The following is a 144,179-nucleotide window of genomic DNA, read 5'->3' on the forward strand; positions in this document are numbered from 1 at the left end:
TCATCTGTTTTGGGGCACTCTGGTTTTTTCCAGATTCTGGCTATTGTAAACAGTGCTGCAATGAACATAGAAATACATATGCCATCTCTACTATACCGTTTTGCCTCTCCGGGATATATTCCCAGGAGTGGTATTGCTGGGTCAAATGGAAGCTCAATTTCTAATTTTTTGAGAATCGTCCATATTGTTTTCCAAAAGGGCTGAACCAGTCAGCATTCCCACCAGCAGTGAAGAAGAGTCCCTTTCTCCCCGCATCCACGCCAACACCGGTTGCTTTTGTTTTTTGGGATGTGGGCCAGTCTCTGTGGTGTGAGATGATATCTCATGGTTGTTTTGATCTGCATCTCCCTGATGATTAGTGATGTGGAACATTTTCTCATGTGCCTCTGAGCCATTCGGATTTCTTCTTTAGGAAAGTTTCTGTTCATTTCATCACCCCATTTTTTGATCGGGTTGGCAGTTTTCTTCTTCTGGAGTTCAACCAGTGCATTGTATATCCTTGTTATCAACCCTTTATCGGATGGGTACTGCGTAAATATCCTTTCCCATTCTGTAGATTGTCTTTGTACTTTGGTCACTGTTTCTCTTGAGGTGCAGAAGCTTCTTAGTTTGAGATAGTCCCATTCATTTATTTCTGTTTTCACTTGCTTGGCCAGTGGCGTGTCAGCTTTGAAGATACCTTTGGCTTCAATGTCGTGGAGGGTTTTGCCGACCTTGTCCTCAATGTACCTTAAGGATTCTGGTCTGATGTTGAGGTCCTTAATCCATTTTGATCTGACTTTTGTACATGGTGATAGGTGGAGGTCTAAGCCCATTTTTTTGCATGTAGCTGTCCAGTTTTGCCAGCACAATTTGTTAAACATGCTTTCCTTGCTCCACTTCGCCTTTTTTGCTCCCTTATCAAAGATTAGATGGTCATATATTTGGGGGGATGTGTCAGAGTATTCAACCCTGTTCCACTGGTCTGCGGCTCTGCCTTTGTTCCAGTACCAAGCTGTTTTAATGACTACCGCTTTGTAGTAGAGTTGGAAGTTGGGGAGGTTGATTCCTCCCATTTTCTTTTTCCCAAGAATTGCTTTAACTATTCTTGGGGGCTTATTGTTCCATATGAATTTCAGGAGCGCTTGCTCCATTTCTTTGAAGAATGACAAGGGTATCCCTATAGGGATCGCATTGAATTTGTACAATGCTTTGGGGAGAATTGCCATTTTGACAATATTAATTCTTCCAATCCATGAGCAGGGGATATTTTTCCATTTCCTCATATCTTCTTTTATTTCCTGAAGTAGCGTTTTGTAGTTTTCATTATACAAGTCCTTTACCTCCTTAGTTAAGCTGATTCCGAGGTATTTGATTTTTTGAGGCACAATTGTGAACGGGATAGCTTTTATCATGTCGCTTTCTTCTCTCTCACTATTTGCATATAAGAAAGCCATGGATTTTTGGGTATTGATTTTATAGCCTGCAACTTTACTATATGAGTCTATTGTTTCTAGGAGTTTCTTGGTAGACGTTTTAGGGATTTCTAAGTATAATATCATATCATCAGCGAATAGTGAGAGCTTGATTTCTTCCTTTCCTACCTGAATGCCCTTAATATCTTTTTCTTGCCTAATCGCTATTGCAAGTACTTCCAGTACTATATTGAACAGAAGAGGAGAGAGTGGGCATCCTTGTCTTGTCCCTGTTCTCAGAGGGAAGGGTCTTAGTTTTTCCCCATTGAGGATGATGCTTGCCGTAGGCTTGTGGTAGATGGCTTTGACTATATTGAGGAAGGTCCCTTCTATACCCATTTTGGCGAGAGTTTCATCATAAAGGGGTGCTGGATCTTGTCAAATGCTTTCTCTGCATCTATTGGTATGATTATATGATTTTAATCTTTTCTTTTGTTGATATGATGGATTATGCTGATTGATTTCCGGATGTTAAACCATCCTTGCATCCCCGGGATGAATCCCACTTGGTCGTGGTGTATGATCTTTTTGATGAGTTGTTGAATTCTGCTTGCTAATATTTTGTTGAGAATCTTCGCATCTATGTTCATCAGGGATATTGGCCTGTAGTTTTCTTTTTTTGTGGTGTCCTTGTTTGTTTTTGGTATTAGGGAGATGTGAGCCTCATAGAAACTGTTTGGGAGGGTTTCTGTTTCTTCAATTTCCCGGAAAAGCTTGAGAAGAACTGGCAATAGGTCCTCTTTAAATGTTTGGAAGAATTCGCTAGTGAATCCGTCTGGGCCTGGGCTTTTGTTTTTGGGAAGACTTTTGATTACCGTTTCAATTTCCTTGATGTTAATAGGACTATTCAGGAACTCCAGGTCTTCTTGGTTCAGCCTTGGGAGATTATAGGAATCCAGGAATTTATCCATTTCTTCTAGGTTCTCTTGCTTCGTGGCATACAGATTTTCAAAGTAGTCTCTGATGATCTTTTGAATTTCATTGGTTTCTGTTGCGATGTCCCCCTTTTCATTTCTGATTCGACTTATAAGTGTTCTCTCTCTCTCTTTCTTTGTGAGTCTTGCTAGTGGTTTATCAATCTTATTTATTTTCTCAAAAAACCAGCTCTTGGTTTCATTGATCTTTCGGATTGTCTTTTGGGTTTCCATGTCATTAATTTCTGCTCTAAGTTTTATTATCTCTTTCCTTCTGCCTGGTTTGGGCTTCTTTTGTTGGTCCTTTTCTAAGGTCTTGAGCTGTGAAGTCAAGTTATTTATGCGGGCCCTTTCTTCCTTCCTGAGATATGCTTGCAGAGCTATAAATTTTCCCCTTAAAACGGCTTTAGCTGCGTCCCACAGGTTCTGGTAGCTCGTGTCTTCATTCTCATTTGTTTCCAGGTACCTGTTGATTTCTTCCTTGATTTCCTTCCTGACCCACTCATTGTTCAACATCGAGCTATTTAATTTCCAGGTGTTTGATTTATTTTTCTGCATCTGACCATGATTAACTTCTATTTTCAGTGCATCATGGTCTGAAAAAATAGCTGGTACAACGTCTATTTTGTTGATTCTGTTGAGGTATGTTGCGTGGCCCAGCGCATGGTCTATTCTGGAAAATGTTCCGTGTGCGCTGGAAAAGAAAGTGTATTCCCTTTTTTTTGGAAATAGAGCCCTGTATAGATCTGTTAACCCTCTCTCTTCTATTTCTTCCTTCAAATCCATTATTTCCTTGGTGAGTTTTAATCTTCTTGATCTGTCCAGAGGTGATAGGGCGGTGTTGAAGTCTCCAACTACTATCGTGTTGCCCACAATGTCCTTCTTAAGGTCTGTTAGCAGCTGTTGTAGGTATTTAGCTGGTCCCTCATTGGGTGCATACACGTTTAGGAGTGTGATTTCTTCCTGCTGTACATATCCCTTGATTAATAAAAAGTGTCCTTCACTATCCCTTCTAATCTTTTTCAACCTGAAGTCTATGTTGTCTGATACTAGTAAAGTCACCCCAGCTTTTTTGAGGGAGTTGTTTGCTTGCAGATTTGTTTTCCATCCTTTGACTTTGAGTCTGTGTTTGTTCTGGCTATCAGGTGTGTTTCTTGCAGGCAACAGAATGTTGGGTTGAGTCTCTGAATCCATTTTGCCAGTCTGTGTCTCTTAATTGGTGAATTAAGACCATTGACATTGAGAGAGATTATTGTCATAGAGCTTTGTGCCATCTTTCTGTAAATATTTGTTGTGCTTGTAGGGGTTTTTCTGGTCTTGTAGTAGCCCCTTTAGACCTTCTTTTAGGTTTGGTTTAGAGTCTATGAAGTTCCTGAGTTGTTGTTTATCCCCAAAATAGTGTATAATTCCTTCGAGTTTGAATGAGAGTTTGGCCGGATAAAGTATTCTTGGTGAAGCATTCATCTCATTGAGTTTTTTCACTATATCCCACCACTGCCTTCGGGCTTGAAGGGTTTCCTCCGATAGGTCTGCTGTGAACCTAAGGGGTGCTCCATTGTATGTGATTTCCTTCTTGGACCTTGCGGCTTGCAGTAATGTGTCTCTATCTGTTACGTCCATCATCCTAACTATGATATGTCTTGGAGTTTTTCTGTTAGGGTCTCTTTTAGCTGGTACCCTTCTGGCTCCTTGAATCTGGATGTCTGCATTGTCCAGCTCTGGGAATTTTTCAGCAATGGTTTTTTTGACTGTGGCTATTTCACTGGGGTTGGTTCCCTGTGGTTCTAGTAGTCCAATGATTCTAATGTTATTCCTCTTGAATTCATCCCCTAGGACTCTAATTCTCCCTAGAGCTATTTTGAGGTCTCTCCCCATTGATTGTTGTTGCCTATAGGCTTCCTGGAGCTGATCTTCAAGCTCATGATTCTGTCCTCTGCTGCAGTCATTCTATTGTTGAGGGCACCCACTGAGATTTTTAATTCATCTACAGAATCCTTGATTTGTGACATTTCCTTCTGTAGGTTTTTTCTTTCTGTTCTCATTTCTTCCCGTAATTTCTCAGCTGTCTCTTGTATCGTTTCTGTGAGGTCCGCCTTTAATGTAACAAATACCTTGTCAAACTTTCGATTGAGTTGATTGAACATCTTGAGGATTTCAGCTCTGAATTCTTTATCGGAGAGCTCCAGTTTGTAGGTAAGGTCTAGTGATGCATCAAGACTCTTTTCTTCATCCTCCCCTTGTGGCGGGGATTTGCACTGTTTCTTCATATTGCTGTGGTAGTATGGCAAAGGGGCCTTAAAGTTCACCTCTGGTTGTGGAAAAGGATTCTACATGGGCTTGGTCAGTGGTGATCAATTTCTTCTGTACTCCCTCTAGAAGATGTCCCTCTCTGATGTTCCTCTATTACTTATGTGAAAGTTCAAGCAATACTATTTGAGAGTGAGGTCCATTAGGTTTGGCTTTGAATAGCTGCTTCTACTCATTGGTAGTTTTTGAAATTTGGAATTAGCTTGGAACTTATTTAGGAAGTATTTTAAGGCCCTCGAAGATGATAATCAGGGATATAGGTGATGAATATTGAGAAGTACCAAATAATTGCTTGGTATTTGAAAAAAAAATAACTGCAGCCACGTTAGCGGCCACAGCTCGGGAGCAGGCCACGCCCACTTTTGAAGCCACGCCCACTTTGTTGAGGCCACGCCCGCTAATAAAATGGGGCTGGGTGACCTCAGGGAGTGGGGAGGTGCAGGCGCAGATGGGATGGCGCCTGTTCACTCCACTAACTTGAAAAGGGGAGCGGAGCAGTGGGCCGGCGCTGGAAGGTGGTGAGGGTCTAGATGGGCGGTGCTCAGGAAAGGTGGAGCCAGGGTCTGAGGAAGACGGCGAGGGGGGGTGGGGGGGCAGGGGTGCAGGCGCAGATGGGATGGTGCCCGTTCACTCCACTAACCTGAAAAGGCTGACAAATTTTATAAATGCAGATAAATATTGAAAACTAATTCATATATGGAAAATTTAAAAAATTACAAAGAGTTAAACCATTTTGCAAATGGTTATATGTGAATCACTAGAATCACTTAGTGCATATTTTTCATGCAAATCCAGTGTCTGTCTATGAAACAACTAGCCTTTAACCAACCTGCATCACCGAGGGAGGGACATTCCTCTTTCATGTCAGGTCTGCAATAAAAAGATTAAACACCTGTAAGAGACTCGTGACTTCTTCCTTGTCCAATGACAGCTTTTCAAAAAGACGTGTTATTTGTCTGGCTTCTAGAACAACTGTGTTTTGTTATAAAATTTTCTTTTTAGAGTCAAAGAAAAAAAACCCTTTTGAGGCTTGCTCTTCATACCCTTGCTTGCCTTCATGTCCCTACATTTGCTTTTTCCACTCTGGAGAAGCCCATGTTCTCTATTGAATCCACAATTCAATACCCTCTACTCTCTTTCCCTCTCTCTTTCTCTCTACTCACATCCTTATAAATAAGTTTAATTCAATAACAACTAACTTACTGAGAGAGAAAGAGAGAGAGAGAGACAGAGGAAAGAAAATGATTCAAAATTAGAGCACACAGAATTCCAGAATTTGTATTTGCTGAACTGATCTTAAATTGGTTCCCTATATTCACTAGAAAGACAAATTTATGTAAACCAATGATTTGTTTTGTTATTTTCTGTTGTTTAGGGGCCATGTTGGATGGTCCTCAGAATTTACTCCTGGCTCTGTGGTCCAGGATCACCTCTGGTGGGACACAGGAGCCACACCACCTGTGATTTTGGAGAGCAAATCTGAGTCTGCTACACACAGGGCAACTGTCTTCAGTGTTGTATTAACTCTTTGGCCCAAAAGTGGTGATTTTTGCCTTTCCCACCTTCCTACTTCACAGAGATAATTGGCAATGCTAAAGATATCTTTGGTTGTGTAAGTAGTAGGGAATGGAAGAAATTGTATGACTGAGACTTAAACCTGAAAGCTTTTTAACTTTTCACATGGTGACTCAATAAAAAAAAAATTTTAAAAATTGAGAGAAGAATCCGGGTGTTCTGGTAAGTGGTGCAGGCTGGAGACTGCTCCAGACCCCAGACCGAACCAGCAACACCGGGGAGCCAGACGGAGGAGGTACAGGTAGTACGCCTTCTCCAGATGGAGCCCCGGCAATACTGAGCAGCTACTAATATGTCTCCGGGTTGCGGGACTGGGACATCTCCAAACTGCGGGGCGGGGGGGGGGGCACTGGAGTGGGGCGGAGCCAGCCCAGCCTCCAGGTCACCCCGACCTTGTTTGAAAAATAAAAACATCCTACACGTCTGACTGTTGGAGGAAAACCTCCAAATAATGATAGTGAGATTCCTGTTGAAAATTGAATGTAATCAAAGTAAGGAAAGAGTAAAGTGAAAAATGTCTGCCACACAGGCAGAGGGGGAATGGGAGGTGGGGTTTGCGGGGGTTTGGTGGTGGATCAAATATGAAAACTTTGTAACTGTATCTCACAGTGATTCAATAAAAAATAAAATTAAAAAAATAATAATAATTTTTTTTAATTTAGAAAAACATTGAAGATAAAAATTCCAGGACGAATTGCCCTCAAGTGCAAATAAAATCATGTTAAAAATGAATAAGTTTGGGGCTGGAGCAATAGCACAGAGGGTAGGGCACTTGCCTTGCACGTGGCCGACCCAGGCTGACCCAGGTTCGATTCCCAGCATCCCACATGGTCCCCTGAGCACCACCAGGGGTAATTCCGGAGTGCAGAGCCAGGAATAACCCCTGTGCATCACTGGGTGTGACCCAAAAAGCAAAAGCAAAAAAAAAATGAATAAGTTTAACTCCAACTCTAAAAGGTGTCAGCAAATAGGGAGTTTGAAGTTTGAGTAAAGATAATTACATCTTTGAAGACAGGTTAAAATAAAGAAAAATTTAATTTGTATTTTAAACTGTATCTATGAACTGCAGGTGTGTACTTTTAAAATACTTATGAAGCAGAGTTTTACCTTTATATCTTCATTTCTAGCTTCTTTGTTTCTTAGTACTAAGGTCAATACACAATACAATATTCCCCACTCATACTTCCAACAAACATATACGTTTGGGGTTCTAGAAAAGTGTAAGGGATATCTTATTTCTAAAAAAGTTTCTAATAAAAAATTAGTACACAAAAAAGAAATTTACCTTTCAATAGATATGGCTGTGTTTTTCAGTGGTTCACCTTGTCTGATCCAGTGATCAAGACGGCCTTTGTATCGCTTAAGAAAATCCTATAGAGACAAAAGTTTTCATAATTTTACATACCACTTTTTACTCTACCAGTGGGTCTGTCTTGCTTTGTGAGTTGTGAGGAGCCAGGTTATAAATGTACAATTTCTAGCTTTACAAAAAAACTAATGGAATTTGAAAATATATATTAAACCTCTGATCCTCAGCTTTCTTTTTCATGACAAATATATTAGATAATTTAAAAAGATAATTTTGAGCCATTATCCATTGAGATGTGACCTGAGCGGCCGCACCCGTGCTGCTTCTCCATTGCTGAATGGCCATGATCCTGGAGGCCACCTATCTACTTTTGGCACCAGCAGCTTCTTACAGAAATGTCTCTAAACTGTGAACTAAGTCACAGACCCATGCTGCCCCAGGAGAGGAAAGTTTTTTTTCTCTTGGCTTTTCCTTTCCTGGGTGGTGGTGGGGGGTGGGGCAGGGCGACCGCCATATTATAAGGACCACTAAAGAGAGGTATGAGCTTGCAATGATGCGATTTCTGGCAGAAATTTCCCTGGACTTAGTTACTAAAGTACTAAAATACAGAAATCCAAAACCTCATATCTCTTCATTCTCAGCCATGGAAAACAAATTATCAAATGCTTCCTTTTCAGCAGGTCTGATTTTGGGGAAAAAACTCCAAACAATAATAGTGAGTTTTTTGTTGAAATATTGAATTTAATCAAAGTAAAGTGAAAGTTATCAGCTACACAGGTGGGGGTGGGGTGGGGATGGGATGGGAGGTATACTGGGGTTCTTGGTGGTGGAACATGTGCACTGGTGAAGGGATGGGTGTTCGATCATTGTATAACTGAGACTTAAGCCTGAAATCTTTGTAACTTTCCACATGGTGATTCAATAATAATAATTTAAAAAAGATAATTTAGATTACTGAAGAGATAACATAGTAGCTAGGTTAACTGCCTTGATTGCAGTTGATATGGTTCAATCCCAGGCCCTAAGTTAAAAATCTCATGCCCCACCAAGAAAATCCCCAAATCCAGATTCAGGAGTAAGCTCTGAGCACTGTTTAGTGTGACTCAAAAAAGCAAAAACAAAAAAATATTGAATCTGCATTTTACCAAAAAATTAAAGCCTGGAAAACACAATTTTGATACTATCTTACTCCATGTTTCAATCTTACGAGAACTTAATGGGAATTGTAACATCACAACATGATGGTTCATTCCAATCTAATAATACTAAAAAAATGATAAACATCGACATTTTAATATATTTGAATAGTAATAGTACATTCTGTAAGAATAGTTTATTGAAAGAATTCAATTTATTGTGTCAAGTTTTGAACTTGCAAAAAAATTGATTTACTAAAATCCTATTTCTAAAGAGTTTTTTTAGTAATGCCGGAGGTTCCTCTCTACACATTCAGACAGGCTCATGCATGAAGGTACCGGCAGAGGATCCCAGGTGTGTGTAATCCCATCAACAGCCAACATCCAGAGAGAGACTTAAAAGAAAGCTCTCAGACACGCATGGCCACAAGCGGCCGCAAAATATCTTTAGCCTACTTTTCCCTCTAGGAGAAACTGGCAACCTTCTGAGAGTTTCCTGCCCCCATGGGACAGCCTTGCAAACTCCCCATGGTGTATTCATATGCAAAATCCAGTAACAAGATGAATCTCATTCCCCTGACCCTGAAGAGCCCCCAGTGCAACATCGTTAGGAGGGCCGAGTCTAAATAGACTTCTAAGATCTCAGGGAAAGGACGAAATGAGATGTTACTGAGTCCACTCGAGAAATCGGAGATTAACAGGATATTGTGATTGTGATTAGTAATGAGGAAAACTATTTAACAGTAGTTAGAAAACATTACACTACTTATGGAGATGATGAATCAATTAAGAGAAAATCAATTAAGAGAATAGTGAAATTTGTTTTTTAGGAAAAAACTTTTGAGTGTTTATAAGAATTCTCAAAGGAAAAAACAATGCCCTAAGATGTGGACTGGTAAAAGAGTAGTAGATTTCATGATGCAGACAGAAGGAGTATGTATTTCACTGTGCTGATATACATGCCCTGCAGGAACATCAACTGCTATGAAATTACTGAAACTGGGTTGCCAGGGGTAGAGAAGGAAGAGGTAAAAGAGAGAGTGACAAAGGAATGAACATTGACTCGGACCTCTCCTCTATCTCCTGTTCATTTCCTTAAGACCACTGCACCCCAGGTCTCCCCTATACCCTCTAGTGGGTCAGCATGTGACAAGTGATCCCCTCAAATGGAGTGGAGACAATCTCCTATATACATAGTATATGTAACCCATTATAGTTCATGCACGAATACACATCAAACATATTGTGAGTAATGGGAAGTGAGAATGAGAGAGAAGAACAGTCAAGACGAAAGCAAAGAACAGCGGCAGGAAGCCATAAGGCAGTAAGTGAAAGGATCAAAGAAAGCTGACATGAAGATGTATGCCCATGGTTGACCACAGCTGAATCCCGGGCACCACAAACCCCCCCTGAGGATCACCAGGGGTAACGCTGGAGGCCCCAGCACCCCAGGATGGCTCATGGAATTCCTGGCATGCAGGTGCCCAAGGAGCAGATTCTCCACCCTCTCATTGCCCGATGGCTCAGTTGGCTGAAAATTTCTCGAGTTTCCTAAAAGCTTAACGCCCACAAACATATTAAGAAATAAAAAAACATATTAAGAAATAAATAACTTACTTACCTAATACACCAATTAAAGCAGATAAAAGTATTATTATGAGAACAAATACTGAACGCGATGGCCAAAGCTTTTTCATAGAACCTGAAAAACAAAATAAAACATATTAAGAGACAGGCAAAAAAACAGAGTATCATTCATGCTATACTTAACAAATGTTTTCAGGCTATTCATTTTGATATTTCGCAAGAAGCTGACTTGTGAAAGCTTTTCTCTTTGTGATATTTAGAAGAATCTGCCCTTTCCCCCTTATAGTTTATAACTAAGTGCAAGGCATCCAGTAACTGTGAGACTCTTTGGAGGAGAATTTTCTCTGGCCTAGAGCTTCTCAGCATTTCTAATATCCTGTATGGGTAAAACTGTGATTTTTTAACATTTTTTGAATGCTTCTAAAAATCTTTATAACTAATAAAAATTTACCATATAGACAAAATCTATGAAAATCACAGAATAATCAAAATACTGAGGATTGAAACTTTGCCACAGAGAGTTCAACATTTTTTTTTCCAGATTATGGATTTCCAAATCAGCTACAAAGTGGCAGAAAAAAATTACAGGTAAGAATTTGTTTTTCTTTTATTAGTGCCCTTAGAAAAGAATATTGTGACATATTAATTGCAAAAAGTCTATTATTTTATATGATTATAAATTAGTCATTCTATTATAAGATTTTGATGTTTTAAATATTATGCATTACTTTATCATGGATTATGAATTGACTGAGAGTGTTTATTGTCCCCATCTCTTTTGGGGGAGAAAGAAGCATGGACACCCCCAACCATGCTCCTGGTTTACTCCTAGCTCTCTGCTCAGAGATCTCTTCTGGCAGTCACATTTGGTGGAGACCAAACTCAGTGGAGATCCAAGTGAGTTAGCTGTAGGCAGACATGTGCCTTATTCACTGTTCTATGTCTCTCTGGCGTATTTCCATCTTTTCCATCTAGTGAAGAACTTTTTTTTTTTGCTTTTTTTGCTTTTTGGGTCACACCTAGCGATGCACAGGGTTTACTCCTGGGTCTGCACTCAGGAATTACTCCTGGTGGTGCTCAGGGAACCATATGGGATGCTGGGAATCGAACCCGGGTCGGTCGCGTGCAAGGCAAATGCCCTACTCACTGTGCTACCGCTCCAGCCCTAGTGAAGAACATTTACACTTTTATTTTATGTGATTTTTTTCTTTAATAGAGGAAATTTAAAATGCATCTAAATTTAGTCAACTTTGAGATGACCAACATTGGGGAATGAATTAAGTATTAGAGGGATGTGTTGCCCACGCAGCTAGAAAAGAGGTAAAGAAATAAATTACAAATAGTTCTCAGGGTATGGGGATGGTGTGAAGTGATTGATATTGCACTGGCCGGTTGGATTCCTGGTACCACTTTTGCTGGCCTGCATATGTCTACAATGGACTGTAGGTTCTTTCCAATAAGATTTTTGATCTCTCTGCAAATATCATTAATCCATTATTAGTTTTTTTTAGATAATAGACACCAAGGAAACAAGTACTTGTTCTCCCTTTTCTTGTGGGTTCAATCAAAGCAATGTGTTGACTCCATGTTCTGTAAATTGGCACAGTGAGAAAAACAGTGTTATTGTTATCAACCTTACAGATTCAAAATATCCATCAGTGGGGCTGGAGTGATAGCACAGCGGGTAGGGCGTTTGCCTTGCACGCGGCTGACCCAGGTTCGATTCCCAGCATCCCATATGGTCCCCTGAGCACCGCCAGGGGTAATTCCTGAATGCAGAGCCAGAAGTTACCCCTGTGCATTGCCGGGTGTGACCCAAAAACCAAAATATCCATCAGAAATGTATGCTGTACGGTTCTATTTTCTTAGCCCATTTGAGCCTATGGCCCTTTGTTAGGAGCTGAAAATGTAAAGAAGTCTTGTTCTGCTAAGAAAGAAGTAGGCAAAGAGGCCCCAACTTCTCCTGTCTCCAGAGAAAGTGCCACGTTACAGAAGGCTTGGCAGCAGAGGGCCCCCACCTCTCCTGTCTTCTACAACGCTATAGTCCCAACTCTCATAGCCACGTAGAGTGAGTAACCCACACTGAAGCCTACAGCCTTCCCATCTTCAGACTCTACCCCAGCATGGACCATCTTAAAGACCTCCAAGGCAGTTCCAAGTTGAGCTTAAAGGGATACTAAAAGGGGTGAAGCCCTATTATTGGTCAAAGGCTTAAAACTTTCCAGAGAAATGCCAACTACAACCCACTCCCAGCTCCCAAAGTCCCCTCTTTGTTGAGGAAGGTGAGAAAACTAGGGCTCCTTGGATAGTGCTCTCTAGTTGCCCACTCCTATCCTGGAGAATGTTTTTTGTCCCTTCTTTCAATAGAGTTACTGGGTCTTCAGAGATGACTGGAGCATTTGTCAATTCATTTTCTTTCTTTTTTTTTTTTAAGTTTTACTGGATCACCGGGAATGCAGTTACAAACATGCATGATTGCATTTCAGTCAGACCATGCTCGAGCACCCGTCCCTCCACCAGTGCTCATTTTCCACCACCATTGTTCCCAGTGTCCCACCCGCCACCCCCACCCCACTCCCTGCCTCTGTGGCAGGTACCATTCTTCTTACTCTCTCTCAAATTTGGGGCATTATGATTTGCAATACAGATACTAAGAGGTCCTTGTGTTTGGTCTTGGTCTACTTTCAGCGCACATCTCCCATCCTGGGTGATCCTTCAAATCATTTACTTAGTGGTTCCTTCTTGTCCCAACTGCCTTTTCCCCCAGCATGTGGGGCCAGTTTCCAAACCATGGTGTGACCCTCCTGGCCCTTATCTCTACTGTCCTTAGGTGTTAGTATCATATTGTGCTACTTTATATTCCAGAAATGAGTGCAGTCATTCTGTCTGTCCTTCTTTCTAATTTCACTTAGCATGATAATCTCCATGTCCACTTATATGCGGATTTCATGATTTTATCTCTTCTAACAGCTGCATAGTATTCCACTGTGTAGATGTACCAGGGTTTCTTTAACCAGTCTTCTGTTCTTTGGCACTTGGGTTTTTTCCAGATTCTGGCTATTGTATACTGTGCTGCAATAAACATACAAGTGCAGGTGTCATTTCTACTGTATTTTTTTTTTTGCATCTCTGGGATATAATCCCAGGAGTGGTATTGCTGGGTCATATGGAAGCTCAATTTCTAGTTTTTGGAGGCCTTTTCAATATTGTTTTCTAAAAAGACTGGGTCAATCAGCATTACCATCAACAATGAATGAGAGTCCCTTTCTCCCTGCATCTTGTTTTTATTAATATGTGCCAGTTTCGGTGGTGTAAGAAGATGCCTCATTGTTGTTCTTGTTTTTATTAATATGTGTCAGTTTCGGTGGTGTAAGAATATAACTCATTGTTGTTTTGATTTGTATCTCCCTGATGATTAGTAATGTATTTTTTCATGTACCTTTTGGCCATTTCAATTTTTTTTAGATATTTTTATTAGTGAATCACAGTGGGGTACAGTCACAACTTTAGGAACTTTCATGTTTGTATTTGGTTTACATCGCCCACCAGTGCCCATTCTCCTCTACCAATGTTCCCAGTATCCCTCCCACCACCCCTACCCCCACCCCAGGCCCCATCACCACACCCTACCTCTGTGGCAGAGCATTCCCTTTTGTTCTTTATCCTGTTGGATGCAATAGAGGTATTGAGTGGCCATTATGTTTGGTCTATAATCTACTTTTGGTACGCAGCTTTCAACCCGAGTGGGTTCTCCCAACATTCTCTACTAGGTGTTCCCTTCTCTGTCTCTGCTGCCTTTTCCCACAGCATGTGAGACCATTTTTTGTGGAAGTTTCTGTTCATTTCTTCTCCCCATTTTTTATGAAATTAAAGGTTTTTTTTTCTTGTAAAGTTCTACCAGTATCTTATATATCCTAGATATTAAGCCCCTGTCTGATAGGTATTGGGTGAATATTTTTTCCCATTTAGTGGACTCTTCCTGTATTTTATTCACTGTTTCTTTTGAGGTGCAGAAGCTTCTTAGCTTAATATAGTCCCATTGTTTATATTTGTTTCCATTTGCTTGGTCACTGTTGTTTCATCCTTAAAAGTGCCTTTAGCTTAAATGTCATGGAGGGTTCTTCCTACATTTTCTTCCATGTACCTTATGGATTCAGGACTGATATTGAAGTCTTTAACCCATTTTGATCTGACTTTTGTGCTTGGCATTAGACAGAGATCTGAGTTCATTCCTTTGCATGCAACTGTCCTGTTTTCCCAGCACTGCTTCTTGAAGAGACTTTCCTTGATCCACCTCACATTTCTTACTCCTTTATCAAAGTATTAAGTGATTGTATACTTGAGAGATTGTGTCAGAATATTCAACTCTCTTCCATTGCTATTCGGGTCTTGTCAGTTCATTTTCATTTCCTTTCAAGAGCTTGTCTCTTCTCCAACATAGATTTATTTGTTAAATAACATTCTATCTTTGTTAAAAATTAAGGGCCATACATATGTGCTATTTTCAGAAATCTTAACAGAAATGAAATACAAGAAAGCTTTGTTCCCTTAACAGTGTTCCAGGTCAGTACTTGTCCAACCAGGATAGTTGGTTTAATGTTCAGGCAAGGTGACTGTGTTTCCGTTTGGTATTTGAGGTACTGGCGACCTCAAGGATCACATTTTATAGTGTTCAGGGTGCTGTGTGGTGCTAGGGTATGAACTTAAGTTCCTTTGTCTATGTGACATGTGCCCCAACCACTGAGCTGTTTCTCCAGCCCCTATTTTGTTAGTCTTTCATTATAGCTCCCTTATTTTTAAATTATCTATCATTTAATATAATTTAATGTTTAATATTTATGATTCAGAGGAATTCAATCAATATTTAGTGTTTAATATTTGCATATTTAAATATTTAATGGTGTTTGGAGGTGAAACTTATTTACTTCTGTATTAAGTGGAATTTTTTTAAATACATTTTTCTTCTCTCCTTTCATACAACAACACAATTATTCGATATGCCAAAAACAGTAACAACAAGTCTCACAATGGAGACATTACTGGTGCCTGCTCAAATATTTTCCTATTTGTGATTTTTACGAGATAGGCTCTTTTGGTCTATTTTCCTCTAGAGTAATTATTGAAAGAAAATCTAAAGTTGTGTAAAATCATTGACTCATTCATTTATAAAAAACACTGTAACTCATGAGAACAAGTGATTCTAAGAATCACAAAGAAATGTCTCTGAGTTAACAGAAAGAAATGTACTCCACCCAGAAAGGAATGTGGTTGAGGAGACAGTGGGATGAGAGTCCTGACAATCACCTCTTGTTTGAGCTCACACACCCTGCCTTGAGAGCAGGAAATATAAATCATTAGCTAACACCTGTAATGGGCCCGGCAAAGTGTACGTGATGAATGTGATAACCAGTGTGCATGATATATAATCCACCCTGGAATTTCTGTATAAATATCTCCGTGTGAGAGCTAATAAAATGACCTCCAGCTCCTCCCCCTCTGTGTGGTTCTTTCTCGGTGGCTGTAGGGAGTCTGAGGTGAGCAGAGGGAATGGGCAGAAACTTCTTCCCTTCCCACTCCCTCTCCGATAGGGAGTAAGTTCGGAGGCTTGGGGGATCATACTCCAGTTTGCCGGGGTCGACTGGCCAGAACCCTGACAATCAGGCGTTTTACCTTTCCCCTAATTCCTGAATGCAATGGTAATAGGTCATAGGTTCCTGTGGGAAAAACTGAACGATGGATGAATGAACAGTGTCAAATGTTGATAGTTATACTAGGGTTCTTCCTCAAATAAATCCTCCTCCTCCTCATGCCAGAGGTTCTGGGTCTGTAAATTCACATCAAGGAATTCATTGAGGGGCCATTATAGGTCGCATTATAGGTCTAGAACCAGCGAGTGGTGAGGCTGGGCTCAGATGAGAATCTATATCAGATTGCATGACAACGATTTCAGGGAAAGTCATTTTCACGTCCTCAAACAATGCAATGATGACCATTTAAATAGAGTAACAGAAAAGCCTGCCTGTTGGTGGAGAGGCTGATACTACTGTGGGTGTAGAGAGACCACTTCTGGTGGAGTTGGGGCCATCCCACCGAGAGTGAGGAGACTTCTCTAACTGGCAACAAAAATGTACTAACATTTAGGGGCTCAATATCCCTACACTTATGAGAATCTTCCTCCATGCCCCTATTCCAACTTGCAGCATCTCTTCTTTTCCAAAGCTCTCATTTTAGCAGTAGATATTGCAAGGTCAAGAGCTCAACTTGCACTGTACTTTGTGCTTGGTTTTTCAGTGATTTCATTCCCATGGTTTGGAAGGTATGAATCTCCTTTAGTGTACACATGTAAATTTGCTCGTCATTCAAGCAGAGCTTGAGCTCTGATTTGAATTCTGGAAATCATTGTTTCTTTTCACATCTTTGGCAATATTAAGAGAAATCATCCAACCCCATTATAGTTACTATCTTTAATAAAAGTCTGTAACTATTATATATGCACTTAACTTTCTGTTTTCCTCCCTCCCTCCCTCCCTTCCTCCCTGTCTGCCTCTCTCCTTCTCTCCCTCTCTCTCTCTCCTCTCCCTCTCTCTCATTTTTTCTTCCTTTCTTCCTTTCATTCCCTCCCGCTGTCTTTGTCACTATCTTTCTTCCTTTCATTCTTTCGCTGTCTATGTCACTATCTTTCTCCTTCTTTCTTCCTTCCTTTCTTCCTTCCTTCCTTCCTTCCTTTCTTTCTTTCTTTCTTTCTTTCTTTCTTTCTTTCTTTCTTTCTTTCTTTCTTTCTTTCTTCTTTTTCTTTGGTTTGTGGTCTACAGCTGGCAATATTCATGTTATTCCTGGTTCTACATTCATAAATCACTCCTGCCAGTGCTTGGGGAATCATATCAGATGCTGGAGATTGAACCTGGGTTCAGTCATGTGCAAGTCCTTACCTTCAGCACTATCTCTATAGCCCCCATTTCCTATTTCTTATAAATGATTCTCTAGGCTTAGCATGTCTCTAATACCAGACATTTCCATGGATTATCAATATTCCCTTAACAACTGAAAAAATTACTTATAAACAGACTTAAAACAATTTCAGCACTTCTCTGGTATTGTGTTCAGGGAGGCTTTGAAATCCAACAATCTGAAGATAGTGAGATAGAGATCCAGGAGAGAGGGTTGTATAATTCCTTCCCAAATCTGAATTCCTAAGAACCAGGAGATCAATGATGTAAGTTCTAGTACCATGAGAAGAAGAGATTGATGATTCAACTCAAAGGTAGGCAGAAAAAAAGTAAATTCTCCTTTCATCTGCCTCTTTCATTTGTCCCTGAACACACTGAAGTAAGCCTTTCATCCTGAAGAATGTAATCTGGTTTGTCCACTTGACCAGTTTAAATGCTAAATTTCACCCAGGAATACCCACTGAGATAAAAAAAAAAATGTTTACCCAGATTATTCTGGACACGTCCAGGACCAAAATAAACTTAGCAAACTGATCACAAAGTGCTTTGAGTCAGACATTGATTTATCTCTAAACTGCCATGTGGAATCATCTAAGTAAAAAAGAAATTGCTTCACTCATCAATTTTGTGGCTACCAAAAAAAGGGGAGCTTGGGCTGGAGTGATAGCACAGCGGGTAGGGCGTTTGCCTTGCATGCGGCCGACCCGGGTTCAAATCCCAGCATTCCATATGGTCTCCTGAGCACCGCCAGGAGTAATTCCTGAGTGCAGAGCCAGGAGTAACCCCTGTGCATCGTTTTTGACCCAAAAACCAAAAAAAAAAAAAGGGGAGCAGGGGAGCTCATCTGATCAAGATAAAATATTCTACATCCTGACTTCTTGTCTGAAAACTTCTGCCCATCATTCAGACACAGACAAGTGGGCTTTCCAAGTGTCACCACCAAGGAGCTAACTTGCAGTCATTTCTCTGTTGCATTTATTGATCCCCTCTTCACCTTAGTGGGTGCAACCTCAGGGCACTCATTTCATCATTAACAACGGTATGACTGCTATCTTTTAATGAACACATGATAATTATATTACAGCATATTTCTTACCGACACACCATCATCGTTCAGGTTAGAATTATAAACCCTAAATTGTTTGAGGACACTGAATATTTGACTGGGAGCTTTCTGTGCAGATAAGAATCATTGCTAAGAAAAAAGGACTTTGAATTTAGGAGTTCTTCATTTAGAGCCTAGTCTTAACCTTTGTTTCTGCTGCATTGTCTACTAAGTATGTCCATCTTAGGGCAGGGGCTGGTATAGGCAGACAGTAGGGGACTTCCTCTTTAGATATCCTTAGGTAATATTTTGGTTTTATGGCCCTTTGAAATTCTTTGTCTAGGATCCACATACCTGCCTGCCTGTGTCCAAATGAAGGATGCAATAACAACAGGTGTTACTGTTTGCACATTGGTTGAATAGCGATGAAAGACCAGTGCGGTAGGAACATTGTACACAGCAGAACTTGGTGATAAAATCGAGCATTAAATTTTAGAAATATTTAATTTGAACCACTGACAAACCAAAAAATCAGCTGAGTATGTTTTATGGAACTCAAAGAAAGTTTTAGAATTATCTCTAGCAGTTGCTGGGGGTAAAAATTACTAATTGAGATCATGATTATCTGGGGATTTCTTGAGAAGAACATGGAATGGAAAAGAATGTTCTTTAGGACTAAAGAAAACCTATGTTCAACAGGTACTGACGTGTCAAAGGTAAACAAACAGCGTGGACCCCCAAACTGATCGAACAGGGAATGGCCGTGGCAAGCAAGCTTCCAACAAGGCACACAAAAAAAAGTGTTAACATCTCTTCAAGATGGGGAAGCAACAAAATTAAAGAACTCTGGGCTGCTTACTCACTTCATGTCCTGGGATGCGGCTGCCAGTTAAGGGAGTCACTTCAGGTTTGACTGTTGTAGATTAACCATCAAGAGAGGATGGGGAATATTAGGACATCATGTTACTGTTGTTTGTTTCTTGGGCTACACCCAGCAGTACTGAGTTGTGGGATACATAGTGAGAGGGATGGCATCCAAAGCCCCATGTCTAACAAGCGCTGTAGCGCTTGGGCACTCATTTAGGCAATTTCACCTCGACTCTAATAGCCAGGTATACCCCAAAGAGGAATGAGTATTTAAATGTTTGAAATACTTTATTCTTACTAGTCAGATGCTGATTTTGTTGGTCACTGATTTGGTCTATTTCCTTCCCACACTATTACTACAATATAAAAGACATGGAAGTAGAAAATATGCTTTTCTTGTTAACTTTATGGGCTCACTTCTTACTACATTTGTTTATTCAATAAATGCTTGTTTAAAATTGTGACACCAAAATGACCAATATTCCAATAAATATAAATTTAGCCAGAAATTAGCTTATCTGTCCCCTGCCTTCACCACCACATCCTGTGTGATTTCCGACGGGCAGTACCTGAGTAAATTTAGACTGCTTTTGACTTCCATTGCATTTTCTAGTACCTTGTACCCAGGACAAATAGCCAAAGCTGAGGCTATTCTCCACTTTTATTTTAGTATTTGCGGGGCTAATATAGCTAACGAAATGGAGAATGAAGATGGTTATATGACATTGGTACGCAGGACTCGTTTCAAATCTGAGCAGAGATCTAAAGGTAAGAATATTATTTTCCTTCATTCAGAAATTAGTCTAAAATCATAGTGTTGATGGGGCTGGAGAAATGCTATGGCAGGAAGTACAGTGCTTTCCTTGCATATGGTCAACCCGTTTTGATCCCTGGCACCTCCTAGAATCCCCCAACCCGTTTTGATCCCTGGCAGCCCAGAGAATCCCCCACTGTACCCAGTAGTGATCCGTGAGCACAGAGCAAGGAGAGAGCCCTGAGCACTACTGACTGTGGCCTGAGAACAATAAAATAAAATTAATTGCAATATTCTCTTAGAAATGTTACTGTAGTTGAGCATTTTTAATTTTGAGATTTACGTAAATGGTCATCATTTGTCTGAAGTAGGCATATGTTTATAACCTAGGGTCAGAGCAGCGAAAATAAGATAATGCATCATGTCCTCCAGGTTGGAGCATTCAAAACAGCAATGCGACTGTCAAGTAAAAGAATGAAAGGAGTATTTTTACAGAAATCATTCCTCCTGCAAAAAGAAATGAATTATAGACGCAATGCTTTGGATGTGATGTCTTTACAAAGGTGCTGATTCTACTCAGGAAATGCCAGTGACATTGGTGAAAGTAAAGTTCTGAGCGTATTCATGTTTTATAGCACAAACACTTGTTTTAATGTCCGTGCATGTGTGTTTTACTTTTCACTCCAAAAATGTCATGAGATTGTTGTCCTAGCCCTTGGGAATGAGAGAAGGGAGAAGTAAAAGAAAGCTTTAGTCATCTAAAGCTTTAGGCCCATTCCATAGGGCCATTTTATCTGGGTCAAGGTGTTTTTTTTTTTTAATATTGGTGAGTCTAACAAACAACAGACCACAGACTCATGTCTAAACTCAGCCTATATTAAAAATGCCAAAACATTCCTACAGCCATAGTAACCATCTAAATAGAGATGAGATGAGTTAGATGTTTCTGGTCACAGCTGAAGTACTGTTTGTTTGTTTTTTGACTCTCATTAAGCACCTTCATTTTTTTTTCTTTTTGGGTCACATCTGGCAATGCACAGGGGTTACTCCTGACTCTGCATTCAGGAATCACCCCTGGAGGTGCTCAGAGGACCATATGGGATCCTGGGAATCGAACCCGGGTTGGCCGCATGCAAGGCAAACACCCTACCCGCTGTACTATTGCTCCAGCCCCAAGCACCTTCATTTTTTTAAGGAAAAGATTTTTTTAAAAAACAATGATTAGGGGCTGGAGCGATAGCACAGTGGATAGGGCATTTGCCTCGCATGCAGCCAACCCGGGTTTGATTCCCAATATTCCTTATGGTCCCCCAAGCACTGCCAGGAGTGATTGCTGAGTGCAAAGCCAGGAGAAACCCCTGTGCATCGCTGGGTGTGACCCCCCAAAAGAAAATAAAACAATGTTTAAAAATGAAGTGAGGGTGATAGTACAGTGGGTAGGGCCTTGCCTTACACGCATCAGATCTGGGTTTGATCCCCACATCCCATATGGTTCCCTGTGTTACACCAGGAGTGACCCCTTAGCTCAGAGTCAAGAGTAATCCCAGAACACTGCCAGTGTGACCCCGGAACAAAAGAAAAAATTAAAAATAAAAGTCAAGTGAGTCATAAGAAGAAGGTCTGAATGATCTCACTTATCTGTGATATACAGAAGGAAAACAGGAGAGAAATGCTGGGGATCAAAGGGGAGACGCCCAGATTGCCCTTAGTCCTTGACCAGAAAACAAGAACAGGGAAACACAGAAGCAGAGGGGGAGAGTGGGGAGAAATGGATAGGAGCTAGTAGAGGCAGGAGTGAGGGGACTCAAGAACGTTGGTGGTGTAGAAGTGTGGTAAATGTATGTATCTAAACGACAGAGTCAATAATACTGTCAGCATGAGATCCTACCTACAATAATCAAACTAAAAAATATGCCCCAGAGAGAATAAGACTGGGAATGGGAGGGGACCTGGGGACAATGGTGGAAAGAAATTGACACTGGTGGTGGAACATTGCATACCTGAAACAAAACTATGAATAAATAGGTAAATCATGGTACCTTTATATGAAAATCTTTTATTATAAGAAATTAAAATTTGTATTAAAAGACTAAACAGTCCTTGCAATTGTCTCATGCTCATGGTTCAGTTTCTATCAATTTCTCTCAGTATCAGAAAATAAAAGATTCTTTTCATAAGCAAATGATTGTAATATAATGAAAACTAGGATCTTTGGATTTAATGGATTTAGTTGAATCCTAAACTCCACAGAATCCGTGTGCAGCCTTGTGCACACAACACTTAGCTTCTTAAATCTTAATACTTTTATTCTCATAGAGCAAATGTGTTTTGTGATATTTTATGTAGATCTTTCACTGCTAAATCTTTTCATAATTTATAAACAACTTTGTGTTAGGCAAATAATGACGTAAAATGGGCATATAAAACAAAGGCTAATTTCTATTTGAGTTATGATGAAAGAAAGATAAGGTTAGTAGAATGCTAGGCTGTAGTTAGATACATTTCTGTGAGCTTGTTCTCACTTGCCATAAATCTGATTTGAGCTCCTGGGCTACTTACTAATAATGGAGCTGCTACTTGGCTAAAAAAGATACTGTCACTAAACCCAAACAGGAAGGTTTCCACCATAATCACTGTTGCGGGAAGATAGGATGGCATCATGCTGTATTCCTCTGTCTCTTCAAGAGAAAAGAAAAACTCGCTTAGGAGACTCAAGGTGGTGGAAGGCCTGAAATTTAATTAAGAAAAAGAAAAGGGAGGAATTGTATGTTTGGGGATGTGACCCAAGTGGGCAGACTCAAGAAATGGGAGGTGCACCCAGTGAGCTCACAGGGGGTTTTCAGACCACTTTTCATCTTGCCCATGATGCTGCTGTTTGTTTCCTAGAACGGAAGTCTTGGAGTCCAGTGGTTTTAGGGGTGTGTGTGTGTGTGTGTGTGTGTTCTTCTCAGGCTGAAAGTCCCAGCAGCAAATAGTCCCTACAGCCCTCAAGATGCTCATGTTTTGTTGAGCATTTATGGACCTAGAGATTCCACATAACAGGGCTTTGGCAGCTGGTTTGGCCCCACACACTGCCTCTGCTACCAATACATGTATTATTTATGTTAAGGACTCACACTGGACTGGAGTGATAGCACAGCGCGTAGGGCATTTATCTTGCATGCGGTTGACCCAGGTTCGATTCCTCCGTCTCTCGCGGAGAGCCTGGCAAGCTACCGAGAGTATCTCACTCACACGGCAGAGCCTGGTAAGCTACCCATGGCACATTCGATATGCCAAAAACAGTAACAACATATCTCACAATGAAGACGTTGCTGGTGCCCACTCGAGCAAATCGATGAGCAATGAGATGACAGTGATACAGTGAAAGACTCATACTGAGACTTTTTCTTTAAGGAGGGCTAGAAAGGTCGTGCAGGGGTTAAGGCACTTGCCTTGTGTGCTGCCAATTCCAATTGGATTCCTGGTCCTACAGACAATCCCAATATGTCCATTACCAGCTCTCCCAGAAATGCACCCTGAGCACAGAGCCAGGAGTAAGTCCCGAGAACCACTGGATGGGACCCCAAAACAAAGTTAATATAAGGCAAAGGAAATTGAATTCAAGTTTAAAGTTGTCAAAATTCTAGGCAAGTCATCACCAAGGCAAGACAATAGTGATCCAATTACAATTTAAATACAATGATTTCTTTTTGTTTTGACATGCTACAAAGATTTTATAATGGCATAAATCGTTATCACTGTATCACCATATCACTGTCATCCCATTTTTCATTGATTTAGTAAAGTGGGAGCCAGTAACGTCTCCATTCGTCCTAGCCCTGAGATTTTAGCAGCCTCTCCTTACTCGTCTTTCCCAACGATTGGAGGCTCTTTCAGGGTCAGGGGAATAAGACCTGTTATTGCTACTGTATTTGGCATATTGAATACGCCATGGGGAGCTTGCCAGGCTCTTCCGTGCAGGCAGGATACTCTTGGTAGCTTGCTGAGCTCTCTGAAAGCATATATATATATATATATATTCCTTTATGTTCACTCATGAGTGAGGCTCGGCCTGAGCATGTGAAAAGAAGCCTGGAGCGTGGCAGTGGTTTGGTAGTGGAGGTTGGCTGTCAGGGCTGGGTCCTTTGTGGGGGGAGGGCTCTCACCCACCCCCCTCTTGGGCATCCTTGGCACAGAGTCTGGACTCTTCATCCTAGTGGATAAGGTGAGGAGCAGGTCCTAGAATGGACCTCTCCTGAGAAGTTACCTTAGCGTCTGAGTAAGTTCTTTTTCTCATTCCCAGTTCAGGAGAGGATGGGGATGTCGCTCTGTCCTCGGTGCTGTTTCTGCTTGCTTGGGTGCAGAGACCTGGTTAGGAGACCTCCTTTAGTCCCCAAGCTCCTCCCCGAGGAAGCAACATAGGGACTGCCTGTCTGCCTTTTCCTTTCTTTTGCCTCATCACTTATGATTGAGAGTATGATGTGATTATTTGTGTGAAAAGGAAAAAACAGAAAGTATCCTTTAGTCTAGGACTGGAATAAAGTATTATAACACGATAAAATGAAAATGTAGCTAAAAATAATAGACCATTGGTATTTTCGAATTTTTAGTAAACTTAAATTCTATCATATCTAAAATGGAATATTGTCATATGTGAGAGAACATATCTTATCTCTGTAATAAAATAGTAGAAAATGTTTTTATTGCATTAAAACTTTAGGTAATACAGCAACTATAATATTTAAGTTTATGGTAGTGATGTACAAACTCCTGCACCACCACAGTGCCCATGGTCCTCCGCCACTGTCCTATATCCGCTCTGTTTGTTTTCCAAGTGAATAATCTAAAATTCACAAACAAAACTATCTCAACATTTAAGATTTGTCCTGGTGTCTGCGGTGTTACAGTCTTGTGCTCTTATGTGGATGTCTTGGGATCCTTTTCTTCATGGTGGCAGTCATTGGCCTACATTTTCGAAGTGAGTATAATTATATCTTTTTCCACTTTCAGATGTTAAACATTAAATTCTACTAGTAGTAAGGCCAGCTCCATAGAACCGCTCCAGATTACCAAGTTCAGTTGACCAGCTACATAAACTTATAAAAGGATTATATTAAGTTATAGTAATTGGACCAGAGCAATAAAACAGTGGGGAGAGTGCTTGTTTTGCCTGTGGCCAACCTGAGTACCATCTCTGGCATCTCCTATACCATGTTAGAGTGAAGATCCAGGATAACCCCTGAGGAATGTTGGGTGTGGCCCAGAAGGGAAAAAAGAAAGCATAATATATTCTGAAATAGAATGTTAATACTTTTTCTGCGGGGTTTCTGATGTAAAACTTCCAGTTAAAGGTTAGCATTCTTTACTAAAATATAATACACTTTTATACAGAGAGTATGTGCTTACTGTTATTGCAGTGAGATATAATGATTTAATACAGGTGTGTGCTAGGTCTTTTTTAAGTACCTCTTTGAAAAAATACTAAAATGGACTTCTTCACACTTTCTGAATAGTATTTACTGTGTGCATTCTGTAGTCACTCTTTTTGAAACAAATTAACCAATTCATGGTTTCTATCATTGTTTTGCATTGTAGCAATGCCTTAAAGTCATGCGTAAACTTGGCTCTAACTTGTTGAAAATGAAGGCAATCAAGCAATTTAATTTTCCCATGTAATTTTTTAAAACAGAAGAGGAAGATGATTTTACAGAGTGACCGGTAATGTGCACAGTTAGGCTGTCAAAAAGTTCTGACTGTGGCACTGTAATTGTGTATATTAACCACTCAGACCAATAGTATGCAACCACAAAGCAATTTTATTAGGGGGAAGACCACATTATGGCGGCATAGCATACAGTTCAGTTAGAGTTAAAGGGAGGGGACAGGGACACAAACCACGTAAGCCACAGGCATTAGCTAACAGAGCAGAAGTGATACTGGATATCACTTTGCACTGGACGTTCCACAGGCAAGAGGGCACACTGCTGAGCATGAGTCTTTTGGGCCTTAGGACTATGGGGACAGAATCTTCAAAGTGTCTCAATCAAGTCACTGAAATTCCACTCCCAAATTTCAATCATATTTCAGTTGTATTTATAAGACTGCAAGTTAGTTTTAATTTAGAAGTAAATATACATAGTCATGCTGTTATATGTTCCTGTATTTTGCATATCAGTTTATACTGATATTCTGATAAGTAGATACTTATATATATATATATAGTACTTATCACTGTCTTTTGCCACAAACGGTGCTTAAGTATTTGTGTTTACCCATTTTATATTATAATATTCATGCAAATAGTATTTAATTGGCCACAGTCATTACAATATCAATACCTATATCTATCTCTATATATATTTGTGTGTTCCTGGAAAGTAATTATTCAGTTGATATGTAAATAGACTATAAGCAATCTAATTTAGCAGTGGAAGGAACTACATAGAATAAAAAGAAGATTTGATGTGTCTGTGTGTGTCTGTGTGTTTGGGGTGCAACAAGAGTCTCAATTTTACAAATTGAAATTTAATAATGCAAGAATTTAGAATTGTTTTTAATACTTATAGGAATAAAAGTAGGTGTGATGAAAGTGACTAATTCTGGAGGATGGAGTCATAACCTAGATATGACTAGGAGTCATATGATATGGTATGGTCATATCCTAGATATGATTTTAGGAGTCATATCTAAAATCAAATAGTAGAGAAAAGAGATTTAGAAATTTTATGATATTTTTGTGCTAGAATTTTATTCTAATAAACTAATATTTTTATTCATTTTTAAAGGTTTATCAAATTTTTCCTTTGCACTCACTAAGGATAAAAATATGGATTTACACAAGACTGTGAATATCAGTAGTCTAGGAGGTAATGTATTTTATTATCTTTTATGTGTTGATCTGATTTGAATCAAGAGATTTAAACTTGCTGGTCATATTAAGTACTGCAAATAAAACAGTCATCTAGTTGACTTCCAACAGTTGTATGATAATTGACCCAGAAAATTTAACACAGATTGAACCAATTGTGATGGTCAATGTTCTGTGTTAGATTGACTAGGCTACATGTAATTTTCCAGATACTTAGTTAAAACACCTAGCCTTGTACAAGTACTACTTTTTAATTGAGATCTGCTGGTATTTTAAGTAAGTAGGTTTTGAGTTAAGTGGATTTCTTCTTATGATGAAGGTGGACCTTATTCAATTTAATTTCTTACAAAAATTTTCAAAAAATTCTGAAATTAGCACAATTAGCACAATTAGAGGGAATTAAGCTTCTAATCCTGAAGTATAATTCACCTGGGTCTCCAGCATGAAAGCTTCCTCTTTACCTATCTGTTAAGCTTGGACATGTTAAATATAATCCTTTGATTCTGGAAAAACCTGACCAACATATCAATTAATCACTGTCATCCCGTTTCTCATCGATTTGTTCGAGCGGGCACCAGTACCGTCTCTCATTGTGAGACTTACTGTTACTTTTTTTTGCATATCCAATACTTCACGGGTAGCTTGCCAGGCTCAGCCATGCGGGCACAATACTCTCGGTAGTTTGCCGGGTTCTCCGAGAGGGGTGGAGAAATCAAACATGGATTGGCTGTGTGAAAGGCAAAAGCCCAACCGCTGTGCTATCACTCCAGCCATTTAATCCTTTGATTCTGGAAAAACCTGACCAACATTTCAATTAATATGTTGATTGCCTCGTATAGGAGGCAATACTTTGATTGTAATCTGTTATGTGACTTTGAGGAAGTTATTTAAAGTCAGTGTGAATCATCTTCCATGCATAAATTAGGGGTGATAAGAATACCTACTTCCACAAGATTTTCTCATATTCTTAGACTTTTATATAGAAAAAATAACGATACAAATATATATTATTATTATTTTGTTTGGGTATTTTTTACATTCGTTGGCGGGAGGTGAGGGGGATAATACCTGGCAATGCTCAGGGGTTACTGCTAGCTCTGCACTAAGGAATTATTCCTGGTGGTGCTTGGGGGATCACAACGGATGCCAGGGACCAAACCCAGGTTAGCAAGATGCAAGGCAAATGCCTTAACCACTATGCTATCACTCCACCCCCCTATTTTTTTTGGAAGCCATACTTAGAAGTTTTTAGGGGTTACTTCTGGTGTGGTGCTTGAGGGTTTATTCCCACTGATGCTTGAACAATGTGCTGCTGAGAATTGAACCCAGAGTTCCTCCATACAAAACATGTGCTCCAGCTTATCTTTTGGCCTTCCATATTCCTTTAGACAGTACCAACAGTTATCAGTACACACCAATACCATCACTTACCATTTATTTTTAAATTGCTATTTATTTTTTAATTTACCATTTTTTTAAATTTACGCTAGCACGTTGTTCAATTGATATGTTGGAAATAAAAATGAGTCATGATTGTGCAGAATTTATCATATTCAGGATTTTTTCTGTCTAGAAATTTTCATACATAGAATTTTTCTCCATGGTGCCACTTACCATGCTTCTGATTTTTAATTTTATCTTCACTGTATCACTGTATCACTGTCATCCCATTGTTCATCGACTTACTCTAGCAGGTGCCAGTAACGTCTCCATTCATCCTAGCCTTGAGATTTTAACAGCCTCTCCTTGCTTGTTTTTCCCAACAATTGGAGGCTCTTTTCAGAGTCAGGGGAATAGAACCTGTTACTGTACTTGGCATATCGAATTTAGCAATATCGAATATTGAATATGCCATGGGGGCTTGCCAGGCTCTTCTGTGTGGGCAGGATAGTCTCAGTAGCTTGCCAGGCTCTCTGAGTATATATACATATATATATATATATATATACATATATATATATATGTTTCCTTTTATGATGATGTGTCGTGTGGCCGCTTTGTTTCTGCACAGTCCAGGAATATGTGTGCTCCTGTTTTAACATGCTGCACTGATCATCTGGAATACTTTTAGTATGTTTTTCAGTTATACTTTGTTGATTAGTACTTCAGTACTATAGTATCAATATCCATAATCTCACCAGTAGCTGTGGATAGTCCATCCAAAGGTAGGTAATTTTAGATGTTTTAATACAACTATATTCTGCAACAGGGAAGAGAATCTAGCTCTCCCAAATCTCTAAATAATTTGCAAATGTGAAATGTTAGAATATTCATGATTGGCATGTATTTTTTATATGGTCCTGGGGCCATGCCAAACAGTGATCAAGGCTCGCTCCTACCTTGGCACACAGGGTTCACTCCTAGTGCACCCTAAGAACAATATGGGGTGGAGGGAATTAAATCCAGGTAGCCATGTATAAGCAAGCACCCTACCACCGTACTGTCTCTCAGACTGGGATTGGCAGCTCCTCTTGCCCTGGAAAAGTGTGAGTTTCATTTTATTTGAAAGTTTATTTTAACTTTACTTTCATTTTATTTTTAACTTTTATTTTACTTTTATTATTAAGTTTATTTCTACTTTTATTCAGAAAGTTTCATTTCTGATATGGCAATATGATTGGGCATTAAGTCAATACAACTTAGGAATGAAAAGGGGAGAGGCAGGAGGGACACAGGGGCCATTGGTGGTGGGAAATGTACACTGGTGAAGGGACAGGTATTGGAACACTAAATGACTGAAACCCGATAATAAACAACTTTGTAACTGGAAAAAAAAAAAGGTATTGGGTCAAAAATAAATAAATAAAATAAAAATACAAAAGAGAAAAAAGAATGAAAAGAAAGAGGGATTTTATATATTAAAAATTAGTCCTATTTTAATATTCTTTTTTCTGGTAACATCTACTTTACTCTTTTACTTGTCTTAGCTAAAATTACTACTGTGATCTCCAAGGCTGAACGTTTAGAAATGTCTTGTGGGGAACTCATAAGCAATGCTCAGGATGCCCAGAGAGTCCAGCTAACTGGGTAGTTGGCTCAATACAAGGGCCTGGAGATAATTTGTTGTTCAGTCTCAGAAGTGTCTAGAATACCCAGGGCTACACTGGACATTCTAGAGGTCTCGAGGGCTATTCCCAGAGATAACCCCAGGAATACTGGGATCAAAATTATACTAGGATCAAAATCAGACTGCGTCAGGCATCTGTACTATCTCCCATTCCTTCTCAAAGGTTTAGACTCATATATAGCAAAATAAAGTATCAGTCTACCAATGAAAAAATATGACATGCTCTTAATATCAGGATATTCAATACATATATACACTCAACTCTCAGCAATTAGTCTATGGTCACAGAGCTACACAGTCACTGTCACTGTCATCCCGTTGCTCATCGATTTGTTCGAGCAGGCACCAGTAACGTCTCTCATGGAGAAACTTATTGTTACTGTTTTTAGCATATCCAATACTCACGGGTAGCTTGCCAGGCTCTGCTGCGAAGGCTCGATACTCTCGGTAGCTTGCCGGGCCCTCCGAGAGGGGCGGAGGAATCGAACACTGGTCGGCCGTGTGAAAGGCAAAAGCTGAACCACTATGCTATCGCTCCAGTCAACAGAAATATTATAGGCATGTAGAGACATAGAGATAGAGCGTCAGCTCGGCATGGACAATGGGTCCTTTATGACCCAGGGACACCTAGTCTCAGTTGGCAGACATGGCTTGGGTGAAAGTCTCATTCCTATGTGGGAAGATCATTGGGCATTACGTCAATACAACTTAAAGAATGAAAAAGGAAATGAAACTTTCCTTCATAACTAAGGAAACTGGTAATAAAAAGCAAATGAAGGTGAAAGTAGGGCCAGTCGCGCAATGGAAAAGAAGGTGAAAGTATCCAACACAATGAGATAAGTTATAGTATAGAAAGTCATGTCACAGAAGTGATATGTAGAAATCACTCTCAAGAAATGTAGAGCCAGATAATGAATGAACAAAAACAACAAACTTTCATTTTTTCAGTCAGAAATTGGAATAAAAATTATTTTATGTTTATTTCCGATACTTATAAAGGCCAGAATTCAAAAACTTTGTTCTTCCCTCTGTTTTTTTCCACAAGCCTTGCTCTTAGTCCAGGAAATATACAAATTAATCAAGGTATCTTAGTTCTCTTCTGCTAGTAGAGATAATTTTAAATGACAAAAAAAATAGCTGGCAAAAATTTATTTTTCAGTTCATCACATTTGTTATCATTTATACTTTCTCGTTGATGACAGATAATTAATACTGTTTCTACATTTCATTTAGAAAAAGAGTCAACATGCCCAAATGAGTGGTTATTGAGCCAAGGTAAATGTTACAGGTTTTCAACTTCTCCGAAAACCTGGAACAAGAGTCAACACGATTGTTTAAATCTACAATCACATTTGCTGGTGATTCAAACTCCAAAGGAGCTGGTAAGGAAGGGTCTAAGTGACCCAGGAAGAATTGCTCTGTGCAGGGATGTGTGGGGTGAGGGAGGGGTGTGTGTGAGTGTGCGTGCGTGCGTGTGTGTGTGTGTGTGTGTGTGTGAGCGCACGCGTGTGTTCATGTATTGTGGTGGGAGCAGAAGTGAGAAAGAAGTTGTTTTAGAAAATGTATTAGTCATAATATAATTACTGTTCATGAAAATAATATTTTGAAAGAAATTAATTTTGCTATTTAATTTATGTCTGGCATAATTACTTATAAAATGCATTGCATATTTTTTAAAGGGCTGGAGCGATAGCACTGCAGGTAGGGTGTCTGCCTTGCATGCATCTAACCCGGTTCAATTCCTCCGCCCCTCTCGGAGAGGCTGGCAATCTACCGAGAGTATCTCCCCTGCACGGCAGAGCCTGGCAAGCTACCGTGGCATATTTGATATGCCAAGAAAACAGTAACAACAAGTCTTACAATGGAGACGTTACTGGTGCCCGCTCGAGCAAATCAATGAGCAAGGGGATGACAGTGACAGTGATGTAAATAAGCAAACACACTGTCTCCTCCATAGGAATTTGTACAGAAGAATTTGAAACCTGGACATCCTGGTTGGATCGGACTACATGTTAGTGAGGTCCAAGGAAACCAATGGATGTGGATAGATGAGCAACCTTTTGTGGAACAAAATAGGTGAGTAGTTTTTGAGGAGGTGGGATGATGGGAAGTATGTTTTTGTTGTAGAAATATATTTTTAATTCAAGAATAAGATTTCTTGCCTTTCAGTCTCTTTTCTTTTTTCTTTATTTTTTCTCTTTTTTAAAGTTTCTCATTTTTTATTTTCCTCTCTTTCTCTTAAAATCTTCACTAGCACAGAGAAATGGGGATAGAAAATCTTCATCATCGCACCCACTTATTTCCAGTTTGCACTCTTTGTAGAAGAATTTCCTATGTAAGTTTGGCTGTTGGAAGCTTTAAGATATTCGGTCATTAATTAAAAATCAATGTGCTTATGTCTATCTTTCAGCTTTGCAATAGTTGGACCAAGGGAAAACATGAACTGTGCTGTCATAACAGGAAGCAGTATATATTCTGAAGACTGTAACTCCAACTTTTTTGGCATTTGCCAGAGAAAAGCCATTTAAACAACAAAAACAAATGTATCCATTTAAAGTATGAATGTCAACAGTTCTTATCTTTCTGTAGAATATAAATTTATTCCTTTTTACTACAAATAAATATGCGCACAGAAATACTTCAAAATAAAAAAACACACTTTTAAATAAGAAAACATAGTTTTTTATGCTTCCAATGTCTAAAAAAATAATTAAACTTCACTGTATCACTGTATCACTGTTATCCCGTTGTTCATCGATTTACTCGAGTGGGCGCCAGTAACATCTCTATTCATCCCACCCCTGAGATTTTAGCAGCCTCTCCTTACTCATTTTTCCCAATGATTGGAGGCTCTTTTCAGGGTCAGGGGAATGAGACCTGTTATTGTTACTGTATTTGTCATATTGAATATGCCATGGGTATAGCTTGCTGAGCTTGCCAGGCTCCGCCCATGTGGGCGGGATACTCTTGGTAGCTTGCCAGGCGCTGCCAATAATAATAATGATAATAATGACGATGATGATGATGATGATGATGATGCCAATAATGATGATGAATCGTTTCACTTTTAATCATGGGTACTCAGGACACAAATCTCTTACAAATTCTCCATGGCTTCTCCAGAAAATAGCCGTGTGTGTGTGTGTGTGTGTGTGTGTGTGTGTGTGTGTGTGTTTGGGTCACACCCAGCGATGCACAGGGGTTACTCCTGGCTCATGCACTCAGGAATTACTCCTGGCGGTGCTCGAGGGACCCTATGGGATGTTGGGGATTGAACCCAGGTTGCCCGAATGTTTTGTTTAAATCCCCATGTAGATATTCAAAAAATTATGATAGTTTAGGTAATATGGTCTTAATATTGGTAATATTTATAATTTTAATATACCTGATTACTGCATCTCATCAAAGTACCCAGGAAAAACACTTGCCCACTGTCCTAATGTAACTTCTGTTCCATCTTTTCATAGCTCCAACCCCTACTGTCCCCTCCACCCACTGGCCTGAATACACACGCTGCTTGGTAATCTGTTTTATTATCTAGAAACAGGGTTTGTTAGTATTTAATGCTACTAATTTGTTTGTTTCTCTATATACCAGAGAATAGTGCAAACCATGTTTTACATAACAACATTAAACCATCCAGTTACATGTGGTTTTAATCTTTTGAGTTCAACTCCTGACATAAGGTCATGTCATTTCTTTATTCTTGTAGTAGGCCAATTTCCTGCATTATTAACAGTTTTCAATATTTTTCACCGAGAAATCAAACTCCAAACAATAATGAAGTACTCAGGCAATATAAGGTCTTTATTTGAAATAATTCATGATTTTTAAATGTGATTACACACACACACACAAAAAAAAAAACAAAAAAAAAAAACAAAAAATGGGGCCGGAGCGATAGCACAGCGGGTAGGGCGTTTGCCTTGCACGCGGCCGACCCGGGTTCGATCCCCGGCATCCCATATGGTCCCCCAAGCACTGCCAGGAGCAATTCCTGAGTGCAAAGCCAGGAGTAACCCCTGAGCATCGCCGGGTGTGACCCAAAAAGCAAAAAAAAAAAAAATGTGATTACACAATACATCAATCTATATTAACACTTGTATTTAAGTATTAGTATTTAATATTACATAAATATGAGCATTAAATATTGATAATTATCTCCCCTTCTTTACAAACAAAATTTCACAAGTTGTATTATTTTTCTCTTTCACTTAGAAGAATGCATTTCAAGATCAACACAGAAATGCAACTTACATTCATAATTTCAACAGTTTATGTCCACTATGTATGTAAGTTGGTTATTTAACTCCTTCATGAACTTTCCTGTGCTTCATTTCCGGTGACAGCAGGAATTTTTACTTCCTACTAACTATGAATTAAAAAATGAAATGGATGATAGACTACACTGTTAAACTAATACAATAGCAACCATGGTCCCGCAAGAAAAATAAAGCATAATATAAATCAAGCAAACGAGCTCAAATCAAATTTTAATGTAAGTATTATATGCAATGGCATTCAAAACTCATTAAAATTTTTTATGTGACATCATGAAGCAAGCGCAATTAAAATAAGTCACGCTCAGTACCACACTGACATTGGCCAGGTAATTTACATGCAAATATAGTGTCATATAGAACATTTATGCATGAGCCAGGAGTGACCCCTTTTCATTGCTGGGTGTGACTCAAAAAGCAAAAAGAAAAAAAATAGCAATGCAATCACAGTGTGACCTCAAAGTATCAATTGTACTGTTGCTTAAGAGCCAATCAGTTGAGGGACATAGTGACAGGCACGCAAAGAGCTTTGAGCTTTATTAGTAATAACTCAAATGGCCATGGCTCACTCTTTTCCTCAAAGGAACCACCTTGTCTATGTTGTCACTGGAAGAAGTTTTTACAGAGAAAGAGAATAGAATATATGGATGAAAAACAATAGTAACATTCTCTTCTGGGCTGGGGAAGAAAACTAATTTTAGGGTGTATTCTTCTCCTCTATTACATTTTAGATTTGCTGCAAATCCACAGTAGATCAAGATGGCCCATGGAACTCTGCACTCCGTCAGCATTCAGAAAAGCAAACAATCCATTTCCCCTAATTTCAAACCTGAAAACAAACAATTAAAATTGATTTGGGAACCATCTATAGATAAAATGAAAATTAAATTAGTAATAAATTAGTAATAGTGATTTTTTTGTTTTGGGTCACACCCATCGATCTCAGGATTTACTCCTGGCTCTGTGCTCAGGACCCAATTTATTACTGTACTGGGATATTCTTCCAGACCCAAGAATAGTGATTTTAAGTGTAGTTATTATCACTACACTCCAGAACATCTTTAGTCAACGTTATGTTAAGTTTTGAAAGTACTGAATAAGATTTACGGTCATTTGATTCTTTTGAAATATTCTGGGATAAAGTCAAAGAGACTAAGTATATCCCCCCTTTTAATGACAATTACATTCCTTTTTCCAGTAAGAATTTGCTCTGTCGTATACATTTCAATACGTCCCTGTGGCGTATTCGATATGCCAAACACAGTAACAACAAGTCTCAGAATGGAGACGTTACTGGTGTCCATTCGAGCAAATCAATGAGCTATGGATGACAGTGACAGGGGTTGGGGAACTGGGAGGTAGCCCACACTCAGTAGTCTCAGGGGATTATGCAATGCAAGTGCCTAAATTCCAGCTCCAAGATCTCTTAACTCTTAACTCTTACTTATACCTTGTATAAGTACAGGTAGTTAGAAAAAGGTACTCACACTGCACAGATTTGCAGTTTGTTTGATAGTGAATGTAACTTCCAAAGGGGCACTCATAAACTGGACACACAAAATCAAAATAAAGTGGAGTAAAAATAGGAATGGAAAAATTCCCCTTGTGCATTTGGAAAGGTAAGTGCAAGTTTAGTTGCTGAAGGCTTGCTTTAGTGCAAGTGGCCTGTCACAGGTAGAGACTCAGAAAGTAATTGCACAGGACAAACTAGGAAAATTTCTGAATAGCAGCACAGCTCAAGTTGATTTTAAAATGTGCACAGCAGAATAAGTAATTTCCTACTAAATTTGAAACTTACAAATCATTGAATGTGGTGCCATTGGTCCATTTCCAAGGCCCGCCTTCTTCTCTGCTCAGGCCAATCCAGTGCATAGCAGTTCCTGTATGATTCTTCAGAAGTTCCTTCCACCCAAAAAGAATAATAAATTAGGGCATTATCAACCATGTAAGATTTAGAGTACATTGCAGAACAAATTTTTAATCTTGATCATCTTGTGTAAACTTTTTACAACTTGCATTCTAATCTGCATGCCCTCAGACTTCTTACAGAAAGTCACACCACTTACATAGAGAGGTGTTTAGATTATAGTTTTTTCAGAAAAGTTTTTATTTTCCTCTTTCTCTTTGTAAATATCTCTCAAAGGTAAGTAACTTCTATCATGCCATAGAAACTCTCTGAGCTACTAATTATCATTGAAAGTAACTTCTGTCTCTCAAATGAGTATTGCCAAGGAAAACAGACTTAATGTCTTTCAAGTTTTGTGTTGGTTTGTTCATTTATGGGCCATGCCTAGGCATTTCTCATATTTATTCCTGACTCTTGCACTCAAAGATCATTCATGCCAGGATGCAGGAACCATTTGGGATGCTGGGATTGAACCTGGGCTGGCCTTGTGCCAAGCAAGCACCCTATTGATCCAGTCTTTATTTCAAATTGTGATGATTTAAATTTGCAGAGTGGTTGACAGAGACTACAAACTAATATGATGCTCTATTTTTGTTGGATAAAATCAGAAACTCAGCAGTTCATACAAAATTGTTCAAGGGATCCTGCAATATGGGGTATGGAACACAATACTGAGTGATCTCTCTACCGCCAACACTGCATATTTTAAAAGTGACAGAGAACTAATGCTTATATTTTCTTTTCTGTATAAGTCTTATCCCAAAAACATAGAGAAGGGATTTCAAGGAGAAAGATACTTGGTAAAAAGCATAAGTAATGGTTGAAATAGAAAAACTCATCAGGCAGTATTTTGAGAAGACACCAGTTTAAGATGGTGCTTGCTATTATGTATTGTTTCCTTTAACCAGAAATTAAACTAACTTCTAAAATAATATCACCTATAGTAATAAAAGATATTGAGAAATGGGTTTCCTCTCTCTTCTATTGGCTTCCTGTTCAATAACAGGACCATTAACTTATTGTCCAGTTTTTTCAGCAAGTAAAGTGCTTCCCTTCACTATGTCCTGGTATCCAAGGCCTATTTTTCCTTTTTTTATTTCTTCCAGTTAGTTTCACATTGTCCCTATAACTACTTCACATCCTCAACTCTAAATTGCAAGAACAAAAAAATTTTTGTTTCCTGTGTTTCTCTAGACTATGCTTGTAAAAATGTAAAGATAGGGGTTTGGAGCGATAGCACAGCAGGTATGGTATTTGCCTTGCACGTGGCTGACCTGGGTTCAATTCCCAGCATCCCATATGGTCCCCTGAGCACCGCCAGGGGTAATTCCTGAGTGCAGAGCCAGGAGTAACCTCTGTGCATTGCCAGGTGTGACCCAAAAAAGAAAAGAAAAAGAATGTAAAGATATTCGAGTCAACCTGCTTTATAGCCTAAGAACATTGTAGCAAGTCTCTTGGCTCAATAAAATTATAACACTTATAGCACTCTCATCCCCTTGTTCAGAGATTTGCTCTGTTGAAGACCAGTAACATTTCCATTGTTACTGTTTTTGGCATATGGAATTCTCCACAGGTAGCTTGCCAGGCTCTGCCTTGTGGCGGGATTCTCTCAGTAGCTTGCCGGTCTCTCTGAGAAGGACGGAACCATCGGACCAGGGGAGGCAACATGCAAGGCAAACACCCTACCTGCTGTGCTATCACTCAAAATTATGCATTGTGATTAATGGTAAAACATTACTAAATTACCAGAGTTCAAATCACAGTTTAACAATACAAGACTGTTTGCTAATGGCTGAGCTATAGAACATATTTAAAAGATGGCTCAATTTATGTTTATATTTATGTTTCATTGCTCTTTAAAATCAGCCTAGTTAAATAAATTCTTCATAGACATTGTTGAAGATCTCATTAATTTTATAGTTGCTGTACTTGGAACACGGTTTCACTTAAATTACAATGGAGTTTTGATTTAATATTTTTATAGAAGCATTTATTCTCTCTATAAAAGGGTGTTGAGATGATTTCTTACCATTTCCTCTTTAGTATCAATATGAGCAAGCTCTGAACCTTTTGAATGGCAAAACTCTTTGCTGGCTGTCCAGTTTTTGGTTTCACCATATAAATTGAAACACTTCTCTTTAGTTTCAATCCCCAAACACGGATTTGTTTCTGGAGTCTTTAGTGTCACTATCACTGCAAATGCTGCAAAAAGAAAATAGTGTTTTAAGTGTAAAAATGTTTTTACAAATTCTGTGAATTGATTTTATTGCCACTATCTGTTTCCTAAATTTAGTCATGCTACCTATAAGGAAGATCTTTTAGTGGTGAGGCAGTCTTTGTTTTATATTTTATTCTGATCTCTATTTTGACAGATAAAACCACTAGTCACACATGATATAGATAGATAGATAAATAGATAGATAGATACACACATACATACATACATAGTTACATAGATACATAGATAGATGTGTGTATATGTATATACATACATATATGTACTGCCATCCTACAAAATACAATGAAAGAAATTTAGCAGTCAAGGAAGAGAGCTCAAGATGATTTTTTTTAATAGTGCTTAAAATCTGGCCCTTAAATAAGAACAAGGTTACTGAAAAACAATCAGGATGCTGCTTTGAAATCTTAGAGCTCTCCCTGCCAAGGAAGTGGTGGAAAAAGCCACTTTGAAACTAGGAGCATGCAAAAGTTATATACATTTAGGGGGTTGGGAAGATGGCTCAAAGGTCTGGAAAGCATGCTTTGTACATAGAAGGCCTGGGTTCCATTTCTGATACTGTCCCCTGAGCACCACAGGGAATATCCTATGAACACTGAGCCAGGAGTAGGCCCTAATTTCCCAAAACAAAGCAGAAAAGTTACATACTTTTTGTATGCTTGCTTTTGGCACTATACCTGGCAATTCTCAGGGCTTACTCCTGGCTTTTTACTCAAAGGTCACTCCGGGTGGGGCTCTGGGGACCATATGGGGTGAGGAGATTAAATCCCGATTGGCTGAGTGGAAGGCAAGTGCTCTACCTGTTGTACTATCACTCTGGCCGCATTTCCATTTTCATACTTTGTGGGCAAACTCAAAAACCCATAAATTGTACTCCTAGGTACATAGTCTAAGGAAAATTATTGTATGATCAAAAAAATTTTTTTTTTGGTTTTGGGCTATACCCAGTGGTACTTAGGGCTTACTCCTGACTCTATGCTCAGTGATCACTCCTGGCGGTAGTTGGAGGATCATATATGCGACCAGGGACAGAACCCGAATAGGATGCATGCAAAACAAGCACTCTATCTGTTGTATTATGGCTCTTATCTCCAAATATGTATTAAGTATAAAGATTAATAATTCTTAAATTCTGAAGGAAATTGGGGAATTAGATTTAAATACATGAAATAATGTCATTTACATTGCATATGTGCCCCAGGAGGAAACAACAAAAATATTCGAGTTTTCTATTCATAATATAATAAATGACAGCTAGAGTGTCCAACAGAATATGTTTTTAAATATTCAATGGAGTGCTTCACAGCAAAGTAAATGAAGATGCTACCACTACAGGGCCAGAGTGATAGTACAGCAGGTAGGGTTTTGCCTTGCATGAACCTGACCCAAATTTGATCCCTTGCATCACATATGGTCCTCCTAGCACCACCAGGAGTAATTTCTGAGAGCTAGGAGTAACCCATGAGCATTGCTGAGTGTGGCTTGCAAACAAATAAAAACCCTACAACCACATATTCAGCAGAAACTAATCTCACAAAAAATAATTTTGAGAGAAATTATGAGGTAATATATATCTCATGATTCTATTTATATTAAGCCACAAAAGAGACAAGTAGAAATCTTTGGGTGGTGAGGCCAGGGACCACATCTGGCAGGGCTCAGAGTTTACTCCTTGCTCTGTGCTCAGGGAGAGTCTTTAGGGACTCTCTATTGTGGTGCTAGTGATTGAACCTAAGTCAAACTTGTGCGAGGCTAGCACCATACCCACAGAACTGTATTTTTAGCCCGAAAGAAAATATTTTGCATACATAGTAAATTAAAATTTAGTAAACAGTGGTATAGATGTCATGACAGTGGTTCCGGATATAGGAGAGAGGGATACAAGATTAAGGAGAGCACCTAGTGGCCTAAGATATAGTAACAGTGAAGTGGGTGCTTGCCCTACACGCTGCTAACCCAGATTTGATCCCCAGCATCTCATGGTTCCCTGAGCACCACCAGGAATAATTCCGAGTGCAAAGCCAGGATTAACCTCTGAGCATCTCTGCATGTGGCTCAAACCATCCTCACCCCACAAAAAGAGAACATCTAAAAGTCTGCCTTGTAGGCTATTTGAAATGTTACATTTCATTTACCAATATTTAAGATGAATCTTAAACCTCAATAACTAGTGTCAGAAATGAAAGTTTATCTTCCTAGAAATGAAAATATTATTGACAAGAGAGAACAACCAAGGTATGACAATACAGTGAAATACCAGAGTTAGTAAATCATATGTTCCATTTCATCAATATTAAGTACATTCTAGAAGCTCGGATAATGGTGAATTTATTTCTATGCTCATTGGGCTGGAGCAATAGCCTAGTGGCTAGGGCGTTTGCCTTGCATGAGGCCGACTTGGGTTCGATTCCTCCGCCCTTCTTGCAGAGCCTGGCAAGCTACTGAGAGTATCTCGCTCTCATAGTAGAGCCTGGCAAGCTACCCGTGGCATATATTGCCAAGAACAGTAACAAGAAGTCTCACAATGGAGATGTTACTGGTGCCTACTTGAGCAAGTTGATGAGCAATGGGATGACAGTGACAGTGACAGTGATTGTTTTGGAAGTGTACTACTTTAGGGTTTTAGTTAGGTTCAGATTAATCAGAATAAGATAGCTTCTTTATTCCAAATGTTTGAACAAGCTATTATAACAAGTGAAATCACAAATAAAGATTCAAGTGTAAAACCAATTGCAAATTCTTCTCTCCTTACTTTGCCATGTAATATACAGTACTGAATTTAACTTGCCACAGTCAGGTAATGGATTGCATTCAGCTTCAAAGTTAAAAAAAAGTGCCTGAATTAAAAGTCTTTCATATAGAAAGCCATTTGTATAAATTTTATCTTCTATATCTTCACAAATAACATTGAGCTTCCAGTAGTGACAAATAAAATTGTTAGGAAGAGGATTACCAGAACTCTTAAGAATGTTAAGGAAAATAAAAATCATAGTGTAAATCATTACTAGTGTTAAAATTTACTAGCAAAGTACACATGCAGAAAATCAAGATGTGAATATTGTTAAATCATGATTCAAGAATTATAATCTGATCTTTTATAAAACAAAAAGAATAAAATTCACATATTCTTTTTATAATATTTTCATTTTATCAAAGAACATATTGCAATAAATTACTATGATTATGTCATTTTTATTTTAATAAATGTTTCACAGAGCAAATATCAGTAATATAACATCCTTAACCCAAAAGAACTTAGAAATACTACAATTATAGATTCAGTGATACATGGTGTTTAAAATGTCAAGAATTAGAGTCAGACAAATGAGTTCATTTCATAATTTAGTTTTTGAACAGATAATGTAGTCACTTATTTCTCTTTTTATTGGTAAATATATTTCAAGATTATACATGTTTCATCAATTTTGATACTTGAATATATTTTGTCATTTATATTTTTGTTACTTGTCTTAAATCCATGTTACTTTTTGCAATACTTCTTTAACTTCTACAATTGCTCTCAATATGCATTACTTCTTTAACTTCTACAAATGCTTTCAATTTTTAAAAAGATAGCTCTTATTATTTTATTGTATATGATATTTGTGATTAATTTTCTCAAATATAAATAATTCTTATTAAATAGAGGGACTCCGCGCTCGGGGTGCTCCAGAGTAGGTTGGGTGAAAACCCTCCCCACCCCAAGGGACCCAGTCCTGGCAGCTGACCTCCACTACCTAACCGCCACCATGCTCTAGGCTGCTTTCTGGAGGAAAATTATTATTTTGACACATTATAAGATACTTTCTACCCATTTTCCATAATTGCCACACCATATTTGATGGAGTTCAGACAGTAGTCAACAAATAAATATATATATATACATATACATATACATATACATATACATATACATATACATATACATATACATATATGTATAACGAGAGCCTGGCAAGCTACCAAGAGTATCCCACCCACATGGGCAGAGCCTGACAAGCTTGGCAAGCTACCCATGGCATATTCAATATGCCAAAAACAGTAACAATAGGTCTCATTCCTCTGACCCTGAAAGAGCCTCCAATTGTTGGGAAAGACAAGTAAGGAGAGGCTGCTAAAATCTCAGGGCTGGGAGGAATAGAGATGTTACTGGTGCCTGCTCGAGTAAACTGACAAAGAATGGGATGACAGTGACAGTGATACAGTGATTAAATAGAGAATATGATTGCATTTAAAAACTTTGAGTCTTTAAAGAGAAGGAAAGAAAGTGATACTGCCTGGTAAACTGATTTTCTCTACAGAAAATCTTTTAATACTTCAGAACTAAGAGATCTATCATAAAGTAAGCTTTTGAATTAACTCACTCACCTGTGCAAATGACCACAAATAGAATGGCAAGTGAAGCACTTACAACAATGCATCTTTTCTTCCACAACTTAGTCACCTTATCACACGAGACTGTTTTCCACATACTTGAATGAGCCACATCCGTAGTAAATCTGTGGGAAAAGCCAGGTCCGTAGGACTCATGACTGAAAACTTCAAGCTCAACAGAGTTGGGAATGGGTGATGATCCCCCATCTTCCTGTGTTTTCAGCGGCTTGGCAGTCATGCCCCCAAACTGCCTCTGGCACCATATAATCTTATTAGTGGCCATTTATTTTTTAGGACAGAGACTCAACAATAAATCTGTCGGAAGAGAGCACAGAATGACACTCCATAGAAATGCCTCCAGACCCCATGCCAGGCTGTCTTTTCCAAGGCAACCCAGAGCAGGGCACGTGAGTTCCCCTCCCTGCCCTGACAGGCCCTGGGAGCCTAGAACCTCCAGAACTCAATCCCACCATGCTCACAGCCGTTCTCCACATGTTCGGACAAGTTTCACCCCTGAGTGAATCTATTCCTGTACATATTATACTTTATACCACCAATATACCAAGAGCAGTGCACCACATTTGATTGGGTTTAAAGTAGAAGGCAACAAATCATAGGGGGAAATATATTTATAGAGCTATAGATATAAGCACACAGGGCTCAACCTTTAACAACATGTTACTAATCTCTTATAGAAGCATTTGAGAGAGAGAGAGAGAGAGAGAGAGAGAGAGAGAGAGAGAAAGAGAGGAGAGATGTCTGCCATGGAGCCAGGTTGGGTTGAGGTGTGGCTTGGGAGAGGTGGGGGGAAGAAACTGGGGACACTGATGCTGGAAAATTGCACTGATGGAGGAATGGGTTTTGAAACATAGTGTGAATTAAACTCAATCATGAATAGCTTTGCAATGCTCTACCTCGTGGTGATTAAATAAAAATAAAAAAATTAAAATAAGATTACAAATGTTTTGGTGTTTTATTTTTCTAGGACTGACATAACAAGATACCATAGATTGGAAAGCTCTAATATAGACATTTATGTCACATTTACGAAGGATAAGGTCTGAATTTAAGACAGCAGAGGGCTGGTTCAATGTCAGGGCTGTGTGGTAGGAGTCTGTTTAAGATAATTTCCTTGCTTGTTCACATCAGATTGACATAGCATTCTTTTAGAATATTCCCTTCACATTATAATCCATATTGCATTGCATAATCATTGTATGCCATTTTTATTTGCAAAACAGTAAAATGCAACTATTATGTGAAATTTCTACAAAGTTGTGTCAATATTACTTTTATTTTTTTATTTTTTGTCTTTTAAAAATTATCTATTCATTTATTTATTTTTACAAAGTTATTTATGATTGATTGGATTTCAGTCATGCAGTATTCTATCACCTGTCCCTCCACCAGTGTACATTTCCCAGCACCAGTGTCCCTTCCCTCCCATCACCCGCTACCCTCCATACTCTGTCTGCCTGTATGGCAGGTGCTTTTCTTCTCTCTCTCTCTCTCTCTCTCTCTCTCTCTCTCTCTCTCTTTTATCCTTTTGGGCACTCTGTTTTACAATATTGATACTGAAAGGTTATCTAGAATATCCCATCCTTACCTTTAATCCTCAGCTTTTGTCCAGCATGATCATTCCCAGCTATTATTGTCATACTGGTCTCTTCTTTATCTCACCTAACCTCAGCCCCACACACACTTGTGGTTGGTTCCAAATATTGACCAGCCCTCCTAATCTCTGTTTTCCCTGGCCATGGATATTAGTCTTCTGCTATATTATAAAGGGAAATCTCCCTGAGCACCTACTGTCTGGAGACCCAGCTCCAGACACTTGGGGTGTGACCCCCAACTCAGGCTCTGCTGGATTGGTGGCTGCAGCCCACCCAGAGTGTCCAGACCTCGAATGGTAGCGGCCTCGGCCTGACCTGGTTCTGAGGTGGCCGCTCCTGGCATGGCCACTGGGGCCCAGGGAACACAGCATCCCCAGCAGGTCAATCTGGACCCGTGGAGTGAGGGCATCAGCAGCCTGATGGTGCCTTCAAACTCCCTGATACCCCAAATTCACTGATGTGGCTTTGGCCAGACTTCAACAACTCAGGACCAAGTTTGCCGAGAAATTAAACCACCAAAAGTTAGATATGTGGGAGCCATGCCCACAAACCATCTCCAGCTCAGCCACACAAACTCATTTGTGGGTCTTGCTTTAGAGAACCATAAATAAATCTTGTATCACTGTATCACTGTCATCAATTTCCTCGAGCGGGCACAGTAACATCTCCATTCATAGCCCTGAGATTTTAGCAGCTTCTCTCTACTCATTCTTCCCAGCCGTGCCACATTGGAGGCTCTTTCAGGGTAAGGGAATAAGACCCATCATTGTTACTGTATTTGGCATATAGAATATGCCACAGAGAGCTTGCCAGGCTCTGCCGAGTGGACAGGATGCTCTTGGTACCTTGCCAGGTTCTCCGAGAGGGTGAACTAGGCTATAAGAGAGCTGTGGGTATGTGAACTTTTAAGATGAAATAGACAAAGGCAGTTTTCAAACAGTCTAAGAGATAAAAAAAAAACTGCTGTTAATTTCAGACCGACATAAGGCTGAACAGACCCAGGAAGATTGGAGGGGAGCACCTGGTGCCCACCCAAACAGAGTCCCTGGCAACTATTTGCTCCCACAATCTAAAATTGTGCCATGCCCCAACTCAGACTCCACCATCTTGGATAAGACCTCATCGAGATATTAATCTGCTGAAAATCCAGTGTGCAGGTTTTGTGACTGAAATCTCCAGGCTTTTTCAGGGTCAGGATGGGCTACGTCCACCCACTTTCTTGTACCTCCTAAAGCCCTAAGCAATCACATCCATACCCCAAAGCCACCACCCAGTTAAAAAAAAGGCTACTCTAACTGCATCTTTCTGATAAAAATACTGAATACTTTTAACAAACACAATGACCTCTTAATATTTATATTGAAAACCATAATGCACAAAAGGAGAGAGAGAAAGAAGAAAGGTACCTGGCAAAAAAGGCAGGAGAGGGGAAATTTAGAGGGGTGGCTGGAGGGAAACTGGGGACATTGGCAGTAGGAAATCTACACTGGTAGAGGGATGGGTGTTGGAACATTGCCTGACTGAAACCCAATCATGAATAGTTTTCTAATGGTATATCTCACCATGTTGGGGAACAGTTTTTCCCTAACATGCCCTGACATGTTGCACAACAGGACCAGGCAGACGTGGGGCTAAGGATGATAGGTGCACAGAAAAACCATTCCAGGAGGCAGCTGATAGCCATTCACTTTTATTGCCAAAGACACACATTTTTAATAGGAGGGGTCTCAGCTTAAGGGAATGGTCCAATCACATAAAGTTTAGCATTATTGACCTATCTCCTTTCCAACTCTGCTTTGCCTCAGTCTAATTCCAATTAGGGTTAGATGCTGCAATTGGGTGAAAATTCTTTGGGGATGAGACTCAACACCAGGTACCTGGTGCTTGTAAAATGTGCCCAGACACTCCCTACTGGGTCCCTATGCAGGGACAGGTCTTAACTGCTATTTCAGAACAGGTCTTATTTGATCTGGAGCCTTTTGCCATGCTTCCACATCATGGTGATTCAATTTTAAAAAATGATGTTTAGAGAGATATTTTAATCTTACATCTCAATATCGTAAAAAACATACATTTAAACTTAATTCAACTGTCCCATTTTCTCTCTCTTTGCTTGTGACCCACTTATTTATGTGTGACTTCATTTTTTTGTAATTTTCTAAAATGGGTCTGTCAAGAGCAATTTTAAGTTCTTATATTTTTTCTAACAGTGATAAGATAGACTGAGCTAAAAAGTATGTATTTAATTTTTTTTGTTATTTTAGAAATCTGAAGTGTCTATATTTTCTTTAAGCACCTAAGGTTCATGATGAGACTAATTTTCAGTCTCTTAGAATTTTTTGGTTTGTATTTTTTCACCTTCAAAGTTTTCAGGGTTTTTCTTTTTGCTTTTAATGCTTTCAAATTTAGTATAAACTATCAAGTTATGAAATCCTTTTCATTTATCTTTCTTGGCATTGCAGATTTCACTCATATTCTTCAAGAATCAGGATATTTATTTTGTTACAAATAACTTCATCACCTACTTTTTAAAAATTGTTTTTTATAACTTCTTTGTAAGCCACCTCTCGTAATCTTTTTAACACATAAATTGCTCTGACACTTTTCAATGGTTCCAAAGAGATGTTCTCAGTAGAACCAGGGGTGCACATATTTGCTGATTTGAAAAAGTACTCCATCTACTGGTGTCCCTCTCGGAGAGCCTGGCAAGCTACAGAGAGTATTCCCCCTACACGGCAGAGCCTGGCAAGCTACCCGTGGTGTATTCGATATGCCAAACACAGTAACAACAAGTCTCACAATGGAGACGCTACTCGTGCCTGCTCTAGCAAATCGATGAACAATGGGATGACAGTGATACAGTGCTACGCCATCTACTGATAATTCATTACTGAGGAGTCAAAGAATAGCAACTGAGAACATACTCGTTTCCACCCTTAAAATGAAGCTGGACAAGTACAGGTACAGGGGGAAGGACCACAGTCTTGAGAAAATAGCATGAGGAACCCAGAGTCCTCTTTCTGGAGAGCTAACACTGTTTAGGGTGCATGTACAGAGCTGAAATAGGCAACAGAGGAAGACTCGGAGCAGTTTGAAGGCACAATAATGTGGCAATACAGAAAACAGAATGCATTAAAGAAGAGTTTTTATACCGTTAAAGTAAATGGGTTCAGGTCTCTCCCTAAATGTCCTTTATACTCTCCTTTACTCATAAATAATGTCACTGGTCCTGTCCCTGAAGTTTTCATGACCTATCAATGACTCCCTGTGTCTCCCCACACAATCTGCACGCCTCCTATGAATGATGACCAGGTCCTTCCCCTGCATGGCTTTCTAGGTCTCTTACAATTTCCTCAGTCTCTGGACAAGGTCACACGCACATGGGTAAGTCCCTGTAGTGAGGCTTCCCAACTGTCTCCCCCCCCACACCCACCCACCCAAAGTTCTTGTCTTCCTGTCTTGGCTTTCCTAGTCACCGGCAACAACCTGTCTGAGTAGGTAAGGTCCTCACTTAGCATCTGCCCCTGCCTTGGTATCTAAGACCTGCCCGAATTTGATTTTTCCTGAGCACCTGAGCCCTACCTGTATTCTGCCGATAATTTGCCTCTCCCTGGGTCTATGAAACCTGCCTGTACTCGGCCATCTGTCTGGGCATGCAGTCTTACCTGATCCTGCAGTCTGCTGGTGAGCTGAGAGAAAGAGAGAGACAGAGGGAGAGAGAGGGAGAGAAAGTTAGGAAAGAGAGGTTGGGCTCTCATCTCGTACTCCCAGCCATTGCGTTATCTACTTTGATTGGCTGCCCATTCCTTGGGCTAGTGGTGATTGGCTAAGTTCACCTGACACTCCCTTTGTATCATCTGGGCATAACTCCTGCTTGCTGAGCTATTGATATGAATATTCCTCATTAAATATGACTATGGGAGATGAGCCCTGATTCTTTAAACTTAATACAGTTAATCTCACTCACTATTCTAATAGTATGAGAAATCAAATTTGTTTACTTCCTTCCTATTCACTTAACTTCGCATATTGCAACATCTTTTCATTCAAGTTGCAGCAAATCACAAGAATTCATCTTCATTTATAGCTGAGAATTATTTCATTGTGTACCATAGTTTTCTTTATCTACTTATATGCTGTTAGCAACTTGGGTTACTTCCAGATTTTGGTTATTGTAAATATCATTGCTATAAACGTAGGTGTAGAAGTAGTATCTTTTCAGATTAATGCTTTTGCCTTCTTGGGGTAGAGGCCAAGGAGTGGAATTGCTGATCCTACAGAAGTTTCAGTCTTAATTTTTTAGGTAGCAGTGTAGCACTGCCATCCCTTTGGTTCATTGATTTGCTTGAGTGGGCACCAGTAACATCTCCATTGTGAGATTTGTTGTTACTTATTTTGGCATATCAAATATACCACAGGTAGTCTCGGCTCCGGCCGGCCGGGTTTTCGGCCCGGGTGCCCATGCCTCTGCAGAGCCGGTGGATGTGGAACGAGCGGGAACCAGAGACAGCTTTAGGAATTGGGGTTCCAGCAAGTGCTTGCACCCATGTATGGAGACTGTAAACTAAGCTTTTGCCCCACGCCGGCTAACGGAGGAAATAACTTTCCTTCTTGGTCTCTCTCCCCTCCGGGAGAAGGCGTGGTGTCGGACATTTTGTGGGTCCGTTTAGAAGGTATGAACTTGTGATTCGAAAAAAAAAAAATGTGTGCTTTGAACTTGAAACAGCCGCGGGATACAGGGCCAGCCCCAGCCAGGGCCGGTGCTCGGCTCCGGCCGGCCGGGTTTTCGGCCCGGGTGCCCATGTCTCTGCAGAGCCGGTGGATGTGGAACGAGCGGGAACCAGAGACAGCTTTAGGAATTGGGGTTCCAGCAAGTGCTTGCACCCATGTATGGAGACTGTGAACTAACTTTGGCTACATGCTGTTCCAGGAAGGGAAATGATTCATTTTCAAAATTAAATCTTCCCGGACTTAATTACTATAATACAGAAATTGTAAACCGCGCGGCCGCGACATTTTATCTCTTCATTCTCATCAGTGGAAAACTTACTATCAAATATTTCCCTGTTAATAGAGCTGTATTTTTAGGGGATAAATTCCAACAAAAATAAGTCTGTTTTGAAACTCTAACAACAATAGTGAGTTATGTGTTGAAATCTGGAATGTAATCAAGGTAAAGAGAAAAGGAAGTGAAATTATCACTCACGTATGGGGTGAGTTGGGGGGTGAGGGGTGGGATGTATACTGTTTTCTTTTGTTTGTTTGTTTGTTTGTTTGTTCTGTTTTTGCTTTTGTTTTTGTTTTTATTGGTGGTGGAATATGGGCACTGGTGAAGGGATGGGTGTTTGAACATTGTGTAACTGAGATATAAGCCTGAGAACTTTGTAACTTTCCACTTGGTGATTCAATAAAATAAATTAAAATATATATATATACCACAGGTAGCTTGCCAGGCTCTGCTGTGCAGGTAGGATACTTTCATTAGCTTGCCAGATTCACCGAGAGGGACAGAAGAATCGAACCCGGGTCGGCCATGTGCAAGGCAAACACCCTACCCGCTGTGCTATCGCTCCAGTCCTTATTTTTAGGTAGACGCTGAAACAGTATTCCTACCAATAATGAACGAGGATGTCTTTTTTCACCACAAGCTGCCAGCTGGGATTGTTTCTGGAATTTTTGAAGTGCAGCTATTATGGCAGATGTTAAATGGTATGTCACTGTAATTTTAATTTGAATTTCCCTGATAGTCAGTGATAATGCTTTTTTAAAAATGCCTTTTGGTCGTCTGTTTGTCTTCTTTGAAAATTATCTATTCAGCAACTATTTCAATTTTTTTATTTTTCTATTTTTATTTTTATTTTTTTTGCTTTTTGGGTCACACCTGGCGATGCACAGGGGTTACTCCTGGCTCTGCACTCAAGAATTACTCCTGGCGGTGCTCAGGGGACCATATGGGATGCTAGGATTTGAACCCGGGTGCAAGGCAAAAGTCCTACCCGCTGTGCTATCGCTCCAGCCCCCTCAATTTTTTTATTAATTTATTTTTCTGTAGTTCTGTGAGCTGTTCATATATCTTGGATATTAGTTCTCTGTTAAGTGTATTGCATGCAAATATTTTCTCACATGCAGTAGGGTATCTATTTTATCTTTTGTTTTCTTCACGGTGGAAAAACCATTTTAGTTAAGTGCAGTTACATTTGTTTATTTTTGCTTCTGTTTTCTTTGCCAATAGTATTTGATCACTGAAAAATCATGTATAATTGAGCTCTGACTGTCTTCTTTGATGTTTTTATGGATTCGGGTCCAATATTAAGCAAGGTCTTTTATTTATTTTGAATGAATTTTCATGTATGGTGTAAGATAAGGGTCCAGTTTAATTTCTTTAATTTCTTCAAATGATCAGCGAGTTTTCTTCCTTTAATTTAAGTGACTTTATTTTACTTAATTTAAGTTGAATTCACATACCTTATTTTTTGAAGACAATTATAAATGGAGTTTTATAAATGTCCACTTCTATCTCATATATAAACATGCAACAAGTTTCTATGTATTGAGTCTGTAAGCTAGTGTATGTATAGGTTTATTTCTAAAAGATATTTTGGTAGTATCTTGAGAGGGATTATGTCACTGTCAGTGTCACGTTGCTCATCAATATGCTCGAGCGGGCACCAGTAACATCTCCATTGTGAGACTTGTTACTGGTTTTGGCATGTCAAACATGCCACACACAGCTTGCAAGGCTCTGCCATGTAGGCGAAGGAATCGAACCCAGGTCGGCAGCGTGCAAGGTGAATGCCCTACCCATTGTAGAGTGGTTCTATGAATAATATATCATCTTAAAATAGTTGAACTTTTCCCGGCTTCTGCAGCATCGGCCAACACTGCTGCTTAATAAAGGTCTTTCTTTATTGCTTCTCTGCACAGCTTTGTGAGCTCGGACATTACCTTGTGATTGCCTGAGGGTGGCGCCAAACCACATTGGTGAATGAGCTCAAGAGTTTCTGAAGACAGGCGTCTTTTTGTGCCTTTCTCTCTCTCCATGTTCCTCAGACAATCATGAAGGTGCTGAACCAGTTTATTGTATTCTTTGTTGATGTTGTCAACAACGGCATCTTCCCACATAGCCGCAATAGCACCGAAGAGCTCCAAGTTGGTGGTCATTCTGAGAGTTCTCTTCTTAAACTTTGCAGCCCTTTCTCCCTTCTCCATGAAGTAGAATTTCAAACGAAGGAGACAGTAATCTGATTCTGTTTGGAATTACTGGACAAGAGTGACATCAGTCAGGCAAAACTGTCGATCGAATATGATGTGGTCAATTTCATTATGGAACTGTCCACTGGGAGACTCCCATGTCCAACATTTGGATTCGACCTTCTAGAACTGTATTCGCAAAGCCTGCCTGTCCTTTGCTAACTATAATACCAGGATGACTGCCCTCCGACATCCTGATGGATCTATCACATCTTCCAGAAGGCCAATGGAAAAGGTTATCCACAACTTCTACTCGGATCTCTTTACTAACCATGTCCACCTGCCCACATATCAAATTCTGCAGGATGGATATGTCATTCCTAGACTTCTCCATTCTGAAATCCCACACACCATTTCATCAGTAAAGAAGCATACAGCACTTGATCCAGAAAAGGTCAGACCCAAACACCTGAAGAATCTGCTGCCAGTACTCGTCAATACACTGGCTCGGCTCTTCACACACTACCTGTCCTTATGCAAGGTTCTGCCCCAATGGAAAACCAACCGGACTGTTCTGTTGTACAAGAAGGGAGACATTAATGACATTTTCAACTACTGCCCGATCAGCCTGTTGTCCGTCGTCTACAAGTTGTTCACTCGATTCATCCTGAATAGAATAAGCAAAACACTAGACGAAGGACAACCATGCAAGCAAGCCAGGATCTGAAAAGGTTTCAGCATGATCAACCATATCCACACAGTGATCAAGCTCATTGAAGGTATGCAAGAGTTCAAGATGCCTCTCTGTCTAACGTACATAGATTTAAAGAAGGCCTTTGATTCTGTTGAAACTGAAGCAGTCATTGAAGCCCTAGATAAATGGGGCATTCAAACTCAGTACATCAGATCGTCCGTGATCTGTACTAGGAATTCACCACCAGGATCTCACCATTCTACAAGGAAGTGATCTTCAATGTTAAGAGAGGGGTTGACAGGGCAATACCATTTCACTGAAACTCTTCAGTGCTGCCCTTGAGAATGTCATGCGAAAACTGGAATGGGAAGGAATGGGAGTGAAGATAGATGGTCAGCAACTATACCACCTCCACTTTGCTGATGACATCGTTCTAATAACACCAAATATCAGCCACGTGGCACGAATGCTGGCCAACTTTGACTGTGAGTGTGGAAAGGTCGGACTGCAGCTGAACCTCATGAAGACAATGTTCATGAGAAAAGAACTAGTTTCTGATGTTCCATTTGCTCTCTACGGAAGGAACATCTCCAAATGCAGCAGTTATGTGTACCTAGGTTGAGAACTCAACATGACAAATAACCTGGCACCAAAGCTGCACAGCAGGAAGAGACACCCAGCAATGCTCAGGGGTGACTCCTGACTTTGCACTCAGGAGTTACTCCTGGCGGTGCTTGGGGGACCATATGGGATGCCGGGGATCGAACCCGAGTCGGCCGCGTGCAAGGCAAACGCCCTACCCGCTGTGCTATCGCTCCGGCCCCAGTCCATTTATTTTAAATCATCATCATCATCATCATCATCCTGTTGATCTTCAAATTTCTTGAGCGGTCTCAGTAATGTCTCCATTTGTCCTATCTCTGAGATTTTAGAAGCCTCTCTTTACTCGTCCTTCCCAATGATGTTACATTGGAGGCTTTTGAAGGGTCAGAGAATGAGACCCAGCTTGTTACTGGTTTTGTCATATTAATACACCATGGGGAACTTGCGAGGCTCTTCCATGTGGGCAGGAAACTCCCGGTAGTTTGCCAGGTTTCCCAGAGGATAAGTAGGCTATAAGAGCTTGCTTTTATGTCTCTGGATGCTGGCCATGGATGGGATTACACAGCGCTGGGGATAGTCCCTGGATGTGACCACCTACCTACTGGGAAATGGGAAATCTGGGCGGAGGAGGCCCAGTCCTGATCTGAGCAGCCTTGGAGGTCTCAGCCCCAGATCCCACACACCTGGATTCCTCTGTTGGTACCTTCATGCGTGAGGCTCGTCTGAACATGTTGAGAGGGGCCCTGAGCATGTTGAGAGGGGCCTTGAGCCCTAACCTATGGCTAGGTTCCAGAGGTTCTTGGCCGCCAGGAGCTCTGCTCGGGGCAGAGAGGGAAGCTGGAGCCCATCCCCTCTGAGGGGCCCTGGAGAAGACAACCAGGTGCTCAAGCAAGAGACTCTCTGCGTCACTCTCTTCAGGGAGCTTGCTTTTAAGTCTCTGGATGCTTTTTTGGAGGGGTCACTCCTAGTTGTTTTCCAGAGATCCAGGGAGCCCACTGGTGATTTTCAGCCAACAAGGCCTATGATTCAGTGCAAGAGTCTGAGGAGGTGTTGCTGCTCGGGTCCCGGAGGTTATCCCAAACCACTTCAACAGTGTTTGGGTGGGACCATCCAAAGCTACAGCTAGCAGTGATCTGGCTGTCTCCAGGGCCGTTCCTGGTGATGTTCAGGGGACTGTGTGGTGCTGGGAATCAAACCCCCATCAGGGCATATACCATTATTGCTGTACTAATTCCTGACCCTCAATGATCCACTTTCTCTATAGCAGTACACCCTTTTCTGAAATCTACTTTGGCTGACAGTTTAAATTATTCACCATTTGGGGGTATTTGTATGTATTTATATGTTCTTTGATCTGTGTATATATATCCTTCCTAAGTGGTCTTCAGGAGGCCTAAAGGGTTCTCCCTGTGGTTATCAATTTACCAGCCTAGGCGGTTCAATGAGGGGCTATCAGATGCCGTATTGCTATGGTCCTATAGTGCTAGGAGCTTCCAGGACCACCCCAGTGATGCTAAGAGGACCCTAGGGCTACTCCCAGAGGAGACATGTGGTGCCAGCAATCAAATGCAGGGCTGCCCAAACCCTTGTACTTTCTTCCAACCCTATAAATATGAGGAACCCCTGAGAACTCAACCACCACAGCCATGCTCAAGGCCACTCTCCACACACTCAGACAAGCCTATCATTTCATGAAGGAACCGACAGAGCAACCCTGGTATGTGGGACCCATGGCTGAGATCTCCAAACTGCTCAAATCGGGACTTGTCCTCCTCCACCTAGATCCCCAGTTTTCCAGTAGCTTGGCAGTGACAACCACAAACACACAACCACTCGGCCATGTAATCTCATCAATGGCCAAGATCCAGTATAAAGCAAAGCTCCCGAAAGAGAGCGACACAGTTTTTCCTGGAGCGCATGGCCACATTTGTGGCTGTGTGACCTCTTTAATTTAATTTCATTTTTATTTATTTATTCTTTCCCTGCACAGTAGAGCCTGGCAAGCTACCCGTAACGTATCTGACATGCCAAAAACAGTAACAACAACGTGCTCTTCATGTTCCTGGAGCAAGCAGACACTATCAGGCTACACCAGCACGTGACAGGGACAAATGAAGACATTATTGATGCCCGCTCGAGCAAATCGATGAATAACGGGATGACAGTGATGACAGTGATGAGGAACCCCTAACGGTATGCAGAGGTCTGGAGACCAATGGTTTTGAAGTCTGGTTAATTACACAAAGCGGTAACTTGACTAAAGATCTAGAAAATCATGGAAAACTGAATACTATTCCATTTGGGTTTATTTCAATCACTTATTCCATGACAATGATGCACTGACTAGAAGAAACCCTAGTCAGTCTCTGAACGGTTTCTCTTTTCAAATTCTAGATGGGCTATATACTACTCTAGGCTGAATGGGACACTTGGAGCTCATGCATCATCTTTTTCTATATCCTTTAGGAAGATTGAACAAAATTTCAGGCAACAAAATTCATCATTGCCTTTCCTTCCCTTTACCCTACAATCAGTTTTACTCCAATAAATCATTTATGATGAAGACCATTGCATCCATAGTTTAGAAACACTGATAATGTGTTTTGGTAAAACCATGGGGTTGGAGCAATAGCACAGCGGGTAGGGAATTTGCCTTGCATGCGGCCAATCCGGCTTAGATTCCTCTGTCCCTCTCAGAGAGCCCAGCAAGCTACCAAGAGTATCCTGCCCGCACGGCAGAGCCTGGAAAGCTCCCCATGGCATATTCAATATGCCCAAACCAGGAAAAATAAGTCTCACAATGGAGACATTACTGGTGCTTGCTCGAGCAAATCAATGAACAATGGGACAACAGTGCTACAGTGCTACAGTAAAATCATGTTAAAACTCAGTTTAGTTTCTAGACTTCTGAAATTTAAAAAAATCTAAATTTTTCAATATTTAAAACTGTTTTGATGAGAAGGAAACTATTTTAATTTCCAAACACACACATATTTTTTTAAAGTTTTTCTTTCATTGATTTATTTCCTATAAGCTAGAGGAAGGAGATGGAGGGGCTGTTTAGCTAAAAACAAATGGCTTTTATTATTTTTTGCTGCAGATACATTTCTTCACCTGATCACAATTGGCACTGTATATGTCATTTATTAACACAAAGTCACACTTCCACTTCCTTTGATATTGAACCTGAAAAAAAGCAGTCTAAAATACATTGCAAATTTTCATGACCACATTTCAAAACACTCAACGTGGGAGGAGTCAGGAAATGTCAGTTTTCTAAGAAAGTTCCTAATTTCCCCTCATACCCATGGTGGTAGGAAGCCAAGAACATGACAGAACTTTGCTGCCTTAGTTACAAAGACTATTCAGCATTTTCTTTGACTTTATGGTGCATTAAATATTTCTGTAGCTCTGAATTCTTGACTATATGCTTTATAATAAAGAATAATAGGTCAAGTTTAGAGATAATACAGAGTCTAAATGACATTTAATTAACCATTCATAACAAGTCAAAAATAAACAGAATTGTCCCATTTCAAGGCTGACATAAGAGCAGGTTATTTATCTTGCAAGTGGCTGACATGGGCTTAATATCCAGCATAGCAGATGGTCTCCCATGCACTGCCAGGAGTGACCCCTGAGTGCAGAGACAGGGGGAAGCTCTGAACAATGCCAAGTTTGACCCCAAAAGCAAACCAAAACAATAACAATATAAAAATTTTGAGATAACTTACCTTCTGCAACCACCCCCATAGTGAGACATATATTTTTCTTGATAGTCATAAATAGCAAAACTCAGGGGGAAAAATATATCTAGGAAGGATTTCCTAAAATTCATATTTTTAGATCCCATATGAAATTCCAAATTCAAAGGTAGCAAAAGTAAAATAAAATGAAGGTTGTGGTGAATGTTTTGGTTTTTATAATGATTAAAATGCTACTGGCATTTCTTAGTCAAGGAATCTGCAGCACTGGTGCACACTTCCCTAACTTCGAGTAAGTTCCTGCAAATTGTCATTCTGGAATTTTCCCAAAATCCATGAATATGTTTGGGTCACCTAAGAACCCACAAATTATTTTTTTCCTGGCCAATGACTTTGATTTTCTTAATTTATTTTTCAACTTAACTTTATGTTTATAAAGTAGTTCACAATATTCGATTACATTTAATATTTGAACACCAATTCCACCACCATTTCACCTTCTCACCACCATATTTTGGATGTTTCCATACCGAACCCCAAATCCAGCTCCAAAGCGGGACTGAAATAATTCACTTTGTATTTTTTGTTATGGATAAATCATTGAAAATATTTCAAAAACCTTTCCTGAGAGGAAAGTGTGTGAAGATTGTTCACACACCAGGGGCCATTAAGCCCTTGATAAGAGATTACTAGTATGTTGCTAAAGATTGAGCCTTGTGTGCTGTAAAAATATATTTCTCTTTAAGATTGGTTGCCTTCTACTTTAAACCCCCTCAAAAGTGGTGCACTAGTCTTGGAGTATGAGTGGTGTGAGGTCTGGGATGTCACTCATCTGGCTGCAAATGTGGATGGTCCAGGACAGGTTCACTCGAGAGTGAGGCTCAGTCTGAGTGGGTAGAGAGTGCTCGTGAGCATGAAGGAGGTTGGATCGTGGAGGGTTTTGGCTGCCAGGGCGGGGTCCCTTGGGGCAGGGGGTGTCCCAAATGAACCAGCTTGGTGCAGAGTCCAGTGGCATGGCTATGGCAATGTTGTGTTATGCTCTCTTCCAAGAGATAAAGAAAATGAGTCTTTGGATCGTAGCCATTGAAGAGATTATCTGGCACCAGCCAGAGAAATTCTTGTGATCTGAGTTATCTAGATTCAAAATTCCTATGTTGAAAACTACACTTCTAGAAACACAAGATGTTTGGTAATACAACTTAGTAACCCACATCAGGAGATAAGATGCCCTCTCTGACTATACTACCCTGATCTTAGAAGGAGATGAGATGCTAAAGTAAAACTTTAGAATTTTTGTGTTGGGTGGTCCATAATCCAGTAGGACAAATGTCTTTTTAGGAATAAATGTGGACATAAATCTGTGAGGATACAGAGAAAGAACAGGGCGAACTATAAACCAAGAAGGAATCATTCCCAGTAATTTGAGACCTCAAGTCTCCAGTACTTTATTTATTTATGTATGTATGTATGTATTTATTTATTTATATTCTTTGCTTTAGAGCCACACCTGGCGATGATCAGGGTTTACTCCTGCTGACTCTGCTCTCAGGTATTACTCCTGCTGGTACTCAGGGACCCATATGGGATGCCGGGAATCAAACCTGGTCAGTAAAATGCAAAGGCAAACACCCTGCCCTCTGCACTATTCCAGTCCCTCTGGTACTTAAAGACATTTGTCTACTCTGAGATGTGTGTTACAATAGCCTTATGAAGCAATGAATCAAGATTAACCAGCATCCAGATTCTGGCTATTGTGAATAGTACTGCAATAAACATACAAGTGCAGATATCATTTCTACTGTGAGTTTTTTTTAGCATCTCTGGGATATATTCCCAGGAATGGTACTGCTGGGTCATATGGAAACTCAATTTCTAGATTTTGTAGTAATATCCATATTGCTTTCCAAAAGGCTGGACCAGTTGGCATTCCCACCAACAGATGACTGGTTAAAGAACCCCTGGTACATCTACACAATGGAATACTATGCAGCTTTTAGAAGACATGAAATCATGAAATTTGTACGTAAGAGGATGGACATGGAGAGTATCATGCTAAGTGAAATGAGTCAGAAAGAAAGGGACAGAAATAGAATGACTGCACTCATTTGTTGAATATAAAATAGCATAATATGAGACTGACACCAAAGGACAGTAGAGACAGGGCCATGAAGATTGCTCCATGGTTGGCAGCCTGCCTCATTAGCTGGGGGAGAAGGCAGCTGGAATAGAGAAGGGATCACTAAGTCAATGATGGTTGGAGGGATAGTTCCGGATGGGAAATGTATGCTGAAAGTAGATAAAGGACCAAACATGACAGACTCTTGTTATCTGTATTGCAAACCATAATGCCCAAAAGTAGAGAGAGAGTGTGAGGGAAATTTTCTGCTCTGGAGGCAGGGAGAGGGAGGGGTGGGGTGGGAGGGATACAGGAGACATTGATGGTGGAAAGTGTGCACTGGTGCAGGAATGGGCGTTTTATCATTGTATGACTGAAACTCAAACATGAAAGCTTTGTAACTATGTCTCACAGTGATTCAAAAAATAATTTAAAAAAGAGATTAACGAGCATAATTGTCATTCTTCTCCCTTACCTTTGTATGTGCACGTGTACTATATATACACATTTTGCTTAAAATATACAAATGCCTAACATGTCATAGAGTATATGGGCAAAGAAGTTAATAGATATTTTCCCAAAGAAAGCATGCAAATAACCATAAATATATGAAAATATTGTAAGCATCAATTACAATTTAGGAAACAAATAAATCTAAGACTATAATAAGATGCCAGCCATAATGCTGACTGATATAAAACTACATAAATATAACAAATGTTATGATGATACATAACATTTATTAATATAACAAATATTATGATAATATAGATATAACAAATGGTATGATAAATATAACAAAAGTATAAATATAACAAATATTATGATATAACAAATATAACATAAATTTAACAAATATAAATATAACAAATGTTATGATGATATAGAAAATTTAAAATGTTTGCTGCATATAAAATGTTACAGAAAATACCATGGTGACTTCAAAAAGTTAAACATTGAGTTACCAAAAGATCACTATTTTCACATTTGGAGAAACACCCCCCAAAGAACTCAAATTAGAGTTTTAAAGACATATTTGTAAATATGTGTTGCATATTTACCATAGCATTATTTGCAGTAGCCAAGAGATGGAAACAACTTGTGTCTATTGACAGATAAATAGACAAACAGAAGAAAATGTACATGCATACCAAGGAATATTAGTCAACCTTAGAAAGGAGAAAGTTTAACAATATTGTAATGTGGATAAACCTTGAGGTGTTATGCTAATTAAAATAAGCAAGCACAGACAACAGAATAGAAAACAACCAAAAGCATGGCAGGGCTAGAGGGGAGGAGGAAGTGGGGAATTACTAAATGGGCAGAGTCTGTCTTGTCACATGTAAAGTGTTCTGGACATGGGTTGAGCAACAGGATCTTAACACTATAGAAATGAAAATCTTTGGTGGTTGGGGTTGGGGCTAAATATGGTGGAGCTTAGGTCTTTGGGCTTATTTTAAGCTTTCACTCAGAGAGCACTCCTGGGAATGTTTGGGGGAGCATATGGAGTACTACCGATCAAATTGGGGTCGACAGCATGTAAGGCAGTCTCTCAACCCCTATACTGTCACTCCTGAGATATTTAAGGTAATGTATTCCTTTAAATGTATTTTTTATGTTTATTTGTCGCTTGTTACCTGTCAATCCATTGCTCATCGATTTGCTCTAGCAAAAGCCAGTAACATCTCCATTCGTCCCTGTCACATGCTAGTGCAGCCCAATGGTGTCTGCTCGCTCCAGGAACACGAAGAGCCTCAAAGCATTCATTCAGGGTCTTGACAAAGAAGTCTGACCATCTCATAGGTGGGCAGCCACACAGTCTTTTGACGTCCTTTAGAATCCAGTTGGTAACAGCTCTAATCTAGTGGTCGTCTCTAAACCACACTACATGTTGGGCCCATCTGATTTTTGATGCCTTGGCAAACGAGGCAGTGTTCCTGATTCTCGATCATTGATCCAAGGAGGTCAGAACTCTGGATTCCTTCTCTCATTTAGTGAAGCGTGATACTCCAAGTATAACTCTTTCAATTCCTCTTTGGGAGACCCGAATAGTGTTCTCATCCTGTTTTCGTAGGGCCCAGGTCTCTGAAGTGTATGTTACTGCAGGAAGAATGGTGGAGTCATTCTTTGATGTGTTTATGTTTATTTAATATAGGAAATTTTGTGTATTATATGTCCACCACAATTAGAAACAACCCCAGGAAACAGAAAAATAAAACCCTAATAGAAAAGTCTACAAAACTTCCTCAGAGCTCAAAAGGAAACAAGTGGAGGAAAAAATCACAATCAGATGACATAGTTTTTGAAAAAAACCATAATATCACTCAAAAGCCAGTAACTGAACACATCTGTGTTTCGATTTCTCCAGGTGTTTTTTCTTCTTTTTCTGTTCCACTTGGGTCCAGTTAATGAAAAGAGGATTTGGTAAAGCTAAGAATAAAAAGAGGAATCAAACAGCACAACTTCTCCTCGTAAATGTCCAGATCTGAAACAGCACAGGTCAAAGGGCAAGGTTTCAAATGGAGTCTCACGGAGCTGGAGTGGTAGTCCAGTGGGTAGGGCATTTGCCTTTCACACTGTCGACCCGGGTTCGATTCCCAGCATCCCATATCATGAACCAAGCACCCCCAGGAGTAATTCCTGAGTGCAGAGCCAGGAGTAACCTCTATGCATCGCTGGGTGTGATCCAAAAAGAAAAAAAATCAAATGGAGGTTCACATGTGAACAGAAGCAATGGAGGATTGGAGGTTAGCTGGACAAGACAATTTCGGAAAGGAGATTGTTCTTGTGACTGACAGGAACCACTTAGGTTATGGGACCGACACCAAGCTATTGCAGGCAAATTGATCTCTCAGAGTGAGTTTGAATGAAAACAGAAAGATACTTCTGTGGGTAGATACAAATCTACAGTCCTTTGAAGACATTCGCCTCTGCTTCCTTTCTGCGAATCCTCTGCACTCTCAGGATGGTGAATGAGACTTGAGAGCTCTTTGTTCATAAGACACGGTGAGCTCAGTTCCTGCTATGTTGGGGGATGGAAGCACTTTTGAAATGTCCCAGGACTAGGGAATACTTCATGAGGAGAGTATGACTAACTTGTGAGAAGCCCTGAGTTCAAACCCTGGTCCCCTGAGCATTGCAAGCAGGGTATATGTCTACATAAACTATCTCAGCCATGCAACTTACTTTTGGAATAAATACAACAATTCTAGGATCATTATGGTTCTCTTGAAGCTTGTTTTCCTATTTTATTTCATTCGCTATTTTATTTATTTATTTATTTTAATTTTTTTATTAGTGAATCACTGTGAGGTACAGTTACAAACTTAAGAACTTTCATGTTTGCATTTCAGTCATACAGTGGTCATTTACCTATCCCTCCACCAGTGCCCATTCTCCTCCACCAATGTTCCCAGTATCCCTTCCACCACTCCCACCCCATCTCCCACCACCCCAACCTGCCTCTGTGGGAGGTAATTCCCTTCTTCTCTCTCTACCTTTGGGTGTTGTAGCTTGCAATAGAGATATTGAGTGGCCTTCATGTTTGGTCTATAATCTACTTTCAGTTCGCATCTTTCAACCCGAATGGGTCCTCCCAACATCCTCTACTTGGTGTTCCCTTCTCTATCTCAGCTGCCCTTTTCCCCAGCATGTGAGGCAAGTTTCCAAGCTGTGGGACAGACCTCCTGGTTCTTATCTCTACTACTCTTGGGTGTTAGTCTCCCATTCTGCTTCTTTATATTCCACAGATGAGTGCGATCTTTCTATGTCTCTCTTTCTGACTCATTTCATTTAACATGATACTTTCCATGTTGATCTACTTATATGCAAATTTCATGACTTAATCTTTTCTAACAGCTGCATAGTTTTCCATTGACATTCACTATTTTTTTAAGAAAATGCATCCTCAGAATCTTCAGAGTATGCTTCTGATGAATCTTTAATCATTGCACTACATATATCCATGTATCTATTTATTTTTGACCAGGTTTCTAATGACAAGGGTTAAGGATTCACATCAGAATAGGTATTTCAAATATGCTATAAAGAATGAAAATAAATGCTAAAGAATGAAAATAAATAGGTGTTTCAACACATTCCTTGCATGGAGCAAACTCAGATTCCATCCCTAGCACAACTTATGGTCCCCAAGTGATACCTGAGCACAAGTTAGGAAGAAGTCTTGAACACAGCTGAGCGTGACCCCCAAACAAAAATATAAATCACACAAAGATGAAGGCAGGTAGATTACTGCCTTCTACAGGGTGGAAAATACCCAGAGAAAGGGGAAATAGAAAAAGATAGTGCGAGGTTCTGGGAGGCAGGACCAGGGAAACTAGTGCAAGTGATTCATGTAGAGAACTCTTTGGAAACTCTAGATCTTCCACTGGGAGAAGCAAGGGAACATTGTTAGTTGGGGAGAAGTTGGGTTACACCCAGTTGTCTTGGTGCTTCTTTAAGTAGTTCTGGCGGTGCTGGGGGCTAGGATATGCGATGTTGCAGATAGAAGCAAGATTGACTACAAGCAGGAAAAGCACATGAATTCCGGTACTATCTCTCCAGCCCAGAGATTCAGTGATTCACTTCTTTATCAGGGTGCGTCATGCAGCTGGCACTTGTGTGCCTAACTAGAGCTTCCACTGTGAAGTTATGGGGATGGTTTCCTGTTTTTCTTTGGGAGTGTAACGATTTTTCTGCTTCACATTTTTTTGCTTTTTGTCTTTTGTCCCAGTAACTACAACTCTTGTCTCCTGGTTGTGACCTAAGAGACATATACTGGGGTCATCTAACCTGTTCTCAGCATCTGTCCAGGCCTGTACTGTGCCTTACTTTTACTGTGCTGTGTGTCTAGAGCTTTCAGGGGTTCTCTGTCTCACTCTGCACTTAGCAACTTTGAAAAGCTTAGACAGGTTCTATAACAACTTAGATGAACTAAATATTTACACCCAGGTAAGATTTTGTAAGATTAAAGATTCAGTTCCAATAGCGCAATTGCGTTAGCCATATGTTGCAGATTTGAGTATTCTACAGAAATGTCAAAAAGGGTGAGTGGGTAGAATGGCAAAGGTGCTTAATCCTCCTAGTACCACCAGAAATGACCCCACATCAAGGAGTAACCCCTTTGCACTGTCAGGTTGTTGCCTAAAACTAGATTGACAGAAGATGTCCCTCTTGCAACAGATCTTCATTCTGTGACCACAGATATGTTGTAGCTCATTTACACGTGGTGGCTTTAAAAGGGGAAGCTCAATCTTTGTTTCACAGTCACAGTATCTGCTTCGCATTCTGCGCTGCAGTTCACCTTTGTCTACTTTTTTTTACCATTTTAATTTATTTTTACAGTTATCAATGTCTGAAGAAGTTACTTATGCGGATTTGAAATTCCAGGACTCCAGTAAGAGAGAAAATATGGTAGCATTTGAGAAACTTGAGACAAAAGGTAAGATTTTGAACTCTAGGTATGTTACAGGTGGTAATAAAGTGAAGCGTAGGTGGTTATGTCTATGGTAGAAGTGTTGCATCCTAAGAAATGCTGAGCGGAAAATGGTTCTGCAGTGTGTGTGTGTGTGTGTGTGTGTGTGTGTGTGTGCGCGCATATATGCATGTGTATGTATGAGTGCATATATATATGTGTGTGGGTTGGGTTTTATTGCTTGGGGATTGCTCTCAACCCTGTATTCTGGGCTCACTCCCAGAGGTATGCAAGAGACCCAGTGATTTTTGGGTTGAGCCCAGGCCTCCTGTATACAAAGCTAGCCCATTGAGCTACAGCTCTGACCCTGGAATTTCCATTTTTAATAAAGCTTCTTATTTTTCCAAAACTATGTGTTCACACTAAAAGATCATACCATTTTATCAAAGTCTTGAATATTCAATCTTTCAGAAATTGTTTTTTAATATCACACTCAACATAATCAGGATAGGATAGTATTTCTTATGATTATATTATAATACTTTTACTATAAAATGATGTCATGAAACAAAAAGATATTTGTTTTTTAGGAAAGTCATGTTTTATAAATTCTTTTCTAATAGAGAAAGTGCTGAATGTATGTATGAGACAGAGACAGAAAGGCCAAAAAGGAGACAGAACTTCAGGTACTCTATTTTGATTTTGTAATATGTCAAGCATATTTTATCTTAAAAATTCTTCTGGTGATCTTTACCCAGTGTACTAAAATAAAGACAAGTTAAAATGATAAGAGGATACATTGAAGAGTAAAGAAAAAATAGATAAATACAGATGTAACACCCATGAATTCTCAGTCCACACATTTTATTTTTATGAACTACCCATGTATCATATAATGACCATGTAAATCATGCAGGATTTTCATAATTCTGAATTTATAATATAAACTTTATAATACCTGAGATTTTATTCAATAAGGAAGTGATTATTTTGTACCTTACTGCTCACCAAAAAGGAAGCTTTCAACTAAAATGTGTTCCTAAAACACACAAAATATTATAATAAGAAACTGAGTGGCTGGAGCAATAGCACAGCGGGTAGGGCATTTTCCTTGCACGTGGCCGAACCGAGTTCAATTCCCAGCATCCCATTCGGTTCCCCAAGCAGGAAAATATCTGAGTGCATGAGCTAGGAGTAACCCTTGTGCATTTCCAGGTGTGACCCAAAAAGAAAAAAAAACAAAGAAAGAAAAGAAGATGATTTATATTTGCCTTTACTGAGACCTCGGTAAGGGAGGACATGAGGTACATCACAAAGATCTAGCCTTCCACTTATGCTCCAACGGCACAGTCTCAGGATTTCTGGGGAAAATACAAGTAACAAATTATTTTTGGCACCCTAGTTATTTGCCTAAAGAATATTCAAGTTGGCCTCTCTCTGAATGGCCAGTGACTTAGTTTCCCCCAATTTACACAGACCAGATATGTTGTATCCAGACTTGCTGGTTTTCTCTCTTTTCTTTTTTGGAAAATTTTCTACTTTTATTGAGTCATCATTGATTAAGGAAATAATGGAGTTTCAGGGGTTAAACAACTCACACTTTTTTATTTTTTTGCTTTTTAGGTCATATCTGGTAATGCACAGGGGTTACTCCTGGCTCTGAACTCAGGAATTACCCATGGTGGTGCTCAGGGGACTATATGGGATGCTGGGACTTGAACCCGGGTGGGCTGCATACAAGGCAAATGCCCTACTCGCTGTGATATTGCTCCAGCCCCAACTCACACTCCTTTTGAAACTCCACTTTTCCTTCTCGGGTATTTGAATTATCTTACCAGTGAACAGTCCCATCAGTGGGAAGCAGCTGGCACAGTAAATCACTTATAAATTGTTCTAAACTTGTTTTATTCTTAAAAAAAGAAAAATGTCCCGGGGCCAGAATGAGAGTACAGTGGGTAGAACATTTGCCTTGCACCAACGTGACCCTAATCCCATCTACCGCATACAACACGGTCCTCCACCACCACCACCACCAGGAGTAACCCCTGAGCATTACCTAATGTTGCCCCCAAAGAACAACAATGACACATTTATCATTTGATGTCTAGCAACAGGGACATGTTATTTTAAACACGTGACTAGAAACATGGAAAGAAAGAAAATGAATATAAAATGATTGAATGAATGGAAATGTAATAACACAAATGAAGCTCTATTTGAGCTCTGTTACAAACTCTTTCTTTCTTCCATAGCTTGCCCTGCTCCTTCCCGTGTATGGCACCTCAGAGTTTTGACTTTTCTTTGTCTTCTGCTGCTGATTAGCCTGGGAGTCTTAGGAGGAATGTGTATGTATTAGCCATGTTTTTAATGAAAGGGAAAAGTACTAGAATTTCAACAGTTTCACAGCAGTTTTACTTTTTAAATTAAGTATTTGGGGGCTAAAAAGACACCAGTGAAGGGGCAGTTGCCTTGAATTGACTGACCACAATTCAATCCCAGAGACCACGTATGGGTCCCCTGAAACTTGCCGGGAGTGATCTCTGATCACAAAGCCATGAGGAAACCCTGAGTACTGCTAGGTGTTCCTGCGCCTTTCCAAAATTAAATTATTTAGAATTACTGTTATGTACTATCAAAGAGGATAATAATATCCTACTTAGTCTTTTTTCCCTCATTAAAGTGAGTAAAGTGACTGATTTCATAGACCTTTAATGTTCTTAGCACCCCTCTGCCTAAGGAAGGTGATGGTTATTTCAAATAATCAAAATGTTTTTCATCTTCTCCCTTGGTTGATATGGAGTTTATGTAACATTCAAGCAACATGTGGAAGAAGTAAATAAACTGCAAAAAGTCAAAGATGAACTTCAAGGAAATGTTTCCCTACAAATGATGAATAACACGAATAATACTATGATGATCGGGAAACTTTCTTGCACTCTGCAAGAAATGGCCAGAGAATTATGCCGTAAACTATATGAAAAAGATCAAGGTAATTCTTTATTCCACTATGAGATATTTATAAGATAATGAATTTAAACCAGTTTTCATGCTCTGCAACAGTACCTAATGATGTTTCTCCTAAAAGCCGTAACTCGGAGAGGGGCATTTTATGCAGACAGAGGACTCATAAATATTTTTGTGTAGTTAGTAGAAAAACAGAAAAGATAATTTTAACTCTGCACTCCCAAATATCTTTTATTGATAGTCACTTAATAAAACCTTATGCAACATATGGCTTCTCCTGTCTGACCTTTACTATGATTATTTGGGAACTGATATCAGTTGAAGACAGAAAAGAATTATCTTTATAGGTGACCTCATTCTTAAATTTTAGTCCATCTGTTCCATGTGTGATAAGTATTGTAGCACTGTCGTCCCGTTGTTCATCGGTTTGCTTGAGTGGGCACCAGTAACATCTCCATTGTGAGACTTTTTGTGACTGTTTTTGGCATATCGAATATGCCACAGGTAGCTTGCCAGGCTCTGCTGTTCGGGCAGGATACTCTTGACAGATTGCCGGGCTCTCTGAGAGGGGCAGAGGAATCAAAGCCGGGTCGGTCGTATGCAAGACAAACTCCCTACCCACTGTGCTATGGCTCCAGCCCGGGTTGAGTATTACTGTAAAAAAAAAAAAAAATTAGATCTTACCCTTGGTATTGGTCTTTGAGACTGTTAGAGAGTGTTTTTAACAGGTTCTATAAATATTAAAACTAAAACAATTATGTGCTATTGACAAGACTTGCACAACTAGTCAGAGGTTAGAAGTGCTCAAATTGGAGAAGGTAAAATTGATGTAGGTTGGGCATTGATCACCACCACATAATGTTTCTTGTGATTAGTTGTTTGGGGTTTTGTTTTTTATTTACCAAGTAGGAATATGAAAAAAATTAGAGATGGAATAAAGGAAATTAATCATTATTCAGGGATCCTGAGTAGGAAAACAGACTAGAAAAGGGTTTTGTTTTTGGAACTGTGTTGCTTTGATTGTTGTGGATATATTGTAGCATTATGTAGGAGTCCTAAATAGAAGATTTACATGCTTTATATTTGATGCATACAGAAGAAAAACAAGTGAATTTGGTTAAGTTAGCACAGAGGGTAATGGTAGTGATAGGATAAAGTTTATCAATATAAATCAGAGAAAAACTGCATCTTTCTTTCAGGGCACAAATGTCAACCTTGTCCAAGCAGATGGATATGGCATGATGACAAGTGTTACCTTTTCAATGTGGACACTACTGAAACATGGCAAGATAGTAAAAATAAATGCTGGGATCAGAATGCGACCCTGTTGACTATTAGGAACAAAAGTGTATTGGTGAGATCCCGTGGCTCACTTCCTGTGAGGAAAGAGGGTGCCTTTCCCAACAGATGGAGAGCAGGAAGCCTGTGAAGATCTGAATTAATCCAGACATGATCCTTACTGTTCTTAGTTGGGTTCAAAGGTGAATAAGATAGGGTAGAATAATGCAAATCATGCAAAGTCATTGCTTCGGACCTTAGCATCAGAGGGTCTGGGTAGACATGAGCCCCTAGAATCTTTGGGTCTATGAGCATTTCCAATCTGGAATCAAAGGATCAACTCTCAAAAGAGTTTCGAGTATTTATCTAAAAATAAATCTAGAGGGGACCAGTGAGTAGGGTGTTTGACTACATATGACCAATCTGAGTATCATCCTTAGCACCCCATATAGTCCCCCAGGCCCCGTCAGGTGTGTTTCCAAAGCACAAAGTCAGAAGTAAAGCCCTGAACACTTCCAAGCGTGGCCCCAATTTTTAAAAAAAATTAAAAAATTTTTTTTTCTGAAAATTATTCCTGAGGATTATGTAAAATTGACATAGGAGAACATATTAATAAAAAAAACTTGGTGACATTGCATTTGTCTCACTAAAAGAAAAAGGCAGTGTATTTTAGAAATAGGGTTAGTTTGACAGCATGGAGTCTTTGAATCCCAGGAGAAGTGAGTTCTCTCAAAAAATAATATTTACATTATTTTACCTTGTAATATTTATATAAAATATCCATGTTTTATCTCTTACTTGGTATTTCTGTTCTCTCAGATATTATTTACATATTTTTTGTATGTCAAAGTACATTTTCTCAAAGTCACCGCTTGCCTACAATCCTTTATTCTCCTTTAGAAAAGTAAAAGCAATCTTAGAAACTTCTTCCTCTTTTCTTTAATAAGTGGTATTTGCTCGAAATTTCTCGGAGAGCTGGAGATAGAGAAAGTGCAGCGCTTAAGGCATTTGCCTTGCATGTGGCCACGAGGGTCGAATCCCCAGCAGCACATATGGTTCTCCAAGCACCCCTAAGAGTGATCCCCAAGCACTGAGCTAAGAGCACTACTGGGAGTGGTAAAAAAAAATCAAAACCAAACCAAAAAATGCATAAATAAGGCTGTTGGGATGTGAGGGAAATTACAGTTACTTTGGTTCCAGATTTCTGAATTAGTTTCAAATTTTATTATATAAGATTTCATTTATTTATATGGTTGTTGGGCCACATCCAGCCAATGGCCAGAGTTTTCTCCTGATTCTGTGCTCAGGGATCACCCCTCGCAGAGCTGTCATTGTTGTTTTTGGAGTACCATATAAAGTGGTAGGGATTAAACCTAGGTCTGCCACATGCAAAACAAGCGCCTTACCCTCTGTACTCTCTCCAGCCTCTATGCAACCATTTCCACCCAAATTTCCTCTAATTTTCTCTTACTCTTTTTGTTTCTAGTAACTTGTGTTTTTAGTGATTAACCATCTCCTCTGCTCCTCTGTAGGAGTTTTTAAAATCACACACAAAAAAAGCATTTTGGCTGAGATTATCTCTCCCAATATATATGACAATCAACTACCCCCAAAACTTCGAAGAGTTATTTAACTCTTCTGACTGGTAAGTTTCATTATTGCTGAATTTAAAATTTTGGTTTGAATAAGGTCTATTCAGCATAGCATAAGAATTTTAGATTGCAGTTAAGATCCGTTTATATTAAAAGTTTACCCTTAATAAATTAGTTCAGGCTTGTATATAATGTGTTTAATATTGCAAAAGTTTACCACAAAGGTATTCTCATCTTGATAAATTATTGACCAACTATATGATAAGTAATTAAAGGCCACTGATATCTTCTATATACTGAAAATAATGATAAGTTCTGAGACTCAAAGATGAATAAAAGCTTGATTTTTCTCCTGGTTACTTAACTATGTATTGTATGCACAGACTAAATTCTACAAATTATAACACTCTATATGTAAAAGAATACGGCATAATAAATGCTTCCTTAAGAATACAAAGAATAAACAAACAAATTCTGGATTTGAAATTTGTCTTATTAGCAATGTTAGAAATGGTAAATTTTAAATTAAAAATGGAAACTACAAACCATTCCCAGTAAAGATAATAAGGTGAACAGAAATGTGTTATACTGCATATGTATTATATATATAAAATATTTTGTTGCTTAATATATTGAAGAAATATAGTTAAAATATACCATTGTAAATTGATTCCTGTGCATTCCATTTATTATGAAAATTATAAAATACACATTCTATTTATAATGGGGAAAGCAGTATTTACATAAAAGGACAATACAATTTCATTTGTATATTATATTTATTATATTATATTTCATATGTTTTTGTACTCCTTTACACTTGGGAATAGAAAGGTTAGACTGAAGAAGGAAACCTGTTGAATAGTAATACAAGCCCACAACTCATTACATCTTTGTTAAATTGTGAGTGTGTCTGGAAGAGATACTAAGCAGGAATAGGCTCATGACAATGAAGTAGGCTACCATCACTTTGACTCAGAAACCTTGATATCTTCATTTAATCACTACTAGAAAATAAATGCTTTGATCATTTTCTTTTGTTTTACTTGCTTTTCACATTCAAATAGAATAGCAGAGATTAGTAAGTGACCTAGAAAGACTAAAAACACTATTCTTGGTAGTGTGCAATGATACACAGCAATAGTGTACTTGTGATATTTTAAAGATCTGATTTGGAATGAGGGAGTGATGTTAGTGTATGTTCCAGAGAAAGCATTCTACATTTAGAAAACGTAGAATTTTCAAGTTTTCATTTGTAAGTAGCTTGAAAGTAAGATCATTTACAGTGGGATAGAATATACAATAGATATTTCAAAGTATTAAAAAATCATTTTGAAATTCAAAGTACATAAAAAGCCCTACATATCAATATAGTATATACTGGTATATATTTTATATGTATCTTTATATTACCTGTACAATTAATTTTTTCTACTCTTACTTTTATTTGGTGCTTATTTATGTAAAAGGAATGTGATTAATGATGTATTTTGTCATAACCAATGGAAAATACCACATGTTGAAATTAATTCATGAACCTAAGTATTGATTTATAGCGATTTATTTGTCAAAACATGATGCTATATTCTTTTCTAGAATATATATGGAGATTCAGTCTACCGTTTGTTTTCAATGCATGGTCCCTGATAAATAATTTTGTGTTAGGCACTAGGTGTTAATTCAATACGCCAAAGTAATATCTTTGAAAAATGACTAAAATTACTAGAGGAAATGTCACTTGTATGTAATGCTGAGATTTAGATGTTGTGGGCTGAGTTAATTCCTGCTTTTGCTAAATATAAGAAACATTTTCGAAGGATAGTGCCAAAGATTTACTACAGGACTTGTTAGATTAGAGAATCTAATGAAATTTCATTAATCTAAATTATAGTGTTTATTGGGGGAGCAAGCGCTAATATATGTAACTAATGAAAAACAAATATTCTACATGTGAGAAAATAGAAAATGCACAGATAACTTGAATATTTCTCAAAAAAAGAGCAAATGAGAACTTGGGTATTCTTGCTATTATGAATAATGAAATTTCATTTTAATGCAGTATCTAGAAGCAGTGATATCTTCAAAAGTGATATTTTTGTGAATATGTGGTTTCAGATCTTTGGGAAACTATAATTCTTTACTTTCCTTTTCAGGCTTAACAACAACAATATTAATGTCTCAAGTGACCATTGTGGGTATTCACATAAGTATTCACTTTATTTTGCTGGCTGCTCTGTTACAAAACATTTTATATGTGAAAAGATGGCTAATCCAGTTAAGATTGAAAGTGTACTAATGAACAAAGTACCAGATAGAAGATGTTAAAACAATTATTTTGTATCATCATTCTCCTGCAATTAAAAGCAACAAAGGGGTATATATATTGTATATCACAAAAGTGTAATAAAGATGCTTAGACACTGAGTTTCTGCCTCTCTCATAACAATTTACAATTTCAAACTTCTTCTTTGTTCTTCATTGCTCTAAGCTACTGGGTAAAAGACACTAAATTCAGCTTATCATTTTAGCATAGACCGGATACTGTTAAGCATAATCAAAAGGATATTTATACATGGGTCAAAAGAGACACAAAAAAGGAAGCTAACATCTCCTCCTTTACCCAAAATTTAAAAAAAAATACCAACCTTATTAGAATCAGAGAAAGTTAAAAATTTAAGATATATAGAAAAGATGAACAATTGAAGGAAGGAAGATAGAGAGGGAGGAAGGAAGGAAGGAAGGAAGGAAGGAAGGAAGGAAGGAAGGAAGGAAGGAAGGAAGGAAGGAAGGAAGGAAGGAAGGAAGGAAGGAAGGAAGGAAGGAAGGAAGGAAGGGAGGAAGGGAGGGAGGGAGGGAGGGAGGGAGGGAGGGAGGGAGGGAGGGAGGGAGGAAGGAAGGAAGGAAGGAAGGAAGGAAGGAAGGAAGGAAGGAAGGAAGGAAGGAAGGAAGGAAGGAAGGGAGGAAGGGAGGGAGGGAGGGAGGGAGGGAGGGAGGGAGGGAGGGAGGGATAGGATGGAAGAAAGAAAGAAAGGGAAGAAAGAAAAAGAAAGAAAGAAAGAAAGAAAGAAAGAAAGAAAGAAAGAAAGAAAGAAAGAAAGAAAGAAAGAAAGAAAGAAAGAAAGAAAGAAAGAAAGAAAGAAAGAAAGAAAGAAAGAAAGAAAGAAAGAAAGAGCAGCGTGGAATGCATTTAAGAGCATCGAAGAAGTGGTTAAGAGGATGAAGGACCTCCAAGTCCGGGAACATCTTTTCAAATCCACCATTCTTCCCGCACTAATGTATGCCTCAGAGATCTGGGCCCTACGAAAACAGGATGAGAACACTATTCAGGAATCCCAAAGAGGAATAGAAAGAGCTATGCTAGGAGTATCACGTCTCACTAACGTGAGAGAAGGAATTCAGAGTTCCGACCTCCGTCAACAATCAAGAATCAGGAACGCTATCTCATTTGCCAAAACATCAAAAATTATATGGGCTGGACATGTAATGTGATACAGAGACAACCGCTGGACTAGAGCTGTTATTGACTGGATTCCATGGGACGTCAAAAGACCACGTGGTTGCCCACCAATGAGATGGTCAGACTTCTTCGTCAAAACCCTGAATGAACAGTTTAAGGCTCTTCCTGTTCCTGGAGAGAGCAGATATCATTGGGCTACAGTAGCATGGGAAAGGGAACTTTGAACTAAACTACAGTTCCTGGGAGGGAAAGGGTTTTTGTTCTCATCCTTTTTCCCTCTCGGCAGCATGGAGACCACCACTGTGTAGTGCCAATTGGACAGAGAGGTAGGAGCTTGCAATGATGGGATGCATGGGGAATCTCGCAATGGGGTGGGGGGACAGAACCAGCCCTGCTTCCTGCCCTAATGAGACCCCAGCAGCCTCCCATGAACAGCTCCCCCGCTCCTGAACAGCCATGATCCCAGAGGCACACAAACCAGTCTCGGAATGCAGCGGCCACTGGCAGAAATACCTCTGGTCTTAATACCAGAATCCCAAAACTGGGCGGCCAATTTCACGACTGTGCAACATCATATGCTCATTGTTATCAACAGTAGAAAACATACGATCTAATGAAGCCACTTTGACAGGTGGCGGGGGGATTCCAAATAATGAGAGTGAATTTTCGGTCAAAAATCGAATGTTATCATAGCAATGAGAGAGTTAATTGAAAATCATCTGCCACACAGGTAGAGGGGGAGAGGGAAGGAGGGTGTCTGGGGTTCTTGGTGGTGGATCATGTGCACTGGTGAAGGGATGGGTGTTTGATCATTGTATGATTGAGACTTGATCCTGAAAGCCCTGTAACTGTTCTCACGGTGTCTCAATTAAAAAACATAAAATTAAAAAAAATAATAAATAAACAAATAACCACTGATTGCAAAACAATCCAAGTTGCTAACACTGATCCAGTGGACCCAGTCTGAAATATGACTTAATTTGTATGCAGAGTGAATGAGGACACGGGATGGGACATAGTTTCTGCCTTGGTTAGATTTGGCAAGGGGGCAGTTGTGGGCAGAAGTTGGAAAAGGAGAACATACTGTGTTGAAACTTAAAGAAAGGGGAAATTTAAGTAACTGAAACCTGAGGAAGAAAATTGGTTGCATAGAGTAGGGCACTTGCCTTGCACGTGGCTGACCCGGTTTCAATTCCTCTGTCCCTCTTGGACAGCCTGGTAAGCTACTCCAAGAGTATCTCGCCTGCAGGGCAGAGCCTGGCAAGCTACCCGTGACCTGTCACATATGCCAAAAAAAGAAACGTCTCACAATGGAGACGTCACTAGTGCCCGCTGGAGACTACAGTGCTATATAGTTACTGCAGCACTGTAGTCTGGTTGTTCATCTATTTGCTCGAGCAGGCACCAGTAACATCTCCGTTGTGAGACTTGTTACCATTTTGGGGTTATTGAATATGCCACGGGTAACTTGCCAGGTTCTGCCATGCTGGCAGGATTCTCTCAGTAGTTTGCTGGGCTCTTCAAGAGGAATGGAGGAATCGAACCTGGGTGGGCCACATGCAAGGCAAACTTCCTACCCGCTCTGCTATTGCTCCAGCCCACAAATACATTGCAAATTAATCTGTGAGACCAAGAATGTAAACTACAGAAACAAGAAACTATTTCTATCATTGACTGTAGTACAGTTATGCCATTAGTGTAGACTAAAGTAGTTCTTAAGTTTCTTTGTCTAATCACAGAAAGGCAGAAAGGAAAATTGGAATCTCCTGCAGAATTATTCCTATTCAAAGCTGTATTTGGCCTTGGAATTTGTTGAGTGGCTTTTGTGTGTTTTGAGAATTTGTGCACTGGCACGCAGACGGGCTTTTCTCCCAGCTGTTAACACACGGCCATAACTCAGACATGCAGGTTTGCCTTTGATCTCAACCAAAGAGCGTCATTTGGTCCATTTCTCTTGGGATGATCCACCCTGTGTCAGCTTTTCTTTGCAGTCACCGTTTATGGTAGCAACACCACTGAAGTTTCAATAATGCTCCAATGTGTGTGTGTGTGTGTGTGTGTGTGTGTGAGAGAGAGAGAGAGAGAGAGAGAGAGAGAGAGAGAGAGAGACCAGTTACCCAATGCCTTTGCTTGGTCCCTGCTCTAACCCTGCTTCTTGAATGTAGAACTGATCAGACCATAATATCACCGACCACAGCAGTGACCTTCTTGAGGTCTTTGCTGTGTGCTGTCATTTCCATCATCTTTATCGAGATTCTGCTTCTGTGAGGATCATGGATTGCCAATTCTCCTTGTCCTCCAAGAAGTTGGCCTCAGTCTCCAGAGGAACCCTCACGTCACCTCTCTCGCTTGCTCCCTCAGCTCTCTGTAGCTTTGCCACAGTGTGCCAACACTTGGCAGCATGTATAGCCCTAGCCTGCCACTCTTGGTCCTCTGAGTCACCGCAGCCACCACAGCGCAGGCTGGCAAGTGAGTCACCGCAATGCAAGTGGTGACTCATGTGACACGGACACCCCGCTGTGTCCTGTCTACCTCAGACTGAAACTTCCTTCCCTGTCTCAACATCGTGCTATTCTTGTGATTTATTCGATAAAAACTTATGTTTCTTTATAAGAAGATCCTAGAAGTAATTGAATTGAATTCCCACCTGCAATTGGGTTGTGTTTGATCAAATGATTTTGTGGGACTTAGAAGGCTGCCACATTAGAGGGTCTCCAGGCCTGCCGTAGGACCATGTCTCCTTCTAGGGCCATAGTTTCAGTCAAGGATTTTATGTCAGAACACGATCTTTATCTGCCTATTCATATATATTTATATTTATGTATAAATATACAAATGTTTATATTTATGTATGTGTGATATATGCACACAGATACATTTCCTCTTTGCCAATAACATCTGAAATATCCTTTAGCTTTAGTCAGTTGCATTTTAATTTTAACCTGTTTGATTCAGGCACTGTACATAGAAACACAAGACTTTCTGTTAAAAAGAGACACTTAGGAACTTAGGTTGTAGAGAGACTGAAGTATGTGTACGACACTCACCTTGTACTTGACCCACCATGATTTAATTCGTGGCACCCCATATAGTCCCAAGCCCCACCAGAGTGATCCCTGAGTACAGTCAGGAGTAAGCCCTGAGAACAGCTGGGCATGACCCAAATCACAAAAGAGAGGGAGAGAAAGAGAGAGAGAGCAAGAGAGAGAGAGAGAAAGTAACTTAAAACCACTAGATTTCTGTATCACTGTCATCCAGCTGCTCGTCAATTTACTTGAGTGGGCGCCAGTAACGTCCCTATTTCTCTCAGTCCTAAGATTTTAGCAGCCTCTCCTTACTCATCTTACCCAACAGTTGGAGGCTCTTTCAGGGTCAGGGGAATGAGACCTATCATTACTGTTTTTGGCATGTTGAATATGCCATGGGTAGCTTGCCAGGCTCTGTCCATGCAGAAGGGATTCTCTTGGTAGGTTGCAGGGGTCTTTGATATATATATATATACATATATATATTATATACATACATATAATATATATTATACATACATACATATAATATATATATATAACTTGTTGCCCACTGTCTGAACTCCATCAATTATGGTGTGGTAATTATGGAAAATGGGTAGAAGTGTCTTATAATGTGTATAATGTGTGGAAAGCAACCTGGAGTGTGGCGGCAGTTGGGTAATGGAGATCGGCTCAGCTCCAAGGGCTGGGTCTCTTGAGGCGGGGAGGGTTCTCCACCACCCCCCCTCTTTCTGTCTCATTACATTTGACATGATACTCTTCATGTCGATCCACCTATATGCAAATTTCATGACTTCATTTTTTCTAACAGTTGCATAGTATTCCATTGTGTAGATGTACCAAAGTTTCTTTAGCCAGTCATCTGTTCTCGGACACTTGGATTTTTTTCCAGATTATGGCTATTGTAAACAGTGCTGCAATGCACACACAAGTGCAGATGTCATTTCTATTATACCTTTTTGCAACTCCGGGGTATATTCCCAGAAGTGGTATTGCTGGGTCAAACGGGAGATCAAGTTCTAACTTTTTGAGAAGTGTCCATACGTCCATACTGTTTTCCAAAAGGGCTGCACCAGTCTGTATCACATCTTTCTAAGTAAACTTTGTTTAATAAAAACTTTCTTGATTAACCTCTGTGAACTAAGCTACAGCCTCATGCCACCCCGGGAGGGGAAAGATTTTTCCCTCTTGGCCTTTCCTTTTGGCGGTTACATGGTGACCACCATCTTATAGAGCCCACTAACCGGAGGTACGAGCTTGCAGTGATGCAACTTCTGGCAGAAATTTCTCTGGACTTAATTACTAAAATACCAGAAAACTAAAACCCCGTGGCTGCAACAGCTCAAACGCTCTTCATTCTCAGCAATGGAAAACAAATTATTAAATAATGCCTTTTCGGCAGGTCTGACTGTTGGTGGGAAATTCCAAATAATAGTAGTGAGATTTCTGTTAAAATATTGAATGTAATCAAAGTAAAGAGAGAGTAAAGTGAAAATCCTCAGCCAAACAGGTGGCGGCAGGAGTGGGGGTGTGGGAGGGGAGGTATACTGAGGTTTTTGGTGGTGGAACATGTGCACTGGTAAAGGGATGGGTGTTTGATCATTGTATGACTGAGACTTAAATCTGAAAGCTTTGTAACTTTTCTCATGGTGATTCAATAAAACAGAAATAAATTTAAAAAATTTTAAAAACTCTTGATTAAAAAAAAACAGTTATCCTTTAGTTCTAAGTATTACTGTTAAATATCTGTACTGGACAGATAAGAGAATTGCCAGAGAAATGTGAACTTGCCAAAGGGTAGATTTTAAGTGTAGATTTTGTTTTTAGCAAGTGAACTTAAAAAAATAGATTACGGTTTGAATGGACAAGTCTGCCATTTTTCCATATCTGGTTGTTGCTGATTACATTCCTTTGTTGAACCTATATCAGCTTTTAAAATTTTATATTGAAACTTCTATTTCATGGTCAAGATAGGATGAGAGGCCATGGATACTAATAACTGATTTATTTTGCTTTCTTTTCTCTATGACTATTATCTATAGCCTTATCTTGATTTATAAGGAAAACTTGGAGAACCCACAAGAATTATTGTTTTGTGTGTTTCCGGGAATGATATGAAAATATTGCTGCTATGTTTGGTGAAGGAAATCAATTTTGTGTAGTTTATTTCAACCTAAATAAAATGTGAATTTTGTTTTTTTAAAAAAGTTAGCCCTTGTATTTGAAATCCATATTTTACTCAGAGGATCATTTCTTTAACTTGATATATTCTTGGGGGAAGTTAATAAAATGGTAATTAGAGGAGTACAGGTGAGAATATCCTAATCCTGAAATTCTCAGCAGAACAGTTCTGTTTTCTGACACAAGGATTTTGCTTGTTTTCTAACAAAGGGAAACTATTCAACGCAACCACATATGCTGGACCAAAACACAACAGTAGCTTCTTGAAGTTCAGTGTGACTAGCCAATCATATATTATTGAATTTTTCTTGTTTGTTCGATAATATCTGAAGAGGTGACTTATGAGACTGTCAAATTTCTGAAGTCTTCTATTATGAAACTGCAGGACTATCTCAAGAGAGAAGATAAGAATCTCTGTGCAAGATCAGGGCAGGGAAAGGGCCCACTCAAGTAGACTGGTGGGTATCTCCACATCGTCAGCTCAAGTGTTGGACCCTCTGTCTGACTCTTTAGCAATGGAGTGCTGGTACCTAGGGAAATCTTTATGCCAAGCTAAGTTCTGCCAGCTCATTTTATTTAATGCGATCATTAATGCATGTAAGAAAAATGTTTTGATCTAAGTTTCTGTAAGTCCAGAGAACTGGTATCAATCACAATGCATTTCTTGTACCTTTGAAGCCTTTCAGAATGATGTTACAGATCATAATAAATAATCCATAATATGGATTATTATGGATAGGACAAGCCAATAGGGACAAGAGACAGAGGCTTTGTGTTATACCTGTATATCTATATTAAACCCTTGGACCAAATGCTACTTAGAGCACAGAACCCAAATTACAATAATAAATTTAAAAATGAATCTGTAAAGTATTCATGAGAGGGAGGTGGTAAAGAATCTGGGGTGAGGGGGGGTGAGGGTTACTGGTGGTAGGATTGGAAATGGGAGCATTTTATGCCTAAAACCCTATTATAATCAACCTTGCAATTTAGTGTCTAAATTAAAAATAAATGTAACCCACAGAAAAGAAAGAAAAAAACAGTAATATCCTGATCATAACTATATAGAATTTAACTGCTCACATATATAAAGTCGTTTACCCAAAAGTATTTTATATTTATATATGTACAGAAGCACTTCATATATATCAATACTGACTATAAAGTTTTAGGAACCAACTTAGTATATAATGCTTTAGGCATTAACATTCCCCAAATGCCATCTTCTCTCTCTGTATATTTGATGGTCACTGCATGTGTTCAGGGAGGGCTAGGTACATTGTCAACATTCAATATTCTCATAGCCAGTGGCCTAAAGGTCTTAGAAAATTAGAGAAATAGAATATGCTCTGCTACATATTTACCAATTTGTATTCCTTCTAATGAAATTGTATGACTTTATATACAACAAGGTAGGGGATTTGAGTTCAATTTTTGTAAGGTCCAAAGTTTATGTATATATAAAAAAAAATGTGTCATTATAAACAAAAGCAAGTCAGGAAAGTTGGAAGTATCTAGACAAAAAGTAAAAGTAGAGAAAAGAGTAACTTTTAAATATTTTTTTTCTTTGAAAAGATACTCATGATGTACAAGAGATAGGAGTGGATGGTGAAGCTGAAAATAGAAGAGAAAGAGAGTACAATTGAAAGCACAGTTGAAATGTCAGAGAACAGAGCGGTTAATGGTAAGAACTTTGGATCAGAAAGACACTAGTTCAAAGAGATAGCTAAGGAGGATATTATGGGGAATGATTTGGCATAAATAAAGTTTTTTTTAATAAAAGATATAGCATATTTGACAACGGTACTGAGAATAAAACAAAGATGTGAAACTCATCTTTTACATTTAAGAAAATTTTTTTAAATGCTTTTTGTTGTTTGGGTCATACTTAGTGGTGTTCAAGGCTTGCTCTAACTCTGTGCTCAGAAATGACTCCTGACATTCTTGGAATACCATATGTGGTTCCATTGTGTTACACCTCTAATGTATATAACCACTTATGAGTAGATTGATATTTTAGTGACTTACAGTTAGAAGCTACTATACAGTAAAGCTGTTATGATTTTCAAGTCTTTCCCTAGAAATTTAGATTTTCAGTTTTGTTTAGTAAATAAGTAAAAGTAGCATTCTGGGATAAATGAAGTATGTTTTAGCAGACACTGTTCTTTTTTCTTTGTTTACATTTCCATCATCACTGTATTCAAGTTCTGGTTTATTTACAGGATTGCATGGTGTCTTGGTTGTGTCATCTCTTTTTGTTTTGTTTTGTTTTAAATGTTTTTTGTTTCTGGCTGTTTTTAGTCTTTCGTCGTGTCAGCCCTCTTCAAGTATTTGCTGAGTCTGGTTGTTTCTAAATTGTCTTAATTTGTCTTTACTCAGTGTACAAAAACCTCAGTGTATATGAGGTAGATTTGTTAAACTGTAGCCTCCATTACTGGTGTAACCCTCTGATGAACCTATTTTGTCAAAATTTGTTGGTTTATCCCCCCTCCTTGGGTCATTTAACTGCCTGAAAATGAGCCTTTCAATACGTTGTCCCAGGTTCAATTTGTTATAATATGTAAAGAAGGGTAGGGAATCAACTCAGCTGTATGAAGTGGAGAGAAAATATGAAGTTAGGAGAGCCTATCTAACTTAAATGTAGACTTTAGGCACCTTTTCCCCTTTTCAGGTTTCTCTCTACTTCAGTTTTAAGTCAAATCCCAAAGTAAATACAACTAATAAAATACAAATAAGAATATCCATAGATTTTAGGCTCACAGAGTTCAAGAATGGAAGAAAAAAGTCAAAGGTCAGCAGCTTCCAATACAACTGAATTACTGAAATAGATATTCATATTGAAAATCAAGGTATAATAATTATCATTATAATTGCCTAATAAATAATAATTTTTTATTATTACTGCGGGTAGGGCGTTTGCCTTACATGCGGCTGGCCCAGGTTTGATTCCTCCATTCCTCTCAGCGAGCCCAGCAAGCTACCGAGTATCCCGCCCGCACAGCAGAGCTTGGCAAGTTCCCTGTGGCGTATTCGATATGCCAAAAACAGTAACAACAAGTCTCACAATGGAGATGTTACTGGTGCCCGCACAAGCAAATCGATGAACAATGGGATGACAGTGACAGTGCTACAGTGCTAATAATTTAAGATAATAAATATAGTATAAAACATTTTTCAGTACAAACAATATAATTTTCATTGTAAAACTCAAGTAGGTATGTTGATGAGATAGCAAATAAAAAAATAATGTTTTGTTGTAAGAGTTTATAAATTGTTCAAAATTTGAGATGAAAACCCCAATGAACTTGAAGTAAAAAGCCAAGTCACCTACACCTATTACACAAATAATAAGAAAGCGAAAACAAAGAACTGAAACAAAGAAAGAAGTCATTATTGATAAGATAGCATCTGGAACTGAGCAATAATATATATTTCATAATATATATTATGAAAGGCCAGATTGAAGAGTGAGGTTTTATTAAATAACCATATTATGTTATTGTAATATAAGTAGTGAATTATTAGAGAATGTTGATGAAAGGAGTAAGATTGGTGTCTTATTTCATAACAAAAAATAAATATCAGTGTAATGACTAGTAGCTATTTTAAGAAATGTATACAAGTAAACTTTTAAACTTCAAAAATTACAAAATCATAAAAAATCATAAAATTATAAAATAAGTTTAAAATTAATCTAGATGCATCAGGAAAAATGTGTTTTATGCAATACACAATTCATAAAGTGAACCTAAAACTGCAATATCTACAAGCTTGAACCAATAAGTAAAATGTGTTTGGAGATAATGTTTAATTTGAAGACTGGTTTCATAGAAAATAATCCAATGCTAAAGTTAGAAAAAAATTGAAAAGTCAAGAGTTCAGATTTTAGACATAAGGTTAATAAGTGTTACAATAGTCATGAGTCTGGAGATGTAGCTAATACAGCAGTAGGGCAATTCGCCAACCCAGGATTTGATCTCTGTCACCCCATAATGTCCCCTAAGCCAAAGTAGGAGTGACCCCAAAACATAGAACCAGGAATAAGCCCTGTGTATTTTCAGGTGTGGTCTACAAACAAAATACAAGTCCCCCCAAAAAAATACCATAATCAAAAGAAAGAACAAGCATCTACCAGAATATTGTCTACATATATTTGAGCAATACATTTGAAAATATAAAAGAAATAGATTTTTTGGGGGGGCTGGAGCGATAGCACAGTGGGTATTGCATTTGCCTTGCACGCGCCCGACCTGGGTTCGATTCCCAGCATCCCATATGGTCCCCTGAGCACCGCCTGGAGTAATTCCTGAGTGCAGAGCCGGGAATAACCCCTGTGCATTGCCGGGTGTGACCCAAAAAGCAAAATAAAATAAAATAAATTTTTAAAAAAATAGATTTTTTTTCTTATAACATATATTTCAGAAAAATGAAATCATTGAGAACAAATTGGAAATAACATTGTTATATATTTCAATATTTGCATGGAAAGTAAGAAACAGCATCTAGCAGATGATTGCCACCGTGACCTATGATGGGACGGTGGACCAAGAAGACCAAAAATAGGATCAAGACAGTGGGAGGGTGGGGAGTCAGCTGCGATGTATATTCTAGAATGTTCATTAAAATATCCACATTACGTCATGTGATTGCATTCGTGAGCACTGAGATATGGCTATAGAGACGAATTTGTGTTGGCTGGAGGCAACAGGACAGGATACATTCTTGCCGGCTTTCTTTGGAATCAAAATGAAATGGAATACTCATTAATGGGGCAAGGGATAGGGCAGGGCCAATGACTTCAACAGGATATGTGTGCTATGGGATGCCGGCTCGTTCGGGGAAAGTGTGGGGTCCTGCTTTAATTTTGCTCTTACTACACCTGGTACTCGTGGCTGGATAAGGACTCCTGTCCTTCAAAAGTAAGTCTCCACTTTTCTCTCAGATCTTCCTGGGCTTCTACTAATCATATCTTGAATGAATTCATGATCTGAGAAATATCAATGAGAGGGAGTCAGGTCTCATTTCTGTATATCAGTTGGGGTCTCCTTCTTTTGGCCTCTGTTCGGCACGTTTTCTCGTCCAGCAAGAAGCCACCGCTCAGGGCTCTGAGGATCAGACGGATCTACCCTTCCTGTAAACAGAGGGGCCTGGAGAAAAGAGCCTGCCCTATGCCACCACCTCCTCAACCGAGAAATGAGCACACGGCGGGGGTCCATCAAGCAGTTCCGACTTTATTGGACAATCAGTACAACTTATATAGGCTGAGCAAGCAGGGGAGACAGGCAAAAGGGGTGTGGGGAAGAGACATACAAAGGGTCACGTACTCACAGTAGTTAGAACAGACGTGTATTTTCTAGAAATAGGTTCACACCTTCCCTGTGTGATTACAATGGTTAAACTGTCACCTCACATCTGCCAGAAACACCCTGGTAACACTGAGCTGTGATGGTAAATATGCATCGCAACTGGCTTCACTTCAGAGCAAAAAAAAATATGTATCTCCCAACATATATCTGTATACTATCTGTCATGGCCTGAGAAAAGTTTACTATCAGATTCAGTGACGACTGCTAAGGGCAGAAAATGCTAAAAGGTATAAATGAAAGTGCTGCTCCTCAAAAGGTTAGAAAATCAGTTGAAGTAACAAGAAGCTCCACTGACTATAACCTAAGAAAGTTCATGGTGATTTTGTGTATTGAAGGGCATTTATGATTGGCATGTGTTTCCGTCAACTCCATGTAGCTGCAAACATCTTTCAGAGGTGCCATTATCAGTACTTGATTTCTTTCTTCTAAATTTTTTCACCATGTCAATTTTTCCCCCTTAAGAATCACAGTTGTAGGTGAGTATGATCTGGCTTCATGGAGCTATTACTTGGGAAGCACTTACTCCCAAATGATAGATGATCTTTTTTTTATTGCTTTTATAGTTGTTTCTGATAGTCACACAAAGATAGATGGATAAGTCCTCTTCCCTCCAAAGTATTACAGATTTTTTAAAAAGGAGTGGATCATGTTTTATTTCTTCTTTGTATATTTGGGTGGAATTAATGGGTTAAACAAATTAGCACATGAAGATACAGGTAGAACCTAGTAAGTGTCTAAATATGAAAATTGAAGTGTCATTATAAGAAAAAGGCAAATCTGAGACCCTCTGCTCGTAAAGACTATGATCCAAGAGGTCTTCTAACCCATTTTGGCACCCAGAGTGGCTTCTTACAGACATGCATCTAGACTGTGAGCTGTACTACGACTATGTGCCACTTGGGGAGGAATTTTCCCTTTCCACTCTGTTCTTCTGCTCGGAAAATGGCAGCAGCAGAATCATCCACGTGGCAAGAGCCACCCCCTAAGACTTCCACCCAGAGTTAGGAACTTTGGAATGCTGTGGCTCATAGGTGATCATGGGAAGGGGGCATTACCGGCTCGCCCTCAGCCCAGGTAAGATCTGGAGCTGCTACTTGCGAAACAGACCCTCTGCTCGTAAAGAATACAATCCAAGAGGTCTTCTAACCCATTCTGGCACCCAGAGCAGCTTCTTGCAGACATGCATCTAGACTGTGAAGTGAAATAAAATATCAGATATCCAAAACTCATAGCATGCTCATAGAATCTTTATTCTCAGCAATGAAAAGAAATTATTAAATTTCTTTTTCAGCAGGCCTGATTGCTGGGGGAAAATTTCAAACAATAATAGCGAGTTCTCTATTGAAATATTGAATCTATTCAAAGTATAGAGAATAAAATGAAGATCATTAGCTACTTAGGTGGGGGCTGGGTGGGAGGGGGGTATATTGGGGTTCATGGTGGTGGAACATGTGCACTGGTGAAGGGATGAGCGTTCAATCATTGTATGACTGAGACTAAAACCTGAAAGCTTTGTATTATTTTTCTTCTCACAGTGATTCAATAAAAGGAAAGAAAAGAAAAGAAAAGAAAAGAAAAGAAAAGAAAAGAAAAGAAAAGGAAAGAAAAGAAAAGAAAAGAAAAGAAAAGAAAAGAAAAGAAAAGAAAAGAAAAGAAAAGAAAAGAAAAGAAAAGAAAAGAAAAAGAAAAAGGCAAATCTTTGTCTCATTTCATTAACAGTTAGTTTCACTGTAGAAAACAAGGGAAACTCAAGTATGTTAAGTGGTTTTTTCAATATTGATCTAATGAATGCATATTGCCACAACTTTAAAATGTAGAAAAGGGCTGGAGAGATAGTACAATGGGTAGGATATTTGCCTTGCACACGGCTGACCCAGGGTTCGATCCCCAGCATCCCATATGGGTGTGACCCAAAAAGCAACAAATAAATAGATAAATCATGATCACGATCACGATAGCCCGTTAATCACCTATTTCTCGGGCGGACCCAGTAACATCTCATTTCGTCCTTTCCCTGAGATCTTAGAAGTCCATCTGGACTTGGCCCTCCCAACGATGTTGCACTGGGCGCTCTTCAGGGTCACGGGAATGAGATCCAGCTTGTTACTGGATTTTGCATATAAATACACCATGGGAAGCTTGCAAGGCTGTCCCATGTGCGCAGGAAACTCTCAGAAGATTGGCAGTTTCTCCCAAAGGGAGAAGCAGGCTAAAGATAGCTAAAGATATCGAGTGGCCACTTGTGGCCGCGCGCTTCTGAGAGCTTGCTTTTAAGTCTCTGTGGAAGGAAGGAAGGGAGGAAGGAAGGAAGGAAGGAAGGGAGGAAGGAAGGAAGGAAGGAAGGAAGGAAGGAAGGAAGGAAGGAAGGAAGGAAGGAAGGAAGGAAGGAAGGAAGGAAGGAAGGAAGGAAGGAAGGAAGGAAGGAAGGAAGGAAGGAAGGGAAAAAGTCCATAACTTTAACTGGAAAATGTTTCTTTCCCAGCACCAAGTAAAACAGCATCCTGATGCTACCAAATGAAGAAATTGGATAGTTTCAACAAATTGCTAACATTTTCTTAGGTGCCAATTCTTAGTAATTTTATCTCATTCAAAAGTCTCATAAAAATGGAAATCTGCATTTAGTTTCTGTCCTGAAAGGTAAACTAACACTAGTCTGTCCAGAAAAGTCAGGTCATGTTACAATAATCCACATAGTCCTCTGATCTTTATCTGATCATCTGTAGTTCCTAGACATGACCCTAGTCTTCTGAAGTCCCCTTGTTCCTAAGAGACTGGAGTCTGCCAATTTCACATTTTTAAATGTTGGCTTTCACTGTTCAAGAAATTCACATCACAACACATCGGCTCAGCTACATACTCTGATGCAACCAGTGGCAAAGAGTAATTTTTGGTTTTAGAAAATACTAAATATCACGTTTTATTTTTAAATCTATGTTATACTTGAATCTTTTATACATATTTTTGAGGGGTGAGATAAAGGGTTGGCGTGCTACCAAGAATATCCTGCCCACACAGCAGAACCTGGCAAGCTACCCGTGGCATATTCAATATGCTAAAAACAGTAACAAGTCTCACAATGGAGATGTTACTAGTGCCCATTCAAGCAAATCGATGAACAATGGGATGACAGTGCTACAGTTTTATAATTGATTATCTCCCAGTGGTACAAAGAAGCAATAATTGATTGATCTTTTTGCTTAGAGTCATCAATGTTTATCAGTCTATCTATGTGTGAATTGAGAAGGAGTTTGAGTTTCTGAGTACTCATCAGGACCCATCAATTCGGGACAGACTGAATCACAAAATAGGTAACTAATGAGGATGAACATCCGTTACTTCCAAAGTACTAAAGTCTGCACTCACTTTTTTTAGTACTCTGAGTTAATATACAACGGTAAATGAAAACTGAACCATCTTTTGTGGGACTGAGGTTGTTTAAATGAACTCTAGTGTATCAAGTCTATACATGTAGCACAGTAGTCCCGTTGTTCATCTATTTGCTCGAGTGGCCGCCAGTAACATCTCTAGTGTGAGACTTGTTGTTACTGTTTTTGGCATATCTAATACGAGACAGGGAGCTTCCCAGGCTCTGCTGTGTGGGCAGGATACTCTCAGTAACTTGCCAGGCTCTCCGAGAAGGACAGAGGGATGGAGGAATCGAATTTTAAAAAGCAATAACTATGCTTCCAATATGATTCAGTTATTGCATAATTCAAGAACAACCCTTATAGAAAACTTTATATTTAACAATATAAACATTAATATCATTATAATGTCTGTGAGAATATTAGACATCTAGGCCAAAAATTGACCTTGTGTCTTCCCTAACTGCTCAGTTGCACTGATCAGATAATAGTAAATTTTTCCCCGTTTGCCTTTTAATTCACTTTTTAAAGGTGCGTCTTTTATTTACTTGGTTCGTTTGTTTACATCAAAATGATTTTATTTTTCCTCTTTTGTGAATTTCCTTGTGCTACAGCTAATTTCATATGTGTTATTCGAAATAGCTGTTTATGAGCAAATGACACAGGGAATCTAAGTATACTGTATCATAATATTTTATCTTCCTGTTGTACAGTGTCTAATCATTTATCAAGCGTCTTTTTGATTTTTGTATCTTTCATCTTGAAGATGTAAGACGAGTAGCAGCAGCGATCCGGTGGCAGATAAAACAAGAAACACCTCTGAAAAATTGACAGAAGAAGCAGGCAGAGATGGAAGCAACTGGTTTGGGGTCAAAGGGATTTTGGCACATCTGTGATATAGAAGAGAAATGTGGTTAGATATGCAAACAGCAGGTCAACCACAAGGAAAGCATGAGATCCAAACGTCAACAATCAAACTTGAAATAATGCCTATCAAGATGGCAGGCTAGTGGGCATTTTCGGGAAGGAGGAAACCTGGGATACTGGTGGAGGGAATTTGACACTGGTGGTAGACTTGAGGCCAGAATAATGTATGTCTAAAATGCAACTATGAATAACTTTGTAAAACATGGCGCTTTAATATATTTTTTAAAACTTTGAATAAATATTACTACTTCTTTAGCAACTATATATACGTATATCATTGGAAATATATTTCCAATTGTAGCCAAAATAAAATAAAACTGCCCTCTATACATATTGCTGTCACCAAAATGTTTAAAATAGTACATTTAACACTGACTTAGTAAATTTAAAACTGACTTACTAAACAATGCAATAAATATTGAAATTAAAAATTAGTGATAATTATGTATAAAAAGAAGATAAATATTAACTATAGATTTTTTAAAAGATGAAGGCGATCAAGAAAAAATTAACAAGGCATGACTAGGCAAAATATTTTCTTCCTCTGGAATGCTAAAGGATCTTTCTGAATAACAGTAAGAATGAACTATGAAATATGGCATACAATTAAATAAGACTTATAAAAATTATTTTAATAGAAACTAATTATTATGTCTATTATATCTGTGCACCACACTATCAACATAGTGCTAATGAACAATCACATTGTCCAGCAAATTTCTATGATATGGACACATGATCCGTTTGATGTAATTATTATATTTGCTTGATAAACCATCAACCCAACCCCCTGCAACTTTTTCAATGACACCCTATTTTCCATTTCCTATACAACTTGTATAAAGTAGTGTTGAGGGAGCTGAAGAGATAGTAACTCAGGGAAGGCACTTGTCTAGCATGTGACCAACTTGGGTCCAATCCCCGGCACCCTCTATGGTCAGCAGAGCAATCCCATAAGTGAGCGCTGAGTGCAGAGCCAGAATAAGCTCTGAGCATGACTGGATATGGCCCCAAACCAAATAAATAAACAAAATCCTTTTTTTTTTTTTTTTTGCATCACACCCTGCGTTGCACAGGGGTTACTCCTGGCTCATGCACTTGGGAATTACTCCTGGAGGTGCTCGGGGGATCATAAGGGATGCTGGGAATCAAACCCGGGTAGGCTGTGTGCAAGGCAAATGCCCTACCCACTGTACTATGTCTCCAGCCCCGATAAGCAAAATTTTGATAACTTCCATCCCTTTCTCTCTTCTCCCAGAGAAGTCTATGCTTAGCATACAAAATGATCAACATATAGGAAGAAACTCATTTTCAGTGCCATTGTGCATTACCTTGTTTCATATCCTAAATGCCTACTATGCTTATATTCCTAAAACCCACCAAAACTCTTATATTAAAGAATTTCCCTATGTTGCTCCTTGCCATTTTTATATATGATTTTATTTTTGTCTTGTTATTCCCAAACATCCTTCCATACCTAGTTCAGATGATAAAATGCTACAGGGAAATATTAAAATCATGTAAACAATGGAATCAACTTCAGTAAGTAATTAATAATGGTCCATGCCTGATCTTGTAACAGCCATAGAAGAGAAAACTATACATTCTTCTTAATCTCTAATTTAATAATCTCTAACTTAACTCATTTAAGTTTCACTTATCCGGTCTCCAATCCTCTTAGGATAGCTGGATATTGATTGTAGACAATCACCTAAATGCAATTTTGGTTATTAATATTTGAATTCCAAAGAATAAGAAAGTATAGCTCTGCATTTTGACCCAGTTTGGGAAACACATTCACTTTACATTTGACTCACTCAAAAATAATATATAACTTTGGAAATATTTGTGGTTTCTAAAAGACTGGGGTTTTATAGATAAAGGAAGTACACTTGCTCAAGCTATTGTAACTATTTGTAAGATTAGCACAGAGGAAATGTTTGATGATGCAATTTTTTTGTCACACAAAAATGTTCATTTTCCAGGAAATTTATCTTAAAATATGTATACAAACTGGAAGAATTAAAGGATTAAAGGGCAGTGTGGAAACTAGTTTTTGCAAATAATTTTTTCACATATAGCAAGTATAAAGGGTAATTTTATTTTATGCTATAAGGACTATGAAGTTTTACTTTGTAAAACCATGGAAAATAGTTTCCTTTCCCTTCCTTACAGATTATAAAGCTACATATGTAAATTTTCTATTGAACATCTTAATCTAAATAGATTAAGAACATTGTACTATGAATATTTTTCACAAAAAAAAATTTGAGTAGCATCCCGCTAAAAATTCCATCTATAAGCTTCATGTCTCCCCTTACAACTCCTGCGTTAAATACAGACATTCTACTCTAAAATTCTCAAAGAGCACCCTTTGCTTTCTGTCTTTTAGGAGTCATGTTAGGAGTTAGAAGCTTTGCAATTTGTGACTGTTATAGTGAAACTTTTAATTATAGATCACTACAAGAAAAATCCTTTTACTAAAGAGTTGGGTGATAACAAAAAAAAATTTAATTATCCCCAGTTTTATTGAAGTGGAGAATTAAACTGATCTGAGAGAAAGAAATAAAATTAGGTGCCAGGAGAATAGTATAGGACTTTGTGCATTTGCCTTGCATACAGCTGATCCAAGTTTGATCCCCCAGCATTTTATTGGTTCTAAAAGCTCGACCAGGAGTAATTCCTAAGTATAGAGCCAGAAGTAAGCCCTGAGCATCTCTGGGTGTAGCTCAAAAACAAAAGAGGAAGGAAGGAAGGAAGGAAGGAAGGAAGGAAGGAAGGAAGGAAGGGAGGGAGGGAGGGAGGGAGGGAAGAGGGAAGGAGGGAGGGAAGGAGGGAGGGAGGGAGGGAGGGATAGGATAGAAGAGAGGGAAAGAGAAAGAAAGAAAGAAAGAAAGAAAGAAAGAAAGAAAGAAAGAAAGAAAGAAAGAAAGAAAGAAAGAAAGAAAGAAAGAAAGAAAGAAAGAAAGAAAGAAAGAAAGAAAGAAAGAAAGAAAGAAAGAAAGAAAGAAAGAAGGAAAGAAAGAAAGAAAGAGAAGTTTTCATTGTTGCTTAGCCCAACTTCAGGTGCTCACTTCCTGAATTCAAGAGATAAGTATTTAAGAGTATTCATGAGATAAGAGTTGATGGGAGAAAAACAAGTTTTTTCGGGGTCATGAACATAAGAAGATGGTAGTCTCAGGTCCTCCAGAAAGCCATATTGTTTACAGGTTACAAGAAACAGTTTTTAAAGGAAAAGAGAAGAGAGAAGCACATTTTTAGGAAGGATGTTTGGAGGCTGGCATGCACTAAAGTCATTACTAAATTCCCTCATGGCTGATCCATGAGGGATCATGTAATGTAATAGGAATTCCATTACCTGGTCATCAATGGCAAATAGGGACTTCCTATTAAAATGTCCGCCTCCTATCCTATAGGGCAAGAAAGAGATAGTCTCAACATTTTCAATCATCCCTTAACACAGGATTTTGTTTTCTCATTTATTGAATTCAGTTCAAGTTCCATATACTTGCTTCAACATTATTAAATTTAATTTAGAGCTTAGATAATTTTTAGCTCAGATTAAGACTATTCTGACCCAAAGAATAGAGGAAAAATAAAGGGTGGAAGGAGATAAAGTATTAAGAATGAAAAAATATTTCAAAGTAATCTGCCATCTAAATTAGAGAACTTAGGATAGAAGCAATAAAAAGGAAAGGACCAGGGCTGAAGAGAGAGTACAGTGGGTCGGGCACTTGCTTTGCACACGGCTGACCAGGGATTGATCCTGGAAGCCCAGATGATCCCTGGGGTTTCCTAAGAACAGAGCCAGGAGTGAGCCCTGAACACTGCTGAGTGTGTCTACACACTCCACGCCCCTCACAGAAGGAACAAAAGCAATGGGAGAATAGTTGTTGGGGTCTCAGGTTTATCAGTAATGTGTGGGAGTGGTATGGCTGTATATCCAAACCAGAAAGTCAGCAACTCTGAGAACACGAGATCCAAACTACAGCAACCAAACTTTAAAAGGTGGCAGGTGTGGGAGCCAATGGGGATGCTTCTCCCAAAGAAGTGGGCGGGAACTTGGGAACCCTGGTGAAGAGAAATTGACACTGGTAGTGGAACTGGTACTAGAACATTTTATGTCTAAAACTCAGTTACTCATAACTTAATAAATCACAGTTCTTTTATAAAAAAATTAAAATTTGAGAAAAAGAAAAGAAATTTCTGAACTTTGCAAAAAGGATCTTCTGAGATAGGGAAGATATTAAAAAGTTTTGTATTTTCTGTCTTCTAATTGAATTAAATGTGTGATCTACAGTTTCCTAAACCAATCATGCAAGAAAAGATGTTTCTTTCTAAAAAAGCAAGAACCAGTAACAGGGGCATAGAGGCTACTATTCAGAAAAATATGTTCTGGGCTTAGCTCCTAAAGATCTAGATGATTAAAAGAGAAAGTAGATTCCTGGATGGGAAGATTTTACCATCAACTTAGAATATTAAAGTGAAAAATGATATATTCTGAGATGTTGTACCTGTGTTGTGGAGTAATTGTAAAGAGACAGAAACCAAGATGACATGAGAATTGAGGAGCACAGGGACAGAAGTGATGCAAGTGAAGACTGAAAAGTATGTGGACTGTGCCCAGACTTGGTGAGGGAGGCAACCAAGACATGATAAAGATCTGGCATCCTTAGTTTTGTCCTCAATGTCCATCTACAGATTATCTACAGATAGGAACAGAGCAAGGGGCGTGGAGTAGATAAAAGCCATCAAAGACCCTTTAGGCCGTTTTCTGCTTCTTTTATCAGTGAAACATGGTCCTTGTGGTGATATTGATTCCACTGTGTCTGCCTGGTGCTGTGACTGTAAAGATGCTCTCGACATCCTGTGAAAATTGCTGGGTCCATCCTTCTGTCTTCGGAACACTGCTTTTGGGGTAGTAAGTAAGGGCAGCTGAGGCTTGGTCAAGAGGACAGATGCCCAGGAGGAAAGTATTATTTAGAGTCAAGTGACTCCCACATAACAAAGCACAGCATTTACTACTATCTTCCTGTGCCCATACAAAAAGGACATTGCTCTGCATATACTACACAAAGAACTTAAGGAGAAGGGAAAAACAATATTTACAAGTCAACCGAGCACAAAGAAAGAAGTTCCAAATAGGCACAGAGAGAAGGGTGCACTGTGATGGGAACAACCTGATAAACCTAAACTGCCTGAGGCTATGATATCCTACAGTTGTGTATGGAAGAGAAAGATGCCCAATTCTCTCAGGATTGTACTCCTGGATTTCAACTTCCCCTGACCCTGCCCTGTTTTATGTCCCCATCTACATTAAAATGCCTTTGCACTCACACTGATCCTGGGTGCTCTGGACCCTCCAGACCATAGTCCTGAACCAGCCACCTGGAAGTCCCGCAGGGTGAGTGAAGGAAGCTCGTCCTCATCAGTAGTTCTTTAAGGCAGCAAATTTAAAATGAGTGACTCAGCATCGAAGTCTGATTTGCTGCCTGATAGAGGAAACTTATCAACCTACTCCTCCCCTTCCCTTTTAGAATCTGTTCCCTGATTTTAGTTCTAGTCTTTCTGCCAGAGTCATAATTAATAATAACTATTATATATCATAAAATAATAATAATAATTATTATATCACGATAGCTTCAGAGTCACACAATTCTCACAGGAATTCTGGGAAATTTGAAAGCCAAACACATTTGGGATACTTGATAATCAGTCACACAACCATTATTATTGCATATACAGATTTTTCTTATAGCCTTATATGAGTCTACATTTGAACACGAAAAATAGAAAGTATATTGAGGAACAGGAGAACTTTACAGAGGGCAGGACATTTGTCATATACAAGGTCAAGAGGGGTTTCACCTCTAGTATCCCATATAGTCCCCCAAGTCCCTATTTAGGAGTAATGCCATAGTGCAGAACCAGGAGTACTTTCTGGGCATAGATGAGTGTGGCCTAAAGGTAAACAAACAAACAAAAAGTATATTTGAAGTCCAGCTATTTAATGACAATAGCCTCTCCCTACTCCAGCTCAGGGGCAACTGGTTTGACATCAGGCCAAAGTTTCATTTTATTTATTTAATTAAAATTAGATAAATTTTAATTTATTTTAATAAATAAATTAAATTAAATTATTTATTTAATAATTTTAATAATTTAATATTTGTGAGATGGGATGATTTCATCAAATAAATAAAATTATTCATTTTATTTATTTAACTTTAGTATTTTGAGCACACCCAACGATACTCCTGACTCTGTACTCAGGAATTACTCCTGGCGGTGCTCCAGAAATCCTATGGGATGCCAGGGATCAAACCCGGATTGGAGTGAGCAAGGCAAACACCTTGTCCACAGGACTATAACTCCGGCCCCAGTATTGTTTTAAAATTAGTTTTTCTTAGTTATAGGCACCATAATTTACAAAACTGTTAGTGATAGGGGTCCATGCATACAATGTCTCAGTACTACACCTTCTACCAGTTTGTACCCAATCCCTCAATCTACCCTTAGCCCTCAATCCTCCCCCAGGCTAAACTCGTTGTGAAGACCAGTTCTCAGGTTTCACAGTTTGGGGCCTCTTGCTGTTCCCCTTGCAGGTCTGTTTGTATCCCATGAATGAGACATAGTTCTGTGTCTGTCCTTCTCCTCCTGACTTCACTCAGTCTGCTGCTCTCCAGATTCAACCACAGAGCAGTGAACTGCACGATTTTCTCTTTCTTGTAGCCTAGAAGTACTCCATTGTGTGTATGTGCACATGCATATTCCACAGTTTCATTATCCATTAATTTGTTCTTTTATTTTTTTATTTCATTATCCATTCATTTGGGCTGTAGTGATAGCACAGGAGTAGGGCGTTTGCCTTGCATGCATCCAACCCGGGTTCAATTCCTCTGCCCCTCTCAGAGAGCCCGGTAAGCTATCGAGAGTATCTCGTCTGCACAGCAGAGCCTGGCAAGCTACCCGTGGTATATTTGATATACAAAAAAACAGTAACAAAAAGTCTCACAATGGAGACATGTCACTTTGTCCACTCGAGCAACTTGATGAGCAATGGGATGACAGTGACAGTGATACAGTGATCCATTCATTTGGATATTTTTCTGTTTTTTTTTAGGGAAGCAAAATAGCTTTGATTGAAAGAAATTTATTTAGAAGTAAGGGAGGCAAGAGAAGGGAAGTCTATGTGTTGAAAAGAGAACACAGTTTTTTCCAGGGTGTTAAAAATGAGAGGAGAGATGTACATGTTCAAAAACAACAACAACAACAAAAATCGGCTTGAAAAGCAAGCAAGCAAGAAAACAATCCTATCCAGTCATCTATTCTGATACACTTGGATTATTTCCAGATTTGAGCTATTGTGAATAATGCTACAATAAGCAAAGGAGTACAAATGTCTTTTTTTGTATACAGTTTCAGGGCCCCTAGATGCACAACGTGGATGCTAGGTCTTATGGAAGTGGTTTTTAACCTTAGCTTTGCGTTAAAGCTACGTGAATCACTTTAGTGAGGTTTGTTTGTTTTTTAGGGCTAACTATACTCCTAATCAATCAAAGCAGACTGTTATGAGATGGGATGATCTCAGACATAAGTATTTCTTCAAAGTCCCTCAACATAATTTTAGTGCACAGCTATATTGAGGACTACCACCTCAAGCCAGATAGGTTGAATAGCATATCATCTGTCTATCCTGATCTTCCCAATCAATCCCCTCATACAGGTTGAAATAAAGTAGCTAGGATTTTTAAGTACATTTTTTCTGAATTTTCACCTGCCCTAACCTAACTTCTTGCATGCAAATTAACTCAGATTGCAGGAAGTCATTCAGTGACCTGATGGATAAATTAACTAAACTTTTTGTAGAAATTATTTTGCAATATATATATATAACTAATAATTGCATACCTTCAAATCATATAATAGTCTATGTATATTTTATCTTAATAAACTTCATATAAGATAAAAAAAAACAATTAAAAAATGTGTCCCATTTAATGCCAGTGGGTGGTTCTAGCACCTTGGCTGCTAGGCATCATTTTCTCAGGAAGTCAGAAACTTGTCTGAACATGTCACACCCAGACTGGGTTAATAAGCATGGGTTAATAACAACTGCTTAAGCTTAGAGATGCCCCAGTCCTTCCCTCCAGTTATTCTGATTCTGGAGATCTGACACAGAGATCAAGGAACTGTACAGATAAGGAATTGATGTGAAGGAAATCCCATGCTAACGGAGGAAGAAATAGTATCCAAAGCAAGTGAAAAACATGGTCTTTCCCTAGAAATTCTGTGTGTGTGTGTTTCTGTGTGTGCAAGCGATTTAGAGAGAGAAAGAGAGAGAGAGCAAAAGAGAGACAGACAACAGACAGAATTTCAATAATTGTGACTGGCTGTAGGGTGAATTTGGAGAGATACAGAGAAGCAGACAGATCAATATTCCTAGGCTACAGCATGTTTTAGTAAAGTTATCCTAAAGGAAAGAGGTATACATTTTTCTGGTATAAAAGGTTATTCTGTATGAAACTCTTATATTCCCTTAATCGAGGCTTCCAGGGAAAAGCAAGAAAGCATATCAACAGGGAGAATTAGATCAACAAACCGTTTATCTAATCCAATTCCAGAATTACTCAAGGTCAGAAACAAACATTTTCCTTTAGCAAGCATAAAATTTAGAGTGTAGAAGAGGTAAGGAGAATTAAGAGGTATGGGAACAAAGTAATCAATAAAGCTATTTTAATTATTAATAGCATATTTTTCTATGGTCAGAAGAATAAAAGAAGAAATCATCTTTCCCATGAGAATGAAGAGAATCCCAGATGTGTGGGAATTAGCTGCAGTGTTCCTTTAGTGGAAAATTTTATCTTTGTGATAAGTTAAAGGACAGTGAGCTGAATTCTAAAGAGAAGTGAAAATAAACTTGCTTTTAGAGGTCATGTAATATTAATTCAATTTTTGCCAAAATGGGTATAGAAGGGACATTCCTCAATATAGTCAAAGCCATCTACTACAAGCCTACTGCAACCATCATCCTCAATGTGGAAAAACTAAGAGCCTTCGCTCTAAGATCAGGGAGGAGACAAGGATGCCCACTCTCTCCACTTCTGTTCAGTATAGTACTGGAAGTCCTTGCAATACCAGTTAGGCAAGAAAAAGGTATTATGGGCATTCAAGTAGTAAAGGAAGAAATTAAGCTCTCAGTATTTGCAGATGATATGATACTATACTTAAAGTACCCTAAAATCTCTACCAAGAAACTCTTAGAAACAATAGACTTGTATAGTAAAGTTGCAGGCTATAAAATCAATACCCAAAAGTTCATGGCTTTCCTATATGCAAATAACGAAAGAGGAGAAAGTGATATGAAAAAAGCAATCCCATTCACAAACGTGCCTTAGAAAATCAAATACCTCAGAATCGCCTTAACTAAGGAGGTAAGACTAGTACAAAGAAAACTACAAAATGCTACTTCAAGAAATAACAGAGGACACGAGGAAATAGAAAGATATCTTCTGCTCATGGATTGAGAGAATTAACACTTCAAAATGGCAATACTCCCCAAAGCATTTTACACATTCAATACGATCCCTATAAGGATACCCATGACATTCTTCAAAGAAACAGAGTGAACACTCCTGACATTCATATGGAACAAGAAGCCCCCATGAATAGCTAAAGCAACTCTTAGGAAAAAGAATATGGGAGGAATCACCCTCCCCAACCTCAATCTATACTACAAAGCAGTAATAATTAAAATAGCATGGTACTGGAACAAAGGCAGAGCCACAGACCAATGGAACAGGGTTGGATATACTGACACAACCCTCAAATATATGGTCATCTAATCTTTGAGAAGGGAGCAAAAAATGTGAATTGGAGCATTGAAAGCCTCTTCAACAAATGGTGCTGCAAACTGGACAGCTACAGGCAAAAAAAAATGGGCTTAGATCTCTACTTAACGCCATATACAAAAGTCAAGTCAAAGTGGATTAAAGATCTCAACATCAGACCAGAATCCATAAGGTACGTGGAAGACAAGGTTGGCAAGACCCTCCACGACATGGAAGCTAAAGGTATTTTCAAAGGTAACACACCACTGGCCAAGGAAGTGAAAACAGAGATAAACAAATGGGACTACCTTAAACTAAGAAGCTTCTGCACCTCAAAAGAAACAGTGACCAAAATACAAAGACAGTCTACAGAATGGGAAAGGATATTCACCCAATACCCATCTGATAAGGGGTTGATATCAAAGATATACAATGCACTGGTTGAACTCTACAAAAAGAAAACTCCCAACCCCATCAAAAAATGGGGGATGGAAATGAGCAGAAATTTTCTCAAAGAAGAAATCCAAAAGGCTAAAAGACACATGAGAAAATTCTCTACATCACTAATCAACAGGGAGATGCAGATTAAAACAACAATGAGATATCATTTCACACCACAGAGACTGGCCCACATCCAAAAGAACAAAAGCAACCAATGTTGGCGTGGATGTGGAAAGAAAGGGACTCTCCTTCACTGCTGGTGGGAATGCCGACTGGTTCAGCCCTTTTGGAAAACAATATGGACAATTCTCAAAAAATTAGAAATTGAGCTCCCATTTGACCCAGCAATACCACTCCTGGGAATATGTCCTGGAGAGGCAAAAAGGTATAGTAGAAATGACATCTGCATTTGTATGTTCATTGCAGCATTGTTTATAATAGCCGAAATCTGGAAAAAAACAGACTGCCCAAAAGCAGATGGCTGGTTAAAGAAACTTTGGTACATCTACGTAATGGAATACTATGCAGCTGTTAGAAAAGATGAAGTCATGAAATTTGCATATAAGTGGATAAACATGGAAAGTATCATGTTAAGTGAAACGAGTCAGAAAGAGAGACAGACATAGAAATATTGCACACATCTGTGGAATATTAAATAACAGAGTGGGAGACTAACACCCAAGAATTGTAGAGATAAGGACCAAGTGGTCTGCCCCACAGCTTGGAAACTGGCCTCACATGCTGGGGGAAAAGTCAGCTCAGATAGAGAAGGGAGCACCAAGTAGAGGATGTTGGGAGGACCCATTCAGTTTGGAAGATTCGAACTAAAAGTATAATGTACACCGAACATGAGGCCACTAAATACCCCTGTTGCCAACTACAACAACCAAAAGCAGAGAGAACAAAAAGGAATTCCCTGCCACAGAGGCAGGATGGGGTGATGGGGGATGGGGTTGGGGTGGTGAGAGGGATACTCACTATTTTAACGTATGAGAAATCAAATTTGTTTATTTCCTTCTGATTCACTTAGCTTAGCATATTGCAATATCTTTTCATTCAAGTTGCAGCAAATCACAAGAATTCATCTTCATTTATAGCTGAGAATTATTTCATTGTGTACCACAGTTTTCTTTATCTACTTATGTGTTGTTGGCAACTTGGGTTACTTCCAGATTTTGGTTGTTGTAAATATCATTGCTATAAACGTAGGTGTAGAAGTAGTATCTTTTCAGATTAATGCTTTTGTCTTCTTGGGGTAGAGGCCAAGGAGTGGAATTGTTAGATCCTATGAAAGTTTCAGTCTTAATTTTTTAGGTAGCAATGTAGCACTGTTGTCCCATTCTTTATCGATTTGCTCGAGTGGGCACCAGTAACATCTCCATTGTGAGACTTCTTGTTACTGATTTTGGCATATTGAATACACCATAGGTAGCTTGCCAGGCTCTGCCATGTGGGTAAGAAACTCTCATTAGCTTGCCAGGCTCACTGAGAGGGATGGAGGAGTCGTACCCGGGTCGTCCATGTGCAAGGCAAACACCCTACCCACTGTTCTATTGCTCCAGTCCCTATTTTTAGGTAGACGCTGAAACAGTATTCCTACCAATAATGAACGAGGATGTCATTTTCAGCACCAAGCTGTCAGCTGTGATTGTTTCTGGAATTTTTGAAGTGCAGCTATTATGGCAGATGTTAAATGGTATGTCACTGTAATTTTAATTTGAGTTTCCCCAATAGTCGGTGATAATGCTTTTTTTTTAATGTCTGTTGGTCATCTGTTTGCCTTCTTTGAAAATTATCTATTCAGCAACTATTTCAACTTATTTATTTATTTATTTATTTTTCTGTAGTTAAGTTTTGTGAGCTGTTTATATATCTTGGATATTAGTTATCTGTTAAGTGTATTGCATGCAAATATTTTCTCACATGCAGTAGGGCATCCTTTTTAGCTTTTGTTATATTCACAGTGGAAAAACCATTTTAGTTAAGTGCAGTTACATTTGTTTATTTTTGCTTCTGTTTTCTTTGCCAATAGTATTTGATCACTGAATAATCAGTATAACTGAGAGCTCTAACTGTCTTCTTTGACGTTTTTATGGATTGGGGTCTAATATTAAGCAAGGTCTTTCATTTATTTTGAATGAACTTTCATGTATGGTGTAAGATAAGGGTCCAGTTTTATTTCTTTACTTATGATCAGCGAGTTTTCTAAGTACCACTTGTGCTTTTCCTATTTAAATGACTTTCTTTTTACTTAATTTAAGTTGAATCCACGTACTTTACTTTTTGAAGACAATTATAAATGGAGTTTTTATAAATGTTCACTTGTATCTCATATATAAACATGCAACAAGTTTCTATGTATTGAGTCTGTATGCTAGTATATGTATAGGTTTATTTCTAAAAGATATTTTTGTTATATCTTTAGAGTGATGGTGTCACTGTCACTGTCATCCCGTTGCTCATCAAGTTGCTTGAGCAGGCACCAGTAACATCTCCACTATGAGACTTGTTGTTACTGTTTTGGGCATGTCAAATACGCCACGAGTAGCTTGCCAGGCTCTGCCGTGCAGGTGAAGGAATCGAACCCAGGTCAGCCGAGAGCAAGACGAACGCCCTACACTACTGTAGAGTGGTTCTATGAATAATTTATCATAAGATAGTTGTTGGCCGGCTTCTGAGCATCGGCCAATACTGCTGCTCTTCTCTCTTTGAGGTCTTCCTTGATTGCTTCTCTGCACAGCTTTGTGAGCTCGGACATTAGCTTGTGATTGCCTGAAGGTGGCGCCAAACCACGTTGGTGAATGAGCTTGAGAGTTTTTGAAGACAGGGTCTTTTTGTGGCTTTGTCTCTCTCAGCATTCCTCGCACAATCATGGAGGTGCTGAACCAGTCCATTGTAGTCCTCATCGGTGTAGTCAACAGCAATGGCATCTTTCCACATTGCCGCAACAGTGCCAAAGAGCTCCCAGTTGGTGGTCATTCTGGAAGTTCTCTTCTTAAACTTTGCAACCCTATCTCCCCTCTCCATGAAGTAGAATTTCAAATGAAGGAAACAGTGGTCTGATCCAGTTTGGACTTTCAGGACAAGTGCGACATCGGTCAGGCAAAAACATTGATTGAATGTGATGTGGTCAATTTCATTGTGGAACAATGAAGTCCGCTGGGAGACTCCCATGTCCAACGTTTAGATTCAGCCTCCTAGAACTGTATTCGCAATGTCCGCCTTTCCTTTGCCAACTGTAAGACCAAGATGACTGCCCTCCGACATCCTGATGTTTCTATCACATCTTCCAGAAGGGCAATGGAAAGGGATATCCACGACCTCTTCTCAGATCTCTTCAATAGCCACATCTACCTGCCCGCATAGCAAATTCTGCAGGATGGATATATCATTCCTAGCCTTCTCCCTTCAGAAATCCCACACACCATTCATCAGTAAAGAAGCATACAGCACCCAGTCCAGACAAAGTCACACCTGGACACCTGAAGAATCTGCTGCCAGTACTCGTCAATACGCTGGCTCGGCTCTTCACACGCTACCTCTCTGTACATAAGATTTCATCCCAAAGGAAAACCAGTTGGACCATTCTGTTGTACAAGAAGGAAGACATCCACGACATCGGCAACTATCGCCTGATCTGCCTGTTGTCCATTGTCTACAAGTTGTTTACTTGAGTCATCCTGAATAGAATCGGCAAAACACTAGATGAAGGACAACCATGCAAGCAAGCCAGGTTCTGAAATGAATTCAGCATGATCAACCATATCCACACAGTGACTAAGCTCATTGAAGTTTCGAGAGAGTTCAAGATGCTGCTCTGTCTAACGTTCATCAATGTAAAGAAGGCCTTTGATTCTGTTCAGACTGAAGCGGTCATCAAAGCCCTAGCCAAACAGGGCATTCAAACTCAGTATGTCAGGATCCTCTGTGAGCTGTATCACGAATTCACCACCAGGATCTCACCATTCTACAAGGAAGTAATCATCAACATAAAGAGGGTGATACCATTTCACCGAAACTCTTCAGTGCCACCCTCAACAACATCATGCGAAAACTGGAATGCAAAGGAATGGGATTGAAGATAGATGGTTGGCAACTACACCACCTTCACTTTGCTGATGACATCGTTCTAATAACACCAAATATCAGCTAAGCGGCACAGATGCTGGCCAACTTTGACTGCGAGTGTGGAAAGGTCAAACTGCAGCTGAATCTCATAAAGACAATGTTCGTGAGAAACAAACTAGTTCCTGACATTCCATTTGCCCTCTACAGAACGAACATCTCCAAATGCAGCAGTTATGTGTACCTAGGTTGAGAACTCAACATGAAAAACGACCTGGCACCAAAGCTGCGCAGTAGAAAGAGCAGCATGGAACACCTTCAAGAGCATTGAATAAGTGGTTAAGAGGACAAAGAACCTCCGGCTCTAGGCACATATTTTTGATTCCACCAATCTTCCTGCACTAATATATGCCTCAGAGACCTGGGCCCTATGAAAACAGGATGAGAACACTATTCAGGTCCCCCAAAGAAGAATAGATAGAACTATGCTTGGAGTATCACATTTCACTCAAGTGAGAGAAGGAATCTGGAGTTCCAACCTCCACCGAGGATCAAGAATTAGGGACACTCTTTCGTTTGCCAAGGCATCAAAAATCAGATGGGTCAGATGTGATTTGGAGACAACTGCTGGACTAGAGCTGTTACTGACTGGATTCCATGGGATGACAAAAGCATGCCTGGCAGCCCACCTAAGAGATGATTGGACTTCTTAGTCAAAACCCTGAATGAATGGTTTGAGGCTCTTTGTGTTCCTGGAGTGAGCAGACACCATTGAGCTACACTAGCATGGGACAGGGACAATTGGAGTCATTATTGGTGCTCACCAGAGCAAATCGATGAGCAACAAGGTGACAAGTGATACAAAATACTTGAATAGTGATGGTTTTACTTCTTTTCAAACTTGAATTCCTTTCATTCTTTTTATTGTCTAGTTTCTGTGGCAAGGACTTCCAATACCATGCTGAATAATAATGGTGATAGTAGTATCCTTTACTTTTCTTTATCTTAGAGAAAAGGCTCAACAGAATACAACAGAAGGTCAACAATGGCCTCCTTTGTAATACTGGAGACCATGTATTACAAAGCCATAACAACATACTAAATTGTAAAAATGAATTCATGTATTTAAACATCATTAAGTTATGATTTGTATCTTAAGGAGTCCATTTAATTATTATAAAATGGGCCTCTTATTTGGAGGGGTCAATCCTAGCTGTCTTCCAGAGATCCAGGAAGCCCACTGGTGATTTTCAGCCAACAAGGCCTGTGATTCAGTGCAAGAGTTTGAGGAAGTGTTACTGCTCGGTTCATGGAGGTTACCTCAAACTACTTCAACAGTGTTTGGGTGGGACTATCCAAAGCTACAGATAGCAGTGATCTGGCTGTCTCAAGGGCCATACCTGGTGATGTTCAGGGTACTATGTGGTGCTGAGGATCAAACCCCTGTCAGGGCATACACTATTATTGCTGTACCAATTATTCCTGACCCTCAATGATCCACTTTCTCTATAGCAGTACACTTTTTCTGAAATCTGCTTTGGCTGATAGTTTAAATTATTCACAATTTGGGGGGTATTTATATGTATTTATATGTTCTTTGATCTGTGTATATGTATCCTTCCTAAGTGGTCTTCAGGAGGCCTAAAGGGTTCTCCCTCTGCTTATCAACTTATCAGCCTGGGCAGTTCAATGACGGGCCATCAGATGCCATATTGTTATGTCCTATAATTCTGGGGACTTCCAGGACCACCCCAATGATGCTAAGAGGACACTAGGGCTACTCCCGGAGGAGTCATGTGGTGCCAGGAATTAAATGCAGGGCTGCCCTAAATCCCCTGTACTTTCTTCCAATTCTATAAATATAATGGTTCTATGAGGAACCCCTGACAACCCAGCCACCACAGCCATGCTCAAGGCCACTCTCCGTACACTCAGACAAGCCTATCAGTTCATGAAGTAACCGACAGAAGAACCCAGGTATGTGGGACCCATGGCTGAGATCTCCAAACCTGCTAGGATCGGGACCGGTCCTCTCTACCCAGATCCCCAGTTTTCCAGTAGCTTGGCAATGACAACCACAAACACACACCCACTCTGCCGTGTAATCTCATCAATGGCCAAGATCCAGTATAAAGCTAAGCTCCCGGAAGAGAGCGACACAATTTTTCCCGGAGCACATGGCCACATTTGTGCCTGTGCGACCTCTTTAATTTCATTTCATTTTTATTTATTTTTCCCCCCTGCACGGCAGAGCCTAGCAAGCTACCAGTGATGTATTTGATATGCTAAAAACAGTAACAACAACGTGCTCTTTGTGTCCCTGGAGCATGGAGACACCATCAGGCTACAGTAGCACAGGACAGGGACAAATGAAGACTTTACTGGCTCCCGCTCAAGCAAATTGATAAACAAGGAGATGACAGGGATGAAAGTGATAACAGTGATGAGAAACCCCTAACGGCACTCAGAGGTCTGGAGACCAATGGTTTTGAAATCTGGTTAGTGACACAAAGCGGTAACTTGACTAAAGATCTAGAAAATCATGGAAAACTGAATACTATTCCATTTGGGTTTATTTCAATCACTTATTCCATGAAGGTGATACAAAAGAAGAAACTCTAGTCAGTCTCTGAACAGTTTCTCCTTGGCCTTCTTTTCAAATTCTAGATGAGATATATTCTACTCAAGGCTGAATGGGACACTTGGAACTCAGGCACCATCTTTTTCTATATCCTTTAGGAAGATTGAACAAAATTTCAGGCAACAAAATTCATCATTGCCTTTCCTTCCCTTTCCCCTACAACCAGTTCTACTCCAATAAATCAGTGATGATGAAGACCATTACATTCTTAGTTTAGAGGCACTGAAAATGTATTTTAGTTAAATCATGTTAAAACTTAATTTAGTTTCTATACTTCTGAAATTTAATAAAAAATATAAATTTTTCAACATTTAATTCCATTTTGATGAGAAGGAAACTATTTTCATTTCCAAACACATTTTTTTAAAAAAGGTTTTCTTTCATTGATTTATTTCCTATAATCTAGGGGAAGAAGATGGAGAGGCTCTTTAGCTAAAAACAGCTGCAGATACATTTTTTTGCTGCAGATACGTTTCTTCACCTTATCACTATTGGCACTGTATATGTCATTTATTAACATACAGTCACACTTCCACTTCCTTTGATATTGAAACTGAAATAGTTTCAAAAAGCAGTCTAAAATACATTGCAAATTTTCATGACCACATTTTAAAACACTCAATATGGGAGGAATAGAGAGTCAGGAAATTTCAGTTTTCTTATAAAGTTCCTAACTTCCCCTAATACCCGTGATGGTAGGAACATGAGAGAAATTTGTTGCCTTAGTTTCAAAGACTATTCAGCATTTTCTTTGACTTTATGGTTCAATAAATATTTCTGTAGCACTGAGTTCTTGACTATATGCTTTATAATAAAGAATATTGTCAAGTTTAGAGATTATACAGAGTCTAAATGGCATTTAATTAACCACTCATAACACATTAAAAGTAAATAAAATTGTCCCATCTCAATGCTGAGTTATGAGTAGGTCATTTTGCTTGCAAGTGGCTGACCTGGGCTCAATATCTGGCACTGCAAATGTTCCCCCGTGCACTGCCAGGAGTGATCCTTGAGTGCTGAGGCAGAGGGAAGCTCTGAACACTGCCAACTTTGACCCCAAAAGCAAATCTAAACAAAACAAAACAAAAATTCTGAGATAATCCATCTTTTGCAACCACCCCCATAGTGATACTCATTACTCATAAATAGCAAAGCTCAGGGGGAAAAAATGTCCAGGAAGAATTTCCTAAAATTCATATTTTCAGTTCCCATATGAAATTTCAAATTTAAAGCTAGGAGAAGCAAAATAAAATGAAAGATGTGGTGAATGTTTTGATTTTATAATGATTAACATGCTACTGGCATTTCATAGTAAATTTTATTTCATTTCTATAAAGTAGTTCTCAATATTTGATTACATTTAATATTTGAACACCAATTTCACCACCATTACACCTTCTCACCACCATATTTTGGATATTTTCATACTGAATCCCAACCCCTACCCCAAAGCAAAACTGAAATAATTTATTTTGTATTATTTGTTATGGATAAACCGTTGATGATGCTCCAAAAACCTTTCCTTAGAGGAAAGTGTGTGAAGATTTTTGTATTTCACCCAGGGACCGATAGCCCTTGATAAGAGAGTCTGAGCACGTTGTATAAAGGTTGAGTCTGTGTGCTGTAAAAATATATTGCCCTCTAAGATTGATTGCCTTCTATTTTAAACCCCATCAAATGTGGTGCACTACTCTTGGAGTATGAGTGGTATGAGGTCTGAGATGTCACCTGGCTGCGAATGTGGATGTATGGTCCAGGATATGTTTATTCTTGGGTGAGTCTCAGCCCAAGCGGGTGGAGAGTGGTCATGAGCATGGAAGTTGAGTCCCGGAGGTTTCTGGCTGCCAGGGCTGGGTCCCTTGGGGCGGGGGTGCTCTGAATTAATCAGCCTGGCACAGAGCCCAGAAGCATAGCTATGGCAGTGTCCTGTTATGCTCTCTTTCGAGAGCTACAAAATTTAATTTCTGAATCATCGCTTTTGATGAGATTGTCTGGCACCAGCCAAAGAAATTCTTGTGATCTGAGTTATATAGACTCAAAATTTCCATATTGAAAACCTCACTCTTAGTAATACAACGTAGTGCCCACATCAGGAGATATGATGCTCTCTCTGGCTATACTACACTGATCTTAGAGGGAGATGAGCTGCTAAACTAAAACTGAAAATCTTTGTCATTGCAACAGCCATTATGCTGACTGATATAAAACTACATAAATATGGTAAATGTTATGATAATATAGATAGATTGAAATTTTTCCTGCATAAAACATATTACAGAAAATGACATGGTGACTTCAAAAAATTAAACATTGAGTTACCAAAAGATCACTATTTTCACACTTTGAGAAACACCCCCAAAGAACTCAAATTAGAGTTTTAAAGACGTATTTGTAAATATGTGCTGCATATTTACCATAGCATTATTTGCAGTAGCCAAGAGATGAAAACAACTTGTGTCTATAGACAGATAAATAGATAAACAGAAGAAAATGTACATGCATACCAAGAAATATTATTCCGCCTTAGAAAGGAGAAAGTTTAACAATATTGTAATGTGGATAAACCTTGAGGTGTTATGCTAATTAAAATAAGCACGCACAGACAACAGAACAGAAAACAAAAAGAAACCAAAAGCATGGCAGGGCTAGAGGGGAGGAGGAAGTGGGGAATTATTAAATGGGCAGAGTCTGTCTTGTCACATGTACAGTGTTCTGGACATGGGTTGAGCAACAGGATCTTAACACTATAGAAATGAAAATCTTTGGTGGTTGGGGTTGTGAGTGGAGCTTAGGTCTTTGGCTTTCACTCAGAGAGCACTCCTGGGAATGCTTGGGGGAGCATATGGTGTACTACAGATCAAATTGGGGTCGACAACATGTAAGGCAGTCTCTCAACCCCTATACTATCGCTCCCGTGATATTAAAGGTAATGTATTCCTTTAAATGTATTTTTATGTATATTTGTCACTTGTCACTTGTCAATCTGTTGCTCATTGATTTGCTCTAGCGAGCACCAGTAACATCTCCATTCGTCCCTGTCACATGCTAGTGTAGCCCAATGGCGTCTGCTCGCTCCAGGAACATGAAGAGCCTCAAACCGTTCATGCAGGGTCTTGACAATGAAGTCTGACCACCTCGTAGGTGGGCAGCCAGGCATTCTTTTGATGTCCTGTGGAATCCAGTCGGTAACAGCTCCAGTTCAGCGGTCATCTATAAATCGCATTACATGTCTGGCCCGTCTGATTTTCAACACTTTGACAAATGAGGCAGCTTCCCTGATTCTTGATCGTCAATGGAGGTCAGAACCCTGAATTCCTTCTCTCACTTGAGTGAAATGTGATACTCTAAGCATAGCTCTTTCAATTCCTCTTTGGGATACCCAAATAGCGTTCTCATCCTTTTGCGTAGGGCCCAGGTCTCTGAAGCGGATGTTAATGCAGGAAGAATGTGAAGTCATCCCTTAATGATTTTGTTTATTTAATATAGGAAATTTTGTCTACTATATGTCCACCACAATTAGAAACAATCCCAGGAAAACTGAAAAATAAAACCCTAGTAGAAAAGTCTAGGGGCAATGCAACACCGGAGAATGCTCCGGGCTCCAAATAGAGCCAATAACCCTGGGGGTCCCAGATGGAGGAGGTGCAGACTCATGCTAACACTGAGCTTCTACAAACATGACTCCTGTATGTAGGGACCAGGACTATTTCTCCTGACCGCATGGGGGCACTGAAACTGGGAAGTTCCATCCTGGCCTCTGGCCTGCCTCTGACCCAGGAAGTCACACCCTCAACCACCCCCAGCAGTGAAGAATCCTGATCCACTGGCAATGCAACACCAAAGAAAGCTCCGGGCCCCAAACAGAGCCTATAACACTGGGGAGCCCCAGATAGAGGAGGTGCAGTCTCCCCACCTTCTCCAGATGGAATCCCGGTGAAACCGAGCTTCTACAAACATGGCTCCGATATGTGGGGACCAGGACTACTTCTTACGCGGCCGCATGAACTTTCTTGATATACAAAGTGAGCAGTGGAAAATAGATGATCTGGCATCTGCCCCTAGAGGGCAGGCTTGAATGGTGGTGTTGAATATCCAAGCAAAATATAACGCCCAAAACTATAGAGGGAGGGGCTGGAGCAATAGTACAGTGGGTAGGGCTTTTGCCTTGCACGTAGCCCACCCGGTTCAATTCCCAGCATCCCATATGGTCTTCTGAGCACTGCCAGGGGTGATTCCTGAGGGCAGAGCCAGGAGTAACCTCTGTGCATTGCCAGGTGTGACCCAAAAAGTAAAAAAAGAAACCTATAGAGAGAGCCTGAGAGGCACACAAACCAAGTTTGGGAACCAGCGGCTTCTTGCAGAAATGCCTCTAGACTGTGAACTAAGCTATGGCCCCGTGCCACCCTGGGAGGGGAAAGGTTTTGTCCCTCAGACATTTGTTCGGTGGCAGTGGAATGGTTACCACCATCATACAGAACCCATTGGACAGAGATACGACGAGGCGCTCGGGAAATCTCAGGATGAGGGGGCAGTACTGGCACTGCTCCCTGCCCAGACGAGACCCCGAGCAGCAGCCACAAATGGCTCCTCCGCTCCTGAATGGACATGATCCCAGAGGCACACAAACCAATTTCAGAACCCAGCAGTTTCTGGAAGAAATCACTCTAAACTTAATTACTAAAATACCAGAAATCCAAAATCATATATTCTTCATTACCAGCAATAGAAAATAAATTATCAAATGATGCCTTTTCAACAGGTCTGATTGTTGGGGTAAAATTCCAAATAATAATTGTGGGTTTTCTGTCCAAACGTTGGATTCAATCAAAGTTTAGAGAGAGTAAAGTGAAAATCATCTGCCACACAGACAGGGTAGAGTGGGGGCAGTACAGAGGTATACTGGGGTTCTTGGTAGTGGAGCATGTGCACTGGTGAAGGGATGGGTGTTTAATCATTGTATGACTGAGACTTAAACCTGAAAGCTTTGTAACTTTTCTCAGGGTGATTCAACAAAAAAATTTTAAAGAAAGAAAAATCTACATAATTTCCTCAGAGCTGAAAAGGAACCCAATGGAAAAAAAATCACAATCACATGAGGTAGTTTCTGAAAAACCCGGAACATCACTGAAAAGCCAGTAACCAAACACATCTGTGTTTCCATTTCTCTAGTTGTTTTTTTTTTCCTGTCCCACTTGGGTTCAGTTAACAAAAAGAGGATTTGGTAAAGCTAAGAATTAAAAGAGGAAGCAAACATCACCACAATATCTCCTCGTAAGTGTCCAGATCTGAAACAGTACAGGCCAAAGGACGAGGTTTCAAATGGAAGCCCACGAGCTGGAGCAGTAGCCCAGTGTCTAGGGCATTTTCCTTTCACACTGTCGACCCAGGTTCGATTCCCAGCATTCCATATGCTCAACTGAGCACTACCAGGAGTAATTGCTGAGTGCAGAGCCAGGAGTAACCTCTGTGCATTGCTGGGTGTGACCCAAAAAGAAAAATCATCAAATGGAGGCAAACATGTGGACGGACAGACGAGATTGAGGATTGGAAGTTAGCTGGACAAGACAATTTTGGAAAGGAGATTGTTCTTGTGATTGACAGGAACCACTTAGGTTATGGGACCGACACCAAGCTATTGCAGGCAAATTGATCTCTCAGAGTGAGTTTGAATGAAAACAGAAAGATACTTCTGTGGATAGATACAAAACTACAGTCCTTTGAAGACATTCGCCTCTGCTTCCTTTCTGCGAATCCTCCACACACTCAGGATGGTGATTGAGACTTGAGAGCTCTTTGTTCATAAGAACACGGTGAGCTCAGTTCCTGCATTGTTGGGGGATGGAAGCACTTATGAAATGTCCCAGGACTAGGGAATGCTTCATGAGGAGAGTATGACTAACTTGTGAGAGGTCCTGAGTTCAAACCCTGGTCCCCTGAGCATTGCAAGCAGGGTATATGTCTACATAAACTAGCTCAGCCATGCAACTTACTGTTGAAATAAATTCAACAATTCTAGGATCATTATGGTTCTCTTGAAGCTTGTTTTCCTATTTTATTTCATTCACTATTTTTTTAAGAAAATGAATCCTCAGAATCTTCAGAGTATACTTCTGCTGAACCTTTAATCATTGCACTACATATATCCATGCATTTCTATATTTTTGACCAGGGTGACAAGGATTAAGGATTTACATCAGAATTGGTATTTCAGACATGCTCTAAAGAATCAAGATGAAGGCTAAAAGTATATTATAGCTATTTCAGCACATTCCTTGCATGGGGCGAACTCAGATTCATCCCTAGCACAACTATGGTCCCCAAGCACTGTCAGGAGTGATTCCTGAGCACAGAGATAGGAAGAAGTCCTGAACACAGCTGAGCATGACCCCAAAACAAAAATATAAATAACACAAAGATGAAGACAGATAGATTACTCCCTTGTCCAGGGTAGAAAGTATCCAGAGAAAGGGGACATAGGAAAAGATAGCATGAGGTTCTGGGAAGCAGGACCAGGGAAACTAGTGCAAGTGATTCATGTAGAGAACTCTTTGGAAGCTCTAGATCTTCCATTGGGAGAAGCAAGGGAACATTATTAGTAGGGAGCAGTTGAGTTCACACCCAGTTGTACTGAGGATTACTCTTGACTTGGTGCTTCTTTAAGTAGTTCTGGCCAAGCTGGGGGCTGAGACCTGCGATGCTGCAGATAGAAGCAAGATTGGCTACAAGCAGGAAAAGCACATGCATTCCAGTACTGTCTCTCCATCCCCAGAGATTCAGTGATTCAGTTCTTGACCAGGGTGCGTCATGCAGCCAGTGCTTGTCTGTCTAACTAGAACTTCACTTACACTGAGCTCCTAGAGACTACTATGAAGTTATGGGGATGGTTTCCTGTCTTTTCTTTGGGAGTGTAAAGATTTTTCTGATCCAAATCCAAACATAGTGAGGAGTCTGAAAGCAAGTGCTTGTTGCTTTGACAACAATGTCCTAGAGACTTTGGCTCCAGTGGGTGGGGATTTCAAACGTGGGATCTTATCTTCTGTCCCAGTAACTGCAACTATTGTGTGACTGGCTCCCACCTAAGAGATACATTCTGGGGTCGTCTAGCCTGCTCTCAGCATGTGTTCAGGTCTGTACTGTGCCTTACTTTTACTGTGCTGTGTTTAGAACTCTCAGGGGTTCTCTGCCTCACTCTACACTGAACAACTTTTTAAAACTAGACAAATTCTTTAACAGCTTATTTAATAATGAACTGAATATTTCCTCCCAGGTAAGAAGATTTTGTACGATCAAAGATTCAGTTCCAATTCAGGAATTGCATTAGCCATATGTTGCAGATTTGAATATTTCTAAGGAAATATCAAAAAGGGGGAGTGGCAAAGGTGCTTAATCCTCCTAGTACCACCAGAATGACCCCACATCAAGGAGTAACCCCTTTGCACTGTCAGGTTGTTGCCTAAAACTAGATTGACAGAAGATGTCCCTCTTGCAACAGATCTTCATCCTGAGACCACAGATATGTTGTAGCTCATTTACATGTGGTGGCTTTAAAAGGGGAAACTCAATCTTTATTTCATAGTCACAGTATCTGCTTAGCATTTCTGCTCTGTAGTTCAACTTTGTCTACTATTTTTTTAACTATTTTTATTTATTTTTATTGTCATCAATGTCTGAAGAAGTTACTTATGCGGATTTGAAATTCCAGGACTCCAATAAGCGAGACAATACGGTAGCATTTGAGAAACTTGAGATAAAAGGTAAGATTTTGTTTTGAACTCTAGTTATGTTACAGGCAGTAAAGTGAAGTGTAGCTGGTTATGTCTATGGTAGAAGTGTTGCATCCTAAGAAATGCTGAGCGGAAAATGGTTCTGCTGTGTGTGTGTGTGTGTGTGTGTGTGTGTGTGTGTGTGTGTGTGTGTGTGTGTGTGTTGGGTTTTATTGCTTGGGGACTGCTCTCATCTCTGTATTCTGGGCTCACTCCCAGAGGTATGCAAGAGACCCTTCAATATTCGGGGTTGAGCACAGGCCTCCTGGATGCAAAGCTAGCCCATTGAGCTTTAGCTCTGACCCTGGAATTTCCATTTTTAATAAAGCTTCTTATTTTTCCAAAACTTGTGTTCACACAAAAAGTTCATACCATTTTTTAAGGCACTTATCAAAGTCTTGAATATTCAATCTTTTCAAATTTTTTTTTAATATTACACTCAACATAATCAGGATACGACAGTATTTCTTATGATTATATTGTATGTTTTTACCATAAAATGATGTCATGAAACAAAAAGGTATTTGTTATTTAGGAAAGTCATGTTTTATAAACTCTTTTCTAATAGAAGAGTACTGAATGTGTGTATGAGACAGAGACAGAAAGACCAAATAAAGGAGACAGAACTTTAGATACTCTATTTTTATTTTATAATATCTTAAGCATATATTATCTTAAATATTCTTATGGTGATCTTAACCCAGTGTACTAAAATACAGACAAGTTAAAATGAGTAAGAGGATATATCAAAGAGTAAAGAAAAAAATAGATAAATACTCACAGATGTAACACCCATGGATTCTCAGTCCACAAATTTTATTTTTGCCAACTACCCATGTATCATATTATGACCATGTAAATCATGCAGGATTTTCATAATTCTGAATTTATAATATAAAGTTCATAATACCTGAGATTTTCTTTAATAAGGAAGTGACTATTTTGTACTTTGCTGCTCACCAAAAAGGAAGCCTTCAACTAAAATGTGTTCCTAAAACACACAAAATATTATAATAAGAAACTGAGCGGCTGGAGCAAAGGCATAGTGGGTAGGGCGTTTGCTTTGCTTGTTTGATTTCCGCATTCCTATATGGTTCCCCGAGCATCCCCAGGAGTAATTCCTGAGTGCAGAGCAAGGAGTAACCTCTGTGCATTACCAGTGTGACCCAAGAAGCCAGAAAAGGAAAAAAAAGAAAAGAAAATGATTTATATTTGCCTTTACTGAGACCTGGCTAAGGGAGGACACGTAGGGACATCACAAAGACGTAGGCTACCATTTATGCTCCAGGGGAACAGTGTCAGGATTTCTGGGGAAAATATAAGTAACAAATTATTTTTGTCACCCTAATTATTTGCCTAAAGAATACTCAGGTTGGCCTCTCTCTGAATGGCCAGTGACTTAGTTTCCCCCAATTTACACAGACCAGCTATGTTGTATCTAGATTTGCTGGTTTTTCTCTCTTTCCTTTTTTGGGAATTTTTCTGCTTTTATTGAGTCATCATTGATTAAGGAAATTATGGAATTTCAGGGGTTAAACATCTCACACTTAAAAAATTTTTTTGCTTTTGGGGTCATATGTGGTGATTCTCAGGGGTTACTCCTGGCTCTGAGCTTAGGAATTACCCATGCAGGTGCTCAGGGGACTATATGGGATGCTGGGAATTGAACTCAGGTTGGCTGCATACAAGGCAAATGCCCTACCTGCTGTGCTATCGCTCCAGCCCCAACTCATACTCCTTTTGAAACTCCATTTTTCCACTTTTTTCATATCTAGTTTTACCTGTATAGATTTATCTTATTTAGATTTTGTATAATTTTATTAAATCTAGTCATAAAAACTAAATTCTGTTCAGTGAAAAAAAAAATTCCACTTTTCCTTCTCAGGTATTTGAATTATCTTAGCAGTGAACAGCAGCTGGCACAGTAAATCGCTTATAATTTGTTCTGTTCTCGTTTTATTCTTAAAAAAAGAAAAATGTCCCAGGGCCAGAATGAGAGTACAGTGGGTAGAGCATTTGCTTTGCACCAATGTGACTCTAATCCCATTGACCGCATCCACAGTCCTCGACTACCACCAGGAGTAACCCCTGATCATTACCTAATGTGGCCCCCAAACAACAACAATGACAAATTTATCATTCGATGTCTAGAAACAGGGACATGTTAGTTGGAACATGTGACTAGAAACATGGAAAGAAAATGAATATAAAATGAATGAATGAATGAATGAATGGAAATGCAATAACCCAAATGAAGCTCTATTTGAGCTCTGTTACAATCTCTTTCTTTTCTTCCATAGCTTGCCCTGCTCCTTCCCGTGTATGGCACCTCAGAGTTTTGACTTTTCTTTGTCTTCTGCTGCTGATTGGCCTGGGAGTCTTAGGAGGAATGTGTATGTATTAGCCATGTTTTTTTTTTTTGTTTTTGTTTTTGTTTTTTTTTTAATTTATTTATTTTTAATTAGAGAATCACCGTGAGGGTACAGTTACAGATTTATACACTTTTGTGCTTATATTTCCCTCATACAAAGTTCAGGAACCCATCCCTTCACCAGTGCCCATTCTCCACCACCCGTAAACCCAGTGTCCCTCCCACCCTCCCCAATCCCATCTCCCCCCCACCCCACCCTGCCACTGTGGCAAGGCATTCCCTTCTGTTTTCTCTCTCTAATTAGCTGTTGTGGTTTGCAATAAAGGTGTTGAGTGGCCGCTGTGCTCAGTCTCTAGCCCTCATTCAGCCCGCAACTCTCTTCCCCCACATGGCCTTCAACTACAATGTAGTTGGTGATCGCTTCTCTGAGTTGACCTTTCCCCGGAACATGAGGCCAGCCTCGAAGCCATGGAGTCAACCTCCTGGTACTTATTTCTACAGTTCTTGGGTGTTAGTCTCCCACTCTGTTATTCTATATACCATAGATGAGTGCAATCTTTCTATGTCTGTCTCTCTCTTTCTGACTCATTTCACTCAGCATGAAACTTTTCATGCCCATCCACTTAACTACAAAATTCTTGACCTCCTTTTTTCTAACAGCTGCATAGTATTCCATTGTATAGATGTACAAAAGTTTCCTCAACCAGTCATCCGTTCTGGGGCATTCGGGTTTTTTCCAGATTCTGGCTATTGTAAACAGTGCTGCGATGAACATACATGTGCAGATGTTGTTTCGATTGTACTTTTTTGCCTCTCTGGGATATATTCCCAGCAGTGGTATTGCTGGGTCAAATGGGAATTCAATATCTAATTTTTTGAGAGTCGTCCAAATTGTTTTCCAGAAGGGCTGAACCAGTCGTTAGCCATGTTTTTAATGAAAGGGAAAACCACTAGAATTGCAACACTTTCACGGCAGTTTTACTTTTTAAATTAAGTATTTGGGGGCTAAAAAAACACCAGTGAAGGAGCAGTTGCCTTGAATTGACTGACCTCAATTCAATCCCAGAGACCACGTATGGGTCCCCTGAAACTTTCCAGGAGTGATCTCTGATCACAAAGCCATGAGGAAACCCTGAGTACTGCTAGGTGTTTCTGCACCTTTCCAAAATTAAATTATTTAGAATTACTGTTATGTACTATCAAAAAAGATAATAATATCCTATTTAGTCTTTTTTCCCCCATTAAAGCGAATAAAGTGACTGATTTCATAGACCTTTAAAGTTCTTAGCACCCCTCTGCCTAAGGAAGGTTATGGTTATTTCAAATAATCAAAATGTTTTTCATCTTCTCCCTTGGTTGATATGGAGTTTATGTAACATTCAAGCAACATGTGGAAGAAGTAAATAAACTGCAAAAAGTCAAAGATGAACTTCAAAGAAACGTTTCCCTACAAATGATGAATAACATGAGTAATACTATGGTGATCAGGAAACTCTCCAGAGATCTGCAGGAAATGGCCAGAAAATTATGCCGTGAACTATATAAAAAAGATCAAGGTGATTCTTTATTCCACTACGAGATATTTACTAGACAATGAATTTAAACCAGTGGTCATTGCTCTGCAACAGTACCTAATGATGTTTCTCCTAGAAGCCGTAACTCGGAGAGGGGCATTTTATGCAGACAGAGGACTCATAAATATTTCTGTGTAGTTAGTAGAAAAACAGAAAAGATAATTATAACTCTGCACTCCCAAATGTCTTTCATTGATAGCCACTTATTAAAATCTTATGAAACATTTGGCTTTTCCTATTTCACCTTTACTATGATTATTTGGGAACTGATATCAGTTGAAGACAGAAAAGAATTATCTTTATAGGTGACCTCATTCTAAAATTTTAGTCTATCTGTTCCATGTGTGATGAGTATTGTAGCACTGTCGTCCCGTTGTTCATTGGTTTGCTTGAGTGAGCATCAGTAACATCTCCATTGTGAGACTTGTTGTGACTGTTTTTGGCATATCGAATATGCCACGGGTAGCTTGCCAGGCTCTGCTGTGCGGGCGGGATACTCTCGGTAGCTTGCCAGGCCCTCTGAGAGGGGCAGAGGAATCAGCTACATGCAAGGCAAACACCCTACCCTCTTTGCTATGGCTCCAGCCCGGGTTTAGTTATTACTGTGAAAAACCAAAAAATTAGATCTTACCCTTGGTATTGGTCTTTGAGGCTGTTAGAGAGTGTTTTTAACAGTTTCTATAAATATTAAAACTAAAACGTATTATGTGCTTTTGACAAGACTTGCACAACTAATCAGAAGTTAGAAGTGCTCAAATTGGAGAAGGTAAAATTGATGCAGTTTAGGCGTTGATTACCACCACTTAATATTTCTTGTAATTAGTTGTTTGGGGTTTTGTTTTTTGATTTACAAATTAGGAATATAAAAAATTACAGATGGAATAAAGGAAATTAAGCATTATTCAGGGATCCTGAGTAGGAAAACACACTAGGAAACAGTTTAGTTTTGGAACTGTGTTGCTTTGATTGTTGTGGATACAGTATAGTATTATGTAAGAGCCCTAAATAGAAGATTCATATGCTTTATATTTGATGCATACAGAAGAAAAACAAGTGAATTTGCTTAAGTTAGCACAGAGGGTAATGGTAGTGATAGGATAAAGTATATCAATATGAATCGAAGAAAAACTGCGTCTTTCTTTCAGAGCACAAATGTCAACCTTGCCCAAAAAGATGGAGTTGGATTGATGACAAGTGTTACCTTTTCAATGTGGACACTTCTGAAACATGGCAAGATAGTAAAAAGAAATGCTGGAATCAGAATGCGACCCTGTTGACTATTAGCAGCAAACGTGTATTGGTAAGATTCCCGTGGCTTGCTTCCTGTGAGGAAGGAGGGTGCCTTTCCCAACAGATGGAGAGCAGGCAGGCTTTGAAGATCTGTATTAATCCAGACGTGGTCCTAACTGTTCTTAGTTGGGTCCTAAGGTGACTAAGATAGGGTAGAATAATGCTAATCATACAAAACCATTGCTTAGAACTTTAGCATCAGAGGGTCAGGGCAGATCGGTAGACATGAACCTCTAGAATCTTCGGGTCCGTGAGTATTTCCAATCCGGAATCAAAGGATCAACTCTCAAAAGAGTTTTAAGTATTTATATAAAAATAAATCTGGAGGGGGTCAGAGCAATAGCACAGTGGGTAGGACATTTGACTACACATGACCGATCTGAGTTTGATCCTTAGCACCCATACAGTGCTCCAGACTCCATCACGTGTGATCCCGGAGCACAAAGTCAGGAGGAAAGCCCTGAGCACTGCCACCTGTGACCCCAATTTTTTTTCAAAAAATTGAAAAATCTGAAAATTATTCCTGAGGATTATGTAAAATTGACATAGGATAACGTTTTTTTTAAATGTTGTGACATTGCATTTTCCTTCACTAAAAGAAAAAAGCAATGTATTTTAGAATAAAAGGTTAGTTTGCCACCATGGAGACTCTAAATCCCAGGAGAAGTGAGTTCCCTGGAAAAAAATATTTACATTATTGGAGCGACAGCACAGCGAATAGGGCATTCTCCTTTCACACGGCTGACTGGGGTTCGATTCCTCCCCCAGTCTCGGAGAGCCCGGCAAGCTACCAAGAGTATCCTGCCCAAACTGCAGAGCCTGGCAAACTACCAGTGGCGTATTTGATATGCCAAAAACAGTAACAAGTCTCACAATGGAAACCTTACTGGTGCCCATTCAAGAAAATAGATGAACAATGGGATGACAGTGCTACAGTGCTACAGTTGTAGGATCACATCCAGCTAATTCTCAGGGCTTTGTCATGATTCTATGCTCAGGGATCACTCCTGACAGAGCTTGGGGTACCATATCTGTAGGGTGGTGGGGATTAAACCTAGGTTTGCCACATGGAAAGCAAAGACCTTACCCTCTGTACTCTCTCCAGATCCTATTCAATCAATCTCATCTGAATTTGCTCTATTTTTCTCTTACTCTTTTTGTTTCTAGTAACTTGTGTTTTTAGTGATTAACCACCTCCTCTGCTCCTCTGCAGGAATTTCTAAAATCACAGAAAAAAATAAATGAAGTTTGGCTGAATTTATTACTCCCAGAACATAGAGCTTCCAGCTACCCCAAACGTTTAGATTCAATTACTTCCTCTGACTGGTAAGTTTCAATTCTTGTTGAATTTAAAATTTTTGTTTGGATAAAATCTATTCATCATAAGAATTTTAGATTACAATTAAAATCAGCTTATATTAAAATTTCACCCTTAATAAGTTACTCCAGGCTTCTATGTAATGTGTTTAATAGTGCAAAAGGTTCTTACCAAGGTATTCTCATCTTGGTAAATTATTGACCAACTATATGCTAACTGATTAAAGAACACTGAGATCTTTCATATACTTAAAATAGTAATAAGCTCTGAGACTCAAAGAAAAATGTAAGATTGATTTTTCTCTTGGTTACTTAACTATGCATCATATGCATAGATTAAATTCTACAGATTAAAACACTCGATAGGTGAAAAAAAACACAGTACGATAAATGCTTTCTTAAGAATACAACGAATAAGTAAACAAATTCTCGATCTAAAATTTGTTATTAGCAATATTTGAAATGGTAAGTTTTAAATTAAAAATGTAAACTATAAAGCATTTCCAGGAAAGATAATAGAGTAGAAATGTGGTATACTGCATATGTGTTACATATAAAATATTTGTTGCTTAATGTATTGAAGAAGTATAGTTAAAATATACCACCGCAAATTGATTTGTGTGTGTTCTATTTATAATGGGAATTACAAAATATACTTTGTATTTATATGGAAAAAGCAGTGTTTACATCAAGGGACAATAAAATTTCATTCTTACATTATATTTATTATGTTCTATTTCATTTGTATGTTATACTCCCTTAAATTTGGGAATACCAAAATTAGAATGAAAAAAGAAACCTGAGACTCTACCTGTTGAATAGTAATGTAAGCCTGTAACTCATTACACCTTTGTTCAATTGTGAATGTGTCTGGAAGAGATGCTAAGCAGGAATGGGCTCATGACAATGAAGTAGGCTACCATCTCTTTGACTCAGAAACCTTGATATTTCCATTTATTCACTACTAGAAAATAAATGCTTTGATCATTTTCTTTTGTTTTATTTGCTTTTCACCTTCAAATAGGAATAGCAGATATTAGTAAGTGACCTAGAAAGACTAAGAACACTATCTTTGGTAGTGTGCAATGATACACGGCAATAGTGCGAATATGATATTTTGAAGAGCTAATTTGAAATGAAGGAGTGATGTTGGCATGCACAGAATTTTGTTTAGAAAATGTAGAATTTCCAAGTTTTCAGTTGTAAGTAGCTTGAAAGTAAAATCATTTACAGTGGGATAGAATATACAATAGATATTTGAAAGTATTAAAATATCACTTTGAAATTCAAAGTACATACAAAGCCCTACATTTGTATATAATATACACTAGTATATATTTTATATGTAACTTTATATTACTGATATAATTAATTTCGTTCTATTCTTATTTTTATTTAGTGCATATTTATATAAAAGGAATGTGATCAATGATTTATTTTTTCATAACCAATAGAAAATATCACATGTTAAAATTAATTCATGAACCTAATTACTGATTTATAACTTTATTTGTCAAAAAAATGATACTATATTCTTTTCTAGAATATATATAAAGATTCAGTCTACCATTTGTTTTCATTGTATGGTTCCCTGATGAATAATTTTGTGTTAGGCACTAGTTGTTATTCAATACACCAAAGCAATATCTTTGAAAAATGACTAAAATTACTAGAAGGAAATGTCACTTGTATGTGATGTTGAGATTTAGATTTTGTGTGCTAAGTTAATTCCTGCTTTTGCTAAATATAAGAAATATTTTTGAAGGATAGTGCAAAAGATTTACTAGAAGGACTAGTTAGATTATAAAATCTAATGAAATTTTATTAATCTGAATTATGTTGCTTATTGGGGGAGCAAGTGCTAATATCTGCAAATAATGAAAACAAATATTATAAAACCTAATGAAATTTTATTAATCTGAATTATATTGCTTATTAGGGGAGCAAGTGCTAATATCTGCAAATAATGAAAACAAATATTAAAACAAAGTAGAAAATGCATAGAGAACTTGCATATTTATCAAAAAAAAAAACAGAAAAATTGAGAACTTGAAAATTCTTTTTTTTTTTTTTTTGCTTTTTGGGTCACACCCAGCGATGCACAGGGTTTACTCCTGGATTTGTATTCAGAAATTACTCCTGGTGGTGCTTGGGAAACCATATGGGATGCTGAAAATCAAACCCTGGCTGGCTGCTTGCAAGGCAAACACCCTACCCCTGTACTATCACTCCAGCCCGAACTTAGACTTTCTTGCTATTATGAATAATTAAATTTAATTTTATATAATATTTACAAGCAGTGATGTCTTCAAAAGTAATATTTTTGTGAATGTTTCAGATCTTTGGGAAACTATAATTTTTTAATTTCCTTTTCAGGTTTATCAACAATGCTGATACCTTAAATGAAAAAATATATTGTGGGTCTTCAGATGGCAATTACCTTTATTTTGGGGGCTGCAGATATAAACACCATTTTATATGTGAGAAGATGGCTAGCCCAGTTAAGATTGAAAAAGTACTAATGAATAAAGTACCAGACAGATGATGACAGAGCAATTATTTGGTCTTATCATCCTCCTGCAATTAAAAGCAACACAGGGGCATATATATTCTGGGTCACGAAAGTGTAATAAAAATGCTTAGACACCAAGTTTCTGCCTTCCTTGTAATAATTTACATTTTCAAACTTTCTTCTTTGCTCTAAGCTACTGGGCAAAAGATACTAAACCCAGCTTATCATTTAAGCAGAGACCCGATACTGTTGAGCATAATTAAAAGGATAGTTATACTTGGGTGAAAAGAGACACAAAAAGGAAGCTAACACCCCCTCCTTTCCCCAAAATCAAAAAAGCAAATATCAACCTTATTAGAATCAGAGAAACTTAAATTTAAGATATATAGAAAGGATGAACAATTGAAGGTGATTCTAGTAATGCAGGCTGATTTGTATTTGGAGGGAAGGAAGAAAATATATTATTATCTCAACAGGCATAAAACAGCATTTGATAAAATTCAATACTCAGTCAAGATAAAATGTCTCAGAAAATAGAATAAATCCCTATCTGATAAACAATTTTAACATCAAAAGAGAAAAGCAAAGCAACTTGCCACAACAGCAATAACAAATACCAACCCTAACATCAGATTTCTGGCAAACGAGTAAATGTTTTCCTTTGGGCTCTGAAAAAAGATAAAAATGGTCTTGAGCCCAGAGAGATAGTATAGGGTTGAAGGCACTTGCCTTGCATTTGAACAACACTATAGCATCACCTAGCCTAGAAAGTAGATCCTGAGGACTATCAGATATGACCCAGCCCTTCCCACCAAACGAATGATCTTTATAAATTATTTTATTCAACAATAATAACGATACTAAAATGTAGAGTCATGACTTATTTTGTCAGGAACAGATGCATGTTCTCGGTATAAAATTCCTTGTCCTGCGCATAGCACCTCAACTAAAATTAGAATTTGTGGGTTTAAGTATTGATATGTGATATCAACTTAGCATAGGACTTTTCAACTTTATTATTGAAACATGATGTTTGATCAAGGGACACTTTCTAGCATAGAGGTTATGGGAATGGACAATTGACCATGGAATCCACTGATTGTATCACAAACTGAAGCAACATAAAGCTGAAGGTAAGACAGAGCAAGGGAAGGACCAACAACCTGTTGGATAGAAGAGACAGTTCTCCTGTGGGTTTAAAGAACCTGCCTCTAAAATACAAATATTTCTATTCTGGGGAAAATGTATCATTAGGCAAATCACAGCATTATAATGTGTAATTGACTCAAAATAGACTATAGTTATACAATGGGAGCAGTAGAAAAATATGTTGGAACCTAGTTAACTAACTCGGGTACATTTTTACAATCCATTGTCTACTTTAAAGCTAAAAGGTAAACTAGCTATATGCACTTTAAGATTGAATTTAATGAGCAAGGACTCAAAACCCAGGGAAATAAAACTGAAATCAGCAGCAGTGTTCAGAGAAAAGAAGCTGAACTGAGGAGGCCTGGAGCGATAGTACAGTGGGTAAGGGCATTTGCCTTGCACATGGTTGACACAGTCTTGATCCTCTGGATAAAACCTCTGCATCTCATATGTTCCCTTGCAACCCATATGGTCCCCAAGCACTGTCAGAAGAATTCCTGAGGACACTGCCAGGAAACTCCTGAGCATCGGCGGGTATGAAGGAAGGAAGGAAGGAAGGAAGGAAGGAAGGAAGGAAGGAAGGAAGGAAGGAAGGAAGGAAGGAAGGAAGGAAGGAAGGAAGGAAGGAAGGAAGGAAGGAAGGAAGGAAGGAAGGAAGGAAGGAAGGAAGGGAGGGAGGGAGGGAGGGAGGGAGGGAGGGAGGGAGGGAGGGAGGGAGGGAGGGAGGGAGGGAGGGAGGGAGGGAGGAAGGGAGAAAGGGACGGAGGGAGGAAGGGACGGAGGAAGGAAGGAAGGAAGGAAGGAAGGAAGGAAGGAAGGAAGGAAGGAAGGAAGGAAGGAAGGAAGGAAGGAAGGAAGGAAGGAAGGAAGGAAGGAAGGAAGGAAGGGAGGGAGGGAGGGAGGAAGGGAGGAAGGGAGGGAGGGAGGAGGAAAGAATTTGAAACGAAAAATAGAGGAAGAGAATGAGAACCAGTTCTCTCTGCTCAGCTGTGGCACCAAGAGTTATAATTCATTGTACATAGTTTATTTCAAGAAATGAATCATATATTCAACATTTCTCTTTCTCCAGACTGACAAAAAGTTAAACTGGAGTGGGCTCTGTGATGTACAAAGACTCTTTTGGTGATAAAGGGCTTATTCTTCCCGTTGGGAGGACTGACAATGCAGTCTTGAAGTGTGAACTCCTGCCTTGGTGAAAGAGATCTAACTTCTCACAAGTTACTTCCTCTGTTAGGAAAGTTCAACTCCTATCCTTCAATTAATTATGCAGAAGGAAAAGGCTTAGCTGCCTGGCCCTGACAGGAAAACCCCAAAGACTCTCAATTTCACAGCTCCATCTGGGACTTACTGAGACCTAATAGAGAATAAATCACAGTCTCACTTCCCCTTCTGCCCTGTCCTGCTTCCTTCTCTGTTCCACAAGTGGCAGTACCAAGAGTGCTCCTTAAAGCCTTTATAGAGCTAATCTGGATTCCAGAATCTGCTTCCTAGGAAACTTCGGAGTTGAAAAAAATCTAAGCAAATCTTAATAAAGAAGGAAACTTCCATAATCAGAAAACTGTATTTCTATAGTATCAAAATCCTGAAATTCGAACATTAATTCAAAAATAAACATAGAAATGCATAGGAGAGTCAGTGGAGGAGTACAAGGTCTTGCCTTACATGTGTCCAATCTCGGTTTGATCCATACCACCACATGGTCCACTGAGTAATCCTGAGAATAAATACTGCCAGGTGTAGCCCATTACCCCACTCAAATAATCAAATGATAAGCAAGAAAATCTTATAAAATCCAGGCACTACCAATCAATATGATTTTTCATTTTCCCTACATTTTAACTTTTTAAAAATAGAATCTTGAGTGATGCCTCCAGACCCCTGCCAGGCTAAGTCTCATCCAGGGAAACCTAGAGAGGGGTGTGTGAGTCCCATCACCCGCCCCAACAGAACGCTGGCAACCAAAAATTTCCAGAACCCAGTTGTTGCCATGCTCACGGTAGCTCTCCACAGTCTCGGGATGAGCCTCAACCATGAGAATGAATCTGCTGAAAAACTCTTTGTGACCGAAATCTCCAGGCTCTCCCGGAGTCAGGAATGGGCAAGATTCCCGCCACTCCCTTCTCTTCCAGGAGCCTGACAATCACACCCACTAACTGCCTCTGGCACCATCCAAGCTCATTAACGGTCATGTGCAAAGACTCACAAATTAATCTCAGAAGATAGCAACAAGCTGCAGAGATGCCTGCAGACCCCATACTAGGCTGAGTCTCATCTGGGACACCCCCGAGGGGAGATGTGAACCCACCACCCACCCCAGCAGAGCCCTGGCAGCCCAAAACCTCCAGACACCAATTGCTGCCAAGCTCATGGCTGATCTCCACAGGCTCCCAAAACAAAACAGCCCCTTAAAAAAAAATGCCAAGCTTTTTCTCAAGCAAATTTATACTCATACTTTTAACACTTATGATTGCAAAATGTTCCACATACTCATCACTCCCTGTATAACCTCATGTTTCAATTTATTTTCCATCCCAACGACTTGTAGCATTATTTATATTTGTGATTTTTTAAAATTACAAGTATTCATTGATTAACCGCATATGTATTCATCACATATCTTTTGAGAAATTTGAACATTAATTAAATTCTTGCCTGTATATGTGTAGATATAAGTAATTAACAGAATTCTATGACACCCAAAGGACAATATTCAAGGTTTAAATAATTTTCTTTCTGATTTTGTTTTTGGGCCATATCTAGCTGTGCTCAGGTTTTTACCCCTGGCTCTACAATCAGGAATCACTCCTGGTGCTCAGAATATCATATGTGGTACTGAGGATTGAAACAGGGTAAGTAATTACAAGGCAAATTCAGTACCTACCGCTATTACTTCAGCTTTAGAAATTTTCTTTCCTGTCATTTTTCTTTGGGTGGGAGGGACACTCAGCGGTGTTTAGGGCTTACTCCTGGATCTGTGCTCAAGGGCCACTCCTGCTGACACTCAGGGGAATATACATGGTGCCGGGATTGAACCCAGGTCAGCTGCATACAAGCCAAGTGCCTACCTGCTATACTGTCTCTCCATCACTGTAAATGAAATTTCCTTATTATCCCCCACTAATTGTCCAAAGCCATTCCAAATAAGTTTGCCACAATTGTGTGCTCTCAGTTTCTGATTATTGAATCACCTTGCTTTATTTTCATCTGTCTTTCAGATGTTTGATTCTTTCTGTTTGTTTTTTAATTTGGGTTTTGGGCCACACTCAATAATGCTAAGGAGTCGGGCTATATGAGATAACTGGGGATTGAACAGGAGTTAGCCTCATGCAAGGCATACACTGTACCTCTGTGCTTTTGCCCCAACTCTGAGACCTTTAGATTCTTTGTCAGTTGCCTGTTCTGTGGTGTGTCCCTCTCGCTCCGAGTCCTCCGCAGAGTCCCATCCTGCTAATCATTCTGGGCTAATCTTTTGCAATATTCACTCTGCGGCATTAATCACTGTTGCAGGAACTGGCCTCACTTAGACCACATATATGTCATTTTCTTTGGTTTCTGCTTTCTTTTGCTACATTGTCATCATTTTTTCCGTTGTTGCTCTTCTGGTGAGCTGGCCAGTTTGAATACAGCCGGTGATGAATGTACTTTCACTCAGGGTTTAAAAATAAATAACCACTGATTGCAAAACAATCCAAGTTGCTAACACTGATCCAGTGGATCCAGTCTGAAATATGACTTACTTCGTATGCGGAGTGAATGAGGACACAGGATGGGGCATAGCCAGATTTGGCAAGGGGGCAGTTTTGAGCAGAAGCTGGAAAAGGAGAACATACTGTGTTGAAACTTAAGAAAGGGGAAATTTAAGTAACTGAAACCTCAGGAACAAACAAGTTGCATAGAGAGTTGGGTGCTTGCCTTGCACGTCGCTGACCCGGGTTCGATTCCTCCATCCCTCTCGAAGAGCCCAGCAAGCTACCGAGAGTATCTCGCCTGCATGGTAGAGCCTGGCAAGCTACCGGTGGCGTATTAGATATGCCAAAAGCAGTAACAACAAGTCTCACAATGGAGACGTTACTGGTGCCCAATCGAGCAAATTGATGAACAGTGGGACGACAGTGCTATAGTTACTGTGACACTGTAGTCCCATTATTCCTGGATTTGCACAAGCAAGCACCAGTAATGCCTCCATTGTGAGACTTGGTACTATTTTTGGGTTATTGAATATGCCATAGGTAGCTTGCCAGGCTCTGCCGTGCAGGCGGGATACTCTGGGTAGCATGCTGGGCTCTCCGAAAGGGACAGAGGAATCAAACCCGGGTCAGCCATGTGCAAGGCAAACACCCTACCCAGTGTGCTATCGCTCTAGCCTGTGTATACATTACAAATTAATGTGTGAGACCTAGAATGTAAACTACAGAAACAAGAAACTGTTTCTGTCATTGACTGTAGTGTAGTTATGCCATTAGGGTAGACAAACAAAAGTAGTTCTTAAGTTTCTTTGTCTAATCACAAAAAGGCAGAAAGGAAAATTAGAATCTCCTGCAGAATTATTCCTATTCAAAGGTTTATTTGGCCTTGGAATGTGCTGCGTGGTTTCAGTGTGTTTTGAGAATTTGTGCACTGGCATGAGACGGGCTTTTCTCCCAGCTGTTAGTTAACACATGGCCATAACTCAGACATGCAGGTTTGCCTTTAATCTCAACCAAAGAGCGTCATTTGGTCCATTTCTCTTGGGATGATCCACCCTGTGTCAGCTTTCCTTTGCAGTCACCGTTTATAGTAGCAACACCATTGAAGTTTCAATAATGCTCCAATGTGTGTGTGTATGTGTGTGTGTGTGACCAGCGATCCAATGCCTTTACTAGGTCACTGCTTCTTGAATGTAGAATGATCATACCACAAAATCACCGACCATCTCAGTGACCTTCTTGAGGTCTTTGCTATGTGCTGTCATTTCCATCATCTTCATCGAGATTCTGCTTCCGTGAGGATCATGGATTGCCAATTCTCCTTGCCCTCCAAGAAGTTGGCCTCAGTCTCCAGAGGAACCCTCACATCACCTCTCTCGCTTGCTCCCTCAGCTCTCTGTAGCTTTGCCACAGTGTGCCAACACGTGACAACATGTACAGCCCTTGCCTGCCACTCTTGGTCCTCTGAGTCACAGCAGGCACCACAGCGCAGGCTGGCAAGTGAGTCACCGCAATGCAAGCAGTCAGGCCTCACGTGACAGGGACACCCCGCTGTGTCCTGTCTACCTCAGACTGAAACTTCCTTCCCTGTCCTCAACATTTGTGTTATTCTTATGATTTATTCGATAAAAACTTACGTTTCCTTAAAAAAAAATTCTAGAATTAATTGAACTGAAGTCCCACCTGCAATTGGGTTGTGTTAGATCAAATGATTTTGTGGGCCTTAGAAGGCTGCCACATTCGAAGATCTCCATGCCTGACTTAGGACCACTGTCTCTCCTTTCAGGGCCATAGTTTCAATCAAGGATTATATGTCAATGAAATTTGCTTATAAATGGATAGACATGGAGAGCATCATGCTAAGTGAAGTGAGTCAGAAAGAGAGGGACAGACATAGAAGGACTGCTCTCATTTGTGGAGTATAGAATAACATCACATGAGGCTGACACCCAAGGACAGTAGATACAAGGTCCAGGGGGATTGCCCCATAGCTGGAAGCCTGCTTCATGAGTGGAGGAGAGAAGGCAGATGGAATAGAAAAGGGATCACTAAGAAAATGATGGCTGGAGGAATCAGTCGGGATGGGAGATGTGTGCCGAAAGTAGATAATGGACCAAACATGATGACCTCTCGGTGTCTGTGTTGCAAGCCATAAGGCCCAAAATGTAGAGAGAGATTATGGGGAATATTGTCTGCCATGGAGGCAGGGGGAGGGTGGAAAAGGGAGGGATACACTGGGGATATTTGTGGTGGGGAATGTGCACTGATGGAGGGATGGGTGTTTGATCATTGTGAGATTGTAACCCAAACATGAAAGCTTGTAACTATCTCATGGTGATTCAATAAAATTTAAAAAAAAACAAAGAATTATATATCAGAACATGATCTTTATCTGTGTATTCATATATATATTTATATTTATGTATAAATATATAAATGTTTATTTATATTTATGTATGTGTGATATATGCACATACAGACACTTCCTCTCTCCCAATAATGTCTGAAATATCCTTTAACTTTAGTCAATTGCATTTTTATTTTAACCTGTTTGATCCAGGCACTGTACATAGAAACATAAGACTTTCTGTTAAAAAGAGAAACATAGGTGCTAGAGAGACCAAAGTCTGTGTAAGAGGCTCACCTTGTACTTGAACCACCATGATTTAATTCTTGGCACCCCATTATAGTCTTGAAGCCCCACCAGAGTGATACCTGAGTATAGAGTCAGGAGTAACCCCTTATAACAGCTGGACATGACCCAAATCACAAATGAGAGAGGGAGAGAAAGAAAGAGAGAGAGAGAGAGAGAGAAACTTAAAACATCACTAGACTTCTGTATCACTGTATCACTGTCATCCTGTTGCTCGTCGATTTACTCGAGTGGGCACCAGTAATGTCACTATTCCTCCCAGCCCTAAGATTTTAGCAGCCTCTCCTTACTCGTCTTTCCCAACAATTGGAGGCTCTTTCAGGGTCATGGTAATGAGACCTACCACTACTGTTTTTGCCCGTGTAGGAGGGATACTCTCTGTAGCTTGCCAGGCACTTCGAGAGGTATATATATACTATATATATATATACATATATATATATATTGCCTACTATCTGAACTCCATCAACTATGGTGTGGTAATTATGGAAAATGGGTAGGAAGTGTCTTATAATGTGTATAATGTGTCTGGAAAGCAGCCTGGATCACGGCGGCAGTTGGGTAGTGGAGGTCAGCTGCTGGAGCTGGGTCCCTTGGGGTGGGGAGGGTTCTCACCCGACCCCCTTTGTGGCGCCCTGAGTGAAAACAGCCTGGCGCAGAGTCCTCACTAGAATTCTGGTTTAATTAAATGAGGATTGACTTTAGCTTACTTTTCCTTTTTATTTAATACTTACCAACTCTATTTAACACTACTTAACCATTTAATCTACTAATTATTAAAATACAATGCTACAAACATTGGCATGTATGTATTTCTCTGTGTCACATCCAGTGAGTTTACCAGCCAAAGAAAGTGCCCTCCCCCCCTGCTGCAATATCCCTCCAGTCCCAATTCTTTAAAGGTTTTTATGCCCTTCTGTTTTTAAATGTGCTTTGAATTTTCTAGCATACTATAATGTCGGTTCAATTCCTCCATCCCCCTCGGAGAGTCCGGCAAGCTACTGAGAGTATCCTGCATGCACAGCAGAGCCTGGCTAGCTGCCTGTGGCTTATTCGATATGCCAAAAACAGCAACAAATCTCACAATGGAGATGTTACTGGAGCTCGCTAGAGAAAATTGATGAACAATGGGACAACAGTGCTACAGTACTACTATAATGTCAATTTTCTGGAATGAATTTTCACAGTACTCCTCCTAAATGCAGACTTTGTAGTTTTTTTCAGAAAAAATTTAGAATTTGTCAGTCACCTGAGTAATGCCCCATTCTTTGAGAAATTACTAAACTATTCCTGGGTAATAGCAATAATTAACATTTGCCAGATTGAAAAGCGATATTTTTTTAAATAACCATCTTATTTTATTGTAATATAAATAGTGAATGATTAGAGAATATTGATGAGAGGAGTAAGATTGGTGTCTTATTTCATAACAAAAAATAAATATGAGTGTAATGACTAGTAGCTATTTTAAGTACATATACAAGTAAATTTTTAAACTTCAAAAACTATAAAATTATGAAAATTATAAAATAAGTTTTAAATTAATCTAGATGAATCAAGGAAAATGTGTTTATGCAATACATACATATTTCATCAAGTGAACCTAAAACTGCAACATCTAAAAGTTTGAACCATTAAGTAAAATGTGTTTGGAGAGAATGTTTAATTTTTTTTAATTTTTATTTTATTGAATTACCATGACAAAAGTTACAAAGATTTCAGGTTTAAGTCTCAGTCATATAATGATCAAACGCCTATCCCCTCAGTGCACATGTTCCCCCACCAAGAACTCCAATATACCCCCCTCCCACACACCCCCCACCTGAGTGGCTAATGATCTTCACTTTATTCTCTCTATACTTTGAATACATTCAATATTTGAACAGAAAACTACTATTATTTGGAATTTTCCCCCAATAATAAAGCCTGCTGAAAAGGCATCATTTGATAATTTGTTTTCCATTGCTGAGAATGAAGACTATATGAGCTCATGCCGCGGTTGTTGTGGTCACATGGTTTTGGATTTCTGTTATTTTAGCTCAGTTCACAGACTAGATGCATTTCTATAAGAAGCCGCTTGGTGCCAAAATGGGTTAGTAGAACCTCCCGGATCATATTCTTTAAGGAGCAGAGGGGCCGTGTCGTGCGAGGCTGCTCTGGATCTCATCTGGGCAGAAAGCGTACCGGTAACACCCCCATCCCATGATCTCTTGCGCGCCACCGAGAATGTTTAATTTGAAGACTGGTTTCATAGAAAATAATTCAATGCTAAAAAAATGGAAAAGTCAAGATGTTCAGATTTTAGATATAAGCTTAATAAGTGTTACAATAACCATGATTCTGGAGATGTAGCTGATACAGCAGCAGGGCACTTGGCCAACACAGGATTTGATCTCTCACCTCATAATGTCCCCTAAGCCTAAGTAGTAGTGACTCCTCAGAATGGAACCAGGAATAAGACCTGTGTACTTTCGGGTGCTGTCGAAAAATCAAAATACAATTCCCCCACAAAAAATACCATAATCAAAAGAAAGAACAAACATCTACCAGAACATTGTCTACATAAAATTTGAGCAATAAATTTGAAAATATCAAATAAATAGATTTTTTTCTTATAACATATATTGCTGTGGGTTCCAATGTGGAGTTCTTCAGGTGACCTTCTAGGTCCTATCTTGGTGTTAAAATCACCGACAATGACCTTGTAGAAGGTGTGTTCTTCTTTATAGAACTTCTCCAGCTCCATGTAGAACTTCTCAATTTCTTCCTTGTCTTAGTTGGATGTTGGTGCGTAGATGACGAAGACAGAAACTGTTGGCAATAAGCCACATCTTTTTAAACATAAGCATCCGATTTTTGTTGTTAGGCATTCGAATGAATCAATGCTCATGGCCAAGTTTGTGTTGACAAAGACACTGACACCACCAACGCCTCTACTGTTGCATGTTCTGAGGACAGTTCTCCTATGTCGAAAACCAGTGTGACATGTTCGATGCCTTCTCATCTTGGTCAATCCAATGATGTTGTACTTGATCTTCCATGCTTACACCATCAGGTCCTCAGTGGATACTTCCGCCATGGGTAGCTTGCTAGGCTCTGCCATGCAGGCAGGATACTCTCGATAGCTTGCCAGGCTCTTGAGAAGAATGAAGGCTTTTAGGGCGGTCTCCAATAGTCATTATAAATGTTCCGATGGTTCACACCATATTTGAACCCCATCAAATATGGTGAGGTAATGATGGAAAATAGGTAGGAAGTGTTTATGATGTGTCTGGAAAGCGGCCTGGAGCATGGTGACAGTTGGGTAGTGGAGGTCGGCTGATGGGAATTTATCTGGTGCCGGCAAGGTGGGTCTTATGGGTGTGATCCCTGGGTCCCCGGAGGTTGGTGGAAGCAGGCAGAGGATCTCTGTTTCCGGGTCCCATTGAGCCTAGAGTCAAAGGTCACAAAGTTCCATATTTCCTGGTTCTTTGGGACTTCACTCATGCGTGAGGCTCAGCCAAGTGTCCACAAAGTGGCCCAGAGCTTGGCGGCAGTCTGAGTTCATTATATTGACCAAGACCATCCATGATAACTCGCAGTTCATGAAAACTGAATCTAAACGCTGGACATGGGATTCTCCTGGTGGACAGTTCCACAACAAAATTGACCATATCATATACAATTGACATTTTTGCCTGACCAATGTTGCTATTGTCCCAAAATTCCAAACGAGATCAGACCTCCATCGCTTTCACGCGAAATTCTACTTCATGGAGCAGGGAGAAAGGGCTGCAAAGTTTAAGAAGAGAACTCCTAAAACGGCCACCAACTGGGAGCTCTTTGGCACTATTGCAGCAACATGGGAAGATGCCATCGTTGACAACATCAACAAGGAATACAATCAACTGATTCAGCACCTCATGATTGTGCGAGGAATGCAGAGAGAGAAAGTCACAAAAAGACCCCTGTCTTCAAAAACTCTCAAGCTCATTTGCCAACGTGGACTGGAGCAAGCCTCAGGCAATCACAAGGTAACGTCCGAGCTTGCAAAGCTGTGCAGAGAAGCAATAAAGGAAGACTTCAAATTGAGAAGAGCGGCAGTGTTGGCCAATGCAGCAGAAGTCAGGAGAAGTATTCACAACGCCCACCTGTCCTTTATCAATTATAAGACCAAGATGACTGCCTTCCGACGTCCTGATGGATCTATCACATCTTCCAGAAGGGCAATGGAAAAGGTTATCCACAACTTCTACTCAGATCTCTTTGATAGCCACGTCCAACTGCCCACATAGCAAATCCTCAGGATGAATTTTTCGTTCCCAGCGTTTTCCCTCCCGAAATCCGACACACCATTTTGTCAGTAAAGAAGCATACAGCACTTGATCCAGACAAAGTCAGACCCAAACACCTGAAGAATCCGCCGCCAGAACTCGTCAATACACTGGCTTGGCTCTTCACACACCTGTCTGAATGCAAGGTTCCATCCCAATGAACAACCAGCAGGACTGTCCTGTTGTACAAGAAGGGAGACATCCACAACATTGGCAACTATCGCCTGATCTGCCTATTGTCCATCATCTACAAGTTATTCACTTGAGTCATCCTGAATAGGATTGGCAGAACACTAGATGAAGGACAACCATGAGAGCAAGCTGGGTTCCAGAAAGGATTCAGCACGATCGACCATATCCACACAGTGACCAAGCTCATTAAGGTATGGAGAGAGTTTAAGATGCCACTCTGTCTAATGTTCATTGATTTAAAGAAGGCCTTTGACTCTGTTGAGACTGAAGCAGTCATCGAAGCCCTAGGCAAACAGGGTGTTCAAACTCAATACATCAGGATCCCCTGTGAGCTGTATTACAGATTCACCACCATGATTACACCATTCTACAAGAAAGTGATCATCAATGTAAAGAGAGGGGTTCGGCAGGATGATACCATTTCACTGAAACTCTTCAGTGTCACCCTCAGGAATGTCATACAAAAACTGGAATGGAAAGGAATGGGAGTGAAGATAGACGATCAGCAACTACACCACCTCTGCTTCGCTGAAGAAATCGTTCTCATAACACCAAATATCAGCCAAGTGGCACAAATGCTGGCCGACTTCAACTGTGAGTGTGGAAAGGTTGGACTGAAGCTGAATCTCAGGACAATGTTCACGAGAAACAGAGTAGTTCCTGATGTTCCCTTTGCCCTCTACGGAACGAACACCTCTGAATGCAGCAGTTATGTGTATCTAGGTTGAGAACTCAACATGACCAATGACCTGGCACCTGAACTGCACAGGAGGAAGAGTAGCATGGAATGCCTTCAAGAGCATCAAAGAAGTGATTAAGAGGACAAAGAACCTCTGGCTTCAGGCACATCTTTTTCGACTCCACCATTCTTCATGCACTAACATATGTCCAGAGACCTGGGCCCTGTGATAACAGGAAGAGAACGCTATTTGGGTATCCCAAAGAGGAATCGAAAGAGTTTATGTTTTCACTCAAGTGAGAGAAGGAATCCAGAGTTCCGACCTCTAAAGGGGGTTCAAGAATCACGGGCGCTTATCTCAACTTGTTCCTCCAGCCATCATTTTCTTAGTGGTCCCTTCTCTATTCCATCTGCCTTCTCCCCTCCACTGCATGCCGAAAGTAGATAATGGAAAAATGTTCACTAGACATTTTTCCATTATCTACTTTCTCTCAGTGTCTGTGTTGCAAGCCATATGCCCCAAAGTAGACAGTATGGGGAATATTGTCTGCCATGGAGGTGGAGAAGGGGGTAGGAAAGGGGGGTATACCAGGATATTGGTGGTGGGGAATGTGCACTGGTGGAGGGATGGGTGTTTGATCATTGTGAGATTATAACCCAAACATGAAAGCTTGTAACTATCTCACGGTGAACAATAAAATTAAAAAAAAAAAAGCAGACTTGTGTAGAGAGGTACTGGGGATAGTGTTGGTAGGAAATGTACACTAATGGAGGAATGGGTGTTGGAACATTATATGACTGAAATCCAATTATGAAACCTCTGTAACTTTATCTCACAGTGGCTTAATAAAATAAATAAATAAATAAATAAATAAATAAATAAATAAATAAATAGAATCAGGGATGCTGTCTTGTTTGCCAAGGTGTCGAAAATAAGATGGGCTAGACATGTAATGTGATTTAGAGATGACTGCTGGTCTAGATCAATATTGAAAAAAATACCATTTAACATATTTGAGTTTCCCTTGCTTTGTACAGTGGAACTAACTGCTAATCAAATGAGACTAAGATTTGCCTTTTTCTTATAATTACACTTCAATTTTCATATTTAGACACTTACTAGGTTCTACCTGTATCTTCATGTGCTAATTATTTAACCCATTAATTCCACCCAAACATAGAAAGAAGAAATAAAACATGGTCCACTCCTTTTCAAGAAACCTGTAACACTTTGGAGGGAAGAGGACTTGTCCATCTATCTTTGTGTGACTATCAGAAACAACTTTAAAAGTAATAGAAAAAGATCATTTATCATTTGGAAGTAATTGCTTCCCAAGTAATAGCTCCATGAAGTCAATCATACTCACCTGAAATTGTGATTCTTAAAGAGAAAAACTTGACATGGTGAAAATATTTAGAAGAAAGAAATCAAGTACTGGTAATGGCACCTCTAAAAGATGTTTGCAGGTACATGGAGTTAAGGAGGGAAACATATGCCAATCACAAATTTAACACTGACTTAGAACTAAACAATGAAATAAATATTGAAATTAAAAATTAATGATGATTGTGTATAAAAAGAAGGTAAATATTCACTATAGATTTTTTAGAAGATGAAGGTGATTCAGAAAAAATTAATAAGGCATGATTAGGCAAAATATTTTTTTCCTCAGGAATGCCAAAGGATCCTTCTCAGTAGCAGTAAGAATGAACTGTGAAATATGGCATATAGGTAAGTTATACTTAGCAAAATCATTTTAATAAAATCTTTCTCAGGTCGTCTGTAGTTCCTAGTCATAACTCTAGTCTTCTGAAATTTTCTTGTTTCTAAGAGATGGAGTCTGCTAATTTCTAGTTTTCAAATGTTGGCTTCCACTGTTCAAGAAATTCAAATCACAACACATTGGCTCAGCTACATACTCTGATGCATCTAGTCTCAAAGAGTAATTTTTATTTTTAGAAACTGTTGAATATCACATCTTATTTCTAAAGCTATATTATACTTGAATCTTACATGTTTTTGAGGGGCAAGATAAAGGGTTGGGCCATACTGGTTGTTCTTGTAGCTTCCTCCAAATTCTGTCCTCATGGATCGTTCCTGGTGGTGTTAGAGGACCAACCTCATAAATTTGAGTCAGTCTGGTGAGAATTGCTGGACCCTATACTATCTCTCCAGCACTCTGTTTTGTGCTTTTAAAACTACTTGACTGTAGGGATCTCAGCAGCCAACCTGAGACTTTGACCAAAACACTGCCCATGAAAGCAAGAGCTGGACCTGTTTACGGGGGCCCCAGGGCTTGCTCCAGCATTTCACACACAGGCACTCTGGTTGAGAAGACAATGGGAAGAGGGGCATGACAGTTAACATTTGCCTGAGCTAGTTAACCCGGCCCTGAGATTGGGGGAATCATTAACTAGCACTGGTACTGAACTTGGCGAGACAAGCGTGATACATGCGTGGAATGCCCCATCTCCCCAAGATTGTGTGCATAAAAACCCCTGTGTAAAAGTCAATAAACAGAGACTGCTAGACCACCAGACTCCCTCCCTCTCTCTGATCAGTGATGTTCTTTCTCTGTTGCTTTCTTTTTTTTAATTAATATTTTTTAATTTTATTGAATCACCGTGAGATAGTTACAAGCTTTCACACAATGATCAAACACCCATCTCTCCACCAGTGCACATTCCCCACCACCAATATCCCCAGTATATCCCTCCCCTCCCCACCCTCCCCCTGCCTCCATGGCAAACAATATTCCCCGTACTCTCTCTCTACTTTTGGGCATTATGGCTTGCAACACAGACACTGAGAGGTCATCATGTTTTTTCCATTATCTACTTTCGGCATGCATCTCCCATCCCGACTTATTCCTCCAGCCATAATTTTCCTAGTGATCCCTTCTCTATTCCATTTGCCTTCTCCCCTCTGCTCATGAAGCAGGCTTCCAGCTATGGGGCAATCCCCCTGGCCCTTGTATCTACTGTCTTGGTTTCTTTCTCGGCGGTGGCACAGCAGGAATCCCTCAGTGAGCAGAGGCTTCTCCCCTTCCCACTCCCTCTCACATAGGGAGCAAGTCTGGCAACTTCGGGGGGAGGGGCGGGGTGTTATATTCTAGTGTGCCGGGGTCGACTGGCCAGGGTCCCAACACTTGACCATTTTTTTTTGTAAAAAGCTAGTGTCCACTGACTAATAAACACATTTTCATGAATCACGAATCACGAAATCCTGTTTATCATGGATTTCTCGAGTGCTCTCAGTAACATCTCCATTTGTCCTATCCCTGAGATTTTAGAAGCCTCTCTCCACTCAGCCTTCCCAACAATGCCACATTGGAGGCTCTTTCAGGGTCAGGGTAATGAGATCCAGCTTGTTACTGGCTTTAGCATATGAATACACCATGGGAAGCTTGCAAGGCTGTCCCATGTGGGCAGAAAACGCTCAGTAGCTTGCTAGTTTCTTTCAGAGGGAGAAGTAGGTTATAAGATATCACGCAGCCACAAAGCAGCCGTGCACTTTTGGGAGCTTGCTTTTAAGTCTCTGGATGTTGGCCATTGATGGGATTACACACACCTGGGTTCCTCTTCCGGTACCTTCTTGCATGAGGTTTGTCTGAACGTGTGGAGAGGGGCCTTGAGCATGGCTGTGGCTAGGTTCCGGTGGTCTTCGGCCATAAAACACATTTTATCACAAATAAATTTGAATTTGAGCAGTATATAAGATTAATATTTTGTGTTTATTTATCTATAACCTTGTCATGTAATTTATATTGAATTTTAAAGACTAGCTATTATGAAATGAATATAATTTATTGTAGGTCTTTGACTCATGAGAACTATTTATGTCCTAGTATCAATTACAGGTTATAAAGGACATATCTCCTATCACCAAACAGCGCATGAAATGGCCGACATCTTAAAACAGTTGAGTCAGAATCTGACATCCTACTGCAAAGCATATAAAAATATCTCATCTGAACATAGTGATTTCAAAAATACATCAGTAAACACATCACATCAATTATGCTCAGGAATTGTATGTAAAAATGCTGTCAAAACTGTACAAAACAACAAGTTGCTAAGTGAAATAAGTTTTTCTGCTTCATATAGACTCCTTAGCAAGTGAGAATTCTCCGGTTTTCCCTTTTTTCTCAAAGTATACAAACAAACTATTGAAGCAGGACTAAAAAATTAACCTTAAGGCAACCATTTACAAATGCTTCTATTAAAATTTTTATTGACCCAGTTTCTTTTTATGATTTTACCTATTATAAATTCAATAAATGTTTTAGTTACTAGTAAATGAATGGAAACCAGTTCTGCAGTGATGCAGAAAAGTAGACTCCTTACAGATATAGACAAGGTGATACAGGGGAATAGAGACTTTGCTCATTTGATGACTTCCATTTTGCCTGTTATCTGCAGACAAATAGCATACATAGAGTGTAGTGATGCTTTAAGAAACTTAAGGGTACTTTTTTAAAGCTTTTAATTCTATCCTACTAAAAATATTTAAAAAGGGAACCAAGATGTGAAAAAAACTGCTCAGTGAAAATTTTGAAGATATTAATCTGTTGTTTTATTATTGAATATCTCCCAGTGTACAAAGAAGCAATAATTGATTGCTATCTTTGTTTAGAGTTATCAATATTTATCAGTCTACCTATGTGTGAATTGAGAAGGAGTTTGAGTTTCTGAGTACTCATCAGGACCCATCAATTCAGGACAGACTGAATCACAAAATAGGTAACTGATGAGCATGAACATCTGTTGCTCCCAACGTACCAAAGTCTGCACATAATTCTTGCAGTTACTCTGAGCTAATATACAACGGTAAATGAAAACTGAACCATCTTTTGTGGGACTGAGGTTGTTTAAATGAACTCTGGTGTATCAAGTCTATACATGAGAATTTTAATCCATAAACTTTAGTTTATGACTTTGTTATCACCTAATTCACCTATTTCATCCAATAGGAATTTGGTAAATTAGTGTGATCTTTTTATATGCTGGTAAATCTGAGCATTTGTACAAAAGTGGCACATTAGGATCTATAATTTCCCCCCTTAATTTTATTCTAATAGTCTCCAGGGGTAAGATTAAAAACTCTCTAGCCCATTTTCTTTTGTGATTATGAGGCAAATCATTAGTGCCAACACCCAGATAAGCAAACAATGAAAATGTTCTGACATTGAACAATGAGAATCCCCTAAGGCTGTGTCTGGCTGCTGGGTCTGTCTCCTCTGGTGGTTCAGCATTTGAGTGTTCCATCATAAAAGTGAAGCAGCATCTCTGTAATGCCTATCAGCAAAGATCCTGGCTGGAAAATGACCAGGACCGCTGTCTCCCGATGGTAGAAAACAGCAGAAAACATTTCGTCAATGTTACTTAATGCATGTTTGCCTCTAAGAAACCAGCTATTTACTTTCACCCTTAAACTGGACATGTAGTTTTCAGCTCACTGATTTCTCTGTTAAGGACAATTTTTCAGCTCCCAAGGGTATAGAAACTGCAATATTGGCTAGACCTTCAATATGGAATTTTCTGCCATTCAACTTGTGCCCCTCAAGGGCATTCAACCTACTCCTCCCCTTACCTTTTAGACTCAGTTCCCTGATTTTACATCTAGCCTTTTTCCCAGGGTAGTAATGAACAGTAACTATTATATATCACAAATTAATAATAATTATTATTATATCACAAGAGCTTCAGAGTCACACAATTCTTACAGGAATTCTGGGGAAATTTGAAAGCCAAACACATTTGGGATGCTTGAAAATCAGTCACCCAACCTTATTTTATTGCTTATACAGATTTTTCTTATAATCTTAAATGAGTGTATGTTTGAACACAAAAAAATAGAAAGTATATCGAGGGGCAGGAGCAATTATACAGAGGGCAGGAAATTTCCCATGCACATGGTCAAGAGGGATTTCACCTCTGATATCCAATATAGTCCCCCAAGCACCTTTAGGAGTAATGCCATAGTGCAGAACCAGGAGTACTTTCTGGGCATAGGTTAGTGTGGCCTAAAGATAAACCCCCCCAAAAAAGTATATTTGGAAGTCCAGCTATTTAATGACAATAGCCTCTCCCTACTCCAGCTCACAGGGAACTGGTTTGACCTCAGGCCAAAGTTTTATTTTATTTATTTAACTTTAGCATTTTGAGCACACCCAACGATGCTCAGGGGTTACTCCTGACTCTGCACTCAGGAATTACTCCTGGCGGTGCTCCAGAAATCCTATGGGATGCCAGGGATCAAACCCGGATTGGAGTGAGCAAGGCAAACACCTTCTGCACAGGACTATAACTCTGGCCCCAGTATTGTTTTAAAATTAGTTATTCTTAGTTATAGGCAACATGATTTACAAAACTGTTAGTGATAGGGGTCCATGCATACAATGTCTCAGTACTACACCTTCTACCAGTGTGTACCCAATCCCTCAATCTACCCTTAACCCTCAATCCTCCCCCAGGCTAGACTCATTGTGAAGACCAGTTCTCAGGTTTCACAGTTTGGGGCCTCTTGCTGTTCCCCTTGCAGGTCGCTTTGTATCCCATGAATGAGACATAGTTCTGTGTCTGTCCTTCTCCTCCTGACTTCACTCAGTCTGCTGCTCTCCAGATTCAACCACAGAGCAGTGAACTGCACGATTTTCTCTTTCTTGTGTTAGGGGTGGCAGATCTCTGCCCGGGGGAGGTTCGGAGAGACAAAAGAACAAAACCAAGACAACTCTTTCTGCAAATGCATGGGGTTTATTTAAGCCAATATAGCTATATTGGGACCTTCAATTGTGCCTCAATAGCGTGGTATAACCAAAGGTCCCAAACTCAAAAAGCTAGCTGTTTTTATACCCTTCTGGGGGGAGAAATGAAAATCTCACATATCAAAGGGAATCACATAGGTCACTTAATTTGCATATCTAAACATTTGTTGACTGTTAACTATTTCCCTGCAAATGTTTGCCTATAGTTCCTAGGGCAGTTTGTTGGCCCATTTGGTGACAGAGTCCTGCCCAGCGGTAGGTCCTGAAGACATCTTTCAAAGCAGTCAAGTAGTTACAAAGGGCAACTTCAGCGGTTAACCCTTAACCTGCCCTTCAGTTCTTGACTCTTAACTTGCCCTCCTCTTCACTTGTAGCCTAGAAGTACTCCATTGTGTGTATGTGCACATGCATATTCCACAGTTTCATTAACCATTAATTTGTTCTTTTATTTTTTTTATTTCATTATCCATTCATTTGGGCTGTAGTGATAGCACAGCAGTAGGGCGTTTGCCTTGCATGTATCCAACCCGGGTTCAATTCCTCTGCCCCTCTCAGAGAGCCCGGTAAGCTACCGAGAGTATCTCGTCTGCACAGCAGAGCCTGGCAAGCTACCCGTGGTATATTTGATATGCAAAAAAACAGTAACAAGTCTCACAATGGAGACATGTTACTGGTGCCCACTCGAGCAACTCGATGAGCAACAGGATGACAGTGACAGTGATACAGTGATTCTTTCATTTGTTTTTTTTAAATTTTTTTGAGTGGAGCAAAATAACTTTGATTGAAAGAAATTTATTTAGAAGTAGGGGAGGCAAGAGAAGGGAAGTCTATGTGTTGAAAAGAGAACACAGTTTTTTCCAGGGTGTTAAAAATGAGAGGAGAGATGTACATGTTCAAAAACAATTAAAAAAAAAAAACATGGGCTCGAAAAGCAAGCAAGCAAGAAAACAATCCTATCCAGTCATCTATTCTGATACACTTGGATTATTTCCAGATTTGAGTTATTGTGAATAGTGCTGCAATAAACAAAGGAGTACAAATGTCTTTTTTTTTTTTTTGTATACAGTTTCAGGGCCCCTAGATGCACAACGTGGATGCTAGGTCTTATGGAAGTGGTTTTTAAGCTTAGCTTTGCGTTAAAGCTACGTGAATCACTTTAGTGAAGTTTGTTTGTTTTCTAGGGCTAACTATACTCCTAATCAATCAAAGCAGACTGTTATGAGATGGGATGATCCCAGACATAAGTATTTCTTCAAAGTCCCTCAATATAATTTTAGTGCACAGCTATATTGAGGACTACCACCTCAAGCCAGACAGGTCGAAAGGCAGATCATCTGTCTATCCTGATCTTCCCAATCAATCCCCTCATACAGGTTGAAATAAAGTGGCTAGGATTTTTAAGTACATTTTTTTCTGAATTTTCACCTGCCCTAACCTAACTTCTTGCACGCAAATTAACTTTGCTCTTATTGCAGGAAGTCATTCAGTGACCTGATGGATAAATTAACTAACTTTTTGTAGATTTTATTTTGCAATATATATCTAAAATTAATAATTGTATACCTTCACATAATATAATGGTATATGCATATTTTATCTTAGTAAACTTTATATAAGATTTTAAAAAATCGTCCCATTTAATGCCAGTGGGTGGTTCTAGCTGGGCATCATTTTCTCTGGAAGTCATGTCTGAACATGTCACACCCAGACTGGGTTAATAAGCATGGGTTAATAACAACTGCTTAAGCTTACAGATGCCCCAGTCCTTCCCTCCAGTTATCCTGATTCTGGAGATCTGACACAGAGATCAAGGAACTGTATATATAAGGAACTATTTATGTAATTCTGATGTGAAGGAAATTTTGGAAATTCCATATTCAAGGGGGAAAAAATAGTATCCAAAGCAAGTGAGAAACATGGTCTTTCCCTAGAAATTCTGTGTGTGTGTGTGTCTGTGTGTGTGTGCAAGCGAGCTAGAGAGGGAAAGAGAGAGAGAGAGAGAGAGAGATAACAAAAGAGAGACAGACGACAGACAGAATTTCAATAATTGTGACTGGCTGTAGGGTGAATTTGGAAAGATACAGAGAAGCAGATCAATATTCCTAGGCTACAGCATGTTTTAGTAAAATTATCCTAAAGGAAAGAGGTATACATTTTTCTGGTATAAATGGTTATTCTGTATGAAACTCTTCAGATTCCCTTAGTGGAGGCTTCCAGGGAAAAGCAAGAAAGCATATTAACAGGGAGAATTAGATCAACAAACTGTTGATCTAATCCAATTCCAGAATTACTCAAGGTCAGAAACAAACATTTTCCTTTAGCAAGCATAAAATTTAGAGTGTAGAAGAGGTAGGGAGAATTAAGTGGTATGGGAACAAAGTAATCAATAAAGCTATTTTAATTATTAATAGCAGATTTTTCTGTGGTCAGAAGAATAAAAGAAGAAATCATCTTTCCCATGAGAATAGAGAATCCCAGATGTGTGGGAGTCAGCTGCAGTGTTCCTTTAGTGGAAAATTTTATCTTTGTGATAAATTAAAGGACAGTGAGCAGAATTCTTAAGAGAAGTGGAAATAAACTTGCTTTTTTTTTTTTTTTTTGGGTCACACCTGGCGATGCACAGAGGTTACTCCTGGCTCTGCACTCAGGAATTACTCCTGGCGGTGCTCAGGGGACCATATGGGATGCTGGGAATCGAACCCGGGTCGTCCGCGTGCAAGGCAAACGCCCTACCCGCTGTGCTATCACTCCAGCCCCTAAACTTGCTTTTAAAAGCCATGCAATATTAATTCAGTTTTATGAAATTTGGTAAAGCCGGCTCAACTTGAAATATAA

At 39.4% G+C, this 144,179-nt stretch overlaps 4 protein-coding genes across 4 annotated transcripts; 3 read left to right on the forward strand and 1 right to left on the reverse strand.

Annotated features, from left to right (window-relative positions):
• The first annotated feature begins 19,820 nt into the window (after window positions 1–19,820).
• Window positions 19,821–32,340, forward strand: KLRF2 (killer cell lectin like receptor F2). Its single transcript, XM_055118647.1, has 6 exons — window positions 19,821–19,909; window positions 24,757–24,855; window positions 26,663–26,743; window positions 31,046–31,194; window positions 31,770–31,888; window positions 32,223–32,340. The coding sequence occupies exons 1-6, from the start codon at window positions 19,840–19,842 to the stop codon at window positions 32,338–32,340; spliced, it is 636 nt and encodes a 211-aa protein (XP_054974622.1). The 5' UTR covers window positions 19,821–19,839.
• Window positions 32,341–34,812: 2,472 nt separating this feature from the next.
• Window positions 34,813–42,846, reverse strand: LOC129399155 (C-type lectin domain family 2 member A-like). The gene is made up of 4 exons (XM_055118446.1): window positions 42,603–42,846; window positions 38,028–38,200; window positions 35,891–35,994; window positions 34,813–34,921 (listed from the first exon to the last, which is right to left on the reverse strand). The coding sequence occupies exons 1-4, from the start codon at window positions 42,844–42,846 to the stop codon at window positions 34,813–34,815; spliced, it is 630 nt and encodes a 209-aa protein (XP_054974421.1).
• An 8,431-nt stretch (window positions 42,847–51,277) lies between these two features.
• On the forward strand, window positions 51,278–88,070 carry LOC129399156 (C-type lectin domain family 12 member A-like). The gene is made up of 7 exons (XM_055118447.1): window positions 51,278–51,370; window positions 63,873–63,969; window positions 66,195–66,287; window positions 66,743–66,931; window positions 68,106–68,260; window positions 86,631–86,689; window positions 87,941–88,070. Exons 1-7 carry the CDS (start codon window positions 51,278–51,280, stop codon window positions 88,068–88,070), a joined length of 816 nt encoding a protein of 271 aa, XP_054974422.1.
• Window positions 88,071–112,741: 24,671 nt separating this feature from the next.
• On the forward strand, window positions 112,742–121,938 carry LOC101554709 (C-type lectin domain family 12 member A). The gene is made up of 5 exons (XM_055118448.1): window positions 112,742–112,832; window positions 116,580–116,768; window positions 117,932–118,086; window positions 119,290–119,402; window positions 121,770–121,938. The coding sequence occupies exons 1-5, from the start codon at window positions 112,742–112,744 to the stop codon at window positions 121,936–121,938; spliced, it is 717 nt and encodes a 238-aa protein (XP_054974423.1).
• Window positions 121,939–144,179: the final 22,241 nt, after the last annotated feature.

This window comes from Sorex araneus, chromosome 10 (genome assembly GCF_027595985.1).
Source record: "Sorex araneus isolate mSorAra2 chromosome 10, mSorAra2.pri, whole genome shotgun sequence".
NCBI lineage: Eukaryota > Metazoa > Chordata > Mammalia > Eulipotyphla > Soricidae > Sorex > Sorex araneus.

Excerpts from the sequence above, each read along its gene's own strand:
- KLRF2 (XM_055118647.1), top strand. The coding sequence starts at position 19,840 with ATGGAGAATGAAGATGGTTATATGACATTGGTACGCAGGACTCGTTTC. Across the intron at positions 24,856-26,662 it reads CATTGGCCTACATTTTCGAA|GTTTATCAAATTTTTCCTTT; the intron begins GTGAGTATAATT and ends TCATTTTTAAAG. Across the intron at positions 26,744-31,045 it reads GAATATCAGTAGTCTAGGAG|AAAAAGAGTCAACATGCCCA; the intron begins GTAATGTATTTT and ends CATTTCATTTAG.
- LOC129399155 (XM_055118446.1), bottom strand. The coding sequence starts at position 42,846 with ATGACTGCCAAGCCGCTGAAAACACAGGAAGATGGGGGATCATCACCC. Across the intron at positions 38,201-42,602 it reads ATTTGTGGTCATTTGCACAG|CATTTGCAGTGATAGTGACA; the intron begins GTGAGTGAGTTA and ends TTCTTTTTGCAG. Across the intron at positions 34,922-35,890 it reads GGCACCACATTCAATGATTT|GTTTGAAATTAGGGGAAATG; the intron begins GTAAGTTTCAAA and ends GTTTGTTTTCAG.
- LOC129399156 (XM_055118447.1), top strand. The coding sequence starts at position 51,278 with ATGAAGGTGCTGAACCAGTTTATTGTATTCTTTGTTGATGTTGTCAAC. Across the intron at positions 66,288-66,742 it reads GGGAGTCTTAGGAGGAATGT|TTTATGTAACATTCAAGCAA; the intron begins GTATGTATTAGC and ends GTTGATATGGAG. Across the intron at positions 66,932-68,105 it reads ACTATATGAAAAAGATCAAG|GGCACAAATGTCAACCTTGT; the intron begins GTAATTCTTTAT and ends TCTTTCTTTCAG.
- LOC101554709 (XM_055118448.1), top strand. The coding sequence starts at position 112,742 with ATGTCTGAAGAAGTTACTTATGCGGATTTGAAATTCCAGGACTCCAAT. Across the intron at positions 116,769-117,931 it reads ACTATATAAAAAAGATCAAG|AGCACAAATGTCAACCTTGC; the intron begins GTGATTCTTTAT and ends TCTTTCTTTCAG. Across the intron at positions 119,403-121,769 it reads TCAATTACTTCCTCTGACTG|GTTTATCAACAATGCTGATA; the intron begins GTAAGTTTCAAT and ends TTTCCTTTTCAG.